Source organism: Zea mays, chromosome 6, assembly GCF_902167145.1.
Source record: "Zea mays cultivar B73 chromosome 6, Zm-B73-REFERENCE-NAM-5.0, whole genome shotgun sequence".
Taxonomy (NCBI): Eukaryota; Viridiplantae; Streptophyta; class Magnoliopsida; order Poales; family Poaceae; genus Zea; species Zea mays.
The window spans coordinates 127,489,156-127,633,334 of record NC_050101.1 but is presented as its reverse complement, the minus strand read 5'-3'; the positions used below and the strand labels follow the sequence as shown (position 1 = coordinate 127,633,334).

Genomic DNA, 144,179 nt, shown 5'->3' with positions numbered 1-144,179 from the left:
CTCTCTCTCCCTCTCTCTCTCTACACACACACATTACCTCTTTTTCTCTATCCAATTTTATAATTTAAATAATAGATTAAGCAAAACTAAAATATGTATAAGACATTTGATGGTATGACAAATACATACATATAAAAATATGGCACAAAATATGCCTCTAATATGAGTATTTAATGTATAGAGGACGAGATATATAGGACACTATTGAAGAGGATGAGATATAGAGGATGGATATTTTAGAGAAATCTGTAAAGGAGAAATATAGAGCAAAATATAGAGTATATAGTTGAAGATAGTCTTGCAACTAATAGATGTATGATGGCCATGGTTGCTAGCTACACCAAACTTGGTTTCATACTTATACGTGACTTATATAGTTGGGTTTTAATCTCATCAAAATATGTATTGTAATTATTATTGTTACAATGACCAAACAACTCAAGAATATTATACAAAATCCTCATCTTAACCCTAGGGTCCAAGACAAACGCAAATAAATGTAATGGTGGCATATCCTTCTAGTACGTGAGAAACTTAAACTTAAATAGCACTACAACATTATTATCATGTTCAAAATCATGCAAATGGCCAACAATTTCAAGAATACGATGCAATACAAAATAACATGTGGGATGATAAAAATTAGATATAACAACAGTTGAATCATACAAAAAATAAGGAACTCTAAAACCCTTTCAACAATGTACCAATGTTGTTCATTCAAAAGTGGATAGCAATAGTGAGAATTTATGAACACAGAAAATATGCTCATATATGACATGAGATATTTAAGCATAAGATATGTTGAGTTTATATAATATCCAAATCTAGACCAAATTTACGAGGGCACATATTCTTAGCGATGTAGTCGTTTTTAATAAAGCAATGTGATGGTTTGATGGATTCAAGAAAATAATTGCAGTTCTAAAGACCTCAGTGTAAGGCTTGAATCTCTTCAAACCAAATTTAACAATAAGATTAATTATATGGCAAGCACAACACTAATGCACAATACTAAATTTTTAGCATTAGGATCTATTGGATCAGGATCCAAACCCAAGTAACTAGCAAACATAGGTGAAAAAATACTCATAGTAGATGGATTACAAGAAGCATTATCTAATGTAATAAAGAAAACTTTGTCAAGCAAACCAAACTCTTAAACCACACTAGAAACACATTTTAGAATGTTGCACTTCAATTAGTCAAAGACCTATCACAAACTTCTAAGTTCCCAATTAGCACTAATATAATTAGAAAGAACAATGTATAATCTTCCTTAGCATTATAAGAACAAATATCAAAGAAATACAAGAAATAACTAAAACAAATATTAGGTGACGACGACTCTTATTATATAACTTAAATAAGCCTCTAGATGTGGTATATCCAGAGACTCTAGTAAATTTAGGGTTGTGAGTACACTAGATATAGTCCTCATAGGCATCTGTGTCACCTACTCCTAGTCCTAAAGGAAGATCAATCCTAGCAATCAAGTGACACAACTCACACCTAGCAATATTAGGTTTGTATTCCCAATTTCTATAGATCCATCATGATAAAGCATTCCTAGTCTAAACCATAGCATCATGAGCATCTTTCTACATACATGATTTATTGTGCCTAAGAAAATGTCTCATACCAAAACTAGAATAGTAGACAACTTAGCTTTATAGAACTTGTAAATTGTAGCTTCATGCACTTCCTTACCATTTACACTAGTCTAAGCTTCAACAAAGTCTTCCCAGACAATAAACTAGGAATGCTCACTTAAGGTTAAAGCGAGTGCTTCATTATTGTTGGAGCCTAAAGCATCACTAGGCACCACTGCGTCCATGTTGATCGGAGCAGCAATGCTACTGAATAAGGAAGTAGTAGTGTCACCCACATCATCGACATCATTGGAGCCCAACCTTGCTACCATGAGGTCTTTATTGAAGGTTCTATGGTAGCCAACTTTGTCTTCATCCATGGCCACCTTGAACCTCGTTATCTCCTCCCTCATGGCATCATCCCTCAACAACACGTGTGGCACCATAATGACGCACCAAGCTTTGATTGACGACCTATGACCAATCTCAGACACAAAACTAGATAGAGTTAGTGTTCTTGTTACAAGTTAAGAGATTAGGGTTACCATTAGGAATTGAACATGGCTAGAACATAGAACCAGATAGGAAGAGAGAAGATGTGTGGTTGTAAGAGACTCGCCCAGACTAACGGTGACCAATGAGAATGAACGGTGGTGGAAAACGAGCATGATCAGTCTGACACTCCTACTCTTCTGTCATCTAGGGTAAGCTACAATATGGTTCGATGCTTTACCCACGATAATTCGATGCCTTCTAAAACCCTTCTCTTTATTTTTTTCATGATCTTTGTGAAAGGGAAATAGGGTCAAACCTTTTCCTATATGAATTTTGGTGGTTGAATTGCCCAACACAAATTATTGAACTAACTAGTTTGCTCTAGAATATATGTTCTACAGGTGCCAAATGTTCACAACAAACCAATACAAAGACAAAAGAAAGGGTTCAAAACAAAGGAGCAAAGTTAAACTGAAGGCAGCCCTGGTCTGGCGCACCGGACAGTGTCCGGTGCACCAGGGAGGATCAACTCTGAACTTGCCAGCTTCGGGAATTTGGGAGGCCACTCCTCTATAATTCACCGGACTGTCTGGTGTAACACCGGACTGTCCGGTGTGCCAGCGGAGCAACGGCTACTCCGTGCCAACGGTCGCCTGCAAGTGAACAATAAAAGCAAATAGTGCGCGCCTGCACGCGCAGAAGTCAGAGCAGGCACTAGAAGGCACATCGGACAGTCTACAAGACCTGTCCGATGCACCACCGGACTGTTCGGTGGCTCCACTTATCAGAGCTCCAACGATCGAACCCTAACGGTTGGGTGACGTGTCTGGTGGCGCACCGGACTGTCCGGTGTGCCATACGACAGACAACCTCCCCAACGGCCACTTTGGTGGTTGGGGCTATAAATACCCTCAACCACCCCACATTCAAGGCATCCAAGCATTCACTACACCTCATTCAATATAAGAGCAATACACAACACTCCAAGACACAAATCAAAGCCTCCGATCGAATCAAAGTACCCAATTCAACTCTAGTTCTTAGGACTTGTGAGGAGATCGACTTGTGTTCTTTTGTTGCTCTTGTTGCTTGGTTGGCTTTCTTCTTTCTCTCATTCTTACTCTCAAAACCTTGTAAGCGAAGCAAGAGACATCAATTGTGTGGTGGTCCTTGCGGGGTCTAAGTGACCCGGGAAATCAAGGAAGGAAGCTCACTAGGTCTAAGTGACCGTTTGAGAGAGGGAAAGGGTTGAAAGAGGCCCAGTCTTTGTGACCACCTCAACGGGGAGTAGGTTTACAAGAACCGAACCTCGGTAAAACAAATCACCGCGTCTTACTCTTCATTTGCTTGTGATTTGTTTTTGCCCTCTCTTTCGGACTCGATTATATTTCTAACGCTAACCCCGACTTGTAGTTGTGCTTAAGTTTATAATTTTCAGATTCCCCCTATTCACCCCCCTCTAGGCGACTTTCAATTGGTATCAAAGCCCGGTGCTTCATTAGAGCTTAACCGCTCGAAGTGATGTCGGGAGATCACGCCAAGAAGGAGATGGTGACCGGCGAGAAGCGCGCTACAAGCCTCGGGAAGGCTCCATCAAGGGAGTCCAGTTCCAAGGGAAAGGGAGAATCACACTCCCACAAGTCGCATCGGAGTGGCGACAAAAAGAAGAAGATGAAGAAGGTGGTCTACTACGAGACCGATTCTTCGTCGCCATCCACCTCCGGCTCCGACGCGCCGTCCGTAACTTCTAAGCGCCATGAGCGCAAGAAGTTTAATAAGATCCCCCTACGCTACCCTCGTATTTCTAAACGTACTCCATTACTTTCTGTTCCATTAGGCAAACCACCGGTTTTTGACGGTGAAGATTATAATATGTGGAGTGATAAAATGAGGCATCACCTAACCTCACTCCACACTAGTATTTGGAACGTTGTTGAGTTTGGTGTACAGGTACCATCCGTAGGGGATGAGGACTATGATTCGGACGAAGTTGCCCAAATCCAGCACTTCAACTCACAAGCCACCACAATACTCCTCGCCTCTCTAAGTCGAGAGGAGTATAACAAGGTGCAAGGGTTGAAGAGCGCCAAAGAGATTTGGGACGTGCTCAAGACCGCGCACGAAGGTGATGAGGTGACCAAGATCACCAAGAGGGAAACGATCGAGGGGGAGCTCGGTCGCTTCATGCTCAACCAAGGAGAAGACCCGCAAGCCATGTACAACCGGCTTAAAACCTTGGTGAACCAAGTGCTCAACCTCGGGAGCACCAAGTGGGATGACCATGAGATGGTCAAGGTTATTCTTAGATCACTCATATTTCTTAACCCTACTCAAGTTCAATTAATTTGTGGTGATCCAAGATATAAACTAATGTCTTTCGAGGAAGTAATAGGAAAATTTGTGAGCTTTGAATTGATGATCAAAGGCTCCAAAAAGATCATCGAGCAAGGCACCTCCTCCTCCGTGCCCGAAGCACAACCCGTTGCATTCAAGGCAACGGAGGAGAAGAAAGAAGACTCTACACCGAGTAGGGTCCCCATCGACGCCTCCAAGCTCGACAATGAGGAGATGGCGCTCATCATCAAGAGCTTCCGCCAAATCCTCAAGCAAAGGAGGGGGAAAGACTACAAGCCCCGCTCCAAGAAAGTTTGCTATAAATGTGGTAAGCCCGGTCATTTTATCGTTAAATGTCCATTGTCTAGTGATAGTGACAGGGATAACAACAAGAGGGGGAAGAAGAAGGAGAAGAAGAGGTACTACAAGAAGAAGGGTGGCGATGCGCATGTTTACCGGGAGTGGGACTCCGATGAGAGCTCCACCGACTCCTCCGACGACGAGGACGCCGCCAACATCGCCATCAACAAAGGCCTCCTCTTCCCCAACGTTTGCCACAAGTGCCTCATGGCAAAAGACGGCAAGAAGAATAAGGTAAAATCAAGGTCCTCCACTAAATATGCAACTTCTAGTGATGAGGATAATTCTAGTGATGATAAGGACAACTTGCTTACTCTTTTTGCCAATCTTAACATGCAACAAAAAGAGAAATTAAATGAATTGATTAGTGCTATTCATGAGAAGGATGAACTCTTGGATAGCCAAAAGGACTTCTTTATTAAGGAAAACAAAAAGCATGTTAAGACTAAAAATGCTTATACTCAAGAGGTAGAGAAAAATGAAAAATTAACTAGTGAGCTAAGTACTTGCCATGACACTATCTCCAACCTTAGAATTGAGAATGCAAATTTGATTACTAAGGTTGAGAAGTCAAATATTTGTGATGATTCAATTGTCAATCTTAGAAATGATAATGCTAGTTTAATTGCTAAGATTGATAAATTGAATGCCTCTCTTGTTAGCCTTAGAAATAAGAATGAAAAATTAATTGCTAAGGTTAAAGACTTAAATGTTTGCAATATTTCTATTTCCAATCTTAGTGATGAGAATGCTATTTTACATGCTAAGGTTGTTGAATTAAATGATTGCAAACCCTCTACATCTACCATTGAGCATGTTTCTATTTGCACTAGATGTAGAGATGTTAACATTGATGCTATTCATGGTCACCTTGCTATGATTAAACAACAAAATGATCATATAGCTAAATTAGATGCTAAAATTGCCGAGCATGAACTAGAAAATGAGAAATTTAAATTTGCTCGTAGCATGATTTATAGTGGGAGACGCCCTGGTATTAAGGATGACATTGGCTTCCAACAGGGAGACAATGTCAAGCTTAATGCCCCTCCTAAAAGATTGTCTAATTTTGTTAAAGGCAAGGCTCCCATGCCTCAGGATAACAAGGGTTATATTTTGTATCCTGCTGGTTATCCTGAGGATAAGATTAGGAGAATTCATGCAAAGAAGACTCATTCTCACCATGCTTTTATTTATAAGAATGAGGCTTCTAGCTCTAGGCGTTCTACACATGTTAAAATGCCTAAGAAGAAAACTCCTACTGCATCAAATGATCATAATGTTTCATTCAAAACTTTTGATGCTTCCTATGTGCTAACTAACAAATCAGGCAAGGTAGTTGCCAAATATGTTGGGGGCAAACACAAGGGCTCCAAGACTTGTGTTTGGGTACCCAAGGTGCTTGTTTCTAATGTAAAAGGACCCAAAACCGTTTGGGTACCTAAGAACAAGGCCTAAATTTGTTGTGTAGGTTTATGCATCTGGGGGCTCAAGTTGGATCATCGACAGCGGGTGCACAAACCACATGACTGGGGAGAAAAGAATGTTCTCCTCCTACGAGAAAAATCAAGATCCCCAAAGAGTTATCACATTCGGGGATGGAAATCAAGGTTTGGTCAAAGGATTGGGTAAAATTGCTATATCACTTGACCATTCTATTTCCAATGTTTTTCTTGTAGATTTTTTAGATTACAACTTGCTTTCTGTTTCTCAATTATGCAAAATGGGTTACAACTGTCTTTTTACGGATGTAGGTGTTACTGTCTTTAGAAGAAGTGATGATTCAGTAGCTTTTAAGGGAGTATTAGAGGGTCAGCTATACTTAGTTGATTTTAATAGAGCTGAACTCGATACGTGCTTAATTGCTAAGACTAACATGGGTTGGCTCTGGCATCGCCAACTAGCCCACGTTGGAATGAAGAATCTTCACAAGCTTCTAAAGGGAGAACACATTTTGGAACTAACAAATGTTTATTTTGAGAAAGACAGGATTTGTAGCGCATGCCAAGCAGGGAAGCAAGTTGGTGTTCATCATCCACACAAGAACATCATGACAACTGATAGGCCACTCGAGCTCCTTCACATGGACCTATTCGGCCCGATAGCTTACATAAGCATCGGCGAGAGTAAGTACTGTCTAGTTATTGTGGATGATTATTCTCGCTTCACTTGGGTATTCTTTTTACAGGATAAATCTCAAACCCAAGAGACTTTGAAAGGATTTGAAAGGGAAATGTGCCCTTGGGCCATTTCTAAGTATTTTGGTGATCAAGTGTCAACACAAATGGTTTAAGTGTGAAACTATGCCAAATGGTGGATGAAGTGAAAATCAACACAAAGGTATGATTCTAGACTTAGTACATTGGTTTTTGTGTACTAACATATTTGTCTAAGTGCTAGAATCAGAGAAAATACAATTGGAAAAGACTTGGCTCGAGCAGCCAAGACTCTGCTCAGTCTGGGTACACCGGACTGTCTGGTGGTGCACCGGACAGTGTCCGGTGCACGAGGCTAGCGTCTGATCAACTAGGTGCTCTCGGGTCTCGACGGCGGCGTACGACTATAAATCACCGGACTGTCCGGTGGTGCACCGGACTGTCCAGTGAGTCGTCTGCGGCGAAGTCGTCGCTCTCAGGAATCAAGTCAACAGCGTACGGCTATAATTCACCGGACTGTCCGGTGGTACACCGGACTGTCCGGTGAGCCAACGGTCAGGCGCGCCAACGGTCGACCGCGCAATCCACGTGTGACGCGTGGCCGAGCCAACGGTTAGATGGGGGCACCGGACTGTCCGGTGTGCACCGGACAGTGTCCGGTGTGCCAACGGCTCCAAATCTTCAACGGTCGGCTGCACCAGAATAGGAAAGAAATCCGCACCGGACAGTGTCCGGTGGTGCACCGGACTGTCCGGTGCGCCAGTCGACAGAAGGCAAGAATTGCCTTCCTGGATTGCTCTCAACGGCTCCTAGCTGCCTTGGGGCTATAAAAGGGACCCCTAGGCGCATGAAGGAGTACACCAAGCATACTTTGAGCATTCTTGATCATTCACACTCCATCTTTGCGCACTCATTTGTCATTCTTAGTGATTTGAGCTCCGTTCTAGTGAGAACCTTGTGATATTCATTTGAGCTTGAGTCTTGGCCGTGTGTGTGCGTATTGTTGTGGATTTGTGTGTGTTGCTTCCCTCCCTTACTCTAGTGCTTTCACCTTGATCCTTATTGTAACGGCGAGAGACTCCAAGTTGTGGAGATTCCTCGCAAACGGGAAAAGAGTAAAGAAAAGAAGAACACCGTGGTATTCAAGTCGATCATCGGATCACTTGAGAGGGGTTGAGTGCAACCCTCGTCCGTTGGGACGCCACAACGTGGAGTAGGCAAGTGTTGTACTTGGCCGAACCACGGGATAAATCCTCGTGTCTCTTGTGCTTGTTCTCACTGTGTCTATTTTGCTTCACAAGAGCTCTCCTTAGCCACTTGACTTCATTGTGCTAACTCCTAATCAAGTTTTGTGGCTTTAAGTTTCAAGTTTTTACAGGACCACCTATTCACCCCCCCTCTAGGTGCTCTCAATTGGTATCAGAGCCGTTCTCTTCAAGAAATGGACTAATCGCCCGAAGTGATGGATCCTAAGGGAAAGAGGATGGTGATCAACGACAAGGAGAAGGAGTCCTTCATCAATGAGCCAAAAGACGACAAGCCCACTGACTCAGGCTCAAGTCATAAAAGGAAGGACGGGAAGAAGAAGAGACGTATTAAGAAGATTGTCTACTACGGCGACAGCGACAAGTCTTCTTCTTCCCAAAAGGACGACGATGACAACGACTACGAGAAAAAGAAGACGGTTAACTCGAACTTCTCTTTTGATTACCTCGTATTCCGCAAAGTTCCAATGCTCATTTGCTTTCCATTCCCCTTGGTAAACCTCCTCACTTTGATGGAGAGGACTACGGATTTTGGAGTCACAAAATGTGTAGCCACTTGTTCTCTCTCCATCCAAGTATATGGGAGATAGTAGAAAATGGAATGCAATTTGATAGTATGGATAGTCCCATGTTTATTAATGAACAAATTCAAAAAAATGCACAAGCTACCACTGTTCTTTTAGCATCCTTGTGCAGGGAAGAGTACCATAAGGTGAGCGGCTTGGATAACGCCAAGCAGATTTGGGACACCCTCAAGATCTCTCATGAGGGAAATGACGTCACCATGCTCACCAAGATGGAGTTGGTGGAGGGCGAACTAGGGAGGTTCGCGATGATCAGGGGGAGGAGCCAACCCAAACGTACAACAGGCTCAAGAACCCTCGTCAACAAAATAAGGAGCTATGGAAGCACGCGATGGACGGACCACGACGTCGTCCGACTTATGCTAAGGTCCTTCACCGTCCTTGATCCTCATCTTATTAACTCTATTCGTGAGAATCCTATGTACACCAAGATGACGCCCGAAGAAATACTTGGGAAGTTTGTGAGCGGGCGAATGATGATCAAGGAGGCGAGATATGTTGATGAGGCGCTAAATGGCCCAATCCATGAGCCTCAAGCCATTGCTCTCAAGGCAACAAGTAGCAGGGAGGCGCTACCTAGCAAGGTGGCGCAAGTTGAGGCAGCGGGGCTCAACGAGGAAGAAATGACCCTCATCATCAAGCGCTTCAAGACGACGCTAAAGGGTCGCAAGGAGAATCCCAAAAAGAACAAAGCGAAGGGAAAGCGCTCCTGCTTCAAGTGTGGTAAGGTTGGTCACTTTATTGCTAATTGTCCCGATAATGATAGTGACCAGGATCAAGAGAAGAAGAGGGAAAAGAAGAAGACTTACAAGAAGGCTAAAGGCGAGGCACACCTTGGCAAAGAGTGGGACTCGGATTGTTCTTCGTCCGACTCCGACGACGAAGGACTCGCCGCCACCGCCTTCAACAAATCATCCCTCTTCCCCAACGAGCATCACACCTGTCTCATGGCAAAAGAGAAGAAGGTAAGCACTCGCAATACTAGTACTTACGCTTCTTCAAGTGATGATGAATCTAGTGATGATGAAATAGACTATGCATGTTTATTCAAAGGATTAGATAGAACCAAAATTGATAAGATCAATGAATTGATTGATGCCTTGAATGAGAAGAATAGACTTTTAGAAAAACAAGAAGATCTTTTGTATGAAGAGCATGATAAATTCGTAAGTGCGCAAAATTCTCTTGCTTTAGAAGTTAGAAGAAATGAAATGCTTTCATGTGAATTATCTATGTGCCATGAATCTATTTCTAGCTTAAGGAGTATCAATGATGACTTGAAGGCTAAGTTAGAAATAGCTAATAAATCAACCTCTTGTGTAGATCATGTTGTAATTTGCAATAGGTGTAAAGATTTTAATGTTGATGCGTGTAGTGAACACCTAGTTTCCATTTATAAATTAAATGATGAAGTGGCTAGTCTTAATGCTCAACTTAAGACTAGCAAAAATGAATTTGATAAACTAAAATTTGCAAGGGATGCCTACACTATTGGTAGACACCCCTTAATTAAGGATGGGCTTGGCTTTAAGAAGGAAGCCAAGAACTTAACAAGTCATAAGGCTCCCATCTCCGCCAAGGATAAAGGGAAGGCTCCAATGACTAATAGTGCTAAAAAGAACCATGCTTTCATGTATCATGATAGGAGATATTCTAGGAATGTTCATTATGATAGAAGTTATAATGCTTTTGATTCACATACCATGATTGCTTCAAGTTCTTCTATTATGCATGGTAGAAATTTGGCTAGGAAAAATGTTATTCATCATATGCCTAGAAGAAATGTTGTTCATGTACCTAGGAATGTAAGTAATGAACACTCTACAATTTACCATGCTTGCAATGCTTCCTTTGCAATTTGTAGAAAGGATAAGAAAGTGATTGCTAGGAAATTAGGGGCAAAATGCAAGGGAGATAAGACTTGCATTTGGGTCCCTAAGGCTATTGTAACTAACCTTGTAGGACCCAACAAGAGTTGGGTACCTAAGACCCAAGCCTAATTTGCCTTGCAGGTTTATGCATCCGGGAGATCAAGCTAGATTATTGACAGCGAATGCACAAACCACATGACGGGGGAGAAGAAGATGTTCACCTCCTACGTCAAGAACAAAGATTCCCAAGACTCAATCATATTCGGTGACGGGAATCAAGGCAAGGTTAAAGGACTAGGAAAAATAGCTATTTCTTCCGAGCATTATATCTCTAATGTGTTTTTAGTTGAATCGCTTGGATATAACTTGTTGTCCGTTAGTCAATTATGTAATATGGGATATAATTGCTTATTTACAAATGTAGATGTGTCTGTCTTTAGAAGGAGTGATGGTTCATTGGCTTTTAAGGGTGTACTAGACGGCAAACTCTATTTAGTTGATTTTGCAAAGGAGGAGGCCGGTCTAGATACATGCTTAATTGCTAAGACTAGCATGGGCTAGCTGTGGCATCACCGTCTAGCACATGTGGGATGAAGAACCTTCACAAACTTCTAAAGGGAGAACATGTGTTAGGTCTAACAAATATGTATTTCAAAAAAGATAGACCTTGTGCAGCTTGTCAAGCAGGTAAACAAGTGGGAAGTGCGTATCACAGCAAGAATGTGATGACCACATCAAGACCCCTAGAGCTGCTGCATATGGACCTCTTCGGACCCGTCGCCTACCTTAGCATCGGGGGAAGTAAGTATGGTTTAGTAATTGTTGATGATTTTTCCTGCTTCACTTGGGTATTCTTTTTGCAGGATAAATCTGAAACCCAAGGGACCCTCAAGCGCTTCCTAAGGAGAGCTCAAAATGAATTTGAGCTCAAGGTGAAGAAGATAAGGAGCGACAACGGGTTCGAGTTCAAGAACCTGCAGGTGGAGGAGTTTCTTGAGGAGGAAGGGATCAAGCACGAGTTCTCTGCTCCCTACACACCACAACAAAATGGTGTGGTTGAGAGGAAGAACAGGACGCTTATAGACATGGCGAGGACGATGCTTGGAGAATTCAAGACGCCCGAGCGGTTTTGGTCGGAAGCTGTGAACATGGCTTGCCACGCCATAAACCGGGTCTACCTTCATCGCCTCCTCAAGAAGACGTCATACGAGCTACTAACCGGTAACAAACCCAACGTTTCGTATTTTCGAGTTTTTGGGAGTAAATGCTACATTCTGGTGAAGAAAGGTAGAAATTCAAAATTTGCTCCCAAAGCTATAGAAGGGTTTTTGTTAGGTTATGACTCAAATACAAAGGTGTATAGAGTCTTCAACAAATCATCGGGTTTGGTTGAAGTCTCTAGCGACGTTGTATTTGATGAAACTAATGGCTCTCCGAGAGAGCAAGTTGATCTTGATGATGTAAATGAGGATGATGTTCCAACGGACGCAATTCGCACCATGGCGATTGGAGATGTGCGACCACAGGAACACAAGGAGCAAGATCAACCTTCTTCCTCGACGACTGTGCACCCCCAACTCAAGATGATGAACAAGTACCTCAAGAGGAGGCGTGTGATCAAGGGGAGCACAAGATGTCCAAATTGAAGAGGAAGAAGCACCACAGGCCCCTCCAACTCAAGTTCGAGCGATGATTCAAAGGAACCATCCCGTCGACCAGATTTTGGGTGACATTAGCAAGGGAGTAACCACTCGCTCTAGATTAGCTAATTTCTGTGAGCATTACTCTTTTGTCTCTTCTATTGAGCCTTTCAGGGTAGAAGTGGCCTTGCTAGATCCGGACTGGGTGTTGGCCATGCAGGAAGAGCTCAACAACTTCAAGCGAAATAAAGTTTGGACACTGGTGCCGCGTCCCAAGCAAAATGTTGTGGGAACCAAGTGGGTGTTCCGCTACAAACAGGACGAGCACGGGGTGGTGACAAGGAACAAAGCTCGACTTGTGGCAAAAGGTTATGCCCAAGTCACAGGTTTGGACTTTGAGGAGACTTTCGCTCATGTGGCTAGGCTAGAGTCGATCCGTATTTTGTTAGCCTATGCCGCTCACCATTCTTTCAGGTTGTTCCAAATGGACGTGAAGAGCGCTTTCCTCAACGGGCCAATCAAGGAGAAGGTGTACGTGGAGCAACCCCCTGGCTTTGAGGATGAACGGTACCCCGACCACGTGTGTAAGCTCTCTAAGGCGCTCTATGGACTTAAGCAAGCCCCAAGAGCATGGTATGAATGCCTTAGAGACTTTTTAATTGCTAATGCTTTCAAGGTTGGGAAAGCTGATCCAACTCTTTTCACTAAGACTTGTGACGGTGATCTATTTGTGTGCCAAATTTATGTCGATGACATAATATTTGGTTCTACTAACCAAAAGTCTTGTGAAGAGTTTAGCAGGGTGGTGACTCAAAAATTTGAGATGTCGATGATGGGCGAGTTGAACTACTTCCTTGGGTTCCAAGTGAAGCAACTCAAGGACGACACTTTCATCTCCCAAACGAAGTATATGCAAGACTTGCTCAAGCGGTTTGGGATGAAGGACGCCAAGCCCGCGAAGACTCCAATGGGAACTGACGGACACATCGACCTCAACAAAGGAGGTAAGTCCGTTGATCAAAAAGCATACCGGTCCATGATAGGTTCCTTGCTCTACTTATGTGCTAGTAGACCGGATATTATGCTTAGTGTATGCATGTGTGCTAGATTTCAATCCGATCCAAGGGAGTGTCACTTAGTGGCCGTGAAGCGAATTCTTAGATATTTAGTCGCTACGCCTTGCTTCGGGATCTGGTATCCAAAGGGGTCTAACTTTGACTTAATTGGATATTCAGACTCCGATTATGCTGGATGTAAGGTTGATAGGAAGAGTACATCAGGGACATGCCAATTCCTAGGAAGGTCCCTGGTGTCGTGGAGTTCTAAGAAACAAACCTCCGTTGCCCTATCCACCGCTGAGGCCGAGTACGTTGCCGCAGGATAGTGTTGCGCGCAACTACTTTGGATGAGGCAAACCCTCCGGGACTTCAGCTACAATCTGAGCAAAGTCCCACTCCTATGTGACAATGAGAGTGCTATCCGCATGGCGGACAATCCTGTGGAGCACAGCCGCACAAAGCACATTGACATCCAGCATCACTTTTTGAGAGACCACCAGCAAAAGGGAGATATCGAAGTGTTTTATGTTAGCACCGAGAACCAGCTAGCCGATATCTTTACCAAGCCTTTAGATGAAAAGACCTTTTGCAGGCTGCGTAGTGAGCTAAATGTCTTAGATTCGCGGAACTTGGATTGATGTGTAGCATACATGTGTATTATGCCTTGATCATGTTCCCTTATGCATATTGTTGTTTATTTATGGTGCTCAAGTTGTACAAGCACTCCCTAGACCTCACAAGTCCATTTGCGAGTGATGCACATATTTAGGGGGAGATGTGCTACAACTTGACCCTTTGAGACTAACCATGTGTTTGAGCTTGCTTGATTTAGTCTCAAAGGTGGATTGAAAGGGAAAGGTGAACTTGGACCATGCAAGACTTCCACTGCACTCCGATGAGAGGGTAACTTACTCCAAGTTCATCTCAATACCCTTATTGCCTTTTTACTCTTATTTGAATATTTTGGTGAGGCAATGGGGTTTAAGGGCCAAGATTGATCCCGTTTTGGTGCTTGATGCCAAAGGGGGAGAAAATAAGGCCAAAGCAAGAAATAGATCAGCTACCACTTGAGAATTTTGGAAAATAGTAGAGTAGAGCTTTTGTTTTGTCAAAATACTCTTATTGTCTCTTAGTGCTAAAAGTCTGTCTCTTGTGGGGAGAATGCTTGATTATGGGAAATAGGGGGAGTTTTTGAATCTTTGATCAATTTCTCTTGGAATACCTCTATGCCTCAACAAGTGTGTTTGACTTAGAGATAGTAAATTGAGTTTGATTTGCAAAAACAAACCAAGTGGTGGCAAAGAATGATCCAAATATGCCAAATTTGAATCAAAACAAATTTGTGTTCCCATTTGCATTGATGTTGCACTTCTTTTAGTTGCTTTTTGTTGTGTTGGCATAAATCACCAAAAAGGGGGAGATTGAAAGGGAAATGTGCCCTTGGGCCATTTCTAAGTATTTTGGTGATCAAGTGCCAACACAAATGGTTTAAGTGTGAAACTATGCCAAATGGTGGATGAAGTGAAAATCAACACAAAGGTATGATTCTAGACTTAGTACATTGGTTTTTGTGTACTAACATATTTGTCTAAGTGCTAGAATCAGAGAAAATACAATTGGAAAAGACTTGGCTCAAGCAGCCAAGACTCTGCTCAGTCTGGGTACACCGGACTGTCCGGTGGTGCACCGGACAGTGTCCGGTGCGCCAGGCTGGCGTCTGATCAACTGGCTGCTCTCGGGTCTCGACGGCGGCGTACGGCTATAAATCACCGGACTGTCTGATGGTGCACCGGACTGTCTGGTGAGTCGTCTGCGGCGAAGTCGCCGCTCTCGGGAATCAAGTCAACAGTGTACGACTATAATCCACCGGACTGTCCGGTGGTGCACCGGACTGTCCGGTGAGCCAACGGTCGGGCGCGCCAACGGTCGGCCGCGCAATCTGCGCATGACGCGTGGCTGAGCCAACGGTCAGATGGGGGCACCGGACTGTCCGGTGTGCACCGGACAGTGTCCGGTGTGCCAACGGCTCCAAATCTTCAACGGTCGGCTGCGCCAGAATAAGAAAGAAATCTGCACCGGACAGTGTCCGGTGGTGCACCGGACTGTCCGGTGCGCCAGTCGACAGAAGGCAAGAATTGCCTTCCTGGATTGCTCTCAACGGCTCCTAGCTGCCTTGGGGCTATAAAAGGGACCCCTAGGCGCATGAAGGAGTACACCAAGCATACTTTGAGCATTCTTGATCATTCACACTCCATCTTTGCGCACTCGTTTGTCATTCTTAGTGATTTGAGCTCCGTTCTGGTGAGAACCTTGTGATATTCATTTGAGCTCGAGTCTTGGCCGTGTGTGTGCGTATTGCTGTGGATTTGTGTGTGTTGCTTCCCTCCCTTGCTCTAGTGCTTTCACCTTGATCCTTATTGTAAGGGCGATAGACTCCAAGTTGTGGAGATTCCTCGCAAACGGGAAAAGAGAAAAGAAAAGAAGAACACCGTGGTATTCAAGTCGATCATCGGATCACTTGAGAGGGGTTGAGTGCAACCCTCGTCCGTTGGGACGCCACAACGTGGAGTAGGCAAGTGTTGTACTTGGCCGAACCACGGGATAAATCCTTGTGTCTCTTGTCCTTTTTCTCACTGTGTCTATTTTTCTTCACAAGAGCTCTCCTTAGCCACTTTACTTCATTGTGCTAACTCCTAATCAAGTTGTGTGGATTTAAGTTTCAAGTTTTTACAGGATCACCTATTCACCCCCCCTCTAGGTGCTCTCAGGATTCTTGAGATGAGCTCAAAATGAGTTCGGCTTGAGGATCAATAAAATAAGAAGCGACAACGGAACGAAGTTCAAGAACTCACAAATAGAAGACTTTCTTGAGGAGGAGGGCATCAAGCATGAGTTCTCTTCTCCCTACACGCCACAACAAAATGGTGTAGTGGAGAGGAAGATTAGAACTCTATTGGATATGGCAAGGACCATGCTTGATGAATACAAGACTTTGGATCGGTTTTGGGCCAAGGCGGACAACACCGCTTGCTACGCCATCAACCGGTTATATCTACACCGAATCCTCAAAAAGACATCTTATGAACTCCTCACCAGGAAAAAGCCCAATGTTTCATATTTTAGAGTCTTTGGTAGCAAATGCTTTATTCTTGTTAAAAGAGGTAGCAAATCTAAATTTGCTCCTAAGGCTGTAGAAGGCTTTTTACTTGGTTATGATTCAAACACAAGGGCATATAGAGTCTTTAACAAGTCCACTGGACTAGTTGAAGTCTCATGTGACATTGTGTTTGATGAGACTAACGGCTCTCAAGTAGAGCAAGTTGATCTTGATGAGCTAGATGATGAAGAGGCTCCATGCGTCGCGCTAAGGAACATGTCCATTGGGGATGTGTGTCCTAAGGAATCCGAAGAGCCTCCACAAGCACAAGATCAACCATCTTCCTCCATGCAAGCATCTCCACCAACTCAAGATGAGGATGAGACTCAAGATGATGAAGGAGAAGATCAAGAGGATGAGCCACCTCAAGAGGATGGCAATGATCAAGGGGGAGATGCCAATGATCAAGACAAGGAAGATGAACAAGATCCGAGGCCGCTACACCCAAGAGTCCACCAAGCTATCCAACGAGATCATCCCGTGAACACCATCCTTGGCGATATTTATAAGGGGGTAACCACTCGATCTCGTGTTGCTCATTTTTGTGAACATTACTCTTTTGTCTCCTCTATTGAGCCACACAGGGTAGAGGAAGCACTTCAACATTTAGATTGGGTGTTGGCGATGCAAGAGGAGCTCAACAATTTCACAAGGAATGAGGTATGGCATTTGGTTCCACGTCCTAACCAAAATGTTGTAGGAACGAAGTGGGTCTTCCGCAACAAACAAGATGAGCATGGTGTGGTGACTAGGAACAAGGCACGACTTGTGGCCAAAGGGTATTCACAAGTCGAAGGTTTGGATTTTGGTGAAACCTATGCACCCGTAGCTAGGCTTGAGTCAATTCGTATATTACTTTCCTATGCTACTTACCATGGCTTTAAGCTTTATCAAATGGACGTGAAGAGTGCCTTCCTCAATGGACCAATCAAGGAAGAGGTCTATGTTGAGCAACCTCCCGGCTTTGAAGATAGTGAGTATCCTAACCATGTGTATAAACTCTCTAAGGCGCTTTATGGGCTCAAGCAAGCCCCAAGAGCATGGTATGAATGCCTAAGAGATTTCCTTATCACTAATGGCTTCAAAGTCGGAAAGGCCAATCCTACTCTCTTTACTAAAACTATTGAAAATGATTTGTTTGTATGCCAAATTTATGTTGATGATATCATATTTGGGTCTACTAACAAATCTATGTGTGAAGAGTTTAGTAGGATCATGATTCAAAAATTCGAGATGTCTATGATGGGGGAGTTGAAGTATTTTCTAGGATTTCAAGTAAAGCAACTCCAAGAGGGCACCTTCATTAGCCAAACGAAGTACATTCAAGATATACTCACCAAGTTTGGGATGAAGGATGCCAAGCCCATCAAGACACCCATGGGAACCAATGGGCATCTCGACCTCGACACGGGAGGTAAATCCGTAGATCAAAAGGTATACTGGTCGATGATAGGATCCTTACTCTATTTATGTGCATCTCGACTGGACATTATGCTTTCTGTATGCATGTGTGCAAGGTTCCAAGCCGACCCTAAGGAAGTCCACCTTAGGGCTGTGAAGCGAATCTTGAGATATTTAGTTCAAACATCTAAGGTTGGTCTTTGGTACCCAAGGGATCCTCTTTTGATTTATTAGGATATTCTGATGCTGATTGGGCAGGGTGTAAAATTGATAGGAAGAGCACATCAGGGACTTGTCAGTTTCTGGGGAGATCCCTGGTGTCTTGGGCTTCAAAGAAACACAACTCAGTAGCTCTTTCTACCGTCGAAGCCGAGTATATTGCCGCAGGCCATTGTTGCGCGCAATTGCTTTGGATGAGGCAAACCCTTAGGGACTATGGCTACAAGTTTAGCAAAGTCCCTCTCCTATGTGATAATGAGAGTGCAATCCACATGGCGGATAATCCTGTCGAACACAGCCACACTAAGCACATAGCCATTCGGTATCACTTTTTGAGAGATCACCAACAAAGGGGGGATATCGAGATAGCTTATATAAACACCAAAGATCAATTGGCCGATATCTTTACCAAGCCACTAGATGAGAAAACCTTTACCAAACTTAGGAATAAGCTAAATATTCTTGATTCTAGGAATTTTGATTGATTCTTTGCACACATAGCTCATTTATATACCTTTGATCAAATCTCTTTTATGTCTATGACTAATGTGTTTTCAAGTGTACTATTATGCTTAGTCATAGAATTGAAAGGGAAATGGAGTGATCGACAAAGAAGGCGCTTTCACTCAACTCCATTGATATTTGCCGGTACTCTGCATCGTTCTCCACTTTGGTATAATCTTCACTCATATTTATTTGTTTACCATTGGGAGAAATTGTAAGGGCTTATATTTCACTCACAAGTATCCGTTTTTGGCGATTCATGCCAAAGGGGAGAAAGTATGAGCCCAAAGCAAAAGGACTGCACCACCATCAAATTTTAAAATTGAAGTTTTTCAAATTGATATCTTATTGTGTTCAAAAGGGGGAGAAAGTAGTGTCGGGGACCATAATTAGGGGTACCCCCAAGACTCCTAAAACTCGGCTGGTAAACACCATCAGCACAAAGCTGCAAAGGCCTGATGGGCGCAATACAGGTCAAAGCTCTGTCCGCTCAAGGAACGCAATCTTGCCTCGCCCGAGCCTAGCCTCGGGCAGGAACGGAAGACCCAGGCAGATTCACGCCTCGCCAGAGGGCCTCCTCAAGCAACGGACGCACCTTCGACTCGCCCGAGGCCCAGTTCGGGCAGGCTTCACGGAGAAGCAACCTTGGCCAGATCGCCTCGCCAGCCGACCGGATCGCAGGAGCATTCAATGCAAGGATCGCCTGACACCTTATCCTGACGCGCGCTCCTCAGTCAACAAGGCCGAAGTGACCGCGGTCACTTCGCCCCTCCACTGACTGACCTGACAGGAAAACAGCGCCGCCTGCACTACTCCGACTGCTGTGCCACCCGCCAGGGTGAGGCTGACAGCAGCCAAGTCCAGCCTCGGGTGCCATAGGAAGCTCTGCTTCGCCCGACCCCAGGGCTCGGACTCAACCTCGACCTCGGACGACGGTCTCCGCCTCGCCCGACCCCAGGGCTCGGACTCAACCTCGACCTCGGACAACGGTCTCCGCCTCGCCCGACCCCAGGGCTCGGACTTAGCCTCGACCTCGGAGGAGCCTCCGCCTCGCATGACCTTGGGCTCGGGCCGACCACGTCGCAGGGGGGCACATCATTACCCTACCCCTAGCTAGCTCAGACTACGGGGAACAAGACCGACGTCCCATCTGGCTCGCCCCGGTAAAACAAGTAATGATGACACCCCGCGTGCTCCATGACGATGGCGGTTTTTAGCCCCCTACGGAAGCAAGGAGACGTCAGCAAGGTCCCAACAGTCCCGACAGCTGTGCTTCTATAGGGTTTAAGCGCTCCTCCGACGGCCACGATATCACATGAATAGGGCACCAACACCTCTCCAACAGCCACGCCGGCATGTACATAGGACTCTGGCTCCTCTCTGCCGGACACGTTAGCACACTGCTACACCCCCCATTGTACACCTGGGCCCTCTCCTTACGTCTATAAAAGGAAGGTCCAGGGCCCTCGTACGAGAAGGTGGCCACGCGGGAGGATGGGCTGACGAGCAGGCTCACTCTCTCTCTCCCTCGCGAACGCTTGTAACCCCTACTGCAAGCGCATCCGCCCTGGGCGCAGGACAACACGAGCCGCGGTTCCCCTTATTGTTCTTCTCCCTTGTGTTCCGTCTCGCGCCGACCCATCTGGGCTGGGACACGCAGCGACAATTTACTCGTCGGTCCAGGGACCCCCTGAGGTCGAAACGCCGACAGTTGGTGCGCCAGGTAGGGGCCTGCTGCGTGTTGACGAACAGCTTCCCGTCAAGCTCCAGATGGGTAGTCTCCAGCAACCTCTCAAGCCTGGGACGCTGCTCCGTTTCGGGAGTCTCGAGTTCATGTCCCTCGACGGCAGCTACGACATGGTACTCCTTCCTCCGCCGCGCGACAACAACAATGGCGGCCGTCAGCCCGCCTGTCGGCGGCGGAATCGACGACGTCTTCCCCTCATGGTGGAAGAACAGCATCCGGGTCTGTCCCGTCACCTTCCCCGCTGACGGAGGAGAAGGCGGGGCAACCATGGCCAAGCAGGAGGCGGCACCTCATCGGCTGTCGAGCGAGTCGACGATGCCGGCGCCCCAGCGGGGGACACGTCGGGCGTCGACCTCGCGTCTGAGACGAAGACGGGCGTCGTTTCCCCACAACATGCCAACCCCAAGTGGACGGATGACGTCAGCACGCTCGCGAAGGACCTGCTAGGCGTTAGCCTCGTACCTGAGATAACGGTGCAGTCCGTCTCCGACGCGACTCCGTCACCATTCGTCGATCAAGAGGTACTGTCCGTTTTCCACCCTTTGCCTTTTAGATTCAGCTTCGACCCACCAAGCGACCCCGCTTCGGTGGACGCTTTCATAAAGGCATATCCGAACCTTCAGGGGTATCATATGTGTTCAACCTGGGACCGATTGACGGCCGTCTTGACCTATGGGCCCCCGGGTTCCGAGGAAGATGACGAGCCCGACTATGGTTTGTATTTCTCCGGGCTCGGGAACCCCAGTGCCATGCGGGACTTCATGACCGCATGTGACTACTGCCTCTCCGATTGCTCCGATGATAGCCATGGCCTCGGCGACGAGGACTGTGGCCCAAGTCGCGAATGTTTCCACGTCGATCTAGGGGGTCTCGACGAAGGCAACCACCTAGGTATGCCGGAGGACGGCTGTAACACCCCTGGTGTTACGTAAACTAAAACTCTGACATGTCATCATAAGCATCTGCATTAATGTGCTTGTTACACCTAGAATGCATTTACTAGGTTAAAACTTTACAAAAAGTGTGATGTTGTATGTTGAGTAGTGGACTTAGTTAAGGACCTGGTTTAAGCAAAATGAGGGAAGATCATATCTTGAGCAAGTAACAAATTGGCTTGGAGACTTAAATGTTAAAGGTAAGTCTTAGAGCCTAGAGTAGCCTTGTTTTGGAATGATGGTCAAGTGGAAGAAGCGCTTAAGAAGCTGGAATAACTCCAAACCTTAACTTGAGCTTTGCTTGGAAAAGATGGTTAAGTGAAGGAAATTCTAAACCAGGACATTTTGGATATGAGCAATGTGTATCAAAGATTGGATCTTGAGCTAGAGAGTAACTTTGCTCTAGGTGGAGGGATCAAAGGGATGAATCCCTAGAAGAAGCTGAAACACAAATGAAACTCATTTGAAACCCTAAAACTAGCCCAAAAGGGGAATTCAAAATCTAGAAAGAATTTGACAAATGTCCATATATCAAAGTTGTAGAGCTTGGAAAAGTGGATATATTTCTTATTTAGAGATTCCTAAGTTGTGTGGAAGAATTTGGAGTTAAGTACAAAAATTCAGTTTTGGGTTCAGTTTGAATTGGGCTGAAAACAGTTTCATATAGCTGTTTTTGGACCCTTATAACTTTTGATCTATGGACTTTTGGTAAGGAGTTGCTATAACAAACTTGTAAAGTGACTGTTGGAGAACAATACTTATTAAGTGTACCAGCCCTAAAACTATATGCAACTAGTTGAAAAAGTGGTCCAAATTAGAGCTGTCAGATTTTGTATATTTCAGACAGTGAAATTCAGGGTCTGAATTTCAGTATTTTGTGCAAACTTTGGGCTAGTGTAGTTTGGAATCCAAGAGGTTTTGGTTATTGGTCACTATACCAAACTTGTAGAGGAACTATAGGAGTATAAACTTTATTAAGCAATTGGCCCCTAGAAACATTTGGAACCCAGGAAAAAGAGTGGTTTAAAGTGGTGCTGCTGTGTTTCTGAATTTTCAGATGGGAAACAGTAACTGAATTTCAGTGAAATTGCTGTTTTTGGAGCTCAATTGTGCCTAATCCATGAGGTTTTAGGTTGTAGAGTATTTAGAGGAATTAGAGGCCACTTAATGGTGAACAACTTTATTAAAGGATGATGGACATGATTCCAAATAAAAAGTGGAGTAGCAGCTGCTCAAAGTTTGACTGTCAGGTGGTTGGTGACTTAGTCTATTCAGAACTGAAAGTCTGAAATCAGTAATTTTAGTGTAACTTTGGAGCTGTGTAGTGCCTGTTCTAGGTGGTTTTGAACCAAAGTTTGTGCAGCAAGTTTGAAGAACATGTGTTAGAGAACAACATCCTTTAAGTGAGTTGGGCTTGACCCCACACACAAAGTGGTGTAAAGACTGCCCAAAGATGGACTCTCAGTTGCAGAGACTGAATTTCATTCAGCTGCCTGAAAACTGAATTTGCAATGTGTGGTGTCAGTTTGGGAACCCTTTTCTGACCATTCCATCAGGTTTTAGACTAGGAACTATATAACAAAGTTGTAGACCAAGTGATGAGGAACAAGTTCCCTAAAGTGAGATAGACTTGGTGCTATATAAAGTTGGGAGTAAAATACCCTCAAACTTCCCATGTCAAACATGTGGACTGCAGTTGTAATTCAGTCAACTGTTGATTTGGTTCAGTGATTTTCTCCAGGTTTTTGGAGCTGTCTTGTGTCTGATCTAAAGGTGATAAGGCTTAGATCCTTGTGACAAATTGATAGAAGGTCAGTTGGAGATCCAGATTCATTAAGAATGATTCCCTTGTTGCTGTAAGAAGTTTAGAGATGTAGCGGTGTGAAGCTGTTTGTTCAGGCAAACAGTAGCAGTTCAGGGCTAGTCCCAAACGTATCTGAAGAAGATTGCTCCCTCCTTGCTGTGTTTCAACTGTTGGTATGGCTTCAGATAGAAATAGATATGTGGTGGAAGTACACAGCTAGGGTCCAAGAGCCCCTTCCTACTGAATTGCCCAAGGGCTTTGGATTATTTGTGTGCATTAGAACCTTGGTTGCTGGTTGTTGATAGGATGTACTAGACAGCAGAAGCTCTAACGACCTCCCCCCTGCAAAGTATTAAACCTTAGGTCCCTTAATGTTTATCCACCAGTGGTGTACACAAGCTGTCTGTAGTATGAGACAAAATGGATATTTTGGCTGCTAGAAGTGACCAAGTTCAGTTTTCCTTGCCATGTTCAAAGGTCCCAGTAGCCCCTGATGAAAATATCAACTCCAAACCATATGAGCCTATCCATAAGTGATATTTCTGGGCTATGGAGGTAAGCTGATCAGGATCAGTCCGTTGCTATATCCATGAGCCTGTGTTGGACTGGTGCATAAGAGCCACGTATTGGACTCCATATGTATCGCTGGCACCTCAAGAATACTTCCTCACTGCATGTGGAGCAGATCAGGGACACCTGCCCTTGGTTAGAGGCTATAAAAGTTGGTTCTAATGAAGTTCTTCTCCTTGTCTTGAGCTGTGCCCTGGTGTTCTAGCCAAAGCTTGTAGTGGTGAGAGATTCATGGGTATTGCAAGCCAAAGCTCCTCTCCCACTGCCACCAAGTTGGCACTGTCCAGAGTTGTGTGCGCCGTCTTCCTGTGTTTGTGGTGACCACAGCCACCAAGTTCACCACACCACACCCATTCTAGGGAGTTGCTGGCATGTATGAAGCTTGTTCCGTAATCATCTCAGGTCAGTAAAGCTCACACCATTTACTGCTTGAACTCTACCACTATTGGTTGCCTGGAACTAGGTGTGAAATTTGCTCAAATATAGGCTGTCAGGTTTCTGGATCCCAGACTTAGTGCATAAGGCTGAAACTAGGTTTTAGTGTGTTGAGCTCCATTTTGGTGCTTCATAAAAATTGTTCTGTATGTTTTCAACCCAGGGGTACTATACCAAAGTAGTAGAGCTATATCTAAGGAATAACTTTGGTTATGTGAGCTTGGTCTGTTGCTTTGTAAAAATTGGAGAAAAGGGTTGGCTAAAGTTGGTCTGTCAGGCTGGACACATAACTGAATTTTTATTCAGTTATGAAAACCGAATTACAGCAGGATGCCTAGTTTGGAATTCATTTATGACTGATTCATGGGGTATTGGATTAAAGTTTCCATAGCAAAGCTGGAGACCCTAGTAAGGAGAGCAAGTTTTATAAAGTGAGGTGGACTTGGTTCCACATAAATTTGGAAGTAAAAGTGGCCAAAAGGTGGACTGTCAGGTGTTAGGATTCAGACTTAGAATAATATTTAAGGCTGAATTTGTGTGTTTTTATTCAATTTGGGTCCTTGTGGTAATTAATCCAAAAAGAATTGGGGTAGGGATGTTATAGCAAAGTAAAAGACCATGTTATAAGGAACAAATCCCTTTAAGCAAGTTAGGCTTGAATCCACATAAAGTAGGAAATAACAGCTGTCCAAAACTAGACTGCCAGAGTGACTGTGACTGAATTTTATTCAGTTAGCTGAAATAACAGTTCAGTGTGGGTTAGTGCTTTGGAAAGGAGATAAGTTTATCTAGGGAAGAGATAAAGTTGCTTAAGAAGTTTTAAGCTTTTGGATGAGATATAAGTTGGATTAATTCCCTGGTTTACCTAAGTGAATTCAAATTGGTCACTTTAATCGAGCGTTAAGAAATAGGTGTATTCTTGTCATGTGCTTTAGTTATAGTGTTTCTGTTCCCCACCTCTCCTTGTGAGAGTTTGCATTACATGTCATTAGATAAGCATTCATGTATTTGTAATTGACTTGTAGAACACCTAGACGAGGTGGTATTTGAAGAAGTCTACTCCAATGCCTGCTCCTCAAGTGGATGAAGCCATCTAACTGGGTATTGGATAGAGGGATCTAGAACCTCTTCACTGCAATAAGGCAAGCCCCGGTGCATGCAACCCCTTTCCTTGTGTTTTTAAATAATTTTTGCACACTTTAAGTCTAGTGAAATGTGCATTAGGTTCATAGTAGTTGCTTGGAAACCCTTTGATGCATTGCCTTCCTTGATATCCATTCCTTTATAGATACTTCTGGTGAAGTATCAAAAATATGATTTACAAAAATGCTTAGCCCGTTTAAATCTTGTGGATAGAGGTTCTCTTTTGCAATACTGCCTAGCTCAGGGGTTATCCTGAGGAAGGATGGCTTCTACCTGCAAGAATATATTTTCTTTGGGAGCATGGTGGGATCTTACTGCAAAGTTCCCTGTGATGCTCTTTCCATCCTAAGGAACACAAACAATCCTAAGGATGGAAGTACTTAAATCGGGACTTGGGCTAGGAACTGGTGATGTTCTACCCAGGTTGATTAAGGATCGGATGCGTATGTAGGCCTGCTGATCGAGGACCCTTTAACTGGTCACATGCCTCGTCATGGGTAAGCTTTGCCTCGGGCAGACTAAGGCCAGAATAAGATAACACGGAATGGGCGTGGAGCGGTGGCGAGAGTAGCGTGTACCCTCCGTGGCAAGAAGCTGGACGGTGGTGTATCTGTGCTCTCGGTTCGCGTGAACCTGATCTGGTCTTAAGAACCCCGGTGGCGGGTTGACATATGCAAGGGTTAAGTGCTACATATGTCGTGTGATCGGAGATCCTCAGCTGAGTATAATCGATTCGGATCGCCGTACCTTCGCGGTTATGAAGACTTGGTCACTGACCTACAACCTAAGTCTGGATGGGAACATTATGAATAAAAATGATGTTGTATTGATGAGATGGTGAAATTAGACCAGCTGCAAACAGAGTCTATTAATACTTAATTTGGCGTTAAAATATTGAAAGTAAGGACTCATTTTAGTAAGCTATTTCTGCAAAAGTATCTAAGTTGATTCTTGCTAAAGCCTCTCCTTGATTCCCAATTCCAGCATACCCTTGAGAGTCTTTTCTTTAGTCGGGTAAGTCTTGCTGAGTAATTCCATACTCAGGGTTTTATTCCCTGTTGTTTTTCAGGTTCTAACCTTGTGCTGCTGTGATGGTGTTAAGTGCCGGTGGGCTCGGCCTTCTTATAAGTTTAAGTAATTCTTCTATACTTCTTATTGAGGATGGTCATTTGAGCTAGCATATATTTCAAACTTATACTTTTGTAACCACTCCGATAAAATAATATAAAATTTTTGTAACTTGTAAAATTTGGTAATAAGATTTCCGCTGCAAAAATATTGGTGTGTGTGATTTGTGTTACTTAATCCCGCGGTTCTGGTTGAAAGTGGTTTATCCGATGTCCTTGGGGCAATCGGACAGATCCTGTTGAGTTATCTGGTGCACATGCATGATTGTCTGAGGTCTTTGGGACAAGGACAGGTGCATGTGGGCCCAATAACTTGGAGGTTCTGCCACAACGGCGATCCCCATAGGCCTGCGCCTCGCGTTGACATCCTTCGGGAGCTAGCTGGGTCCTAGTCCCTGTGGGGGGTCAGGACACACAGCTCGAGCAAATCCGCGAGATGCAGGCCAGGCTCGACGAGGAAGCAGGACAACTTGTGCAGCTCCGGCAGAACATCGGGCAGGAGTGGGCAGGCCGAGCACCAGCCGGAGAAGCGCGTCATCTGCCCCAGGACGTCCAACACCGCATCGCTGATGATGCTAGGGCAAGGCTGCCCCGGGCTTCCAGTGGGGTCGGCCAGAACTTGGCTGCAGCAGCAATACTACTTCGAGCGATGCCGGAACCATCCACCACCGAGGGACGACGTATCCAGGGAGAACTCAAGAATCTCCTGGAGGATGCCGCGGTCCGACGGGCTGAAAGCTCTGCCTCTCGAAGGCAGGGATATCCCCCGGAGCATCGCGCTGTGACTTCCCGATTCATGCGGAAGCCTCGGTCCACACCGGGCGCACGTGGGACACAGCGCCTGCAGCCCCGGGCCGCCTCGGCAACGAGCACCATCGTCGCGACCGTCGAGCCCGCCTCGACGAAAAGGTGCGCCGAGGCTACCACCCAGGCGTGGGGGACGCTACGACAGCGGGGAGGATCGGAGCCCCTCGCCTGAACCACCCGGTCCGCAAGCTTTCAGCCGGGCCATACGACGGGCGCCGTTCCCGACCCGGTTCCGGACCCCGACTACCATCACCAAGTACTCGGGGGAAACAAGGCCGGAACTGTGGCTCGCGGACTACCGACTGGCCTGCCAGCTGGGTGGAATGGATGATGACAACCTCATCATCCGCAACCTCCCCCTGTTCCTCTCCGACACCGCCCGAGTCTGGCTGGAGCATCTGCCTCCTGCGCAGATCTCCAACTGGGACGACCTGGTCAAAGCTTTCGCCGAAAATTTCCAGGGGACATACGTGCGCCCTGGGAACTTTTGGGATCTCCGAAGCTGCTGCCAGCAGCCGGGAGAATCCCTGCAGGACTACATCCGGCGATTTTCGAAGCAGCGCACCGAGCTGCCCAACATCACCGACTCAGATGTCATCGGCGCGTTCCTCGCCGGCACCACTTGCTGCGACCTGGTGAGCAAGCTGGGTCGCAAGACTCCCACCAGGGCGAGCGAGCTGATGGACATCGCCACCAAGTTCGCATCTGGCCAGGAGGCGGTCGAGGCCATCTTCCGGAAGGACAAGCAGCCTCAGGGACGCCAGCAGGAAGACGTCCCCGAGGCGTCCGCTCAGCGCAGCACGAAGAAGAAGGGAAAGAAGAAGTCGCAAACAAAACGCGACGCCGTCGATGCAGATCTTGTCGCCGCTGCCGAACACAGGAACCCCCGGAAGCCTCCCGGAGGGGCCAATCTGTTCGACAAGATGCTCAAGGAGTCGTGCCCCTATCATCAGGGTCCCGTCAAGCACACCCTTGAGGAGTGCGTCATGCTTCGGCGCTACTTCCACAAGGCCGGGCCACCGGCGGAAGGTGGCAAAGCCCATGACAACGACGAGAAGGAAGGCCACATGGCAGAGGAGTTCTCTGAGGTCCATGACTGCTTCATGATCTACGGTGGGCGAGTGGTGAACGCCTCAGCTCGGCACCGCAAGCAGGAGCGCCGGGAGGTCTACTCGGTGAAGGTGGCGGCGCCAGTTTACCTAGACTAGTCCAACAAGCCAATCACCTTCGACCAAGGCGACCACTCCGACCGCGTGCCGAGCCCGAGGAAGTACTCGCTCGTTGTTGATCCCGTCATCGGCAACGTCAGGCTTACCAAGGTCCTCATGGACGGAGACAGCAGCCTCAACATCATCTACGCCGAGACCCTCGGGCTCTTGCAGATCGATTTGTCCACGATCCGGGCCGGTGCGGCGCCCTTTCACGGGATCATCCCCGGGAAGCGCGTCCAACCCCTTGGGCAACTCGATCTGCCCGTCTGCTTCGGGACTCCCTCCAACTTCCGAAAGGAAACCCTCACGTTCGAGGTGGTCGGGTTCCGAGGAACCTACCACGCAGTGCTGGAGAGACCATGCTACGCCAAGTTCATGGCTGTCCCCAACTACACCTACCTCAAGCTCAAGATGCCAGGCCCCAACGGGGTCATCACCGTCGGATCCACATACCGACACGCGTACGAATGCGACGTGGAGTGTGTGGAGTACGCAGAGGCCCTCGCCGAGTCCGAGGCCCTCATCGCCGACCTGGAGAGCCTCTCCAAGGAGGTGCCAGATGCGAAACGCCACGCCGACAACTTCAAGCCAGCAGAGGCGGTTAAGTCCATCCCTCTCGACCCCAGCAACGACGCCTCCAAGCAAGTACGGATCGGCTCCGAGCTCGACCCCAAATAGGAAGCAATGCTCGTCGACTTTCTCCGCGCAAACGCCGAGGTTTTTGCGTGGAGTCCCTCGGACATGCCTGGCATACCGAGGGATGTCGCCGAGCACTCGCTGGATATCCGAGCTGGAGCCCGACCCGTGAAGCAGCCTCTGCGCCGATTCGACAAAGAAAAGCGCAGAGCCATAGACGAGGAGATCCACAAGCTGATGGCTGCAGGATTCATCAAAGAGGTATTCCATCCCGAATGGCTAGCCAACCCTGTGCTTGTGAAAAAGAAAGATGGGAAATGGCGGATGTGTGTAGACTACACTGGTCTAAACAAAGCATGTTCGAAGGTTCCCTACCCTCTGCCTCGCATCGATCAAATCGTGGATTCCACTGCTGGGGTGCGAAACCCTATCATTCCTTGATGCCTACTCAGGGTATCACCAAATCAGGATGAAAGAGTCCGACCAGCTCGCGACTTCTTTTATCACACCCTTTGGCATGTACTGCTATATTACTATGCCATTCGGTTTAAGGAATGCAGGCGCGACATACCAAAGGTGCATGAACCACATGTTCGGACAGCACATTGGCCGAACGGTCGAGGCTTACGTCGACGACATCGTAGTCAAGACAAGGAAAGCCTCCGACCTCCTCTCCGACCTTGAAACGACATTCGAGTGTCTCAAAGTGAAAGGCATAAAACTCAATCCCGAGAAGTGTGTCTTTGGAGTCCCCCGAGGCATGCTCCTAGGGTTCATCATCTCTGAGCGAGGCATCGAGGCCAACCCGGAGAAAATCGCGGCCATCACCAACATGGGGCCTATCAAGGACTTAAAAGGAGTACAGAGGGTCATGGGATGCCTTGCGGCTCTTAGCCGCTTCATCTTGTGCCTCGGCGAAAGAGGCCTGCCCCTGTACCGCCTCTTAAGGAAGACCGAGCGCTTCACTTGGACCCCCGAGGCCGAGGAAGCCCTCGGGAACTTGAAGACGCTCCTTACAAGCGCGCCCATCCTGGTGCCCCCCGCTGCCGGAGAAGCTCTCCTGATCTACGTAGCCGCAACCACTCAGGTGGTCAGCGCTGCGATCGTAGTCGAGAGACGAGAAGAAGGGCATGCATTGCTCGTCCAGAGGCCGGTCTACTTCATCAGTGAGGTACTGTCTGAGACCAAAATCCGCTACCCGCAAATTCAGAAGCTACTGTACGCGGTAATTCTGACGCGGCGAAAGTTGCGACACTACTTCGAGTCTCATCCGGTGACTGTGGTGTCATCCTTCCCCCTGGGGGAGATCATCCAGTGACGAGAGGCCTCGGGTAGGATTGCAAAGTGGGCGGTGGAGATCATGGGCGAGACAATCTCGTTCGCCCCTCGGAAGGCCATCAAATCCCAAGTCTTGGTGGATTTCGTGGCAGAATGGGTCAACACCCAGCTTCCAGCAGCTCCGATCCAACCAGAACTCTGGACCATGTTTTTCGACGGGTCGCTGATGAAAATAGGAGCGGGCGCGGGCCTGCTCTTCATCTCACCCCTTGGGAAGCACCTCCGCTACGTGTTGTGCCTCCATTTCCCGGTGTCCAACAACGTGGCCGAGTACGAGGCTCTGGTTAACGGGTTGCGCATCGCCATCGAGCTAGGGGTTCGGCGCCTCGACGCTCGTGGCGACTCGCAGCTTGTCATCGACCAAGTCATGAAGAACTCCCACTACCACGACCCGAAGATGGAAGCCTACTGCGATGAGGTTTGGCGCCTGGAAGACAAGTTCTACGGGCTCGAGCTCAACGACGTCGCCCGACACTACAACGAGACTGCGGACGAGCTGGCTAAAATAGCCTCGGGGTGGACAACGGTCCCCCCGGACGTCTTCTCCCGAGACCTGCATCAACCCTCCGTCAAGACCGACGACACACCCAAGCCCGAGAAGGCCTCAGCCCTGCCCGAGGCACCCTCGGCTTGGCTCGAGGCATCCTCGGCTCAGCCTGAGGCGCCCTCGGCTGCCGAGGGTGAGGCACTGCCGTCGAGGAGGAGCGGAATGGGGTCCTGCCTAATCAAAACTGGCAGACCCCGTACCTACAATATCTCCACCGAGGAGAGCTACCCCTCGACGGAACCGAGGCTCGGCGACTGGCGCGGCGCGCCAAGTCGTTCATCTTGCTGGGTGACGGAAAGGAGCTCTACCACCGCAGCCCCTCAAGCATCCTCCAGCGATGCATATCCATCGCCGAAGGTCAGGAGTTATTGCAAGAAATACACTCGGGGGCTTGCGGTCACCACGCAGCGCCTCGAGCCCTCGTTGGAAATGCCTTCCGATAAGGTTTCTACTGGCCAACCGCGATGGCTGACGCCACTAGGATTGTACGCACCTGCCAAGGGTGTCAATTCTACACAAGGCAGACCCACTTGCTCGCTCAGACTCTGCAAACAATACCCATCACCTGGCCGTTTGCTGTGTGGGGTCTAGACCTCGTCGGTCCCTTGCAGAAGGCACCCGGGGGCTACACCCACCGGGTGTGCCCATTGGTGGGGAGAAGCGAGCCGGGCTGCACGACAAAAATCCTTGAAGCCGAACGATGGCTGAAAGGTACCGATCTCCACGAGATCGCGCTCCTCCAACAGCAGCAAGAGCAAGGTGACGGTGGGGCACCCCATCTGGGGGCTCGGAAGGTGGAAGGGCGCAATGCATGAAGAGAATGTAGAGGCGTGACTGCCACCCGGGGAGCCTTTTCCCTTTTTAAAGGCAACTCACCCCACTCGCGTCCTGAGGCGTCGCGGACTAAGTCTTCACCAACGCGCTCAAAGATCCTCTCCCTACGACACGGGGGCTGGGTCCCACACGACATGCAAGCTGGCCCAGGACAGAAGAAGCCAAACCGCCGCGCGCGGAGCGTGTAACCGCGGTTACACGCATTCCTCCGTCTTTGCCTAAACCAGCGGGTGAAAGGGCAGACCGCCATGCAGGCGGCATGCAACCGCGCCATGGGGATGCACCCTTTCAACTTCAACGCGTCCAGCATGGAGTCCCAGGCCCACACGTCATGTAACCGGCGCGCCGGTTACTACGTGCGAAAAACTGCAGCGTCACTTGCGCCAGCGCCGCCTCAGGCCACTCGGGCTCCGCGCCCACTACTGATCAGGGGTTCGTAGGCTGGCCCCCCGAAGGGTTCGACAGTCGCCCCAGAGCATGCAGAGTGAGGGATGGCTCGGGGTACGTTAGATACATAACCAAGGCTCGGGCTACGCTCCCGAGGTACCCTAGGACATTTCCGAGACCAGCAGGAGCGATTCTGTAACGGAATCCCATCAGAGGGAGGCATCGAGCCCTCAGACCCTATCAACCGGGACCAGGTCCGGCAAATCACCTGCAGGTACTTTTGGAGCGCGCCTCTGGGCCACTAGCCGACCCTTATCGAATGGGGCACGGGCATCCACTCAGATCACCCGTTAGCAACTCACTGGAGACACCATGTTCAGCGCCCTCCGAGGGCAACATGGCGCTTTCCCCCCTCCTCCTTGCGGAAAGGCGACGAAGGGGCGTATGAAAAAAGCCGAGTCAGTCCCTGACCGTCCTCTCGCCCTGTGCAGAGGCTCGGGAGCTGCTCTCGCAAAACCCAGCTCCGGCCAAACCGTTGACAGCATCAACATACCAGCCCGAGAACTCGGGACCTGACTATGCACCCGGGCAATGACCAGTTCGCATGAGGGAACAACCAGACCGGCCGAGGCATCACGAAAAGCATTAAGACCTCGAAGGAGTCAAACCACTCCTCCGAGGCCTCGGGGGCTACAACCGGCGGGTGCGCTCGCGCGCACCCACCAAAACAAAATGCAATCGAGAAAGGCCGGTCCCCTTGCAAAAAAATGCGACAAAGCCTCCAAGCGAGTGCCAACACTCCCTTCGAGGCTCGGGGGCTACTGTCGGGGACCATAATTAGGGGTACCCCCAAGACTCCTAAAACTCGGCTGGTAAACACCATCAGCACAAAGCTGCAAAGGCCTGATGGGCGCAATACAAGTCAAAGCTCCGTCCGCTCAAGGAACGCAATCTCGCCTCGCCCGAGCCTAGCCTCGGGCAGGAACGGAAGACCCAGGCAGATTCACGCCTCGCCCGAGGGCCTCCTCAAGCAACGGACGCACCTTCGACTCGCACGAGGCCCAGTTCGGGCAGGCTTCGCGGAGAAGCAACCTTGGCCAGATCGCCTCGCCAGCCGACCGGATCGCAGGAGCATTCAATGCAAGGATCGCCTGACACCTTATCCTGACGCGCGCTCCTCAGTCGACAAGGCCGAAGTGACCGCGGTCACTTCGCCCCTCCACTGACTGACCTGACAGGAAAACAGCGCTGCCTGCACTACTCCGACTGCTGTGCCACCCACCAGGGTGAGGCTGACAGCAGCCAAGTCCAGCCTCGGGTGCCATAGGAAGCTCCGCCTCGCCCGACCCTAGGGCTCGAACTCAACCTCGACCCCAGACGATGGTCTCCGCCTCACCCGACCCCAGGGCTGGGACTCAACCTCGACCTCGGACGACGGTCTCCACCTCGCCCGATCCCAGGGCTCGGACTCAACCTCGACCTCGGACGACAGTCTCCGCCTCACCCAACCCCAAGGCTCGGACTCAGCCTCGACCTCGGAGGAGCCTCCGCCTCGCCCGACCTTGGGCTCGGGCCGACCACGTCGCAGGGGGGCACATCATTACCCTACCCCTAGCTAGCTCAGGCTACGGGGAACAAGACCGGCGTCCCATCTGGCTCGCCCCGGTAAAACAAGTAATGATGACATCCCGCGTGCTCCATGACGACGGCGGTTTTCAGCCCCCTACGGAAGCAAGGAGACGTCAGCAAGGTCCCGACAGTCCCGACAGCTGTGCTTCTACAGGGTTTAAGCGCTCCTTCGACGGCCACGACATCACATGAACAGGGCACCAACACCTCTCCAACAGCCACGCCGGCATGTACATAGGACTATGGCTCCTCTCTGCCGGACACGTTAGCACACTGCTACACCCCCCATTGTACACCTGGGCCCTCTCCTTACGTCTATAAAAGGAAGGTCCAGGGCCCTCATACGAGAAGGTGGCCGCGCGGGAGGATGGGCTGACGAGCAGGCTCACTCTCTCTCTCCCTCGCGAACGCTTGTAACCCCCTACTGTAAGCGCATCCACCCTGGGCGCAGGACAACACGAGCCACGGTTCCCCTTATTGTTCTTCCCCCTTGTGTTCTGTCTCACGCCGACCCATCTGGGCTGGGACACGCAGCGACAATTTACTCGTCGGTCCAGGGACCCCCTGGGGTCGAAACGCCGACAAGTAGCATCTTCAAAACTTGCAAAACCCTCTTGAACACTAAGAGGAGAATTTTATTTAGGGGAGTTTTGTTTAAGTCAAAGGAAAAACATTTGAAACAGGGGGAGAAAATTTCAAATCTTGAAAATGCTTCTTTCGATCTTATTCATGTACCTTTGACTATTTGCGAAATGTTTTGAAAAGAATTTTACAAAGGATTTGCAAAAACAAAACTCGTGGTGCAAATGTGGTAAAAAATTTAAATAAGAAGAAATCCATCCACGCATATCTAGTAGAAATAATTATTGGTTTCATTCCAAGCAACCTTTGCACTTACATTATGCAAACTAGTTCAATTCTGCATGTTTATATTTGCTTTGGTTTGTGTTGGCATCAATCACCAAAAAGGGGGAGAATGAAAGGGAAATAGGGTCAAACCTTTTTCTATATGAATTTTGGTGGTTGAATTGCCCAACACAAATTATTGAATTAACTAGTTTGCTCTAGAATATATGTTCTACAGGTGCCAAAGGTTCACAACAAACCAATACAAAGACAAAAGAAAGGGTTCAAAACAAAGGAGCAAAGTTAAACTAAAGGCAGCCCTGGTCTGGAGCACCGGACTGTCCGGTGTGCCACCGGACAGTGTCCGGTGCACCAGGGAGGATCGTCTCTGAACTTGCCAGCTTCGGGAATTTGGGAGGCCGCTCTGCTATAATTCACCGGACTGTCCGGTGTAACACCGGACTGTCCGGTGTGCCAGCGGAGCAACGGCTACTTCGCGCCAACGGTCGCCTGCAAGTGAACAGTAAAAGCAAACAGTGCGCGCCTGCGCGCGTAGAAGTCAGAGCAGGCGCCAGAAGGCGCACCGGACAGTCTACAGGACCTGTCCGGTGCACCACCGGACTGTCCGGTGGCCCCACTTGTCAGAGCTCCAACGGTCGAACCCTAATGGTTGGGTGACGTGGCTGGCACACCAGACAGTGTCCGATGGTGCACCGTACTGTCCGGTGCGCCATACGACAGACAGCCTCCCCAACGGCCACTTTGGTGGTTGGGGCTATAAATACCCCCAACCACCCCACATTCAAGGTATCCAAGCATTCACTACACCTCATTCAATACAAGAGCAATACACAACACTCCAAGACACAAATCAAAGCCTCCGATCGAATCAAAGTCCCCAATTCAACTCTAGTTCTTAGGACTTGTGAGGAGATCGACTTGTGTTCTTTTGTTGCTCTTGTTGCTTGGTTGGCTTTCTTCTTTCTCTCATTCTTACTCTCAAAACCTTGTAAGCGAAGCAAGAGACACCAATTGTCTGGTGGTCTTTGCGGGGTCTAAGTGACCCAGAAAATCAAGGAAGGAAGCTCACTCGGTCTAAGTGACCGTTTAAGAGAGGGAAAGGGTTGAAAGAGAACCGGTCTTTGTGACCACCTCAACAAAGAGTAGGTTTGCAAGAACCGAACCTCAGTAAAACAAATCACCGCGTCTTACTCTTCATTTGCTTGTGATTTGTTTTCGCCCTCTCTTTCGGACTCGATTATATTTTTAACGCTAACCCCGGCTTGTAGTTGTGCTTAAGTTTATAATTTTCAGATTCCGCCTATTCACCCCCCTCTAGGCGACTTTCACTTTGTGTTCAACTTGGTTCCATCTTGTGTATTAGACTCTTTGCATGTTCTTGTAGATTTCTTAAGTCTTCTAATGTATTGCTTGAGGTATTAATCATGGATCACCACTTTGTCTTAGTCCAAGTCCCATTTGCATCATTTCCACTATTACCAAAGACACTAGTAAGTAATGTTAATCCCAATGTTTAAGACGACCACCAAACACCAAATCCTTATTATAAATGGACTTCAACCTTTTCCCTTACACATTTTGCATATGCATTGGATATATCCAGTGGTAGCACTAGACATCATACCAAACTTAAAACAATCCTACCATTAAAATTTAACCATTGTGTTGCTTTTCTTTGAGCACCAAACCTCTACATCAGGTAGGAGAACAAAACATATTTTGTGGTTCAATGGGTGTCGGGGACCATAATTAGGGGTACCCCCAAGACTCCTAAAACTCGGCTGGTAAACACCATCAGCACAAAGCTGCAAAGGCCTGATGGGCGCAATACAGGTCAAAGCTCCGTCCGCTCAAGGAACGCAATCTCGCCTCGCCCGAGCCTAGCCTCGGGCAGGAACGGAAGACCCAGGCAGATTCACGCCTCGCCCGAGGGCCTCCTCAAGCAACGGACGCACCTTCGACTCGCCCGAGGCCCAGTTCGGGCAGGCTTCGCGGAGAAGCAACCTTGGCCAGATCGCCTCGCCAGCTGACCGGATCGCAGGAGCATTCAATGCAAGGATCGCCTGACACCTTATCCTGATGCGCGCTCCTCAGTCGACAAGGCCGAAGTGACCGCAGTCACTTCGCCCCTCCACTGACTTACCTGACAGGAAAACAGCGCCGCCTGCACTACTCCGACTGTTGTGCCACCCGCCCGGGTGAGGCTGACAGCAGCCAAGTCCAGCCTCGGGTGCCATAGGAAGCTCCGCCTCGCCCGACCCTAGGGCTCGGACTCAACCTCGACCTCGGAAGACGGTCTCCGCCTCGCCCGACCCCAGGGCTCGGACTCAACCTCGACCTCAGACGACGGTCTCCGCCTCGCCCGACCCCAGGGCTCGGACTCAACCTCGACCTCGGAAGACAGTCTCCGCCTCGCCCGACCCCAGGGCTCGGACTCAACCTCGACCTCAGACGATGGTCTTCGCCTCGCCCGACCCCAGGGCTCGGACTCAACCTCGACCTCAGAAGACGGTCTTCGCCTCGCTCGACCCCAGAGCTCAGACTCAACCTCGACCCCAGACGATGGTCTCCGCCTCGCCCGACCCTAGGGCTCGGACACAACCTCGACCTTGGACGACGGTCTCCGCCTCGCCCAACCCCAGGGCTCGGACTCAACCTCGACCCCAGACGACGGTCTCCGCCTCACCCGACCCTAGGACTCGGACTCAACCTTGACCTCGGACGACGGTCTCTGCCTCGCCCGACCCCAGGGCTCGGACTCAGCCTCGACCTTGGAGGAGCCTCCGCCTCGCCTGACCTTGGGCTCGAGCCGACCACGTCGCAGGGGGGCACATCATTACCCTACCCCTAGCTAGCTCAGGCTACGAGGAACAAGACCGGCGTCCCATCTGGCTCGCCCCGGTAAAACAAGTAATGATGACACCCCGCGTGCTCCATGACAACGGCGGTTTTCAGCCCCCTACGGAAGCAAGGAGACGTCAGCAAGGTCCCGGCAGCCCCGACAGTTGTGCTTCTACAGGGTTTAAGCGCTCCTCCGACGGCCACGACATCACATGAACAGGGCACCAACACCTCTCCAACAGCCATGTCGGCATGTACATAGGACTCTGGCTCCTCTCTGTCGGACACGTTAGCATACTGCTACACCCCCATTGTACACCTGGGCCCTCTCCTTACGTCTATAAAAGGAAGGTCCAGGGCCCTCGTACGAAAAGGTGGCCGCGCGGGAGGACGGGCTGACGAGCAGGCTCACTCTCTCTCTCCCTCGCGAACGCTTGTAACCCCCTACTGCAAGCACATCCGCCCTGGGCGCAGGACAACACGAGTCGCGGTTCCCCTTATTGTTCTTCCCCCTTGTCTTCCGTCTCGCGCCGACCCATCTGGGCTGGGACACGCAACGACAATTTACTCGTCGGTCCAGGGACCCCCTGGGGTTGTAACGCCGACAGTTGGCGCGCCAGGTAGGGGACGTGCTGCGTGTTGACGAATAGCTTCCCGTCAAGCTCCAGATGGGTAGTCTCCAGCAACCTCTCCAGCCCGGGACGCTGCTCCGTTTCGGGAGTCTCGAGTTCATGTCCCTCGACGGCAGCTACGACATGGTACTCCTTCCTCCGCCGCGTGACAACGACAATGGCGGCCGTCAGCCCGCCCGCCGGCGGTGGGATCGACGATGTCTTCCCCGCATGGTGGAAGAATAGCATCCGAGTCTGTCCCGTCACCTTCCCCGCCGACGGAGGAGAAGGCGGGGCTACCATGGCCAAGCAGGAGGCGGCACCTTGTCGGCTGTCGAGCGAGTCGACGGTGCCGGCGCCCTAGCGGGGGACACGTCGGGCGTCGACCTCGCGTCTGAGACGAAGACGGGCGTCGTTTCCCCGCAACACACCAACCCCAAGCGGACGGATGACGCTAGCACGCTCGCGAAGGACCTGCTAGGTGTTAGCCTCGTACCTAAGATAACGGTGCAGTCCGTCTCCGACGCGACTCCGTCACCATCCGTCGATCAAGAGGTACCATCCGTTTTCCACCCTTTGCCTTTTAGATTTAGCTTCGACCCACCAAGCGACCCCGCTTCGGTGGACGCTTTCATAAAGGCATATCCGAACCTTCCGGGGTATCATATGTGGTCAACCTGGGACCGATTGACGGCCGTCTCGACCTACGGGCCCCCAGGTTCCGAGGATGATGACGAGCCCGATTATGGTTGGGATTTCTCCGGGCTTGGGAACCCCAGTGCCATGCGGGACTTCATGACCGCATGTGACTACTGCCTCTCCGATTGCTCCGATGATAGCCACGGCCTCGGCGACGAGGACTGTGGCCCAAGTCACGAATGTTTCCACGTCGATCTAGGGGGTCTCCACGAAGGCAACCAACTTGGTATGCCGGAGGACGGCGATCCCCCTAGGCCTGCGCCTCGCATTGACATCCTTCGGGAGCTAGCTGTGGTCCCAGTCCCTGCGAGGGGTCAGGACACACAGCTCGAGCAAATCCGCGAGATGCAGGCCAGGCTCGACGAGGAAGCAGGACAACTTGTGCAGCTCCGACAGAACATCAGGCAGGAGTGGGCAGGCCGAGCACCAGCCGGAGAAGCGCGTCATCTGCCCCAGGACGTCCAACATCGCATCGCTGATGATGCCAGGGCAAGGCTGCCCCCAGCTTCTAGTGGGGTCGGCCAGAACTTGGCTGCAGCAGCAATACTACTCCGAGCGATGCCGGAACCATCCACCACCGAGGGACGGCGTATCCAGGGAGAAATCAAGAATCTCCTGGAGGATGCCACGGTCTGACGGGCCGAAAGCTCTGCCTCCCGAAGGCAGGGATATCCCCCGGAGCATTGCGCTGCAACTTCCCGATTCATGCGGGAAGCCTCGGTCCACACCGGGCGCACGTGGGACCCAGCGCCTACGGCCCCGGGCCGCCTCGGCAACGAGCACCATCGCCACGACCGTCGAGCCCGCCTCGACGAAAAGGTGTGCCGAGGCTACCACCCCAGGCGTGGGGGACGCTACGACAGCGGGGAGGATCGGAGCCCCTCGCTCGAACCACTCGGTCCGCAAGCTTTCAGCCGGGCCAAAGGACGGGCGCCGTTCTCGACCCGATTCTGGACCCCGAGTACCATCACCAAGTACTCGGGGAAAACAAGGCCGGAACTGTGGCTCGCGGACTACCGACCGGCCTGCCAGCTGGGTGGAATGGACGATGACAACCTCATCATCCGCAACCTCCCCCTGTTCCTCTCCGACGCCGCCCGAGCCTGGCAGGAGCATCTGCCTCCTGTGCAGATCTCCAACTGGGACGACCTGGTCAAAGCTTTCGCCGGAAATTTCCAGAGGACATACGTGTGCTCTGGGAACTCCTGGGATCTCCGAAGCTGCCGCCAGCAGCCGGGAGAATCCCTGCGGGACTACATCCGGCGATTTTCGAAGCAGCGCACCGAGCTGCCCAACATCACCGACTCAGATGTCATCAGCGCGTTCCTCGCCGGCACCACTTGCCGCGACCTAGTGAGCAAGCTGGGTCGCAAGACTCCCACCAGGGAGAGCGAGCTGATGGACATCGCCACCAAGTTCGCCTCTAGCAAGGAGGCGGTCAAGGCCATCTTCTGGAAGGACAAGCAGCCTCAGGGACGCCAGCAGGACGACGTCCCCGAGGCGTCCGCTCAGCGCAGCATGAAGAAGAATGGCAAGAAGAAGTCGCAAACGAAACGCGACGCCGCCGACGCAAATCTTGTCGCCGCTGCCGAACACAGGAACCCCCGAAAGCCTCCCGGAGGGGCCAATCTGTTCGACAAGATGCTCAAGGAGTCGTGCCCCTATCATTAGGTTCCCGTCAAGCACACCCTTGAGGAGTGCGTCATGCTTCGACGCTACTTCCACAAGGCCGGGCCACCGGCGGAAGGTGGCAAAGCCCACGACAATGACAAGAAGGAAGGCCACAAGGCAGAGGAGTTCCCCGAGGTCCATGACTGCTTCATGATCTACGGTCGGCGAGTGGCGAACGCCTCGGCTCGGCACCGCAAGCAGGAGCGCCGGGAGGTCTGCTCGGTGAAGGTGGCGGCGCCAGTTTACCTAGACTGGTCCGACAAGCCCATCACCTTCGACCAAGGCGACCACCCCGACCGCGTGCCGAGCCCGGGGAAGTACCCTCTCGTTGTTGATCCCGTCATCGACAACGTCAGGCTTACCAAGGTCCTCATGGACGGAGGCAGCAGCCTCAACATCATCTACGCCGAGACCCTCGGGCTCTTGCAGATCGATTTGTCCACGATCCGGGCCGGTGCGGCGCCCTTTCACGGGATCATCCCCGGGAAGCGCGTCCAACCCCTTGGGCAACTCGATCTGCTCGTCTGCTTTGGGACTCCCTCCAACTTCCGAAAGGAAACCCTCACGTTCGAGGTGGTCGGGTTCCGAGGAACCTACCACACAGTGCTGGGGAGACCATGCTACGCCAAGTTCATGGACGTCCCCAACTACACCTACCTCAAGCTCAAGATGTCAGGCCCCAATGGGATCATCACCGTCGGATCCACATACCGACACGCGTACGAATGCGACGTGGAGTGTGTGGAGTATGCTGAGGCCCTCACCGAGTCCGAGGCCCTCATCGCCGACCTAGAGAGCCTCTCCAAGGAGGTGCCAGATGCGAAACGTCACGCCGACAACTTCAAGCTAGTAGAGGCGGTTAAGTCCGTCCCTCTCGACCCCAGCAACGCCGCCTCCAAGCAAATATGGATCGGCTCCGAGCTCGACCCCAAATAGGAAGCATTGCTCGTCGACTTTCTCCGCGCAAACGCCGAGGTTTTTGTGTGGAGTCCCTCGGACATGCCTGGCAAACCGAGGGATGTCACCGAGCACTCGCTGGATATCCGAGCTAGAGCCCGACCCGTGAAGCAGCTTCTACACTGATTCGACGAAGAAAAGCGCAGAGCCATAGGCAAGGAGATCCACAAGCTGATGGCTGCAGGATTCATCAAAGAGGTATTCCATCCCGAATGGCTAGCCAACCCTGTGCTTGTGAAAAAGAAATATGGGAAATGGCGGATGTGTGTAGACTACACTGGTCTGAACAAAGCATGTCTGAAGGTTCCCTACCCTCTGCCTCGCATCGATCAAATCGTGGATTCCACTACTGGGTGCGAAACCCTATCATTCCTTGATGCCTACTCAGGGTATCACCAAATCAGGATGAAAGAGTCCGACCAGCTCGCGACTTCTTTCATCACACCCTTTGGCATGTACTGCTATATTACTATGTCATTCGGTTTAAGGAATGCAGGCGCGACATACCAAAGGTGCATGAACCACGTGTTCGGACAGCACATTGGCCGAACGGTCGAGGCTTACGTCGACGACATCGTAGTCAAGACAAGGAAAGCCTCCAACCTCCTCTCCGACCTTGAAACGACATTCAAGTGTCTTAAAGCGAAAGGCGTAAAACTCAATCCCGAGAAGTGTGTCTTCGGAGTCCCCCGAGGCATGCTCCTGGGGTTCATCGTCTCCGAGCGGGGCATCGAGGCCAACCCGGAGAAAATCACGGCCATCACCAACATGGGGCCTATCAAGGACTTAAAAGGAGTACAGAGGGTCATGGGATGCCTTGCGGCTCTTAGCCGCTTCATCTCGCGCCTCGGCGAAAGAGGCCTGCCCCTGTACCGCCTCTTAAGGAAGACCGAGCGCTTCACTTGGACCCCCGAGGCCGAGGAAGCCCTCGGGAACTTGAAGGCGTTCCTTACAAGCGCGCCCATCCTGGTGCCCCCCGCTGCCGGAGAAGCTCTCCTGATCTACGTAGCCGCAACCACTCAGGTGGTCAGCGCCGCGATCGTAGTCGAGAGACGAGAAGAAGGGCATGCATTGCTCATCCAGAGGCCGGTCTACTTCATCAGTGAGGTACTGTCCGAGACCAAAATCCGCTACCCGCAAATTCAGAAGCTACTGTACGCAGTAATTCTGATGCGGCGAAAGTTGCGACATTACTTCAAGTCTCATCCGGTGACTGTGGTGTCATCCTTCCCCCTGGGGGAGATCATCCAGTGCTGAGAGGCCTCAGGTAGGATTGCAAAGTGGGCAGTGGAGATCATGGGCGAGACAATCTCGTTCGCCCCTCGGAAGGCCATCAAATCCCAAGTCTTGGCGAATTTCGTGGCAGAATGGGTCGACACCCAGCTTCCAGCAGCTCCGATCCAACCAGAACTCTGGCCTGCTCTTCATCTCACCCCTCGGGAAGCACCTCCGCTACGTGCTGCGCCTCCATTTCCCGGCGTCCAACAACGTGGCCGAGTACGAGGCTCTGGTTAACGGGTTGCGCATCGCCATCGAGCTAGGGGTTCGGCGCCTCAACGCTCATGGCGACTCGCAGCTTGTCATCGACCAAGTCATGAAGAACTCCCACTGCCACGACCCAAAGATGGAAGCCTACTGCGACGAGGTTCGGTGCCTGGAAGACAAGTTCTACGGGCTCGAGCTCAACCGCGTCGCCCGAAGCTACAATGAGACTGCGGACGAGCTGGCTAAAATAGCCTCGGGGCGGACAACGGTCCCCCCAGACGTCTTCTCCCGAGACCTGCATCAACCCTCCGTCAAGACCGACGACACGCCCGTGCCCGAGAAGGCCTCGGCCCTGCCCGAGGCACCCTCGGCTCGGCTCGAGGCGCCCTCGGCTGCCGAGGGTGAGGCACTGCCCGTCGAGGACGAGCGGAATGGGGTCCCGCCTAATCAAAACTGGCAGACCCCATACCTACAATATCTCCACCAAGGAGAGCTACCCCTCGATGGAACCGAGGCTCGGCGACTGGCGCGGCGCGCCAAGTCGTTCGTCTTGCTGGGTAACGGAAAGGAGCTCTAACACCGCAACCCCTCAGGCATCCTCCAGATGCATATCCATCACCGAAGGTCAGGAGTTATTGCAAGAAATACACTCGGGGGCTTGCGGTCACCACGCAGCGCCTCGAGCCCTTGTTGGAAACGCCTTCCGACAAGGTTTCTACTGGCCAACCGCGATGGCTGACGCCACTAGGATTGTACGCACCTGCCAAGGGTGTCAATTCTACGCAAGGCAGACCCACTTGCCCGCTCAGGCTCTACAAACAATACCCATCACCTGGTCGTTTGCTGTGTGGGGTCTGGACCTCGTCGGTCCCTTGCAGAAGGCACCCGGGGGCTTCACGCACCTGCTGGTCGCTATCGACAAATTCTCCAAGTGGATTGAGGTCCGACCCCTATACAGCATCAGGTCCAAACAGACGGTGGCGTTCTTCACCAACATCATCCATCGCTTTGGAGTCCCGAACTCCATCATCACCGACAACGACACCCAGTTCACCAGTAGGAAGTTCCTGGACTTCTGCGAGGACCACCACATCCGGGTGGACTGGGCCGCCGTAGCTCACCCCATGACGAATGGGCAGGTAGAGCATGCCAACAACATGATTCTACAGGGACTCAAGCCGAGAATCTACAACGACCTCAACAAGTTCGGCAGACGATGGATGAAGGAACTCCCCTCGTTGGTCTAGAGTCTAAGGACGACGCCAAGCCGAGCCACGGGCTTCACGCCGTTTTTTCTAGTCTATGGGGCCGAGGCTATCCTGCCCACAGACCTAGAATACGGCTCCCCGAGGACAAGGACATACGACGCCCCAAGCAACCAGACCAACCGAGAAGACCCACTGGACCAGCTGGAAGAGGCTCGGGACATGGCCTTACTACATTCGGCACGGTATCAGCAGTCCCTGCGACGCTACCACGCCCGAGGGGTTCGGTCCCGAGACCTCCAGGTGGGCGACTTGGTGCTTCGGCTACGACAAGACGCCCGAGGGCGCCACAAGCTCACGCCTCCCTGGGAAGGGCCATTCATCATCGCCAAGACTTTGAAGCCCGGAACATACAAGCTGGCCAACAGTCAAGGCGAGGTCTACAGCAACGCTTGGAACATCCGACAGCTACGTCGCTTCTACCCTTAAGATGTTTTCAAGTCATTCATATACCTCGTTTACATACACAAGTAAAGTCTAACCATCAAGGAAGGGTCAGCCTTGCCTCAGCAAAGCCCGACGCTCCCTCGAGGGCTAGAAGGGGGGAACCCCCTCTGCGTCAAAATTTTCCTCGGAAAAAGTCTTTCGGCCAGAACATCTTTCGTGCTTTTTGACTACGTCGATAGTGGGATCCTGAAAACGACAGAGTACACGTAAGCGGCAAGGCCGACCGAGCCGAGGGACTCCTACGCCTCCGGGATATGGATACCTCACTCATCACCTTCTGCGATAAGTAACTCACGCTTGGATAAGCGATTCTGCTAACTGAACAAGTCTTAACGCTCGAAAATTTCTGTGCCGAAACGATTTTTCGTGCCTTCTCGACTATACCGATAACAGAATCCCGCGGACGAGCAAGAGTACACGTAAGCGTTGAAGGTCGACCGAGTCGAGGGACTCCTACGCCTCCGGGATACGGATACCTCACTCATCACCTTCCGCGATAAGTAACTCTCGCTCGGATAAACGATTCTGCTACCGACAAGCAAGTCCTGATACTCGAAACAAGAGGAAAAGAAACGCAGCTTTATAACACGACAATGACATGTTTGGGCCTCGGCGGTCGCAAAAAAACATGCGCACACTACAGACAAACTATTCCTGCAGGTTCAGACATCAATAGGGGGAGCAGCAGCACCCTCGGCGTCGTCTCCACCTTCGGCGAAATCCAGCCCAGCCTTAGACGGCAACACAGGCGAAAGATCTCCACCTCGAAGGAAGATGTCAGCACCACGCCTGGGCCGTCGCCACTAGGGTCCCCTACAGAAACTCGGCCCAAGCAGACGGCTTGTCCAGCCGCTCCATGGCCTCAGCCAGCTGTCCCCCGAGGACACCGGCCCTGCTCATGGCCTCGGCAGCCCGACTCCGGGGTTGGTCCCGCCAGTGTACGACTCAGCCTCCAGCTCCGGCCACCGCTGCTACACCTCCCCGGCCTGGGCCGACGAAGCCCCCTTTTCGAGCCAACTCCGCCTCTGTCCATGCTGACACCACTGCCTCGGGCTCCGGCTCATCACAGAGCAGCCGAGGGTTCCTTAACTAAGCGAGAGAAGCCTTGAGCGGCAAGGCCGACCGAGCCGAGGGACTCCTACGCCTCCGGGATACGGATACCTCACTCGTCGCCTTCCGCGCAGGGCAACTCACGCTTGGTTAAGCGGTTCAGCTAGCCGACGGGCGAGACCTGGTGCTCGAAATGGGGAAGAAACACGACTTTACGCCCAAATACACAGATGTTCAGGCCTCGACATCCGCAATGAACATACACCGGCACTCAAGGTGCCATTACAAACGGAACTCCGGTTCCACTCCCGCGGGTATGAACAACCTCCATACCAGGAGGGCCTGCGGGACGATGAACTCCAGGTGGCTCGCTGCCGCCCACTCCTGCAGCAGCGACAACGACCTCCGCTCCGGGCGGCCAAACAGCAGCAGCTGAAAGTCGCCTAGAGGGGGGGTGAATAGGGCGAAACTGAAATTTACAAAGTTAATCACAACTACAAGCCGAGTTAGCGTTAGAAATAATAATGAGTCCGAGAGAGAGGGCGCAAAACAAATCGCGGGCAATCAAAGAGTGAGACACGTGGATTTGTTTTACCGAGGTTCGGTTCTCTCAAACCTATTCCCCGTTGAGGAAGCCACAAAGGCCGGGTCTATCTCAACCCTTTCCCTCTCTCAAACGGTCCCTCGGACCGAGTGAGCTTCTCTTCTCAAATCAACCGGGAACAAAACTTCCCCGCAAGGACCACCACACAATTGGTGTCTCTTGCCTCGGTTACAAATGAGTTTTGATCACAAGAACAAATGAGAAAGAAATAAGCAATACAAGCACAAGAGCTCAAGAGAACACAACAAATCTCTCTCTCTAATCACTAAAGCCTTTTGTGGAATTGGGAGAGGATTTGATCACTTTGGTGTGTCTTGTATTGAATGCCTAGCTCTTGTAAGTAGTTGGAAGTGTGAAAACTTGGATGACTTGAATGTGGGGTGGTTGGGGGTATTTATAGCCCCAACCACCAAACTAGCCGTTTGGTGGAGGCTGTCTGTCGCATGGTGCACCGGACAGTCTGGTGCACACCGGACAGTGTCCGGTGCGCCAGCCACGTCAGAAGGCCGTTGGGTTTCGACCGTTGGAGCTCTGACTGCTGGGCCCGCCTAGATGTCCGGTGGCGCACCGGACATGTACTGTAGAGTGTCCGGTGCGCCTCTTCACGCGTGCCTGACCTCTGCGCGCTCTGGCGCGCATTTAATGCCGCTGTAGGTGACCGTTGGCGCCGAAGTAGCCGTTGCTCCGCCGTTACACCGGACAGTCCGGTGAATTATAGCGGACTAGCCGTTGTGGATTCCCGAAGCTGGCGAGTTCAGAGTCGCTTCTCCTTGGAGCACCGGACACTATCCGGTGTACACCGGACAGTCCGGTGAATTATAGCGCGGTGGCTCTGAGTTTTCCCGAAGGTGCGAGATTCAGCTTGGAGTCCCCTGGTGCACCGGACACTGTCCGGTGGCACACCGGACAGTCCGGTGCGCCCGACCAGGGTGCCTTCAGTTGTCCCTTAGCTCCTTTGTTTGAACCCTTTCTCTTGATCTTTTTATTGGCTTATTGTGAACCTTTGGCACCTATAGAACTTATAAACTAGGGCAAACCAGTTAGTCCAAATATTTGTGTTGGGCAATTCAACCACCAAAATCAATTTAGGAAATAGGTGTAAGCCTAATTCCCTTTCAATCTCCCCCTTTTTGGTGATTGGTGCCAACACAAATCAAAGCAAATATAGAAGTGCATGATTTGAACTAGTTTGCAAAATGTAAGTGCAAAGGTTGCTTAGAATTGAGCCAATAAATATTACTTACTAGATATGCATGGATTGTTTCTTTATTTTTAATATTTTGGACCACGCTTGCACCACATGTTTTGTTTTTGCAAATTCCTTTTGTAAATCCTTTTCAAAGACCTTTTGCAAAATAGTCAAAGGTAAATGAATAAGATTTTGCGAAGCATTTTCAAGTTTTGAAATTTTCTCCCCTTGCTTCAAATGCTTTTCCTTTGACTAAACAAAACCCCCCCTCAAATAAATTCTCCTCTTAGTGTTCAAGAGGGTTTTAAGATATCAATTTTGAAAAGTGCTACTTTCTCCCCCTTTAGAACACAAAGAGATACCAATTTGAAATTTACCAATTGAAAATCATTAATTTTAAAATTAGGGTGGTGGTGCGGTCCTTTTGCTTTGGGCTCATACTTTCTCCCCCTTTGGCATGAATCGCCAAAAACGGATACTTTGAGTGAGATATAAGCCCTTGGTATCTACTTTCTCCCCTTTGGCAAATAAAACATATGAGTGAAGATTATACCAAAGACAGAGAATTGCTCGGAGCGACGACGAAGGATGAGTAATGGAGTGGAGCGGAAGCCTTTGTCTTTGCCGAAGACTCCAATTCCCTTTCAATACACCTATGACTTGGTTTGAAATTCACTTGAAAACACATTAGTCATAGCATATATAAAAGAGACATGATCAAAGGTATATTTATGAGCTATGTGTGCAAGACATCAAAAGAAATTCCTAGAATCAAGAATATTTAACTAATGCCTAAGTTTGATAAAAGTTTGTTCATCCAATGGCTTGGTAAAGATATCGGCTAATTGATCTTTAGTGTTAATATATGCAATTTCGATATCCCCCTTTTGTTGGTGATCCCTAAGAAAATGATACCGAATGGCTATGTGTTTAGTGCGGCTATGCTCAACGGGATTATCCGCCATGCGGATTGCACTCTCATTATCACATAGAAGAGGAACTTTGGTTAATTTGTAACCATAGTCCCGCAGGGTTTGCCTCATCAAAGCAATTGCGCACAACAATGGCCTGCGGCAATATACTCGGCTTCGGCGGTAGAAAGAGCGACCGAATTTTGCTTCTTTGAAGCCCAAGACACCAAGGATCTTCCGAAGAACTGGCAAGTCCTCGATGTGCTCTTTCTATTAACCTTACACCCCGCCCAATCGGCATCCGAATAACCAATTAAATCAAATGTGGATCCCCGAGGGTACCAAAGCCCAAACTTAGGAGTATTAGCCAAATATTTCAAGATTCGTTTTATAGCTGTAAGGTGAGATTCCTTAGGGTCGGCTTGGAATCTTGCACACATGCATACGAAAAGCATAATGTCCGGTCGAGATGCACATAAATAGAGTAATGAACCTACCATCGACTGGTATACCTTTTGATCGACGGATTTACCTCCCGTGTCGAGGTCGAGATGCCCATTGGTTCCCATGGGAGTCTTGATGGGCTTGGCATCCTTCATTCCAAACTTGTTTAGAATGTCTTGAGTATACTTCATTTGGCTAATGAAGGTGCCTTCTTGGAGTTGCTTGACTTGGAATCCTAGAAAATACTTCAACTCCCCCATCATCGACATCTCGAATTTCTGTGTCATGATCCTACTAAATTCTTCACATGTAGAATCGTTAGTAGACCCAAATATAATATCATCAACATAAATTTGGCATACAAACAAATCATTGTCAAGAGTTTTAGTAAATAAAGTAGGATCGGCCTTGCCGACTTTGAAGCCATTAGCAATAAGGAAATCTCTTAGGCATTCATACCATGCTCTTGGGGCTTGCTTGAGCCCGTAAAGCGCCTTAGAGAGCCTATAGACATGGTTAGGGTACTCACTATCTTCAAAGCCGGGAGGTTGCTCAACGTAGACCTCTTCCTTGATTGGTCCATTGAGGAAGACACTCTTCACGTCCATTTGGTAAAGCTTGAAGCCATGGTAAGTAGCATAGGCTAATAATATACAAATTGACTCAAGCCTAGCTACGGGTGCATAAGTTTCACCAAAATCCAAACCTTTGACTTGGGAGTATCCCTTGGCCACAAGTCGAGCTTTGTTTCTTGTCACCACACCATGCTCATCTTGCTTGTTGCGGAAGACCCATTTGGTTCCTACAACATTTTGGTTAGGACGTGGAACTAAATGCCATACCTCGTTCCTCGTGAAGTTGTTGAGCTCCTCTTGCATTGCCATCACCCAATCCGAATCTTGGAGTGCTTCCTCTACCCTATGTGGCTCAATAGAGGAAACAAAAGAGTAATGCTCACATAAATGTGCAACACAAGATCTAGTGGTTACCCCCTTATGAATATCGCCGAGGATGGTGTCGACGGGGTGATCTCGTTGGATTGCTTGGTGGACTCTTGGGTGTGGCGGCCTTGGTTCTTCATCCTCCTTGTCTTGATCATTTGCATCTCCCCCTTGATCATTGTCGTCATCTTGAGGTGGCTCAACTCTTTGATCTTCTCCTTCATCAACTTGAGCCTCGTCCTCATTTTGAGTTGGTGGAGATGCTTGCGTGGAGGAGGATGGTTGATCTTGTGCATTTGGAGGCTCTTCGGATTCCTTAGGACACACATCCCCAATGGACATGTTCCTTAGCGCGATGCACGGAGCCTCTTCATTACCTATCTCATCAAGATCAACTTGCTCTACTTGAGAGCCGTTAGTTTCATCAAACACAATGTCACAAGAAACTTCAACTAGTCCCGAGGACTTGTTAAAGACTCTATATGCCCTTGTGTTTGAGTCATATCCTAGTAAAAAGCCTTCTACGGTCTTAGGAGCAAATTTGGATTTTCTACCTCTTTTAACAAGAATAAAGCATTTGCTACCAAAGACTCCAAAATATGAAATGTTGGGCTTTTTACCGGTTAGGAGTTCATATGATGTCTTCTTGAGGATTCGGTGTAGATATAACCGGTTGATGGCGTAGCAAGCGGTGTTAACCGCCTCGGCCCAAAACCGATCCGGCGTCTTGTACTCATCAAGCATGGTTCTCGCCATGTCTAATAGAGTTCGATTCTTCCTCTCCACTACACCATTTTGTTGTGGGGTGTAGGGAGAAGAGAACTCATGCCTGATGTCCTCCTCCTCAAGGAAGCCTTCAATTTGTGAGTTCTTGAACTCCGTCCCATTGTCGCTTCTAATTTTCTTGATCCTCAAGCCAAACTCATTTTGAGCCCGTCTCAAGAATCCCTTTAAAGTCTCTTGGGTTTGTGATTTTTCCTGCAAAAAGAACACCCAAGTGAAGCGAGAATAATCATCCACAATAACTAGACAGTACTTACTCCCGCCGATGCTTATGTAAGCAATCGAGCCGAATAAATCCATGTGTAGGAGCTCCAGTGGCCTGTCAGTCGTCATGATGTTCTTGTGTGGATGAAGAGTGCTAACTTGCTTCCCGGCTTGGCATGCGCTACAAATCCTGTCTTTCTCAAACTAAACATTTGTTAATCCTAAAATGTGTTCTCCCTTTAGAAGCTTATGAAGATTCTTCATCCCAACATGGGCTAGTCGGCGGTGCCAGAGCCAACCCATGTTAGTCTTAGCAATTAAGCAAGTGTCGAGTTCAGCTCTATCAAAATCTACCAAGTATAGCTGACCCTCTAACACTCCCTTAAAAGCTATTGAATCATCACTTCTTCTAAAGACAGTGACACCTACGTCAGTAAATAGACAGTTGTAGCCCATTTGACATAATTGAGATACAGAAAGCAAATTGTAATCTAATGAATCAACAAGAAAAACATTGGAAATGGAATGGTCAGGTGAAATAGCAATTTTACCCAAACCTTTGACCAAACCTTGATTTCCATCCCCGAATGTGATAGCTCGTTGGGGATCTTGGTTTTTCTCGTAGGAGGAGAACATCTTCTTCTCCCCTGTCATGTGGTTTGTGCACCCGCTATCAATGATCCAACTTGTGCCCCTGGATGCATAAACCTACAAAACAAATTTAGTTCTTGACTTTAGGTACCCAAACGGTTTTGGGTCCTTTGGCATTAGACACAAGAACTTTGGGTACCCAAACACAAGTCTTGGAGCCCTTGTGTTTGCCCCCAACAAACTTGGCAACTACCTTGCCGGATTTGTTAGTTAAAACATAAGATGCATCAAAAGTTTTAAATGAAATGTCATGATCATTTGATGCACTAGGAGTTTTCTTCTTAGGCAACTTAGCACGGGTTGGTTGCCTAGAGCTAGATGTCTCACCCTTATACATAAAAGCATGATTAGGACCAGAGTGAGACTTCCTAGAGTGAATTCTCCTAATCTTGCTCTCAGGATAACCGGCAGGGTACAAAATGTAACCCTCGGTATCCTGAGGCATGGGAGCCTTGCCCTTAACAAAATTAGACAATCTTTTAGGAGGGGCACTAAGTTTGACATTGTCTCCCCTTTGGAAGCCAATGCCATCCTTGATGCCAGGGCGTCTCCCACTATAGAGCATACTTCTAGCAAATTTAAATTTTTCATTCTCTAAGTTATGCTCGGCAATTTTAGCATCTAGCTTTGTTATATGATCATTTTGTTGTTTAATTAAGACCATGTGATCATGAATAGCATTAATATCAACATCTCTACATCTATCACAAATAGACACATGCTCAACGGTAGATGTAGAGGGTTTGCAAGAATTAAGTTCAACAATCTTAGCACGCAAAATATCATTGTTATCTCTAAGATCGGAAATTGTAACATTGCAAACATCTAATTCTTTAGCCTTAGCGAGCAATTTTTCATTTTCAATCCTAAGGCTAGCAAGAGAATCATTCAATTCTTTAATCTTAGCATGTAAATCAACATTATCATCTCTAAGATTTGGAATTGAAACATTAGAATCAACCTTAGCTAACAAATTAGCATTCTCATTTCTAAGGTTGTCAATAGTCTCATGGCATGTGCTTAGCTCACTAGATAGTTTTTCACATTTTTCTACTTCTAGAGCGTAAGCATTTTTAACCTTAACATGCTTCTTATTTTCTTTAATAAGGAAGTCCTCTTGAGAGTCCAAGAGATCATCCTTCTCATGAATAGCACTAATCAATTCATTTAATTTTTCCTTTTGTTGCATGTTTAGGTTGGCAAAAAGAGTACGCAAATTATCTTCCTCATCACTAGCATTATCATCACTAGAGGATTCATATTTAGTGGAGGATTTGGATTTAACCTTCTTCTTTTTGTCGTCCTTTGCCATGAGGCACTTGTGGCCGACGTTGGGGAAGAGAAGTCCCTTGGTGACGGCGATGTTGGCGGCGTCCTCGTCGGAGGAGGAGTCGATGGAGCTCTCGTCGGAGTCCCACTCGCGGCACACATGGGCATCACCGCCCTTCTTCTTGTGATATCTCTTCTTCTCCTTTCTTCTCCCCTTCTTGTCGTTACCCCTGTCACTATCACTAGAGATAGGACATTTGGCAATAAAGTGATCGGGCTTACCACACTTGTAGCAAACCTTCTTGGAGCGGGGCTTGTAATCTTTCCCCCTCCTTTGCTTGAGGATTTGGCGGAAACTCTTGATGATGAGCGTCATTTCCTCGTTGTCGAGCTTGGAGGCGTCGATGGGTTGTCTACTTGATGTAGACTCCTCCTTCTTCTCCTCCGTCGCCTTGAATGCGACCGGTTGTGCCTCGGGTGTGGAGGAAGTGCCTTGCTCGATGATTTTCTTTGAGCCTTTAATCATTAGCTCAAAGCTCACAAATTTTCCTATAACTTCCTCGGGAGACATTAGCTTGTATCTAGGATCACCTCGAATTAATTGAACTTGCGTAGGGATAAGAAAAACGAGGGATCTAAGAATAACCTTGACCATTTCATGGTCATCCCATTTTTCGCTCCCGAGGTTGCGCACTTGATTCACCAAGGTCTTCAAGCGGTTGTACATGGCTTGTGGGTCCTCCCCTTGGTGAAGCATGAAGCGACCGAGCTCCCCTCGATCGTCTCCCGCTTGGTGATTTTTGTCACCTCGTCTCCTTCGTGCGCGGTCTTGAGTACGTCCCAAATTTCCTTCGCACTCTTTAACCCTTGCACCTTATTATACTCCTCTTGACTTAGAGAGGCGAGGAGTATAGTAGTGGCTTGGGAGTTAAAGTGGTGAATTTGGGCCACTTCGTCCGAGTCGTAGTCTTCATCCCCTACGGATGGTACCTGTACACCAAACTCAACAACATTCCATATGCTTGTGTGGAGTGAGGTTAGATGATGCCTCATTTTGTCACTCCACATATTATAATCTTCACCGTCAAAAACCGGTGGTTTGCCTAATGGAACGGAGAGTAAAGGAGTACGCTTTGAAATGTGGGGGTAGCGTAGGGGGATCTTACTATACTTCTTGCGCTCTTGGCACTTAGAAGTTACGGACGGCGCATCAGAGTCGGAGGTCGATGGTGATGAAGAGTCGGTCTCGTAGTAGACCACTTTCCTCATCCTCTTGTGCTTGTCGCCTCTCCGATGCGACTTGTGGGAAGAGGATTTCTTCTCCTTCCCCTTCCCTTTGTTGGAGGAGTCCTTCTTCTCCTTCCTCTTGTTGCGGGACTCTTCCGATGAAGTCTTCCCGTGGCTTGTAGTGGGCTTGTCGCCGGTCTCCATCTCCTTCTTGGCGTGATCTCCCGACATCACTTTGAGCGATTAGGCTCTAATGAAGCACCGGGCTTTGATACCAATTGAAAGTCGCCTAGAGGGAGGGTGAATAGGGCGAAACTGAAATTTACAAAGTTAATCACAACTACAAGCCGGGTTAGCGTTAGAAATAATAATGAGTCCGAGAGAGAGGGCGCAAAACAAATCGCGGGCAATCAAAGAGTGAGACACGTGGATTTGTTTTACCGAGGTTCGGTTCTCTCAAACCTACTCCCCGTTGAGGAGGCCACAAAGGCCGGGTCTATCTCAACCCTTTCCCTCTCTCAAACGGTCCCTCGGACCGAGTGAGCTTCTCTTCTCAAATCAACCGGGAACAAAACTTCCCCGCAAGGACCACCACACAATTGGTGTCTCTTGCCTCGGTTACAAATGAGTTTTGATCACAAGAACAAATGAGAAAGAAAGAAGCAATCCAAGCACAAGAGCTCAAGAGAACACAACAAATCTCTCTCTCTAATCACTAAAGCCTTTTGTGGAATTGGGAGAGGATTTGATCACTTTGGTGTGTCTTGTATTGAATGCCTAGCTCTTGTAAGTAGTTGGAAGTGTGAAAACTTGGATGACTTGAATGTGGGTTGGTTGGGGGTATTTATAGCCCCAACCACCAAACTAGCCGTTTGGTGGAGGCTGTCTGTCGCATGGTGCACCGGACAGTCACCAGGCCGTTGGGTTCCGACCGTTGGAGCTCTGACTGCTGGGCCCGCCTGGATGTCCGGTGGTGCACCGGACATGTACTGTAGAGCGTCCGATGCGCCTCTTCGCGCGTGCCTGACCTCTGTGCGCTCTAGCGCGCATTTAATGCCGCTGCAGGTGACCGTTGGCGCCGAAGTAGCCGTTGCTCCGCCGTTACACCGGACAGTCCGGTGAATTATAGCGGACTAGCCGTTGTGGATTCCCGAAGCTGGCGAGTTCAGAGTCGCTTCTCCTTGGAGCACCAAACACTGTCTGGTGTACACCGGACAGTCCGGTGAATTATAGCGCGGCGGCTCTGAGTTTTCCCGAAGGTGCGAGGTTCAGCTTGGAGTCCCCTGGTGCACCGGACACTGTCCAGTGGCACACCGGACAGTCTGGTGCGCCCGACCAGGGTGCCTTCGGTTGTCCCTTAGCTCCTTTGTTTGAACCCTTTCTCTTGATCTTTTTATTGGCTTATTGTGAACCTTTGGCACCTGTAGAACTTATAAACTAGGGCAAACCAGTTAGTCCAAATATTTGTGTTGGGCAATTCAACCACCAAAATCAATTTAGGAAATAGGTGTAAGCCTAATTCCCTTTCAGCAGCGATGACCTCAGGGCAAACGCTGCTGCGACAAGGCCCTCGCCCACGTCCCCACTCGAGGGGCGAGGACAAGCTATCAAAGCCAAAGAGCCGGAGGCCCGGAGCGCAGATGGCGCCGACGATCTCGTCGGTGACGAGGACTTCTCCAGCTGCCATCACCTCAGCTCCGACGACGGCAGCCACCTGCCTACCGGCAGATCCCCACTCAAGTCCTCCCGGACGGGCGAGCATCGACCTCCGCGCGGGGCGTCGTGCCGGAGCACGGGCAGGACAGCCCAAGAACACGAACGCCGCCCTAGCAGCGCGCGACATCTTGGACGGTCCCCCGGTACGCGCGGCGCGACAGCCGCCCGTACGGCGGCTAGATAGCCACACTCCGCTCGACGGCGGGCGGGGCGCCGGAAGCTGAGCCAGAGCCAGCTGAGCCAGCGAGTCCAACGCGCTGGAGCTGACGACGCTCGCGGCCGACCAGCCCCGCGTTGTCGAAGTCCGCCCCCTCCGCTAGACCGGTGGGCGCCCTCTCCCCTGAAGGCTGAAGAAGAAGGTGGCCCACCGACCCGTGCGGGAGGTAGAGCTCCGGCTCAGCTTGCCCTCCGCCCTAGCAAGGATGACGAAAATCCTTGAAGCTGAGGGCGGGGCGGAGGCCGCAGCCCGGCTCGCTTCTCCCCACCAAACTGCCCATTGGTGGGGGAATGCAGCCGGACTGCATGACGAAAATCCTTGAAGCCGAACGATGGCTGAAAGGTACCGATCTCCACGAGATCGCGCTCCTCCAACGGCAGCAAGAGCAAGGCGACGTTGGGGCACCCCATCCGGGGGCTTGGAAGGTGGAAGGGTGCAATGCATGAAGAGAATGCGGAGGCGTGACTGCCACCCGGGGAGCCTTTTCCCTTTTTAAAGGCAACTCACCCCACTCTCGTCCTGAGGCGTCGCGGACTAAGTCTTCACCAACGCGCTCAAAGATCCTCTCCCTACGGCACGGGGGCTGGGTCCCACACGACATGCAAGCTGGCCCAGGACAGAAGAAGCCAAACCGCCGCGCGTGGAGCGTGTAACCGCGGTTACACGCATTCCTCCGTCTTTGCCTAAACCAGCGGGTGAAAGGGCGGACCGCCATGCAGGCGGCATGCAACCGCGCCATGGGGATGCACCCTTTCAACTTCAACGCGTCCAGCATGGAGTCCCAGGCCCACACGTCATGTAACCGGCGCGCTGGTTACTACGTGCGAAAAACTGCAGCGTCACTTGCGCCAGGCGCCGCGCCTTCTCGACTGCGGAACCGGTGCCACAATTCGAGGCAACCCTGCGCGTGGACCAGCAGTACCAGCCAAACACACCGGTCACGGGTCAGTCAGCCGCGGGAGAAGGCGCGATGGTCGATATGGCCAGAAGTGGGCCGACAGTAATGGCGGCAGCAGGCGAGCGGAAGCAGCGGTCAAATCGTCTGCAGGCTCACGTCCCCTCCTAGAGCAGCAGGAGGGTCCTCTCCCACGGCGTGAAGACGACGCGCCCGTGTTCTGTTCCTCGAACAGCTCGCGCATGCACAACGACTGCCCCGCGAACCACTTGTCCCGTCGCATTAACTCCGCGGCAGGGCAGGCGATACCTTTGGCAGGCGAAGCGGGCGACGCTTCACCTCCGCCATAATGACCGCGTCAAAAAAAGGTGTGCCAAGTCGTTCAATTTCGTATCCTTTTCCTCTTCCCCTTTCTCTCTCTTGCTACAGGGACCGGGAAAGGGGATACTCCAAAAGGGATCCTTCTCCGCGAAGGAAGCGGGCCCCGAGCCCTCCTACTGATCAGAGGTTCGAAGGCTGGCCCCTCAGAAGGGTTCGACAGCCGCCTCAGAGCATTCGGGCTCCACGCCCACTACTGGTCAGAGGTTCGAAGGCTGGCCCCTCGGAAGGGTTCAACAGCCGCCTCAGGCCACTCGGGCTCCGCGCCCACTACTGATCAGGGGTTTGTAGGCTGGCCCCCCGAAGGGTTCGACAGTCGCCCTAGAGCACGCAGAGTGAGAGATGGCTCTGGGTACATTTGATACATAACCAAGGCTCGGGCTACGCTCCCGAGGTACCCTAGGACATTTCCGAGACCAGCAGGAGCGATTCTATAACGGAATCCCATCGGAGGGAGGCATCGAGCCCTTGGACCCTATCAAACGGGACCGGGTCCGGCAAATCACCTGCAGGTACTTTTGGAGCGCGCCTCTGGGCCACTAGCCGACCCTTATCGAACGGGGCACTGGCGTCCACTCAGATCACCCGTTAGCAACTCACTGGAGACACCATGTTCGGCGCCCTCCAAGGGCAACATGGCGCTTTCCCCCTCCTCCTTGCGGAAAGGCGACGAAGGGGCGTATGAAAAAAGCCGAGTCAGTCCCTGACCGTCCTCTCGCCCTGTGCAGAGGCTCGGGAGCTGCTCTCGCAAAACCCGGCTTCGGCCAAACCGTTGACAGCATCAACATACCAGCCCGAGAACTCGGGACCTGACTATGCACCCGGGCAACGACCAGTTTGCATGAGGGAACAACCAGACCGGCCGAGGCATCACGAAAAGCATTAAGACCTTGAAGGAGTCAAACCACTCCTCCGAGGCCTCAGGGGATACACCCGGCGGGTGCGCTCGTGCGCACCCACCGGAACAAAATGCAACCGAGAAAGGTCGTGCGACAAAAGCCTCCAAGCGAGTGCCAACACTCCCTTCGAGGCTCGGGGGCTACTGTCGGGGACCATAATTAGGGGTACCCCCAAGACTCCTAAAACTCGGCTGGTAAACACCATCAGCACAAAGCTGCAAAGGCCTGATGGGCGCAATACAGGTCAAAGCTCCGTCCGCTCAAGGAACGCAATCTCGCCTCGCCCGAGCCTAGCCTCGGGCAGGAACGGAAGACCCTGGCAGATTCACGCCTCACCCGAGGGCCTCCTCAAGCAACAGACGCACCTTCGACTCGCCCGAGGCCCAGTTCGGGCAGGCTTCGCGGAGAAGCAACCTTGGCCAGATCGCCTCGCCAGCCGACCGGATCGCAGGAGCATTCAACGCAAGGATCGCCTGACACCTTATCCTGAGGCACGCTCCTCAGTCGACAAGGCCGAAGTGACCGCAGTCACTTCGCCCCTCCACTGACTGACCTGACAGGAAAACAACGCCGCCTGCACTACTCCGACTGCTGTGCCACCCGCCTGGGTGAGGCTGACAGCAGCCAAGTCCAGCCTCGGGCGCCATAGGAAGCTCCGCCTCGCCCGACCCCAGGGCTCGGACTCAACCTCGACCTCGGAAGACGGTCTCCGCCTCGCCCGACCCCAGGGCTCGGACTCAACCTCGACCTCGGACGACGGTCTCCGCCTCGCCCGACCCCAGGGCTCGGACTCAACCTCGACCTCGGAAGACGGTCTCCGCCTCGCCCGACCCCAGGGCTCGGACTCAACCTCGACCCCAGACGACGGTCTCCGCCTCGCCCGACCCCAGGGCTCAGACTCAACCTCGACCTTGGACGATGGTCTCCGCCTCGCCCGACCCCAGGGCTCGGACTCAACCTCGACCTCAGACGACGGTCTCCGCCTCGCCCGACCCCAGGGCTCAGACTCAACCTCGACCTCGGACGATGATCTCCGCCTAGCCCGACCCCAGGGCTCGGACTCAGCCTCAACCTCGGAGGAGCCTTCGCCTCGCCCGACCTTGGGCTCGGGCCGACCACGTCGCAGGGGGGCACATAATTACCCTACCCCTAGCTAGCTCAGGCTACGGGGAATAAGACCGGCGTCCCATCTGGCTCGCCCCGGTAAAACAAGTAATGATGACACCCCGCGTGTTCCATGACGACGGCGGTTTTCAGCCCCCTACGGAAGCAAGGAGACGTCACCAAGGTCCCGACAGCCCCGACAGCTGTGCTTCTACAGGGTTTAAGCGCTCCTCCGACGGCCACAACATCACATGAACAGGGCACCAACACCTCTCCAACAGCCACGTCGGCATGTACATAGGACTCTGGCTCCTTTCTGCCGGACACGTTAGCATACTGCTACACCCCCCATTGTACACCTGGGCCCTCTCCTTACGTCTATAAAAGGAAGGTCCAGGGCCCTCGTACGAAAAGGTGGCCGCGCGGGAGGACGGGCTGACGAGCAGGCTCACTCTCTCTCCCTCGCGAACTCTTGTAACCCCCTACTGCAAGCGCATCCGCCCTGGGCGCAGGACAACACGAGCCGCGGTTCCCCTTATTGTTCTTCCCCCTTTTGTTCCGTCTCGCGCCGACTCATCTGGGCTGGGACACGCAGCGACAATTTACTCGTCGGTCCAGGGACCCCCTGGGGTCGAAATGCCGACAATGGGAGTCACGGTTATATCCTTTGTGCACTGGATAAGGACACTAAACATCACACTGGACATGATTAGTGTTGTTTTCTAGTGTGATACACTTTCGTATTTTGGGCATAACTTTTAGCTCTGAATTTCGATTTTAATGATCTTGAACTTTTTTAAGCTAGTGAAAAGTTCTACAACATAGATCCGAAGTCATATAAATTTGGTTAGATACAAAATCATGAGATAATTCTATTTTATCCACCTCTTTGTCGCTACTTCGGTGGCTTTGTTTTTGTTTATATCTTTGTGTTTGGTCTTCTAATTCCTGGTGTCTTAGACTTAAATATGGATTCTAATGTCTTGCTTGAGGTGTTGATTATTTGAAACATCACTTTGCCTAAGTTCAACTGCACCTTACATCTATTTAAACTATACCTTGTATACTATCAAACAATATTAGTCTAAATGGTCATGTTGTTCATCAAATACTAAACCCATACGATATAATTTTCTTATAGCGATGAAACCAATTCAAAGCTCATCAAACTTGTTAGTCCTTTAATTGTTTTTGTCGTTCAACCATCAAAACTAGATAACACTCTCCAAACCTACTAATTAACCCTAGAATTAGTTAAGAGTGGGCATAAACTAAAAAACCAGTCAAGTCGGTTCTACCTGTAGTATTCGAATAGTAATGGCTAGTTCAAGGAAACCAGCCAATGTCTCTTTTGCGAGACATGAGTATTTATGCTCGCTCTCTCCCACTTTGGAGGGGCGTTGATGCCTTACATGTCCAACTAATAATCAGAAAGCCTTGAGAGCTCTCTCCATCATCTTAGTGGGTTTTGTGTGATAAGTAAGATATGCTTTAGGTTGGAGCTAAAGATTGAAGTTGTGTGAGCACCTGTGTGATACGGTTTGACTCGCTTCCCACTTATCACACATTGGCAAGGGTTTCATGTAAATAAAGATTAAGACACGAAAGGTTAGAGGTGTAAGATAGATTTGTTCCCAGCCTCGCTATAAAAGAGCTAACGAAAAACTTAGAGCATTTTTTTCCATCTCACTATTCTATGATGTTATGGCTCATCTATGCTTGCGTTGGTTCAATCAGGGCATGCATGGAAAAAGAAGAATGAAATATTAATCCCTGAAAAATCCTAAAATTAGCAGAGCAATACGTCAGTACCAATTCCAAACAAGCAACTGGTCTGCCAACTAAAATGAGCATATTCATTACAAAATGTACAAGCTGATGCAACCAAGGCCAATCTCACACTGAACAGTACTCCACAGTTGGTACCGCATGATTCCTCAGCCTTTCATATTTCATATAAATTATTTTATGTGCACCAGAGCTACTCAAAGCAAAAGCGAGACCACTGTTGTTGCAGACTTCACTGCCGTCCCACAAAAAAACAGATCAGTTGTTTCTTCATGTACCAAAATGGTGCCGAGAGTGCACTAGAGCAGCGTCAGTCGTCAGTAATCTTTTCAGCTGCCCATGTCATAAAGCTATCCTGTGAAAATTCCTGCAAACAGAGGTTATGTTTAGAAAGTACGTGGAGAAATGGAGAGCTGGTTATTTAAGTGATGGTAGTTGATGGTACCGGAACCATACAATTTGGCTGAGTCGAAACTCATCAGTGTTGTCAAGCTCAAGGTTTGTGTTATCTGTGGGCTCCAACCGCTGGCACTCTAAATCCTTCTTGAAGTCCTCTGCTGACAGATGGGCATAAGCAGCCAGGCAGGGTTTGGTCTCTCTAGGTTCATCTCCACCTCCACAAGAGGTCTGAGACTGACTCAGGAGGAACTCGTCACAGAGAGCGAGTCCTTCTGCCAGCTGCTGAGAGTCTAACAATTCAAACTGGGAATCGCCTTCCCACAACTTCTGATCTTGTGATTGGAGATTATCTCCGTCCTTTGTTGTTTTTACAGAGGGTGGGAGGACAACAGTCTCTTCAATGCTTATTTCACAGTTTCTATTAAGCTGCACATTAGGAAAAACAAATGTATTTCTAAATTCTATTTTCAATTATCAAAAAATAAGTTAGCAGTATATGTTCTATTTTCTGGTTCAACTTACCTATCACCTACAAATGTGGGCCACATAGAAAATATAGATAATGAACACAAGAGAATATTCAGTTACCTGGTAAAGATTATGCTCAGGATTATGAACAACTTCTTGGACTGTACCAACATGTTTGTCAGTGGGCAATGTAGTAAAATCTGGGAGATTTGATTCAGCAGCCATTGATTCCAGATCATCGGATGTAGTTAGCTCTTGAGCATTCTTGTCCCCAGGTTTAAACTGTTGCTGAAAAAATAGTTTGGAGACAACATATTCACCATCTCTCTCATCCTCTCCAGTGCCTAGGTGGTACTGGTGGATCACCCAATTGGTCTTCTCAGCCTTTCCACCCTTCAACGGGCTTATATAAAGCACCATTATTTTCTTACAACCAAGGTGTTTTCCATCAACTAGTACTGGCTTTGTCTTGCCTGTCTTGTGCCAACGGACATCAGCATCGTCAGTGTTTATCCTTCGACGCTTCCTAGTCCCAGTGTTGTAAGCCTTAAATGTTCTGTGGAAGAAATGTGATACACTTCCATTTTGTTTAACACCTGAAATGGACAGAGAAGACTCCTGAGTGTTGAAAAACAAGTGGAGTATCAAAGCAAAAGTGTTCCAACCAGAATGTGAAATGTCTGTTTCAAAGAAGGCGGTAACAATTCAAGAGTTGTACAGGTCGACAATTGTTGCATAGCGACGAGGTGAAAAAATTAAGGGCTAGTTTGGAAACTCAAATACCCTCCGGAATTGGAGGGGTTTGAGGGTGAAATGAAACTAGCCATAAATGAAAAGTAAAATAAGTAATTTGCCCTGCCTGAAGTTTTACTAGGCTAAATGCAGGTCATAGGGTGTGATCAACAAAAAAGAGTCCCACGGGACAACAAATTACTAACAAAGATAAGCACTTGACAGTAGCTGTAAACTGCAGAATTTCAAATTTGATATTATCTGAAATAAAAGCTTTTACTTAAGAACCTTAATCCTGAAAATCGCATAATCTTTCAGAAAGAAGATATAAGTACCTGGAAGTTTTTGTGGATGAGTGTAACAGATGCCTTCATCTTCCTCAACTGTTGGAATGAATTCATCAATGAACGGATGAGGTTTTATTCCAGATTTTCCATGTTTTGCCATTAAGTGCCAGATTAATTCCTGGTCAGAAGGATCAAATTTTACACCTTTAGGCAAACCGGGCCACTGGTGAACAACCTACAGCAAGAAAACAGTCATGAGCTGATCACACTTTAACGGAACCTTTCAGACTTTGCAGCTGACCACACTTTAATAGAACCTTTAAAAGGGATATTCACAGCAAAAGCCCCATACTGTAACTGCAAAAGTCAAAGCATTTCAGAAATACAATAGGTCTATTAACATATAAGTTGACCATGAGATGGCTCAAAAGTAAGGCAGTTAAAGTGACAAATATAATTATAAGTTTATAACCATAGACATTTATTCCAGTTTTATAAACAAGTTGAAGAACTCCTTAAGATATGCAAATTGTTTATCTTTGGCAATTGCTATACATCATTTTTTATTTATTCCTAACCATGCTTAATTACAGAGAAATGGAAATGACATATCTAATGGAAAGTGGTGTTAGAGTATATGCCATGTGTCTAGGCCCATGTGGCCCATGTACATCACTATATAGCTACCCATTAGGGTTAGCCTCATGTATCTATCAGTTACCTGAGACATGGTATCGAGCCAGGGGTTCCACCTCCCTTCCCTATGCAGCCGCCACCTCCCTTCCCTGCTGCCGTCGTCGCGCCCAGGGGCGCCGCCAGCGCCCGCTGCCGCGCCCGCCAGGGGCCGCACCCACCCGGAGCGCCCCGGCGCGCCGCTCTGCCCGCCTCGCCCTGCCTTGGGGGGCCCCACCCTGCCTCTGCCTCGCCGCGCACAGGGGAGCGCCGCTAGAGCGCCGCTCTGCTCGCCCGGCCCCGCCCTTCCTCTGTCCCAGGCGAGCGCCGCCAGGAGCCGCGCCGCGCCTGCCAGGAGCGCCCAGGTGCGCGCCCCCGCACGCCCTGCCTCTGTCCCGCCCGACCAGACGCCCCCGAGCGCCGCCAGCGCGCCCGGGTCTTCCCTCCTCCCATGGATGCCGAGTTCCCTCCCCTCTCTTCCTGGGTACGGGCCGCGTCTCTTGGTCGACCCGCCGCCGTCCCTCCTGCCGCTGCTGCTGTGCTTAGGCCGCCGTGGGGGGCAGGGCCCATTGCCGCCGGAGGGTCCCTCACCGCGACGGGCACCGCATCGGTCCTTGCGGCTGTGGCAGATGCCCCTCCTGCGGGGGTTGCCGGTCCGGAGGACCCTCCCCCGCCAATCCCCTCGTCGCCTGTCGTTGATCCGCCGCCTCCCCCTCCACCGGTCGCCCACCAGGGATCCACCGTCGCCGCCCTGACTGCTTCCCGTGCGGAGCACGCGGCGCGACAGGCCCGTTTGCGGGAAGCCGCTCTCGTGTGGGAGCGCGAACGCGAGGCCGCTGATGCTATCGCTGCTCAGATTGCCGCGGCGGAACAGCTCCTCGCCTGCGACCCACGACGGCGGGGTCGCCTCCTCTAACACCGTGGGCGGAGTGTATGGCGTCCCGCCCGCACCGACCGTCGGCACCGGACCCCGCACCATCCCCACGGTGTTGTGGCATGACCCGACTGACCCGCTCGTGGCTCAGCTCCACCTTCAGGCTGGGAGTGTCCAGAACATTCGCCTCATGGTTCCTGTCGTCCTGGAGCCAGAGTCGTCGTCCTACGCACGCTAGCGGGACTTACTCCTCCTCACCCTTCGCTGTTACGCTCTGGATGACCACGTTCTCTGCGACTAGGGGTGGGCATTTTAAAACCGAAAACCGAATCCGAACCCGAACCGAACCCGAATAGACCGAATTGTTGGTCTATTCGGGTTTTCGGGTTCGGTTCGGTTCCTATATGTGCTAAATTTTGGGATATGTGTTCGGGTTCTGTTCCTAACCTTTAAAACCCAAATAGACCTAATAACCCGAAATATAAAAAAGCTCTTAATATATGATGGTATTATTATATGATTTATGAACTTATTAGCTAGAAATAATGATATCATCTTAACGATAATATATATATCTTTGTATGCTAATTTTTATAGTCACTTGTTTTAGTAATAGTACTTTCAATTAATTATTCATTGTATATATTTTAACAAAATATACTAGTCTCTCTACAATTCGGGTCTATTCGGTGGACCGAATAGACCGAACCGAAATTGTGAGTCTATTCGGGTTCGGTTCCTAAAATATTTTTGAAAATTTCGGTTCTCATTTTTCAGAACCCGAAATTTCACAAAACCGAATAGACCGAACCGAATTACCCTAATAGACCGAATGCCCAGCCCTATCTGCGACCCCGCCGGTGTGGCGCCGACCGCCGCGTGGGTGCGCCTCGACAGCATCGTGCTTACCTGGATCGTGGGGACGATCTCCGTTGACCTCCACAACCTTTTCCGGAACATTCCTCACGCTCGGGTTGTTTGGCTTGCCATCGAGGGCCAGTTTCTGGGTAACGCCGAGGCCCGGGCTCTCCGTCTTGACGCAGCCTTCCGCACCTTCGTCCAGGGGGACCTCAGCGTCAGTGAGTACTGCCGCACGATGAAGACCATGGCGGACTCACTTGGCGATCTGGGCTGCCCCGTGGAGGACCGCAACCTAGTCCTCAACGTCCTCCGCGGCCTCAGTGATCGCTACACCCATCTCCGGTCGTTGATCATGAGCCAGCGCCCCTTCCCTACCTTCCTCTAGGTCCGTGACGACCTCGCCCTGAAGGAGATCACTCTGGGTGCTCAGGCTACCTTGATCTCCGGCCCGAGGTCCTCGTCCTCCTCGACAGCTCTGGCGGCTCTCACCCCGACCCGTCCTCCTACTCTGTCAGGCCATCGTTCCCCCGGGCCGAACATGGGCGGCGGGGGTCACGGTGGCGGAGGTGGAGGTGGTGGTGGTCGTCGGCGCTGTGGTGGTGATGTTGGTGCTGGTCCCGGCGGTGGTGCCCGTGGCAGCGCTTCGACACCGGGACCCCAACAGGGTGCGCCTTGGCCCACTTTTCACCACCCGTGGTCAGGGCGCATCTCCATGTGGCCGTTCCAGGGGCCTGTTTCTGCGGCTCGTCCCCCGGTGGCCATGTTCGCTAGTGCACAGCCGGGGTTCACCTCGCCGCCGCCTCTCCATCGCCTTGGACTCCGTCGCCTGCCGCTTCATCGTGGCCCACGCCGCCCGCTACTCCATCGCCGGCTACTCCACCGTCTGGGCTGGTTAGTTGGGACGCGACCGCCCTGGCTGCCCCTTCCAGACTCCCACTCTGACTCCACCGTTGGCTCCTGAGTGGATCGCGGACACTGGTGCTACCTACCACACCACTCCGGACCCTGGTATACTCACCTCTGTGCGCCCTCCTCCTTCCTCTCTCCCTTCGTCCGTCATGGTGGCGAATGGCTCGTGTCTCCCTGTCACATCTGTGGGTGCCGCCGGCCCTCCCGGCTCTTTTCGCATGCCCGATGTTCTTGTCGCTCCTTTGGTCCACAATCTACTTTCTATTCGTCGGTTTACTACTGATAATTCTTGTTCTGTTGAGTTTGACTCTTCTGGTCTTACTGTGAAGGACTCGGCAACTCGGCGCCCCCTCCTCCGATGTGACAGCACCGGCCCCCTCTACACCATTCGGCTTCTGCCCGCCACCTCTTCTTCGTCTTCGCCACCTGACACAGCTGTTGTTTTTGCCCGCCACCTCTTCTTGAAGTCCTCTGCTGACAGATGGGCATAAGCAGCCAGGCAAGGTTTGGTCTCTCTAGGTTCATCTCCACCTCCACAAGAGGTTTGAGACTGACTCAGGAGGAACTCGTCACAGAGAGCGAGTCCTTCTGCCAGCTGCTGCGAGTCTAACAATTCAAACTAGGAATCGCCTTCCCACAACTTCTGATCTTGTGATTGGAGATTATCTCCGTCCTTTATTGTTTTTACAGAGGGTGGGAGGACAACAGTCTCTTCAATGCTTATTTCACAGTTTCTATTAAGTTGCACATTAGGAAAAACAAATGTATTTCTAAATTCTATTTTCAATTATCAAAAAATAAGTTAGCAGTATATGTTATATTTTCTGGTTCAACTTACCTATCACCTACAAATGTGGGCCACATAGAAAATATAGATAATGAACACAAGAGAATATTCAGTTACCTGGTAAAGATTATGCTCAGGATTATGAACAACTTCTTGGACTGTACCAACATGTTTGTCAGTGGGCAATGTAGTAAAATCTGGGAGATTTGATTCAGCAGCCATTGATTCCAGATCATCGGATGTAGTTAGCTCTTGAGCATTCTTGTCCCCAGGTTTAAACTGTTGCTGAAAAAATAGTTTGGAGACAACATATTCACCATCTCTCTCATCCTCTCCAGCGCCTAGGTGGTACTGGTGGATCACCCAATTGGTCTTCTCAGCCTTTCCACCCTTCAACGGGCTTATATAAAGCACCATTATTTTCTTACAACCAAGGTGTTTTCCATCAACTAGTACTGGCTTTGTCTTGCCTGTCTTGTGCCAACGGACATCAGCATCGTCAGTGTTTATCCTTCGACGCTTCCTAGTCCCAGTGTTGTAAGCCTTAAATGTTCTGTGGAAGAAATGTGATACACTTCCATTTTGTTTAACACCTAAAATGGACAGAGAAGACTCCTGAGTGTTGAAAAACAAGTGGAGTATCAAAGCAAAAGTGTTCCAACCAGAATGTGAAATGTCTGTTTCAAAGAAGGCGGTAACAATTCAAGAGTTGTACAGGTCGTCAATTGTTGCATAGCGACGAGGTGAAAAAATTAAGGGCTAGTTTGGAAACTCAAATACCCTCCGGAATTGGAGGGGTTTGAGGGGGAAATGAAACTAGCCATAAATGAAAAGTAAAATAAGTAATTTGCCCTGCCTGAAGTTTTCCTAGGCTAAATGCAGGTCATAGGGTGTGATCAACAAAAAAGAGTCCCACGGGACAACAAATTACTAACAAAGATAAGCACTTGACAGTAGCTCTAACTGCAGAATTTCAAATTTGATATTATCTGAAATAAAAGCTTTTACTTAAGAACCTTAATCCTGAAAATCGCATAATCTTTCAGAAAGAAGATATAAGTACCTGGAAGTTTCTGTGGATGAGTGTAACAGATGCCTTCATCTTCCTCAACTGTTGGAATGAATTCATCAATGAACGGATGAGGTTTTATTCCAGATTTTCCATGTTTTGCCATTAAGTGCCAGATTAATTCCTGGTCAGAAGGATCAAATTTTACACCTTTAGGCAAACCGGGCCACTGGTGAACAACCTACAGCAAGAAAACAGTCATGAGCTGATCACACTTTAACGGAACCTTTCAGACTTTGCAGCTGACCACACTTTAATAGAACCTTTAAAAGGGATATTCACAGCAAAAGCCCCATACTGTAACTGCAAAAGTCAAAGCATTTCAGAAATACAATAGGTCTATTAACTTATAAGTTGGCCATGAGATGGCTAAAAAGTAAGGCAGTTAAAGTGACAAATATAATTATAAGTTTATAACCATAGACATTTATTCCAGTTTTATAAACAAGTTGAAGAACTCCTTAAGATATGCAAATTGTTTATCTTTGGCAATTGCTATATATTATTTTTTATTTATTCCTAACCATGCTTAATTACAGAGAAATGGAAATGACATATCTAATGAAAAGTGGTGTTAGAGTATATGCCATGTATCTAGGCCCATGTGGCTCATGTACATCACTATATAGCTACCCATTAGGGTTAGCCTCATGTATCTATCAGTTACCTGAGACATGGTATCGAGCTAGGGTTTCCACCTCCCTTCCCTGTGCAGCCGCCACCTCCCTTCCCTGCTGCCGCCGTCGCGCCCAGGGGCGCCGCCAGCGCCAGGTGCCACGCCCGCCAGGGGCCACGCCCGCCCGGAGCGCCCCGACGCGCCGCTCTGCCCGCCCCGCCCTGCCTCTGCCTCGCCGCGCCCAGGGGAGCGCCGCCAGAGCGCCGCTCTGCCCGCCCGGCCCCGCCCTTCCTTCCTCTGTCCCAGGCGAGCGCCGCCAGGAGCCGCGCCGCGCCCGCCAGGAGCGCCCAGGTGCCCGCCCCCGCCAGCCCTGCCTCTGTCCCACCCGACCAGACGCCCCCGAGCGCCGCCAGCGCACCCGGGTCTTCCCTCCTCCCATGGATGCCGAGTTCCCTCCCCTCTCTTCCTGAGTACGGGCCGCGTCTCCTTGTCGACCCGCCGCCGTCCCTCCTGCCGCTACTGCTGTGCTCAGGCCGCCGTGGGGGGCAGGGCCCATTGCCGCCGGAGGGTCCCTCACCGCGACGGGCACCGCAACGGTCCTTGCGGCTGTGGCAGATGCCCCTCCTGCGGGGGTTGCCGGTCCGGAGGACCCTCCCCCGCCAATCCCCTCGTCGTCTGTCGTTGATCCGCCGCCTCCCCCTCCACTGGTCGCCCACCAGGGATCCACTGTCGCCGCCCTGACTGCTTCCCGTGCGGAGCACGCGGCGCGACAGGCCCGTTTGCGGGAAGCCGCTCTCGTGTGGGAGCGCGAGCGCGAGGCCGCTGATGCTATCGCTGCTCAGATTGCCGCGGCGGAACAGCTCCTCGCCTCGCCTGCGACCCACGACGGCGGGGTCACCTCCTCTGACACCGTGGGCGGAGTGTATGGCGTCCCGCCCGCACCAACCGTCGGCACCGGACCCCGCACCATCCCCACGGTGTTGTGGCATGACCCGGCTGACCCGCTCGTGGCTCAGCTCCACCTTCAGGCTGGGAGTGTCCAGAACATTCGCCTCATGGTTCCTGTCGTCCTGGAGCCAGAGTCTTCGTCCTACGCACGCTGACGGGACTTACTCCTCACCCTTCGTCGTTACGCTCTGGATGACCACGTTCTCTGCGACCCCGCCAGTGTGGCGCCGACCGCCGCGTTGGTGCGCCTCGACAGCATCGTGCTTACCTGGATCGTGGGGACGATCTCCGTTGACCTCCACAGCCTCCTCCGGAACATTCCTCACGCTCGGGCTGTTTGGCTTGCCATCGAGGGCCAGTTTCTGGGTAACGCCGAGGCCCGGGCTCTCCGTCTTGACGCAGCCTTCCGCACCTTCGTCCAGGGGGACCTCATCGTCAGTGAGTACTGCCGCACGATGAAGACCATGGCGGACTCACTTGGCAATCTGGGCTGCCCCGTGGAGGACCGCAACCTAGTCCTCAACGTCCTCCGCGGCCTCAGTGATCGCTAAACCCATCTCCGGTCGTTGATCATGCGCCAGCGCCCCTTCCCTACCTTCCTCCAGGTCCGTGACGACCTCGCCCTGGAGGAGATCACTCTGGGTGCTCAGGCTACCTTGATCTCCAGCCCGGGGTCCTCGTCCTCCTCGACAGCTCTGGCGGCTCTCACCCCGACCCGTCCTCCTACTCCGTCAGGCCATCGTTCCCCCGGGCCGAACATGGGCGGCGGGGGTCGCGGTGGCGGAGGTGGAGGTGGTGGTGGTCGTCGCCGCCGTGGTGGTGGTGGTGGTGGTGCTGGTCCCGGCGGTGGTGCCCGTGGCAGCGCTCCGACACCGGGACCCCAACAGGGTGCGCCTTGGCCCACTTTTCACCACCCGTGGTCAGGGCGCATCTCCATGTGGCCGTTCCAGGGGCCTGTTTCTGCGGCTCGTCCCCCGGTGGCCATGTTCGCTAGTGCACAACCGGGGTTCACCTCGCCGCCGCCTCTCCATCGCCCTGGACTCTGTCGCCTGCCGCTTCATCGTGGCCCACGCCGTCCGCTACTCCACCACCGGCTACTCCACCGTCTGGGCTGGTTAGTTGGGACGCGACCGCCCTGGTTGCCCCTTCCAGACTCCCACTCTGACTCCACCGCTGGGTCCCGAGTGGATCGCGGACACCGGTGCTACCTACCACACCACTCCGGACCCTGGTATACTCACCTCTGTGCGCCCTCCACCTTCCTCTCTCCCTTCGTCCATCATGGTGGCGAATGGCTCGTGTCTCCCTGTCACATCTGTGGGTGCCGCCGGCCCTCCCGGCTTTTTTCGCATGCCCGATGTTCTTGTCACTCCTTTGGTCCACAATCTACTTTCTATTCGTCGGTTTACTACTGATAATTCTTGTTCTGTTGAGTTTGACTCTTCTGGTCTTACTGTGAAGGACTTGGCAACTCGGCTCCCCCTCCTCCGATGTGACAGCACCGGCCCCCTCTACACCATTCGGCTTCTGCCCGCCACCTCTTCTTCGTCTTCGCCACCTGACACAGCTGCTGTTTTTGCCCGCCACCTCTTCTTGAAGTCCTCTGCTGACAGATGGGCATAAGCAGCCAGGCAGGGTTTGGTCTCTCTAGGTTCATCTCCACCTCCACAAGAGGTCTGAGACTGACTCAGGAGGAACTCGTCACAGAGAGCGAGTCCTTCTGCCAGCTGCTGCGAGTCTAACAATTCAAACTGGGAATCGCCTTCCCACAACTTCTAATCTTGTGATTGGAGATTATATCCGTCCTTTGTTGTTTTTCCAGAGGGTGGGAGGACAACAGTCTCTTCAATGCTTATTTCACAGTTTCTATTAAGCTGCACATTAGGAAAAACAAATGTATTTCTAAATTCTATTTTCAATTATCAAAAAATAAGTTAGCAGTATATGTTCTATTTTCTGGTTCAACTTACCTATCACCTACAAATGTGGGCCACATATTCAGTTACCTGGTAAAGATTATGCTCAGGATTATGAACAACTTCTTGGACTGTACCAACATGTTTGTCAGTGGGCAATGTAGTAAAATCTGGGAGATTTGATTCAGCAGCCATTGATTCCAGATCATCGGATGTAGTTAGCTCTTGAGCATTCTTGTCCCCAGGTTTAAACTGTTGCTGAAAAAATAGTTTGGAGACAACATATTCACCATCTCTCTCATCCTCTCCAGTGCCTAGGTGGTACTGGTGGATCACCCAATTGGTCTTCTCAGCCTTTCCACCCTTCAACGGGCTTATATAAAGCACCATTATTTTCTTACAACCAAGGTGTTTTCCATCAACTAGTACTGGCTTTGTCTTGCCTGTCTTGTGCCAACGGACATCAGCATCGTCAGTGTTTATCCTTCGACGCTTCCTAGTCCCAGTGTTGTAAGCCTTAAATGTTCTGTGGAAGAAATGTGATACACTTCCATTTTGTTTAACACCTTAAATGGACAGAGAAGACTCCTGAGTGTTGAAAAACAAGTGGAGTATCAAAGCAAAAGTGTTCCAACTAGAATGTGAAATGTCTGTTTCAAAGAAGGCGGTAACAATTCAAGAGTTGTACAGGTCGTCAATTGTTGCATAGCGACGAGGTGAAAAAATTAAGGGCTAGTTTGGAAACTCAAATACCCTCCGGAATTGGAGGGGTTTGAGGGGGAAATGAAACTAGCCATAAATGAAAAGTAAAATAAGTAATTTGCCCTGCCTGAAGTTTTCCTAGGCTAAATGCAGGTCATAGGGTGTGATCAACAAAAAAGAGTCCCGCGGGACAACAAATTACTAACAAAGATAAGCACTTGACAGTAGCTGTAAACTGCAGAATTTCAAATTTGATATTATCTGAAATAAAAGCTTTTACTTAAGAACCTTAATCCTGAAAATCGCATAATCTTTCAGAAAGAAGATATAAGTACCTGGAAGTTTTTGTGGATGAGTGTAACAGATGCCTTCATCTTCCTCAACTGTTGGAATGAATTCATCAATGAACGGATGAGGTTTTATTCCAGATTTTCCATGTTTTGCCATTAAGTGCCAGATTAATTCCTGGTCAGAAGGATCAAATTTTACACCTTTAGGCAAACCGGGCCACTGGTGAACAACCTACAGCAAGAAAACAGTCATGAGCTGATCACACTTTAACGGAACCTTTCAGACTTTGCAGCTGACCACACTTTAATAGAACCTTTAAAAGGGATATTCACAGCAAAAGCCCCATACTGTAACTGCAAAAGTCAAAGCATTTCAGAAATACAATAGGTCTATTAACATATAAGTTGGCCATGAGATGGCTCAAAAGTAAGGCAGTTAAAGTGACAAATATAATTATAAGTTTATAACCATAGAAATTTATTCCAGTTTTATAAACAAGTTGAAGAACTCCTTAAGATATGCAAATTGTTTATCTTTGGCAATTGCTATATATCATTTTTTATTTATTCCTAACCATGCTTAATTACAAAGAAATGGAAATGACATATCTAATGAAAAGTGGTGTTAGACTATATGCCATGTGTCTAGGCCCATGTGGCCCATGTACATCACTATATAGCTACCCATTAGGGTTAGCCTCATGTATCTATCAGTTACCTGAGACATGGTATCGAGCTAGGGTTTCCACCTCCCTTCCCTGTGCAGCCACCACCTCCCTTCCCTACTGCCGCCGTCGCGCCCAGGGGCGCTGCCAGCGCCAGATGTCGCGCCCGCCATGGGCCGCGCCCGCCCGGAGCGCCCCGGCGCGCCGCTCTGCCCGCCCTGCCTTGGGGGGGCCCGCCCTGCCTTGGGGGGGCCCGCCCTACCTCTGCCTCGCCGCGCCCAGGGGAGCGCCGCCAGAGCGCCGTTCTGCCCGCCCGGCCCCGCCCTTCCTTCCTCTGTCCCAGGCGAGCGCCGCCAGGAGCCGTGCCGCGCACGCCAGGAGCGCCCAGGTGCGGGCCCCCGCCCGACCAGACTCCCCCGAGCGCCGCCAGCGCGCCCGGGTCTTCCCTCCTCCCATGGATGCCGAGTTCCCTCCCCTCTCTTCCTGGGTACGGGCCGCGTCTCATGGTCGACCCGCCGCCGTCCTTCTTGCCGCTGTTGCTGTGCTCAGGCCGCCGTGGGGGGCAGGGCCCATTGCCGCCGGAGGGTCCCTCACCGCGACGGGCACCGCATCGGTCCTTGCGGCTGTGGCAGATGCCCCTCCTGCGGGGGGTGCCGGTCCGGAGGACCCTCCCCCGCCAATCCCCTCGTCGCCTGTCGTTGATCCGCCGCCTCACCATCCACCGGTCGCCCACCAGGGATCCACCGTCGCCGCCCTGACTGCTTCCCGTGCGGAGCACGCGGCGCGACAGGCCCGTTTGCGGGAAGCCGCTCTCGTGTGGGAGCGCGAGCGCGAGGCCGCTGATGCTATCGCTGCTCAGATTGCCGCGGCAGAACAGCTCCTCGCCTCGCCTGTGACCCACGACGGCGGGGTCACCTCCTCTGACACCGTGGGCGGAGTGTATGGCGTCCCGCCCGCACCGACCGTCGGCACCGGACCCCGCACCATCCCCACGGTGCTGTGGCATGACCCGGCTGACCCGCTCGTGGCTCAGCTCCACCTTCAGGCTGGGAGTGTCCAGAACATTCGCCTCATGGTTCCTGTCGTCCTGGAGCCAGAGTCGTCGTCCTACGCACGCTGGCGGGACTTACTCCTCCTTACCCTTCGCCGCGACGCTCTGGATGACCACGTTCTCTACGACCCCGCCGGTGTGGCGCCGACCGCCGCGTTGGTGCGCCTCGACAGCATCGTGCTTACCTGGATCGTGGGGACGATCTCCGTTGACCTCCACAGCCTCCTCCGGAACCTTCCTCACGCTCGGGCCGTTTGGCTTGCCATCGAGGGCCATATTCTGGGTAACGCCGAGGCCCGGGCTCTCCGTCTTGACGCAGCCTTCCACACCTTCGTCCAGGGGGACCTCAGCGTCAGTGAGTACTGCCGCACGATGAAGACCATGGCGGACTCACTTGGCGATCTGGGCTGCCCCGTGGAGGACCGCAACCTAGTCCTCAACGTCCTCCGCGGCCTCAGTGATCGCTACACCCATCTCCGGTCGTTGATCATGCGCCAGCGCCCCTTCCCTACCTTCCTCCAGGTCCGTGACGACCTCGCCCTAGAGGAGATCACTCTGGGTGCTCAGGCTACCTTGATCTCCGGCCCGGGGTCCTCGACCTCCTCGACAGCTCTGGCGGCTCTCACCCCGACCCGTCCTCCTACTCCGTCAGGCCATTGTTCCCCCGGGCCGAACATGGGCGGGGGGGGTCGCGGTGGCGGAGGTGGAGGTGGTGGTGGTCGTCGCCGCCGTGGTGGTGGTGGTGGTGGTGGTCCCGGCGGTGGTGCCCGTGGCAGCGCTCCGACACCGGGACCCCAACAGGGTGCGCCTTGGCCCACTTTTCACCACCCGTGGTCAGGGCGCATCTCCATGTGGCCGTTCCAGGGGCCTGTTTCTGTGGCTCGTCCCCCGGTGGCCATGTTCGCTAGTGCACAGCCGGGGATCACCTCGTCGCCGCCTCTCCATCGCCCTGGACTCCGTCGCCTGCCGCTTCATCGTGGCCCACGCCGCCCGCTACTCTACCGCCGGCTACTCCACCGTCTGGGCTGGTCAGTTGGGACACGACCGCCCTGGCTGCCTTCCAGACTCCCACTCTGACTCCACCGCTGGGTCCCGAGTGGATCGCGGACACCGGTGCTACCTACCACACCACTCCGGACCCTGGTATACTCACATCTATGCGCCCTCCTCCTTCCTCTCTCCCTTCGTCCATCATGGTGGCGAATGGCTCGTGTCTCCCTGTCACATCTGTGGGTGTCGCCGGCCCTCCCGGCTCTTTTCGCATGCCCGATGTTCTTGTCGCTCCTTCTTTGGTCCACAATCTACTTTCTATTCGTCGGTTTACTACCGATAATTCTTGTTCTGTTGAGTTTGACTCTTCTGGTCTTACTGCGAAGGACTCGGCAACTCGGCGCCCCCTCCTCCGATGTGACAGCATCGGCCCTCTCTACACCATTCAGCTTCTGCCCGCCACCTCTTCTTCGTCTTCGCCACCTGACACGGCTGTTGTTTTTGCTGCCACCACGTCATCTACCACCTGGCATCATCGCCTTGGTCACCCCGGACGCGATGCCTTGATGCAGCTTACTCGTAGTGCCACTATCCCATGTACTCGATCCCCTAAGGAGCATTTATGTCATGCGTGCCAGTTAGGCCGCCATGTTCGTCTTCCATTTTCCTCCTCTTCCTCGCATGCTACTCATGTATTTGATCTTGTACACTGCGATTTGTGGACTTCTCCCATTACTAGTATGTCGGGTTACAAATACTATCTTGTCGTGCTTGATAATTTTTCTCATTATGTGTGGACGTTTCCGTTGCGTGCTAAGTCTGAGACTTTCCCCACCCTCTGTCACTTCTTCGCCTGGGTGTCCACTCAGTTCGGCCTCACCATTAAGGTTGTTCAGTGTGACAACGGTCGTGAGTTTGATAACTCCGCCTCCCGTGACTTCTTTCTCTCCCACGGGATGCAGTTGCGGATGTCTTGCCCGTATACCTCCTCCTAGAACGGCAAGGCTGAGCGCATGATCCGCACGACCAACGACACCATCCGCACTCTTCTTCTCCAGGCACACCTCCCGGCACGTTTCTGGGCCGAGGCCCTCCACACCTCTACCTACCTCCTCAACCGTCTCCCTTCTACTACGTACCCGGCCCCCACTCCTCACCAGGCCCTCTTCGGTTCCCCTCCGCGCTATGATCACCTCCATGTCTTCGGGTGTGCTTGCTACCCGAACACTGCTGCCACTGCTTCTCACAAGCTTGCACCCCGTTCCACCCTCTGTGTGTTTCTCGGGTACTCCCCGGACCACAAGGGCTACCGCTGCTTTGACCTCTCCTCTCGCCGGATCATCATCTCTCGCCATGTGGTGTTTGATGAGTCCGCCTTTCCCTACTCATTCACCACCACACCGCCCTCCTCCGACCCTGACCTTGACCTCCTCACTCTCTTTCCGACTGACGCGTTGGTCGAGCCACCTATTCTTCCTCTCTCTGCAGGTCCTTGCTCACCGCCTGTCGGTCCTACTCCCGGCCCGGTGCCTTGCCCGGGTCCGGTGGTGTCGCCTACGGTGGTGTCGCCTCTCCGCGGCGCCCCGTCTCCGATCGCCCCCGGGCCGAGCGGGGGTGGTGGGACTGCACCGCCTACGGGGCCGTCGGTACCAACCCCTCCGGCTCGCTTCGCCCAGCCGGTGCGGGTCTACCAGCGCCGACTGCCGCCGCCGGGGTTCGCCCCTCCACAACCGCCGTCGTCGCCACCGCCGGTGCCCCAGTCCCCGTCGGGGTTCGCCCCTCCACATCCGCACGTGTCGAGCCGCCGGTGTACCACCCACCGCTCCTTCACCGCGACCCGCGGCACGTCCACCCGATGGTGACGCGGCACGCGGCTGGTACCCTGCGGCCCCGAGTCCTGGCGGCCACGACCGGAAACTCGCAGGTTTCTCCGGTACCCTCCTCCGTCCGCACCGCCCTGTTGGACCCCCACTGGCGTCGGGCGATGGAGGAGGAGTACGCGGCGCTCGTCGCCAACCAGACATGGGATCTGGTGCCCCGTCCGCCCGGCACCATCGTCGTCACCAGCAAGTGGATCTGGACGCACAAGCGGCGGGCCGATGGTACCCTGGAGCGGTACAAGGCTCGCTGGGTCCTTCGGGGCTTCACTCAGCGCCTCGGAGTCGACTACGATGAGACCTTTAGCCCGGTTGTGAAGCCGGCCACCGTTCGCACGGTGCTCTCGCTAGCCATTGCTCGCTCCTGGCCAGTTCACCAGCTCGACGTCAAGAACGCCTTCCTGCACGGCGCCCTCACCGAGACCGTCTACTGCTGTCAACCGACGGGCTTCGTGGACTCCTCTCGCCCTGACATGGTCTGTCGGCTCAACAGGTCCCTCTACGGCCTCAAGCAGGCCCCTCGGGCGTGGCACTCCAGACTGGCTACGTACCTCGTGACACTGGGCTTCGTGGAGGCCAAGTCCGACACGTCTCTGTTTGTCCACCATCATGGAGCAGAGACTGCCTACTTGCTCCTCTACGTGGATGACATTGTCCTCACCGCCTCCAGTCCGTCACTTCTTCGCCGCCTCGTCGGCGCGCTCCAACGGGAGTTTCCGGTCAAGGATCTGGGCGTGCTTCACCATTTCCTGGGGGTCACTGCTGAGCATCGGCCCTCAGGACTCCTACTTCACCAGCGGCAGTACACTCTTGACATTCTGGAGCGGGCCAAGATGATTGACTGCAAGCCCTGCTCTACCCCAGTCGACACGCAGGCGAAGCTCTCTGAGGACACGGGTGAACCGGTCGAGGACCCTACCGGGTACAGGAGCCTTGCCGGTGCCCTTCAGTACCTCACCTTCACTAGACCGGACATCTCCTACGCCGTGCAGCAGGTCTGTCTCCATATGCACGACCCCCGAGAGCCCCACCTCGCGGCTCTCAAACGCCTCCTCCGCTACCTTCGGGGCACCGTCGACTACGGGCTGCTTCTCCACCGGTCTACCTCCTCCGAGCTGGTCGTCTACACCGACGCTGACTGGGTCGGGTGCCCGGACACTCGGCGCTCCACCTCCGGCTTTGCCGTCTTCTTCGGCGGCAACCTGGTGTCCTGGTCGTCGAAGCGCCAGCCGGTCGTCTCCCGCTCGAGTGCCGTGGCGGAGGCTGCGTGGCTCCGGCAGCTCCTCGCCGAGCTCCACAGTCCCCTCTCCAGGAGCACGTTGGTCTACTGCGACAACGTCAGCGCCGTCTACCTCTCCACCAACCCGGTGCAGCACCAGTGGACCAAGCATGTAGAGATCGATCTACACTTTGTCCGCGATTATGTCGCCGCCGATACTGTTCGGGTCCTCCACGTCCCGACCACCTCCCAGTTTGCTGATATCTTCACCAAGGGTCTTCCGTCCTCGACCTTCGCTGAGTTTCGCTCCAGCCTCAACATCAGTAGTGACTAGTTGCGGCTGTGGGGAGATCCTATGGTGTGATGTACGGTGTGGTGTACGTCTTCCTTTTGAGTCTAGTCTGTGAACTCCGCTGCGACGGATGTTCTGACTGCGGGGGGGTGTTAGAGTATATGCCATGTGTCTAGGTCCATGTACATCACTATATAGCTACCCATTAGGGTTAGCCTCATGTATCTATCAGTTACCTGAGACAAGTGGAAATATTGTAGCTAGCCCAATTCTACTTTACCATAATAGCAAAGCACAACTCTTACATCACTGTTATCAATCACATGACTGCACTTTGGGCACTCTTTACTTGGGTTGCCGATCCATTTCTGTTTACTTGGATCTAAAGACCCAGAAGCATTTTTTATTTTGGTGGCAAATCTTTGGCTGTCAATTATCCAAGTTGTCCTGTAGAAAATATTGAAAGAAAAAAATAATAAACAGGGTTGCTATAGAACATAAACAGCAACACCAAAATTTCAGTATTTTGTTAACAAGTAGTCATTGATTATTGACCTATAAAAAAGACAAAAATCAAGGCCACACATTAAGGGTGTGTTTGGTTGAGGAGTGGGGGAGAATAGAGTGGTTCTATTCCAATTTTCTGGACGTTTGGTTTCCAACAAAATAAGAGTAGAGCGACGCCTAGATCTACATATAAAAATTTACTATAAGTAGTTGGAACGCTCCCACTCCACAAAAATGACCGGATGCGAGCGCTCTCACGGACGTGAGCGCTCACCCTCCTCTTCTCCCCTCTACACTCACACCTCCACTCTACACTCACACGGCTCTCGAACCAAATAAATAATGGAACGGCTCCGCTCTATTATACTCTTCAAACAAACAAAAAATGGAGCGGCTCTGTTCTTCTTGCCAAACGCAAAATAGAACGGCTCTATTCTCAAATACTGGAATGGAGACTCTCTAACCAAACGCACCCTACCTAAGCAACAGAGGTAGAGCTACAATTTTGGCAGGCAGACAACAATTCAATTGCTAGAAGCAAAATTAACTTGCAGTTCCTCAAAGTTGTTGTCATAATAATATTGATCAAACATCTGGTTTCAAACATTCCACACCACAATCGCCTCCACTGGCTACCATTGCCTAAATGCCTAAAGATTGCTTCAGAATGTATAGCGATTCTAGCCAAACTTCCATTCAAAGCAACATCGTTGATCCATGAAGCAAGAGTCCATGACATCCGCAGAAGTCAAATCTAGCAAACAAGAACAGTTCATGTCCAGTTTACATGATCTGCTGATCACAGCAGTACATAACATAAACAACACTTTTTCCGCTATATTACCAAGAGAGAAGCAGTTTTTTAAGAAAACGAGACAACCAGTGACTACATTATCTTGCAAAGGGGGCTAACAAGTTGCCCATAACCAAGCTATCAGTGGTCGGTCAGGGAACCCAAGTTTGAACTAAAGACAAAAATCGAGAATAATCAGGCTGGTAGACATAGTCTACCGTTGAAACAAGCATTCAAACAATGGTAGCCATAGCATCCCTCTGAGTGATACCTGTCCTCTTGCAAACAGAAGTGGACATACTAGAACTGTAAACTGTACTGCAGAACAGAACACATCTTTATCACTAAAACCGAAGTAAAGAAACCTGATCATTTGTCCAGAACTGCCGTCAACTGCAAAAAAAAAGGCACATTCATCTGAATCGAAGGGCGCAACACTATTCACCAAATCGAGCCCCCAACACGACAAATCTTTGACAAGGTTGGCTATCCTAACACCATTATATCATGAAAAAACATATCCTTTTGATAAAAACCCGATGAAAAAAAAAAACGCACCCCCAACCAAAATTATCTGTTTTGACTTTCGAGTTGACTGTAGCACAACTGCTGTGCCCAGTGGAATCGTGCATCCCCAAACCACCCCCATAGTGCACAAGATTAGCGCCGATTGATAACGGATATCGATCCTTCAATGCCAAAACCCAAAAGGACGCATCTTCCGTAGCCCCCGCAGACCAAGGCGCTCCCTTTTTCCGACATAAGCCAGATGGCATTCCTTCATACGGAGAAACGCGGCGGGACGAGAGAAGATGGTCCAAACGGAGATGGGCACGCACCCTGTCATGGCTGCGGCAGCGCTTCCTACCACGGCCGCAGGGTCCTAGGGTTCCGGCTAGCACGCGGCGGCGGCGTGAGAACGGGGTGGAGCAGGGAGAACATTTGGTTTTTGAACGAGGGCTAAACAAAAAAAACCGCCAGAGGGAGTCAAGTGCACGTCCTCGCCGAGTCATGGTTGACACGATCATACAACTGTTAGCCGTCGGATGGATGCTAGTCGGTTCTGATTTATCTAGTGGGCTCATACTGTCCGCAGCGCATGCCGCTCTACCTCCCTCTCCCCTGGCATGCCGGCTACACGAGACCCCCTACGCCTGCATCGTTTGCCTCTACAGCGCTCTAGCGAGCGGAGCTCTTCTCTCTCTCCAGTTCTAGCGTGTCACTGTTCACGCGCTCTAACATTGTTTGGTACTACAGCTGTGAGCCCGCGATGAATTATTAGTAGATGAAAAATTGATAGTGGATAAAAAGTAGGTATAGAAAATCTATATCTATACTACTTATCTCTACTACTTATTAAAGCAGTAAGGGGTAGGCTGTCATTCCGTGTTCTGTCATTCTCATTTCCTTCCCGCACAGTCCATTCTCACCATTCCTTGTTCTGTCTTTCCGATTCTCCCTCCGCGCACAGTCCATTCCCATGTTCGGTCATCATTCTATATTTCCTTTCTCATTCTCCCCTCCCCACAAAGTATTTCCACAGTATTTCCTTTCTCATTCTCTCCTCCTCACAAAGCTTATTCTCATTCCCACGTACATCCCACGCCTAGCTAAAATTAAATTAAAAAAAAGGCCCCAAGGGGATTCAAACCCGTGACCCCTCAAATAAATGTGCTCGTTGCTACCACTACACCACATGTGTATTTATGTCTACATCTATTATAGTAAAAACATATACTACATCTCTCCCGAAGCCCACATGCTACCCTTGCACAATGTGTAGTAGTAGATAAAGATCACCGAGATTATTAAATTATATTTTTGGATTGAGGGAGTAGTATTTAAAGAAGAGCCTTGCATGCAATTTCTTTTGTTTGAATATGTTTTCAACTTAAATTCCTTTTTTTGCATGTGTGACATTTATTCTCCGTAATATTTTTCCATGGATCTGACTTATAAGTCATTTTCATAAACCAATGCTAAAGATAAATCCATGTTTCTTACTTGAAAACCCCGAACAAACACCACTAGCACGAGGCGCTCGCGTTGGCGTCGCTCATCGACGACGAGAAGAAACTTGGCGACTACCAGTTCGACCTCTGGAAGCAGTCCTACGTAGCCCATGCGCCGCTGTGTATGGCAAGCTCCGGCGCAGCTGCCACTTGGACGCGGTCCGGAGCGGCTGCACCGCGCTGTCCATCATCAAACATGGGGACCTAATGGTCGTTGCCAATGCCGACGACTCTCGGGTTGTTCTAGGCACCGCAACCGACGATGGCGTCATCACGCCGTCCAGCTCATCATCCACCTGAAGTCCAACCTGCCACGTAAGTCGCTATTGACCGGCCATGAATTCTTGTACACTGGGATTGAAAGGGAAATAGGCTTTCACATTTTCCTAAATTGATTTTGGTGGTTGAATTGCCCAACACAAATAATTGGACTAACTAGTTTGCTCTAGTCTATAAGTTTTACAGGTGCCAAAGGTTCACGACAAGCCAATAAAAAGACCAAAGATGGGTTCAAATAAAGAGAGCTAAAGACATCCCAAAGGCACCCTGGTCTGGCACACCGGATAGTGTCCGGTGCACCAGGGAACTTAACGCTGAACTCGCTACCTTCGGGAAAATGGGAGGCCGCTCCGCTATAATTCACCGGACTGTCCGGTGTGCCAGCAGAGCAACGGCTACTTCGCACGCAACGGTCGACTGCAACGCATTTAATGCGTGCCTGCGCGCGCAGAGGACAGAGCACGCACAGAAGGCGCACCGGACAGTCTACAGGACCCACCAGTTAGAGCTCCAACGGTCAGAACCCAACGACCAGCTGACGTGGCTAGCGCACCGGACAGTGTCCGGTGGCGCACCGGACTGTCTGGTGCGCCATGCGACAGACAGCCTCCCAACGGCCACTTTTGGTGGTTGGGGCTATAAATACCCCAACCACCCCACCATTCATTGCATCCAAGTTTTCCACCTTCAACACATTACAAGAGCTATAGCATTCAATTCTAGACACAACCAAAGAGATCAAATCCTCTCCCAAGTTCGGAATCACTCCAAATCAAATAGTGACTAGAGAGAGCGACATTTGTGTTCATTTGAGCTCTTGCACTTGGATTGCTTCTTTTCTTTCTCATACTTTCTTGTGATAAACTCAATTGTAACCGAGGCAAGAGACACCAATTGTGTGGTGGTCCTTGCGGGAACTTTATGTTCCATTTGATTGAGAAGAGAAGCTCACTCGGTCTAAGTGACCGTTTGAGAGAAGGAAAGGGTTGAAAGAGACCCGGTCTTTGTGACCACCTCAACGGGGAGTAGGTTTGCAAGAACCGAACCTCGGTAAAACAAATCCTTGTGTCTCACTCTTTATTTGCTTGCGATTTGTTTTTCACTCTCTCTCTCGGACTCGTTTATATTTCTAACGCTAACCCGACTTGTAGTTGTGCTTAAGTTTATAAATTTCAGATTCGCCCTATTCACCCCCCTCTAGGCGACTTTCAATTGGTATCGGAGCTCGGTGCTTCATTAGAGCCTAACCGCTCGAAGTGATGTCGGGAACATCCGCCAAGAGGGAAATCGGGACCGGCGAGAAGCCTGCCACAAGCCATGGGAAGGCTCCATCCGGGGAGTCCGCCAACAAGGTGAAGGGATCCCCTTCACACAACAAGTCGCGTCGGAGCGGTGACAAGAAGAAGAAGATGAAGAAGGTGGTCTACTACGAGACCGACTCTTCGTCGCCATCCACCTCTGGCTCCGACACGCTGTCTGTAACTTCTAAGCGCCATGAGCGCAAGAAGTTTAGTAAGATCCCCCTACGCTACCCTCGCATTTCCAAACGTACTCCATTACTTTTCGTCCCTTTGGGCAAACCACCTATGTTTGATGGTGAAGATTATAATATGTGGAGTGATAAAATGATGCATCATCTAACCTCACTCCACACTAGCATTTGGGATGTTGTTGAGATTGGAGTACAGGTACCATCACCGGGGGATGAAGACTATGATTCGGACGAAGTCGCCCAAATCCGACACTTCAACTCCCAAGCCACCACTATACTTCTCGCCTCTCTAAGTCGAGAGGAGTATAACAAGGTGCAAGGATTAAAGAGTGCTAAGGAGATTTGGGACGTACTCAAGACCGTGCACGAAGGAGACAAGGTGACCAAGATCACCAAGCGGGAGACGATCGAGGGGGAGCTCGGTCGCTTTCGGCTTTGCCAAGGGGAGGAGCCACAAGAGATGTACAATTGGCTCAAGACCTTGGTGAACCAAGTGCGCAACCTCGGGAGCACCAAATGGGATGACCATGAGATGGTCAAGGTTATTCTAAGATTCCTCGTTTTTCTTAACCCTACACAAGTTCAATTAATACGTGGTGATCCTAGATATACACTAATGTCTCCCGAGGAAGTAATAGGGAAATTTGTGAGCTTTGAGTTGATGATCAAAGGCTCGAAGAAAATCATCGGGCAAGATGGCCCCTCCACGCCTGAAGCACAACCGGTCGCATTCAAGGCGACGGAGGAGAAGGAGGAGTCTACATCAAGTAGACTACCCATCGACGCCTCTAAGCTCGACAATGAGGAAATAACGCTCATCATCAAGAGCTTCCGCCAAATCCTCAAGCAAAGGAGGGGGAAGGACTACAAATCCCGCTCCAAGAAAGTGTGCTACAAGTGTGGTAAGCCCGGTCACTTTATTGCAAAATGTCCAATATCAAGTGACAGTGACAGGGGCGACGACAAAAAGGGAAAGAAGAGAGAAAAGAAGAAATACTACAAGAAGAAGGGCGGCGATGCCCATGTGTGCCGTGAATGGAACTCCGATGAGAGCTCCTCCGACTCCTCCTCCGACGAGGACGCCGCCCACATCGCCATCACCAAAGGGCTCCTCTTCCCCAACGTCGGCCACAAGTGCCTCATGGCAAAAGACGGCAAAAGGAAGAAGGTAAAATCAAAATCCTCCACTAAATATGAAACCTCTAGTGATGAGGATAACTCTTGTGATGAGGAGGATAACTTGTGCGCCCTTTTTGCCAACCTAAGCATGCAACAAAAGGAAAAATTAAATGAATTAATTAGTGTTATTCATGAGAAGGATGAACTCTTTGTCTCCCAAGAGGACTTCCTAATTAAGGAAAATAAAAAGCATGTTAAGGTTAAAAATGCTTACGCTCTAGAAGTAGAAAAATGTGAAAAACTATCTAGTGAGCAAAGCACTTGCCATGATATTATTGCCAACCTTAGAAATGAGAATGTTAAACTAATTGCTAAGGTTGATTCTAATGTTAGTAATGTTTCAATTCCCAATCTTAAAGATGATAATGATAGTTTACTTGCTAAGATTGAAGAATTGAATATCTCTCTTGCTAGCCTTAGAAATGATAATGAAAAAATAATTGCTAAGGCTAAAGACTTAGATGTTTGCAATGTTACAATTTCCAATCTTAGAAGTGAAAATGACATTTTACATGCTAAGATTGTTGAACTAAAATCTTGCAAACCCTCTACATCTACTGTTAAGCATGTTTCCATTTGCACTAGATGTAGAGACATTAATGTTGATGTTGTTCATGATCACCTAGGCTTAATTAAGAAACAAAATGATCACATAGCTCAACTTAATGCTAAGATTAATGAGCATGACTTAGAAAATGAAAATTTTAAATTTGCTAGAAGCATGCTCTATAGTGGGAGACGCCCTGGCATCAAGGATGGCAGTGGCTTCCAAAAGGGGGACAATGTCAAACTTAATGCCCCTCCTAAAACATTGTCTAACTTTGTAAAGGGCAAGGCTCACATGCCTCAGGATAACGAGGGTTACATTTTGTACCCTGCCGGTTATCCCGAGAGCAAAATTAGGAGAATTCATTCTAGGAAGTCTCACTCTGGCCCTAATCATGCTTTTATGTATAAGGGTGAGACATCTAGTTCTAGGCAATCAACCCATGCTAGATTGCCTAAAAAGAAAACTCCTGCTGCATCAAATGATCATAACATTTCATTTAAAACTTTTGATGCATCTTATGTGCTAACCAACAAATCAGGCAAGGTAGTTGCCAGGTATGTTGGGGGCAAACACAAGGGCTCCAAGACTTGTGTTTGGATACCCAAAGTTCTTGTATCTAATGCCAAAGGACCCAAAACCGTTTGGGTACCTAAAATCAAGAACTAAACTTGTTTTGTAGGTTTATGCATCTGGGGCTCAAGTTGGATCATCGACAGCGGGTGCACAAACCACATGACAGGGGAGAAGAAGATGTTCTCCTCCTATGAGAAAAACCAAGATCCCCAACGAGCTATCACATACGGGGATGGAAATCAAGATTTGGTCAAAGGATTGGGTAAAATTGCTATATCTCTTGACCACTCCATTTCTAATGTTTTTCTTGTAGATTCTTTAGATTACAACTTGCTTTCAGTTTCGCAATTATATAAAATGGGTTACAACTGTCTTTTTACGGATACAGGTGTTACTGTCTTTAGAAGAAGTGATGATTCAATAGCATTTAAGGGAGTGTTAGAGGGTCAGCTATACTTAGTAGATTTTGATAGAGCTGAACTCGACACTTGCTTAATTGCTAAGACTAACATGGGCTGGCTCTGGCATCGCCGACTAGCACATGTTGGAATGAAGAATCTTCACAAGCTTCTAAAGGGAGAACACATTTTGGGACTAACAAATGTTCATTTTGAGAAAGACAGGATTTGTAGCGCATGTCAGGCAGGGAAGCAAGTTGGTGTTCATCATCCACACAAGAACATCATGACGACTGACAAGCCACTCGAGCTCCTACACATGGACCTATTCGGCCCGATAGCTTACATAAGCATCGGTGGGAGTAAGTATTGTCTAGTTATTGTGGATGACTATTCTCGCTTCACTTGGGTGTTCTTTTGCAGGAAAAATCTCATACCCAAGAAACCTTGAAAGGATTCTTGAGACGAGCTCAAAATGAGTTCGGCTTAAGGATCAAGAAAATAAGAAGCGACAACGGGACAGAGTTCAAGAACTCACAAATCGAAGGCTTCCTTGAGGAGGAGAGCATCAAGCATGAGTTCTCTTCTCCCTACACGCCACAACAAAATGGTGTAGTGGAGAGGAAGAATCGAACTCTATTAGACATGGCAAGAACCATGCTTGATGAATACAAGACTTCAGATCGGTTTTGGGTGGAGGCGGTCAACACCGCTTGCTACGCCATCAACCGGTTGTATCTACACCGAATCCTCAAGAAGACGTCATACGAACTCCTAACCGGTAAAAAGCCCAATGTTTCATATTTTAGAGTCTTTGGTAGCAAATGTTTTATTCTTGTTAAAAGAGGTAGAAAATCCAAATTTTCTCCTAAGGCTGTAGAAGGCTTTTTACTTGGTTATGATTCAAACACAATGGCATATAGAGTCTTTAACAAGTCCACTGGACTAGTTGAAGTTTCTTGTGACATTGTGTTTGATGAGACTAACGGCTCTCAAGTAGAGCAAGTTGATCTTGATGAGCTAGATGATGAAGAGGCTTCGTGCGTGCGCTAAGGAACATGTCCATTAGGGATGTGTGTCCTAAAGAATCCGAAGAGTCTCTAAATGCACAAGATCAACCATCTTCCTTCATGCAAGCATCTCCACCAACTCAAGATGAGAATGAGACTCAAGATGATGAAGGAGAAGATCAAGATAATGAGCCGCCTCAAGAGGAGAGCAATGATCAAGGAGGAGATGCCCATGATCAAGATAAGGAGGATGAACAAGTTACAAGGCCACCACACCCAAGAGTCCACCAAGCAATTCAACGAGATCACCCCGTGAACACCATCCTCGACGATATTCAAAAGGGGGTAACTACTCGATCTCACGTTGCTCATTTTTGTGAACATTACTCTTTTGTTTCCTCTATTGAGCCACACAGGGTAGAGGAAGCACTTCAAGACTCGAATTGGGTGGTGGCGATGCAAGAGGAGCTCAACAACTTGACTAGGAATGAGGTATGTCATTTAGTTCCACGTCCTAACCAAAATGTTGTAGGAACCAAGTGGGTCTTCTGCAACAAGCAAGATGAGCATGGTGTGGTGACAAGCAACAAAGCCCGACTTGTGGCCAAGGGATACTCACAAGTCGAAGGTTTGGATTTTGGTGAAACCTATGCACCCATAGCTAGGCTTGAGTTAATTCGCATTTTACTTGCCCATGCTACTTACCATGGCTTTAAGCTTTACCAAATGGACGTGAAAAGTGCCTTCCTCAATGGACCAATCAAGGAAGAGGTCTATGTTGAGCAACCTCCCGGCTTTGAAGATAGTGAGTACCCTAATCACGTATATAAACTCCGCCTCCCGTGACTACTTTCTCTCCCACGAGATGCAGTTGCGAATGTCTTGCCCGTATACCTCCTCCCAGAATGGCAAGGCTGAGTGCATGATCCGCACGACCAACGACACCATCCGCACTCTTGTTCTCCAGGCACACCTCCCAGCACGTTTCTGGGCCGAGGCCCTCCACACCTCTACCTACCTCCTCAACCGTCTCCCTTCTACTGCGTGCCCGGCCCCCACTCCTCACCAGGCCCTCTTCGGTTCCCCTCCGCGCTATGACCACCTCCGTGTCTTCGGGTGTGCTTGCTACCCGAACACTGCTGCCACTGCTCCTCACAAGCTTGCACCCCGTTCCACCCTCTGTGTTTCTCGGGTACTCCCCGGACCACAAGGGCTACCGCTGCTTTGACCTCTCCTCTCGCCGGATCATCATCTCTCGCCATGTGGTGTTTGATGAGTCCGCCTTTCCCTACTCCTCCACCACCACACCGCCCTCCTCCGACCCTGACCTTGACCCCCTCACTCTCTTTCCGACTGACGCGTTGGTCGAGCCACCTATTTTTCCTCTCTCTGTAGGTCCTCGCTCACCGCCTGTCGGTCCTACTCCCGGCCCGGTGCCTTGCCCGGGTCCGGTGGTGTCGCCTACGGTGGTGTCGCCTCTCCGCGGCGCCCCGTCTCCGATCGCCCCCGGGCCGAGCGAGGGTGGTGGGACTGCACCGCCTACGGGGCCGTCGGTACCAACCCCTCCGGCTCGCTTTGCCTAGCCGGTGCGGATCTACCAGCGCCGACTGCCACTGCCGGGGTTCGCCCCTCCACCGCCGCCGGTGCCCCAGTCCTCGCCAGGGACACACACACCTCCGCCGCCGCCACCTGCGGCACGTGTCGAGCCGCCAGTGTACCACCCACCGCTCCTTCACCGCGACCCGCGGCACGTCCACCCGATGGTGACGCGGCACGCGGCTGGTACCCTGCGGCCCCGAGTCCTGGCGGCCACGACCGGAGACTCGCAGGTTTCTCTGGTACCCTCCTCCGTTCGCACCGCCCTGCTGGACCCCCACTGGCGTCGGGCGATGGAGGAGGAGTACGCGGCGCTCGTCGCCAACTAGACATGGGATCTGGTGCCCCGTCCGCCCGGCACCAACGTCGTCACCGGCAAGTGGATCTGGACGCACAAGCGGCGGGCCGATGGTACCCTGGAGCGGTACAAGGCTCGCTGGGTCCTTCGGGGCTTCACTCAGCGCCCCGGAGTCGACTACGATGAGACCTTTAGCCCGGTTGTGAAGCCGGCCACCGTTAGTAATGTTTCAATTCCCAATCTTAGAGATGATAATGATAGTTTACTTGCTAAGATTGAAGAACTGAATATCTCTCTTGCTAGCCTTAGAAATGATAATAAAAAATTAATTGCTAAGGCTAAAGACTTAGATGTTTGCAATGTTACAATTTCCAATCTTAGAAGTGAAAATGACATTTTACATGCTAAGATTGTTGAACTAAAATCTTGCAAACCCACTACATCTACTGTTGAGCATGTTTCCATTTGCACTAGATGTAGAGACATTAATGTTGATGTTGTTCATGATCACCTAGCCTTAATTAAGAAACAAAATGATCACATAGCTCAACTTAATGCTAAGATTAATGAGCATGACTTAGAAAATGAAAAATTTAAATTTGCTAGAAGCATGCTCTATAGTGGGAGACGCCCTAGCATCAAGGATGGCATTGGCTTCCAAAAGGGGGACAATGTCAAACTTAATGTCCCTCCTAAAAGATTGTCTAACTTTGTAAAGGTGAAAGGGAAATGTGCCTTTGGGCCATTTCTAAGTATTTTGGTGATTAAGTGTCCAACACAAGTGCTTAAGTGTTAAATTATGCCAAGGACTCAAGAAGTGCAAATCAAGATTAAAGGTATGTTTCTAGACTTAGTACATTATTTTGAAGACTAATGTATTGTGTCTAAGTGCTAGAAACAGGAGAAACAATTATGGAGAAGTTGGCTGTGTACAGCCAAAAGGCTGCTCGGTCTGGGTGCACCGGACTGTCCGGTGCGCCAGGCTAGCTCTAGTGAAAAGGCAGCTCTCGGGTCTCGATGGCGGCGTACGGCTATAAATCACCGGACTGTCCGGTGGTGCACCAGACAGTGTCCGGTGAGTCGGCTACGGCGAAGTCGCCGCTCTCGGAAACCAAGTCAACAGCGTACAACTAAAATTCACCGGACTGTCCGGTGAGCCAACGGTCGATCGAGCCAACGGTCGGCCGCGCAATCCACGCGTGACGCGTGGCCGGGCCAACGGTCTGAAGGGGGCACCGGACTGTCCGGTGTGCACAGGACAGTGTCCGGTGCGCCAACGGCTCTGAGTCTTCAACGGTCGGCTGCGCCAGAACAGGAAAGAAATCCGCACCGGATAATGTCCGGTGGTGCACCGGACTGTCCGGTGCGCCAGGCGCCAGAAGGCAAGAATTGCCTTCCTGGAATGCTCTCAACGGCTCCTAGCAGCCTTAGGGCTATAAAAGGGACCCCTAGGCGCATGGAGGAGTACACCAAGCATTCTCTAAGCATTCCTAAGCACCAAGACTCCAATTCCGTGCATTTGATTCTTTGCGATAGCAACTAGAGCTCCATTTGAGTAGAGAACTCTTTAGGTTGTGTTGTGAGCTCGAGTTGTGACTTGTGTGCGTGGTTGTGCTCTGATTTTGTGTCTTGTGTGCGTTGCTCATCCCATCCTTACTTCTGTGCTTCTTTGTGAACATCAAACTGTAAGGGCGAGAGGCTCCAAGTTGTGGAGATTCCTCGCAAGCGGGATATAGTGAAACAAAGCAAAACATCGTGGTATTCAAGTGGGTCTTTGGACCGCTTGAGAGGGGTTGAGTGCAACCCTTGTCCGTTGGGACACCACAACGTGGAGTAGGCAAGTGTTGGACTTGGCCGAACCACGGGATAAACCACTATGCCTATCTGTATTGATCTTATTGTGGTTATTGTGTTTTGCAAGAACTCCTCTCTAGCCACTTGGCTTTATTGTGCTAACTCCTAATCAAGTTTTGTGGCATTAAGTTTCAAGTTTTACAGGATCACCTATTCACCCCCCTCTAGGTGCTCTCAATTGGTATCAGAGCTGTTCTCTTCAAGAAAGGGACTAATCGCCCGAAGAGATGGATCCTAAGGGAAAAGGGATGGTGGTCAACGACAAGGAGAAGGAGACCATCTTCAACGAGCCGAGGGACGACAAAGCAAATGACTCCGGCTCGAGTCAAAAGAAGAAGGAAGGGAAGAAGAAGAGGCGGATCAAGAAGATTGTCTACTACGACGACAGCAACGAGTCCTCTTCTTCCCAAAAGGACGACGACGACTACGAGAAAAAGAAAACGGTCAATTCAAACTTTTCTTTTGATTATTCTCGTATTCCGCAAAGTAAAAATGCTCATTTACTCTCCATTCCACTTGGTAAACCTCCTCACTTTGATGGAGAGGACTACGGATTTTAGAGTCATAAAATGCATAGTCACTTGTTCTCTCTCCATCCAAGCATATGGGAGATAGTAGAGAGTGGAATGCAATTTGATAGTATTGATAGTCCCATATTTATCAACGAGCAAATTCACAAAAATGCACAAGCTACTACTGTTCTTCTAGCATCATTGTGCAGGAATGAATACCATAAGGTGAGCGGCTTGGATAACGCCAAGCAGATCTGGGACACCCTCAAGATCTCGCATGAGGGGAACGACGTCACCATGCTCACCAAGATGGAGTTGGTGGAGGGCGAACTTGGGAGATTCGCAATGATCAGGGGCGAGGAGCCAACCCAAACGTACAACCGGCTCAAGACCCTCGTCAACAAAATAAGGAGTTATGGAAGCACACGATGGACGGACCACGACGTCGTCCGCCTAATGCTAAGGTCTTTCACTGTCCTTGATCCACATCTTGTAAACAATATTCGTGAGAATCCTAGGTACACCAAGATGACGCCCAAGGAAATACTTGGGAAGTTTGTAAGCGGGCGGATGATGATCAAGGAAGCAAGATACGTTGATGATGCGTTGAATGGCCCAATCCATGAGCCTCAAACCATTGCTCTCAAAGCAACGAGGAGCAAGGAAGTGCTACCTAGCAAGGTGGCACAAGTTGAGGCGGCGGGGCTCAATGAGGAAGAGATGGCCCTCATCATCAAGTGTTTCAAGACGACGCTAAGGGGTCGCAAGGAGCATCCCAACAAGAACAAGACAAAGGGGAAGCACTCATGCTTCAAATGTGGTAAGATTGGTCATTTTATCTCTAATTGTCCCGATAATGATAGTGACCAGGAACAAGAGAAGAAGAGGGAAAAGAAGAAGGCTTACAAAAAGGCTAAGGGCGAGACACACCTTGGCAAGGAGTGGGACTCGGATTGTTCGTCGTCCGACTCCGACAACGAAGGACTCGCAGCCTTGGCCTTCAACAAATCGTCCCTCTTCCCCAACGAGCATCACACCTGCCTCATGGCAAAGGAGAAGAAGGTAAACACTCGAAAGTCTACTTATGCTTCTTCTAGTGATGATGAATCTAGCGATGACGAAATAGACTACGCTAGTTTGTTCAAAGGCTTAGATAGAACTAAGATTGACAAGATTAATGAATTAATTGATGCCTTGAATGATAAGAATAGATTATTAGAAAAGCAAGAGGACCTTTTATATGAAGAGCATGATAAATTTGTTAGTGCGCAAAATTCTCTTGCTCTAGAAGTTAAACGGAATGAAATGCTTTCTTCTGAATTGTCTACATGCCATGACTCTATTTCTAGCTTAAAGAGCATAAATGATGACTTGAATGCTAAGTTAGAAATAGCTAATAAATCAACATCTTGTGTAGAACATGTCGTAATTTGCAATAGGTGTAAAGATTTCAATATTGATGCTTGTAGTGAACATCTAGTCTCTATTGCAAAATTAAATGATGAAGTGGCTAGTCTTAATGCCCAACTTAAGACTAGCAAAAATGAATTTGATAAATTAAAATTTGCAAGGGATGCCTACACGATTGGTAGACACCCCTCAATTAAGGATGGACTTGTCTTCAAGAGGGAAGCCAAGAACTTAACAAGTCATAAGGCTCCCATCTCCGCCAAGGAGAAAGGGAAGGCACCTATGGCTAATAGTGCTCAAAAGAACCATGCTTTCATGTACCATGATAGGAGATATTCTAGGAATGTTCATTATAATGTTGTTTCACATGCCATGATTGCTTCAAGTTCTTCTATTATGCATGATAGAAGTTTGGCTAGGAAAAATGTCATCCATCATATGCCTAGGAGAAATGTTCATGTGCCTAGGAAAATAATTAATGAACCTTCCACAATTTATCATGCTTGCAATGCTTCCTTTGCAATTTTTAGAAAGGATAAGAAGGTGATTGCTAGGAAATTAGGGGCCAAATGTAAGGGAGACAAGACTTGCATTTGGGTCCCTAAGGCTATTGTAACTAACCTTGTAGGACCCAACATGAGTTGGGTACCTAAAACCCAAGCCTAAATTGCCTTGCAGGTTTATGCATCCGGGGGATCAAGCTGGATTATCGACAGCGGATGCACAAACCACATGACGGGAGAGAAGAAGATGTTCACCTCCTACGTCAAGAACAAAGATTCCCAAGACTCAATCATATTCGGTGACGGGAATCAAGGCAAGGTGAAAGGGTTAGGAAAGATTGCTATTTCATCCGAGCACTCCATTTCTAATGTGTTTTTAGTTGAGTCGCTTGGATATAACTTGTTGTCTGTTAGTCAACTGTGTAATATGGGATATAATTGCTTATTCACAAATGTAGATGTGTCTGTCTTTAGAAGAAGTGATGGTTCATTAGCTTTTAAGGGTGTACTAGACGGTAAACTTTATTTAGTTGATTTTGCAAAAGAGGAGGCCGGTCTAGATGCATGCTTAATTGCTAAGACTAGCATGGGCTGGCTGTGGCATCGCCGTTTAACACATGTGGGGATGAAGAACCTTCACAAGCTTCTAAAGGGAGAACACGTGATAGGTCTAACAAATGTTACTTTCGAAAAAGATAGACCTTGTGCAGCTTGTCAAGCAGGTAAACAGGTGGGAAGCTCTCATCATACCAAAAATGTGATGACCACATCAAGACCTTTGGAGTTGCTTCATATGGATCTCTTCAGACCCGTCGCCTATCTAAGCATAAGAGGAAGTAAGTATGGTCTTGTTATAGTTGATGATTTTTCCTGCTTCACTTGGGTATTCTTTTTGCAGGATAAGTCTGAAACCCAAGGGACCCTCAAGCGCTTCCTAAGGAGAGCTCAAAATGAGTTTGAGCTTAAGGTGAAGAAGATAAGGAGCGACAACGGGTCCGAGTTCAAGAACCTTCAAGTGGAGGAGTACCTTGAGGAGGAAGGAATCAAGCACGATTTCTCCGCTCCCTACACACCACAGCAAAACGGTGTGGTAGAGAGGAAGAACAGGACGCTCATAGACATGGCGAGAACAATGCTTGGAGAATTCAAGATGCCCGAGCGGTTTTGGTCGGAAGCCGTGAACACGGCTTGCCACGCCATAAACCGGGTGTACCTTCATCGCCTCCTCAAGAAGACTTCGTATGAGCTTCTAACCGGTAACAAACCCAATGTATCTTACTTTCGTGTATTTGGGAGCAAATGTTATATTCTAGTGAAGAAAGGTAGAAATTCTAAGTTTGCTCCCAAAGCTGTAGAAGGGTTTTTGTTAGGTTATGACTCAAATACAAAAGCGTATAGGGTCTTCAACAAATCATCGGGTTTGGTTGAAGTCTCTAGCGACGTTGTATTTGATGAGACTAATGGCTCTCCAAGAGAGCAAGTTGTTGATCTTGATGATGTAGATGAAGAAGATGTTCCAACGGCCGCCATACGCACCATGGCAATTGGAGATGTGCGACCACGGGAACAAACGGAGCAAGATCAACCTTCTTCCTCAACAATGGTGCATCCCCCAACTCAAGACGATGAACAGATTCATCAAGAGGAGGCATGTGATCAAGGGGGAGCACAAGTTGATCATGTAATGGAGGAAGAAGCACAACCGGCACCTCCAACTCAAGTTCGAGCGACGATTCAAAGGAAGGTGATATTAGCAAGCGAGTAACTACTCGCTCTAGATTAGTTAATTTTTGTGAGCATTACTCTTTTGTCTCTTCTATTGAGCCTTTCAGGGTAGAAGAGGCCTTGCTAGATCCGGACTGGGTGTTGGCCATGCAGGAAGAGCTCAACAATTTCAAGAGAAATGAAGTTTGGACACTGGTGCCACGTCCCAAGCAAAACGTTGTGGGAACCAAGTGGGTGTTCCGCAACAAACAGGACGAGCACGGAGTGGTGAAAAGGAACAAGGCTAGACTTGTGGCAAAAGGTTATGCCCAAGTCACAAGTTTGGACTTTGAGGAGACTTTTGCTCCTGTGGCTAGGCTAGAGTCAATTCGCATATTGTTAGCCTATGCTGCTCACCATTCTTTCAGGTTGTTCCAAATGGATGTGAAGAGCGCTTTCCTCAACGGGCCAATCAAGGAGGAGGTGTACGTAGAGCAACCCCCTGGCTTTGAGGATGAACGGTACCCCGACCACGTGTGTAAGCTCTCTAAGGCGCTCTATGGACTTAAGCAAGCCCCAAGACCAAGAGCATGGTATGAATGCCTTAGAGATTTTTTAATTGCTAATGCTTTCAAGGTTGGGAAAGCCGATCCAACTTTATTCACTAAGACTTGTGATGGTGACTTATTTGTGTGCCAAATTTATGTCGATGACATAATATTTGGTTCTACTAACCAAAAGTCTTGTGAAGAATTTAGCAGGGTGATGACGTAGAAATTCGAGATGTCGATGATGGGCGAGTTGAGCTACTTCCTTGGGTTCCAAGTGAAGCAACTCAAGGATGGCACCTTCATCTCTCAAACAAAGTATACACAAGACTTACTCAAGCGGTTTGGGATGAAGGATGCCAAGCCCGCAAAGACTCCAATGGGAACAGACGGACACGTCGACCTCAACAAAGGAGGTAAGTCCGTTGATCAAAAAGCATACCGGTCTATGATAGGTTCCTTGCTTTATTTATGTGCTAGTAGACCAGATATTATGCTTAGCGTATGCATGTGTGCTAGATTTCAATCTGATCCAAGGGAGTGTCACTTAGTGGTTGTGAAGCGAATTCTTAGATATTTAGTTGCTACGCCTTGCTTCGGGATCTGGTATCCGAAGGGGTCTACCTTTGACTTGATTGGATATTCAGACTCTGACTATGCTGGATGTAAGGTCGATAGGAAGAGTACAACGGGGACGTGCCAATTCTTAGGAAGGTCCCTGGTGTCGTGGAGTTCTAAGAAACAAACTTCCGTTGCCCTATCCACCGCTGAGGCCGAGTATGTTGCCGCAGGACAGTGTTGCGCACAACTACTTTGGATGAGGCAAACCTCAGGGACTTTGGCTACAATCTGAGCAAAGTCCCACTCCTATGTGATAATGAGAGTGCTATCCGCATGGCGGATAATCCTGTTGAATACAGCCGCACTAAGCACATAGACATCCGACATCACTTTTTGAGAGACCACCAGCAAAAGGGAGATATCGAAGTGTTTTATGTTAGCACCGAGAACCAGCTAGCCAATATCTTTACCAAGCCTCTAGATGAGAAGACCTTTTGCAGGCTGCGTAGTGAGCTAAATGTCTTAGATTCACGGAACTTGGATTGATTTATAGCATACATGTGTTTTATGCCTTGATCATGTTCCTTATGCATTTTGTTGTTTATGTATGGTGTTCAAGTTGTACAAACACTCCCAGGACCTCAAAAGTCCATGTGTGAGTGATGCACATATTTAGGGGGAGATGTGCTACAACTTGACCCTTTGAGACTAACCATGTGCTTGAGTTTTCTTAATTTAGTCTCAAAGGAGGTTTGAAAGGGAAAAGGTGGACTTGGACCACGCAAGACTTCCACTGCACTCCGATGAGAGGGTAACTTATTCCAAGTTCATCTCCATGCTCTTATTGCCTTTTTTACTCTTAATTGAAGATTTTGGTGAGGCAATGAGGTTCATAGGCCAAAAATGATCCCGTTTTGGTGCTTGATGCCAAAGGGGGAGAAATTAAGGGCCAAAGCAACAAATGGATCAGCTACCACTTGAGAATTTTGAAAATAGTAGAGTTAGGACTTTTGTTTTGTCAAAATTCTAAATGTCTCTTTTTGTCAAAAGTTGGTCTCTTGTGGGGGAGAATATTTGATTATGGGAAATAGGGGGAGTTTTTGAATCAGTGATCAATTTCTCTTGGAATATCTTTCTCTATGCCTCAACAAGTGAATTTGACTTAGAGATAGGAAATTGAGTTTGATTTGCAAAAACAAACCGAGTGGTGGCAAAGAATGATCCAAATATGCCAAATTTGAATCAAAACAAATTTGTGTTCTCATTTGCATTGATGTTGCACTTCTTTTAGTTGCTTTTTGTTGTGTTGGCATAAATCACCAAAAAGGGGGAGATTGAAAGGGAAATGTGCCTTTGGGCCATTTCTAAGTATTTTGGTGATTAAGTGTCCAACACAAGTGCTTAAGTTTTAAATTATGCCAAGGACTCAAGAAGTGCAAATCAAGATTAAAGGTATGTTTCTAGACTTAGTACATTGTTTTGAAGACTAATGTATTGTGTCTAAGTGCTAGAAACAAGAGAAACAATTATGGAGAAGTTGGCTGTGTACAGCCAAAAGGCTGCTCGGTCTGGGTGCACCGGACTGTCCGGTGCGCCAGACTGGCTCTGGTGAAAAGGCTGCTCTCGGGTCTCGACGGCGGCGTACGGCTATAAATCACCGGACTGTCCGGTGGTGCACCGAACAGTGTCCGGTGAGTCGGCTGCGGCGAAGTCGCCGCTCTCGGAAACCAAGTCAACATCATACGGCTAAAATTCACTGGACTGTCCGGTGTGCACCGGACTGTCCGGTGAGCCAACGGTCGGTCGAGCCAACGGTCGGTCGCGCAATCCGCGCGTGACGCGTGGCCGGGCCAACGGTCTGAAGGGGGCACCGGACTGTCCGGTGTGCACCGGACAGTGTCCGGTGCGCCAACGGCTCTGAGTCTTCAACGGTCGGCTGCGCCAGAACAGGAAAGAAATCCGCACCGAACAGTGTCCGGTGGTGCACCGGACTGTCCGGTGCGCCAGGCGACAGAAGGCAAGAATTGCCTTCCTGGAATGCTCTCAACGGCTCCTAGCTGCCTTAGGGCTATAAAAGGGACCCCTAGGCGCATGGAGAAGTACACCAAGCATTCTCTAAGAATTCCTAAGCACCAAGACTCCAATTCCGCACATTTGATTCTTTGCGATAGCAACTAGAGCTCCATTTGAGTAGAGAACTCTTCGGGTTGTGTTGTGAGCTCGAGTTGTGACTTGTGTGCGTGGTTGTGCTCTGATTTTGTGTCTTGTGTGCGTTGCTCATCCCATCCTTACTTCCGTGCTTCTTTGTGAACATCAAAGTGTAAGGGCGAGAGGCTCCAAGTTGTGGAGATTCCTCACAAGCGGGATATAGTGAAACAAAGCAAAACACCGTGGTATTCAAGTGGGTCTTTGGACCGCTTGAGAGGGGTTGAGTGCAACCCTTGTCCGTTGGGACACCACAACGTGGAGTAGGCAAGTGTTGGACTTGGCCGAACCATGGGATAAACCACTGTGCCTATCTGTGTTGATCTTATTGTGGTTATTGTGTTTTGCAAGAACTCCTCTCTAGCCACTTGGCTTTATTGTGCTAACTCTTAATCAAGTTTTGTGGCATTAAGTTTCAAGTTTTACAGGATCACCTATTCACCCCCCTCTAGGTGCTCTCAAAAGGGCAAGGCTCCCATGCCTCAGGATAACGAGGGTTACATTTTGTACCCTGTCGGTTATCCCGAGAGCAAAATTAGGAGAATTCATTCTAGGAAGTCTCACTCTGGCCCTAATCATGCTTTTATGTATAAGGGTGAGACATCTAGTTCTAGGCAATCAACCCATGCTAGATTGCCTAAAAAGAAAACTCCTGCTGCATCAAATGATCATAACATTTCATTTAAAACTTTTGATGCATCTTATGTGCTAACCAACAAATCAGGCAAGGTAGTTGCCAAGTATGTTGGGGGCAAACACAAGGGCTCCAAGACTTGTGTTTGGATACCCAAAGTTCTTGTATCTAATGCCAAAGGACCCAAAACCGTTTGGGTACCTAAAATCAAGAACTAAACTTGTTTTGTAGGTTTATGCATCCGGGGGCTCAAGTTGGATCATCGACAGCGGGTGCACAAACCACATGACAGGGGAGAAGAAGATGTTCTCCTCCTATGAGAAAAACCAAGATCCCCAACGAGCTATCACATTCGGGGATGGAAATCAAGGTTTGGTCAAAGGATTGGGTAAAATTGCTATATCTCCTGACCACTCCATTTCCAATGTTTTTCTTGTAGATTCTTTAGATTACAACTTGCTTTCAGTTTCACAATTATGTAAAATGGGTTACAATTGTCTTTTTACGGATACAGGTGTTACTGTCTTTAGAAGAAGTGATGATTCAATAGCATTTAAGGGAGTGTTAGAGGGTCAGCTATACTTAGTAGATTTTGATAGAGCTAAACTCGACACTTGCTTAATTGCTAAGACTAACATGGGCTGGCTCTGGCATCGCCGACTAGCACATGTTGGAATGAAGAATCTTCACAAGCTTCTAAAGGGAGAACACATTTTGGGACTAACAAATGTTCATTTTGAGAAAGACAGGATTTGTAGCGCATGTCAGGCAGGGAAGCAAGTTGGTGTTCATCATCCACACAAGAACATCATGACGACTGACAGTCCACTCGAGCTCCTACACATGGACCTATTCGGCCCGATAGCTTACATAAGCATCAGCGGGAGTAAGTACTGTCTAGTTATTGTGGATGACTATTCTCGCTTCACTTGGGTGTTCTTTTTGCAGGAAAAATCTCATACCCAAGAAACCTTGAAAGGATTCTTGAGACGAGCTCAAAATGAGTTCGGCTTAAGGATCAAGAAAATAAGAAGCGACAACGGGACGGAGTTCAAGAACTCACAAATCGAAGGCTTCCTTGAGGAGGAGGGCATCAAGCATGAGTTCTCTTCTCCCTACATGCCACAACAAAATGGTGTAGTGGAGAGGAAGAATCGAACTCTATTAGACATGGAAAGAACCATGCTTGATGAATACAAGACTTCGGATCGGTTTTGGGCGGAGGCGGTCAACACCGCTTGCTACGCCATCAACCGATTGTTTCTACACCGAATCCTCAAGAAGACGTCATACGAACTCCTAACCGGTAAAAAGCCCAATGTTTCATATTTTAGAGTCTTTGGTAGCAAATGCTTTATTCTTGTTAAAAGAGGTAGAAAATCCAAATTTGCTCCTAAGGCTGTAGAAGGCTTTTTACTTGGTTATGATTCAAACACAAGAGCATATAGAGTCTTTAACAAGTCCACTGGACTAGTTGAAGTTTCTTGTGACATTGTGTTTGATGAGACTAACGGCTCTCAAGTAGAGCAAGTTGATCTTGATGAGCTAGATGATGAAGAGGCTCCGTGCGTCGCGCTAAGGAACATGTCCATTGGGGATGTGTGTCCTAAAGAATCCGAAGAGTCTCCAAATGCACAAGATCAACCATCTTCCTCCATGCAAGCATCTCCACCAACTCAAGATGAGAATGAGGCTCAAGATGATGAAGGAGAAGATCAAGATAATGAGCCACCTCAAGAGGAGAGCAATGATCAAGGGGGAGATGCCCATGATCAATATAAGGAGGATGAACAAGTTCTAAGGCCGCCACACCCAAGAATCCACCAAGCAATTCAACGAGATCACCCAGTGAACACCATCCTCGGCGATATTCAAAAGGGGGTAACTACTCGATCTCGTGTTGCTCATTTTTGTGAACATTACTCTTTTGTTTCCTCTATTGAGCCACACAGGGTAGAGGAAGCACTTCAAGACTTGGATTGGGTGGTGGCGATGCAAGAGGAGCTCAACAACTTGACTAGGAATGAGGTATGACATTTAGTTCCACGTCCTAACCAAAATGTTGTAGGAACCAAGTGGGTCTTCCGTAACAAGCAAGATGAGCATGGTATGGTGATAAGGAACAAAGCCCGACTTGTGGCCAAGGGATACTCACAAGTCGAAGGTTTGGATTTTGGTGAAACCTATGCACCCATAGCTAGGCTTGAGTCAATTCGCATTTTACTTGCCCATGCTACTTACCATGGCTTTAAGCTTTACCAAATGGACGTGAAAAGTGCCTTCCTCAATGGACCAATCAAGGAAGAGGTCTATGTTGAGCAACCTCCCGGCTTTGAAGATAGTGAGTACCCTAATCACGTATATAAACTCTCTAAGGCGCTTTATGGGCTCAAGCAAGCCCCAAGAGCATGGTATGAATGCCTAAGAGATTTTCTTATCACTAATGGCTTCAAAGTCGAAAAGGCTGATCCTACTTTATTTACTAAAACTCTTGACAATGATTTGTTTGTATTCCAAATCTATGTTGATGATATTATATTTAGGTCTACTAACGAATCTACATGTGAGGAATTTAGTAGGATCATGACACAGAAATTCGAGATGTCTATAATGGGGGAGTTGAAGTACTTCTTGGGATTTCAAGTGAAGCAACTTCAAGAGGGCACCTTCATTAGCCAAACGAAGTATATTCAAGACATTCTAAACAAGTTTGGGATGAATGATGCCAAGCCCATCAAGACACCCATGAGAACCAATGGGCATCTCGACCTCGACACGGGAGGTAAATCCATAGATCAAAAGGTATACCGGTCGATGATAGGTTCTTTACTCTACTTATGTGCATCTCGACCAGATATTATGCTTTCCGTATGCATGTGTGCAAGATTCCAAGCCGACCCTAAGGAAGCTCACCTTACGCCCGTAAAACGAATCTTGAGATATTTAGTTTATACTCCTAAGTTTGGGCTTTGGTATACTTGGGGATCCACATTTGATTTAATTGGTTATTCGGATGCCGATTGGGCGGGATGTAAAATTAATAGAAAGAGCACATCGGGGACTTGCCAGTTCTTGGGAAGGTCTCTGGTGTCTTGGGCTTCAAAGAAGCAAAATTCCGTAGCTCTTTATACCGCCGAAGCCGAGTATATTACCGCAGGCCATTGTTGCGCGCAATTACTTTGGATGAGGCAAACCCTTAGGGACTATGGTTACAAATTAACCAAAGTTCCTCTTCTATGTGATAATGAGAGTGCAATTCGCATGGCGGATAATCCCGTTGAGCATAGCCGCACTAAACACATAGTCATTCGGTATCATTTTCTAAGGGATCACCAACAAAAGGGGGATATTGAGATTGCATATATTAACACCAAAAAACAATTAGCCGATATCTTTACCAAGCCATTAGATGAACAAACTTTTAACAAACTTAGGCATGAGCTAAATATTCTTGATTCTCGGAATTTCTTTTGATGTTTTGCACACATAGCTCATAATTATACCTTTGATCATATCTCTTTTATATGCTATGACTAATGTGTTTTCAAGTGTATTTCAAACCAAGTCATATATTGAAAGGGAATTGGAGTCTTCGGCAAAGACATAGGCTTCCACTCCACTCCATCGAAATTTCTCATCATTCGCCATCACTCCGCGCCGCTCTCCAACTTTGGTATAATCTTCACTCATATTTTGTTCACCAAAGGGGGAGAAAGTAGTTAGAAGGGCTTATATTTCACTCAAGTATCCGTTTTTGGCGATTCATGCCAAAGGGGGAGAAAGTATTAGCCCAAAGCAAAAGGACCGCACCACCACCAATTTTCAAAATTTGAGTTAAGAAAAGATTTTGAAATGATGAATTTTTCAATTGGTATCTTACTTTTGATAGAATTTCAAATTGGAACACCCTCTTTGTCGGGGACCATAATTAGGGGTACCCTCAAGACGCCTAATTCTCAGCTGGTAACCCCCATCAGCATAAAGCTGCAGAGGCCTGATGGGTGCGATTAAGTCAGGGATCAGTCCATACGAGCGACTCGATCACGCCTTGCCCGAGCCTAGCCTCGGGCAAGGGCAGCCGACCCCGAGGGGTTTCCGTCTCGCCCGAGGCCCCCCTTTAACGGCGGGCACATCTCCGGCTCGCCCGAGGCCTTGCCTTCGCTAAGAAGCAACCCTGACTAAATCGTCGCGCCGACCGACAGAGTCGCAGGAGCATTTAACGCAAAGGTAGCCTGACACCTTTATCCTGACGCGCGCCCCCCGGCAGAGCCAAAGTGACCGCCGTCACTTCGCCGCTCCACTGACCGGTCTGACAGAAGGACAGCGCCGCCTGCGCCACTCCGACTGCAGTACCACTTGACAGAGTGAGACTGACAGACGGTCAGGCCTTGCCAAAGGCACCATAGGAAACTTCGCTCCGCCCGACCCAGGGCTCGGACTCGGGCTAGGCCCCGGAAGACGGCGAACTCCGCTCTGCCCGACCCAGGGCTTTGACTCGGGCTAGGCCCCGGAAGACGGCGAACTCCGCTCCGCCCGACCCAGGGCTCGGACTCGGGCTAGGCCCCGGAAGACGGCGAACTCCGCTCCGCCCGACCCAGGGCTCGGACTTGGGCTAGGCCCCGGAAGACGGCGAACTCCGCTCCGCCCGACCCAGGGCTCGGACTCGGGCTCAGCCCCAGAAAACGACGAACTCCGCTTCGCCCGACCCTAGGGCTCGGACTCCGCCCTGGCCTCTGCCGAACGACCTCCGCCTCGCCCGGCCCAGGAGCTCGGGCTCGGCCTCGGCCATGGAAGACAGACTCGACCTCGGCTTCGGAGGAGCCTCCACGTCGCCCGACCTAGGGCATAGGCCCGCCACGTCAACAGGAAGCGCCATCATCACCCTACCCCGAGCCGACTCGGGCTGCGGAGAACAAGACTGGTGTCCCATCTGGCTAGCTCCGCCAGATAGGCAATGATGGCGCCCCGCTAGCCCTGTGACGACGGCGGCTCTCAGCTCCCTTACAGAAGCAGGGGGACGTCAGCAAGGACTCAACCGCTCCAACAGTTGTCCCTCCGCCAGGCTCCGTTGCTCCTCCGGCAGCCACGACATCACACCAGATGGGTGCCAAGATCTCTCCGGCTGCCACATCGGCATGTACTTAGGGCGCTAGCTCTCCCCCGCTAGACACGTAGCACTCTGCTACACCCCCATTGTACACCTGGATCCTCTCCTTACGCCTATAAAAGGAAGGACCAGGGCCTTCTTAGAGAAGGTTGGCCACGCGGGGACGAGGACGGGACAGGCGCTCTCTTGGGGCCGCCCGCTTCCCTCACCCGCGTGGACGCTTGTAACCCCCTACTGCAAGCGCACCCGACCTGGGCGCGGGACGAACACGAAGGCCGCGGGATTTCCACCTCTCTCACGCCCGTCTCCGGCCACCTCGCTTCCCCCCTTCGCGCTCGCCCACGCGCTCGACCCATCTGGGCTGGGGCACGCGGCACACTCACTCGTCGGCCTGAGGGACCCCCCGGTCTCGAAACGCCGACAGTTGGCGCGCCAGGTAGGGGCCTGCTGCGTGCTGACGAACAGCTTCCCGTCAAGCTCCAGATGGGCAGTCTCCAACAACCTCTCCAACCCGGGACGGTGCTCCGTTTCGGGAGCCTTGAGTTCATGTCCCTCGACGGCAGCTACGATATGATACTCCTTCCACCGCCGCGCGACAACGACAATGGCGGCCGACAGCCCGCCCGCCGGCGGCGGAATCGACGACATCTTCCCCGCGTGGTGGAAGAACAACATTCGAGCTCGCCCCGTTCTCTCCCCCGCCAACGGAGGAGGAGGCGGGGCAACCAAGGCCAAGCGGGAGGCCGCGCTTCGTCGGCTGTCGAGCGAATCGACGTCCCCAGCGCCCTAACGGGGGGCGCGTCGGGCGTCGACCTCGCGTGTGAGACGAAGGCGAGCGCCGTCTCCCCGCGACACGCCAATCCCGAGCAAGTGGACGACGCCAGCGCGCTCGCGGAGGGCCTGCAGGACGTCGCCCTCGTACCTAAGACGACAGCGCAATCAGTCCCCGGCGTGACTATGTCGCTCCTCGTCGACCGAAAGGTACTGACCGATTCCCATCCTACGTCATTTCGACTCGGCCTCAACCCGCCTAGCGACCTCGCTTTGGCGGGCGCTCTCGTTGAGGCGAGTGCAACCCCTCTGGGGTTTCGTATGCGGTCGCCTTGGGACCGATTGACGGACGTCTCGACCTACGGGCCCTCTAGGTCCGAGGAAGATGACGATCCCAGCATCTGTTGGGATTTCTCTGGATTTGGCAACCCCAGTGCCATGCGGGACTTTATGACCGCATGTGACTACTGCCTCTCCGACTGTTCCGACGGTAGCCGCAGCCTTGACGACGAGGACTGCGGCCCAAGCCGTGAATGTTTCCACGTCGAGCTAGGGGATCCCTCCGAAGGCAACCATCTCGGCATGCCGGAGGACGGTGATCTCCCTAGGCCGGTGCCTCGCGCCGACATCCCGCGGGAGCTAGCTGTGGTCCCCGTTCCGGCGGGGGGTCACGACCCACAGCTCGAGCAAGTCCGCGGGGCGCAGGCCAGGCTCGACGAGGGAGCAGGAGCGCTCGAGTCGATCCGCCGGGACGTCGGGCAGGTATGGGCGGGCCAACCCCCGACCGGAGAAATACGTCACCTGCCCCAGGGTTTCCAGCACCGCGTCGCCAACGACGTCAGGGTCAGGCCGCCACCCGCATCCAGCGGGGTCGGTCAGAACCTGGCAGCCGCAGCGATGCTCCTCCGCGCGATGCCGGAGCCATCAACCACCGAGGGTCGGCGAATCCAGGGAGAGCTCAAGAATCTCCTGGAAGGCGCTGCGGCCCGACGGGCCGAGAGCTCTGCCTCCCGAAGGCAGGGATACCCCTCGGAACCCCACGCCGCGACTTCCCGATTCATGCGGGAAGCCTCGGTCTACACCGGGCGCACGCACAACACCGCGCCTGCGGCCCCGGGCCACCTCGGCAACGAGCACCATCGTCGCGACCGTCGGGCCCACCTCGACGAAAGGGTGCGCCGAGGCTACCACCCCAGGCGTGGGGGACGCTACGACAGCGGGGAGGATCGGAGTCCCTCGCCCGAACCACCCGGTCCGCAGGCCTTCAGTCGGGCCATCCGACGGGCGCCGTTCCCGGCCCGGTTCCGACCCCCGACTACTATCACAAAGTACTCGGGGGAAACGAGACCGGAACTGTGGCTCGCAGACTACCGCCTGGCCTGCCAACTGGGTGAAACGGACGACGACAACCTCATCATCCGCAACCTCCCCCTGTTCCTCTCCGACACTGCTCGCGCCTGGTTGGAGCACCTGCCTCCGGGGCAGATCTCCAACTGGGATGATTTGGTCCAAGCCTTCGCCGGCAATTTCCAGGGCACGTACGTGCGCCCCGGGAATTCCTGGGACCTCCGAAGCTGCCGGCAACAGCCGAGAGAGTCTCTTCGGGACTACATCCGGCGATTCTCGAAGCAGCGCACCGAGCTGCCCAACATCACCGACTCAGATGTCATCGGCGCGTTCCTTGCCGGCACCACCTGCCGTGACCTGGTGAGCAAGTTGGGTCGCAAGACCCCCACCAGGGCGAGCGAGCTGATGGACATCGCAACCAAGTTCGCCTCTGGCCAGGAGGCGGTCGAGGCCATCTTCCAAAAGGACAAGCAGCCCCAGGGCCGCCCGTCGGAAGAGGCTCCCGAGGCGTCTACTCCGCGCGGCGCCAAGAAGAAAGGCAAGAAGAAGTCGCAAGCGAAACGTGACGCCGCCGACGCGGACCTTGTCGCCGCCGCCGAGTACAAGAACCCTCGGAAGCCCCCCGGAGGTGCTAACCTCTTCGACAAGATGCTCAAGGAGCCGTGCCCCTACCATCAGGGGCCCGTCAAGCACACCCTCGAGGAGTGCGTCATGCTTTGGCGCCACTTCCACAGGGCCGGGCCACCCGTAGAGGGTGGCAGGGCCCGCGACGACGACAAAAAGGAAGATCACCAAGCAGGAGAGTTCCCCGAGGTCCGCGACTGCTTCATGATCTACGGTGGGCATGCGGCGAATGCCTCGGCTCGGCATCGCAAGCAAGAGCGCCGGGAGGTCTGCTCGGTGAAGGTGACGACGCCAGTCTACCTAGACTGGTCCGACAAGCCCATCACCTTCGACCGAGCTGACCACCCCGACCACGTGCCGAGCCCGGGGGAATACCCACTCATCGTCGACCCCATCGTCGGCGACGTCAGGCTCACCAAGGTCCTGATGGACGGGGGCAGCTGCCTCAACATCATTTACGCCGAGACCCTCAGGCTCCTGCGCGTCAATCTGTCCTCCGTCCGAGCAGGCGCTGCGCCCTTCCACGGGATCATTCCTGGGAAGCGCGTCCAGCCCCTCGGACGGCTCGACCTTCCCGTCTGCTTCGGAACGCCCTCCAACTTCCGAAGGGAGATTTTGACGTTCGAGGTGGTCGGGTTCCGGGGAACCTACCACGCGGTATTGGGGAGGCCATGCTACGCGAAGTTCATGGCCGTCCCCAACTACACCTACCTGAAGCTCAAGATGCCGGGCCCCAACGGGGTCATCACCGTCGGCCCCACGTACAAACACGCGTTCGAATGCGACGTGGAGTGCGTGGAGTACGCCGAGGCCCTCGCCGAGTCCGAGGCCCTCATCGCCGACCTGGAGAACCTCTCCAAAGAGGTGCCAGACGTGAAGCGACATGCCAGCAACTTCGAGCCAGCGGAGACGGTTAAGGCCGTCCCTCTCGACCCCAGTGGCGACACCTCCAAGCAGATCCGGATCGGTTCCGGGCTCGACCCCAAATAGGAAGCAGTGCTCGTCGACTTTCTCCGCGCAAACGCCGACGTCTTTGTGTTGGAACTTGCTATCAGTCGCAAGAAAGCCAACAGGGGTGAACAGTGTGGGCAGTAGGGTTACGCGTGAGATGGCAAATAGCTCTATTTTTTCCAGGCCCCTCATGGGCACTGTGCGGGGGTATTTATAGGTACCTGAACGCCCAGCGCCTTGTGTTAAGGACGCATGTGCCCTCAGCTACCTAGGTTATCCCCAGAATATTCCTATAAAGCAGGGTTACAGACTGTAATTACAGGGATGCCTTTACAAATTAGGCCCGTAACACGCGGCGGCCACGCAGGGCCCGTTACAATGGGCCGGATCGCACGTGGGCCTCTGAGCTAGACGAGGCCGCACTGTGGGATGCCTTCGTCGCCGGTCTTCGCCTGGTGCCGATCAAGCGAAGGGTGTCCCTGCCTGCTTTGTCTGTCAGAGCAGCGGCTAAGCAGCGGAGACTTCGAGCGAAGGGTGGCGTTTCTGCCTTCGCTCCTACATCTGCCCTCCGAGGGACCAGTTCGACAAAGTCACCTGGTGCCGAAGACGTCGCTAGATGGCGGAGACGTTGCCCTCGCTCGAAGTGGTTCCGCGGGGGTTTTTGATGTGACCGTTGATTGACCGCGTACTGTTGGATTGCGGGTTTCCCGAAGCGCCGCGCTCTGTTGGATTGTGGGTTTCCCGAAGAGCCGCGCCCTGCCTATAAAAGGGGGCGGGGGCCGGCGCTTTTTGAACTTTACTTTCCGCGCTCCGCGAAAACCCTAGCCGCCCGCCGTCTTGCTGCTCGTCTGCCCGCCGTGCTCTTGTTCGCCGGAGATCTGGCGCGAGTGAAGCAGACTGCCCGCCGCCGCCGACGGTACGTAGCGATGCCGTCTTCCTCTTCTTCCGCTGCCGCTACGCCGCTGGCCGGTTCCTCGCCGCCGGCCACCGCCTCGTCGGAGGAGACGCTGAGAAATTTGATGCCGGAGGAGTTGCGCGCCGGCGATTCTGTTGATTTCGGCGTGTCGCGAATGTCGTCGGCCCGCGTGGAGGATATGCGGCGGTTGGGCTACTTCGGCGGCGGAGTTGCCCGTGCCCCGGGGACGGAGAAAGTCCCCGAGCCGGAGGGCGAGTTGGTTGTTTTCGAGGCGTTTTTCGCCGCCGGTCTCCGCTTACCTGCGCATCGGTTTGTTGGCGAAGTCCTGTGCAGGTTCAACGTGCAAATACATCAGCTGACGCCGAATGCCGTGGTGGCCCTGTCGAAGTATGTCTGGGCGACGACTTCGTACGGCGGACAGCCATCGGTCGAAGTTTTTGCGAAGCATTATTGTTTACATTGGCAGAAGAGGATGATCGGGGACGAAGTTGCTCAGTTTGGGTCCTGCACATTCACGCCGAAGACCGGCAAGACCACGATGCCAGTAGTCGAGTTGGTCCCTTGCGCCCGCAACAAGTGGGGCAACTGGAATGAATTTTGGTTTTACGTTGCAGAGGGTACCGTCGAAGGCCACGAGGGACTTCCCGTGTCCGAGATGTGCTCTCATTTTTACTCGGCGTACCCGCCCTTTGAAGTGGCGGAGGATGATGTGGACGAAGGGGCCCTTCGGTGTGCCGCCGGCCGGAGCAGTGGGCGCGACTTGGTTGAAGAGTTTGTGGCGTACGGGGTATGGCCCTTGGCGCATGGTTGGGCGTTGGGCGAAGTATGCCCTCGCTAGATGCCTTTCCGTGGTGGAGAGATGGTGCGAAGTCCCGCCTTCACGCTAAATCTGCGAAACCGTGATCCGGCCGCCTTTGTGCGTGAAGCTGAGGATGAGGCGGTGCAGCTTGTTGGGCGTTATGTGCCGAGGACCGAGGGCCAACGCAGCTGGGAGATCCACGGGTCGAATGACCGTTTGAATAGGGTCTTCGAATTGAACCAACTGCCATATGACGGCTATCCTGGTCAAGACGACGCGGACCGCCGGGGGAAGAAACCGGTGGTGGAGACTAAAGACGACCCTGCGCTGGCGGCCGCCCCATCCTCTAAGAAGAGGAGACTAGGTACTGCCATGGGAGGACTTGGGGTTTCCGATGGGTTTGCTAGAGAGTTGATGAGGACATGCGCGGCCCCGGGGGAAAGGATGTCTTCGCCCGAGCTCCGGGAGTCTTCGGCTCGGATGCTGAAGGTTACCGGGGGTTGCTGGCCTAGGAACGTTCCTATCCCCCGCGCGGCCAGCGGGGATGTTTTTACATCTCGCATGGTTCGCAAATGGAGAGTTTTTCCTTACGGGCGGAATATTGCTGCTGTTGTGTCGGCCGTGATGGACAAGGATCGCCAGGGGGCTGCACAAAAGCGGCAGGCGGCTATCAGGCTTGTTGAAGTCAGGCCAAAGAGGCAAAAGCGTGGGTCGGCGAAGGATGCGGCCCCCAGCGGAGGCAAGCCGCCGCTGGCGGCGAAGTCAGGCGTCCCTGCATCTAGCAAGGCACCAGAGGCAGCGGCGGGCGCCGGAGGCTCCAAACCGTCGAAGGCTGTGCCGCCGCTCAGCAGGGTGGCGGAGGCCACGAAGGCGGCCCGAGCGTTGCCGTCGGCAGGCAAGCGTGTCGCTGACTTCGCCACCGACATTTGTGTGGAGGACTATCTTGGAGGTAAGTCGCTGGCTTTTTTTTTAATTCGCTGGTGCGTTGCAGGGTCGGACGAGGGCCAGCTTGCTATGGTTGCGCCTGCCGCGGCGATCGCGACGGCTGGCATAGTGCCGAAGGCGAGGGGCGAGGCTCTTGGCTCCGGAGGCGAGGTGTCGGCCCTCGCGGTTGTCAGGGACGAGGTGGGCGCAGCGACCCGCCGGCTGAAGGGGGTGACGGAGGCGCTGAGTCAGGTGATGGAGGCGCTGAGTCAGGTCCGCTGAACTATACTCTCTCCCCCCCTTTTTTTTGCGCAACGGCCTTACATGTGCTCTGCAGGTGGCTGACTTTGCCAGCCGTACTGCGTCGGGGGCTCTCACGACAGCTGTGTCTGCCGAAGTCGAGAGACTTCGGACGCAACATGCTGATGCTGTCCGTGAGAAGTCAGCCTCCGACAGCAAGTGCCGAAAACTGACGGACAAGGTGACCGTGCTGGAGAAGGAGAAGGCTGACCTTCGGCGCCAACTGGCGGCTGAGAGGAGGGAGGCCAACGAGACCATCGCCAAGGAGCAGGTTGCTCAGGCGGAGGCCAAACTGGCGCGGGCGGAGGGCAATCTTGCCAAGGAGCTCGCCGAACATCTGCAGGAGCGGCTCACCGCCCTGGAGAGCCGCGCGAAGGGGGCCGAGGCCACGGTGCGTGCGGAGGCAGAACGGACGCGCACGCAGCTTATGGATACATATCGTGAGCTGGGTGCGCGGACCGGTGACTTGGAGGTGCCGGACCGAGAGCCCGGGCTTCGCTGTCTGCAGTGGGTGCAGGAGGAGCTGCAGGAACTCCCCGCTGTCGTGGGGGGGTTTATGTCGTACGCCTCCCTGGTCACCTGCGAGGGGGCGATGAACGCGCTCTCCCGCGAAGGGTGCCGGCACTTCGAGGTCTTCGACCAGGCGGATGAAGATTTTGATCGAGATGTCTATAAGGTTGAAGACCTCGTGGTGAAGGATTCTGCTGGGGCCCTCTACGACCGGATGTGGGGTCCGCACGGTCGCGAGGTGGTTAGGGAGCGGGCGGAGACGGCGATGGCTCAGGTAATATTTTCGTTTGTTTGGCGTTTGTTGGATGTGGGGCGTGCGTGTGTTTGCTGAATCTTGCGTGTTTTGACTTAGGCGTTGCGTGGCGAGCGGGTGGACGACCTCGGGGCGCTGAATAGCGCGCTGCCTGACCCGGAGCCGACCCCTGCGGAGGCCGTGTCCGGGGTCGCCCTGGAGCCAACCCCGGAGACCGCGGCGATCGCGACGGCTGCCCCCACACCTGCTGTGGCCGGCGAAGACCTACCCCCAAAGGTGGCCGAAGGCGCCCCTGATGCCCCCGCGGCTGCTGTGCCGAGTGCTGAAGATCCCGCGGCGGAGGCGGTGGAAACAACAGCAGAAGCGGCGGCGGAGCCAGCGGCGGAGGCTCCCGCAGCTCAGGGCCTTCGCAGGTGGCATAGTGGGTGTAATAGGGTTGGGGAATTTTGGATATGTTACTGAATTTTGGTTGCTGCGCAGGTTCAAGATTTTGGGCCTGCGCACGCAACCGCTACTGCTAAATTTTTGGCGGCTTCGACCGCGGAAGGTGGTAATGAATGTGGTGGATCTGGATCTGAATTTTCTGAGTTTTTTGATGTTGCTGATTCTGGGAGCTCGGTTGAGTGGACTGAGGAGTCGTCGGAGGAAGATTTGGACTATTTCGCGGCTTTGGATGTGGCTGCGGCGGAGACCTCGCCGCACGCTGCGGACGCGCAAGATGTGCCCGGTCCTAGCACCGGGCGCCGACGGCGAAGGGCGGTTGCAAAGCGTAGATTTAGTACGGAGGAAAGGTCTCGGCTTCGTGTGAGTAGGGCTGGTCGGCAGGAACTATTGTCTTTGCCGGCCGCCGCGAGTACAGAGGAAGGGGAGCTGCAGAGTCTTTTCGCGGGTGAGGAGCTTAGGATAATGTTGTTTAATTATAGGGAGATGGGAATTATTCCTAAGGTTGAGCCGATGTAGAGTGTGGCGCCCTCGCGTGTATATGTGTAAAGGCTGGTACGATGATGTTGTGTGCCCTCGCTTGCCTGTGCCTGCGGAGGCATTGTGTACTTTGTCTGGTATGTTTTGTTATGCTGTGCTGGTGTGGTTATAGTCGGTCTTAACGCGGACGGTTTGATGTTGTCGTTTCTGCTTTTGTTGTACTGGTTCGGCTGCGCCTTTTAGGCGGCTTCTGCGTGGATAGTCTTCGCGGTAGACTTCGGGTTTTTTCGCACTTGTTGTGCTAGTCCGGCTGCACCCTTAGGCGACTTCTGCGCGGATAGTCTTCGCGATAGACTTCGTGTTTTTTCGCACTTGTTGTGCTAGTCCGGCTGCACCCTTAGGCGACTTCTGCGCGGATAGTCTTCACGATAGACTTCGTGTTTTTTCCGCACTTGTTGTGCTAGTCCGGCTGCACCCTTAGGCGACTTCTGCGCAGATAGTCTTCGCGGTAGACTTCGTGTTTTGTCGCACTTGTTGTGCTAGTCCGGCTGCACCCTTAGGCGACTTCTGCGCGGATAGTCTTCGCGATAGACTTCGTGTTTTTTTCGCACTTGTTGTGCTAGTCCGGCTGCACCCTTAGGCGACTTCTGCGCGAATAGTCTTCGCGATAGACTTCGTGTTTTTTTCGCACTTGTTGTGCTAGTCCGGCTGCACCCTTAGGCGACTTCTGCGCGGATAGTCTTCGCGATAGACTTCGTGTTTTTTTTCGCACTTGTTGTGCTAGTCCGGCTGCACCCTTAGGCGACTTCTGCGCGGATTTGTCGCATGCGAGGGTGGCTAGCGCTTAGCCTCGCGGTGACCTCGAATTGGTCGAATGTCGAAGACCGTCGTCGCGGTCTTTTTTCGACGCATGTTTTTGCGGGGGATTTTTCACACATATATTACATGGCTCCGCCTCGTTAAAAACCTCACCCTCCGGGAGGAAAAGAGTGCGGGCCGGTACAAGATTGTTTTTTGGCGAATTACAAGGGCGAAATCAGCCCTAATGAGTCAAACAAAAAATTTGCGGAGGTTGTCGATGTTCCAGGAGTGCTCCAGGTCCTCGTCGTTTGGCGTTGTGAGCCTGTAAGCGCTGGGGGAAGCTTTTGTCTAGACTATAAAGGGGCCCTCCCACTTGGGCACCAGCTTGCCCCTGGACTCCGTCCGAGCTGTTCGGACGAGTACGAGGCCCCCCTCGCTGAACTCCCTCGGGATGACTGCATGGTCGCGCCATGCTTTGGTCTGGGCTTGGTATTTGTTTAGGGCCTGTAGGGCGAAGACCCGGTCTCCGTCAATGAGATCTTTTGAAGTTGGCTCGTCCACGTCGGGGACGGCTGACGGAATTGTACGCGGGGACCCATGCTTTATTTCTTGTGGGGTCATGGCCTCCGATCCGTATAGAAGGCGGAAAGGAGTGAACCCAGTCGCCCTGCACTCAGTTGTGTTTAGCGCCCAGACTGCCTCCGGTAGCAATTCGGTCCATCTGCCTTTTTTTCATCGAGGAGCATCTTCTTGACAACTGTGAAGATTTTCCCATTGGCGCGCTCCACGACCCCGTTGGATTGCGGATGATAGACTGAAGCGAAGGCAAGCTTGGTGCCGATGGAGAAACAAAAATCCTTGAAATCTTGGCTGTCAAACTGCTTGCCGTTGTCAACTGTTAGCTCGGACGGTACTCCGAAGCGGCAAACAATATTTTGCCAGAAGAATTTCTGGGCAGTCTTTGATGTTATTGTAGAAACAGCCCTCGCTTCGATCCATTTGGTGAAGTATTCGACGGCTACGAAGGCGAACTTGAGGTTCCCCTGAGCGGTGGGCAGGGGTCCGACGATGTCTAGGCCCCAGCGCTGGAGAGGCCATGTATGGGCAATCAGCTTTGTATACTGCGAGGGGCTGCCTGACCAAGGAGAAAACTTCCGGCAGGCTTCGCAGGACCTTGTGACCCGATTTGCGGCGCAGATCATTGCGGGCCAGTAAAACCCTTGGCGGATCACCTTGGCAGCTAGGGCCCTTGGCCCTGCGTGCGAACCACACGTGCCACTGTGGACTTCACGTAGGATCTGCATGCCTTCGGCTTCGGTGACACACTTAAGCATTGGCTGACTGACCCCCTTCTTGTAGAGTTGGCCCTCAATCAGTGCGAAGTCCCGGCTTCGATGTCTGAGGCGCTTGGCCTCACTGACATCGGTTGGATGATAGTACCCCTGTAGGAACAGGGTTATTGGTGCCCGCCAGTCTTCGGTCATGATTAGGTTGACTATGCGGTGGCCCTCGCTGTCATTAGTTATTTGGAGCCCTTCGGGGCTCCGGACAGCTGGCGTGCCGATGGTGTGAAAGAACACGTCGGAGGGCAAGGGCTCGCCCCTGGCGGCAGCCTTGGCCAGTGCATCGGCCTCCTCGTTCTTGGCCCTATCCACATGCTGCAAGGTGAATCCCTTGAACTGTCTCTCGAGACTTCGGATGGCCGCGAGGTATTGCATGAGCGCGGGGTCTTTCGCTGCATAGTCCTTCTCGACCTGGCCGGCAACTATCTTGGAGTCTGTTTTGATGATACATGTGGTGACTCCGAGGGCCCTTAGCTTGCGGAGGCCTAGGATAACCGCTTCATACTCTGCTATATTGTTTGTGCATCTGTCGGATTCCAGAGCGAAGCTGAGGCGTGCTGCATATCTGTGTTTGACTCCGGCTGGAGAGGTGACGACTGCAGCGACGCCTGCCCCCACATGGCACCATGCGCCGTCGCAATGGATGGTCCAAACCTTCTCTGTGGACGGGTCCGGCTGTGTTATTGGCCCAGTCCAGTCGACGACGAAGTCTGCCAGGACTTGTGACTTGATGGCTGTCCTGGGCTCGAAGCTGATGTGGTAGCCGGAGAGTTCGGCTGCCCACTTGGCAATCCTCACCGATGCCTCCGGGTTTCTGAATAGTTCGCCGAGCCCCCTGTCTGAGGTGACTCGGACCTTGAATGCTTCAAAGTAATGGCGCAGTTTGCGCGAAGACATAACAACTGCGTAGGCGATCTTCTCCAGCTCTGTCAAGTTGCATTTGGACGGTGTCAGGACCTCGGAGACATAGTAAACAGGGCACTGTCTGACCGCGCCCTCAACTGTCTGCTCCTGCACTAGTGCCGCGCTGACCGCGTGCGGCGAAGCCGCGACATAGAGCAATAGGGGGAGCGAGGAGTCGGGGCTCGTGAGGATGGCCAGCTCCGACAGGTATTGTTTTAGTGAGGCGAAGGCCGCTGCTTGCTCCGATCCCCAGGCGAAGTCTTTTGCACCGCGGAGTGTTTTGAGGAAGGGGAGACTTCGCTCGGCGGACCTGGAGATGAATCTGTTGAGAGCGGCCAATCTGCCTGTCAGACGCTGGACGTCCCTGGCAGACTGCGGAGGCGACATGTCGACGATGGCCTGGATCTTGGTTGGATTGGCCTCGATGCCGCGGTGTGACACCAGGTAGCCCAATATCTTGCCCTGGCGAACACCGAAGACGCACTTTTCCGGGTTTAGGCGGAGTCGTGCATCTCGCATGTTCGCGAATGTCTCGGCGAGGTCGGCGAGATGGTCCTCCTTATTCTTGCTGGCGACGACGATGTCGTCCACATATGTGAATATGTTTCTGCCAACCTGCCCTTCGAGTACTGTTTGGTGAGTCTGGAGAAGGTGGACCCGGCATTCTTGAGTCCCTCCGGCATTCTGATGAAGCAATAAGTGCCGAAGGGTGTTATAAAGCTGGTGCTAGCCTTGTCTTCCTCCTTCATGTATATCTGGTGATAGCCGGAGAAGCAGTCGAGGAGTGACATGACCTCGCATCCGGCCGCGCTATCGACTATTTTGTCGATCCGCGGCAACGGGAAATTGTCCTTTGGGCAGGCCTTATTGAGACTGGTGAAGTCTATGCACATTCGCCATTTCCCGCTTTTTTTCTGCACCATTACGACATTGGAGAGCCACGTGGGGTAAGCCACTGGCTCGATGAATTTAGCTTCTAGGAGGCGGTGCACCTCCGCCTTGGCGGCCTCTGTCTTTTCGTCGGACATTTTACGAAGCCTTTGCTTTTTTGGTCGCACCGAAGGGTCAATTCCCAAGCTGTGCTCGATTATGGATCGGCTGACTCCGACCAGGTCGAGGGCGGACCAGGCGAAGACATCTTTATTCTTGGCCAGGCAGCAGAGAAGCTTCTCTTCTTCATGTGAGGTAAGGTCTTCGCTGACAGTGACTGTCTGCTTGGGCATGGCCTGATCGAGGGGGACAGTCTTGGTCCCGTCTTGGCTCTGCAACTGTGCCTTGTCATGCAGCTTATCGGTTGGGCTGGCGGGCGCAGGGACCTCGCGCTGGGTCGTGAGACAGTGCACGTTCCTTTGACCAGGCACGAAGTCCCACTCTATGTTGCGCGCCGTCTGCTGGTTGTCGTAGATCGTAATAGCGCCTAGCGGACCTGGTATCTTCATACATAGGTACAGTCCGTGGATGGCAGCTTCGAACTTATTGATGGAGCCCCGGCCCATGATGGCGTTGTAGGGATATACCATGTCGACAATGTCGAAGGTTAATTGCTCACTTCGGGCATTGAGTGCTACACCGAAGTAGAGGGGCAACTCTATTTTGCCGACGGGAAAGGTGCCCTTGCCGCCGAAGCCATACAACGGGTTGTCCGAAGGCTTGAGCAGGCTGTGGCTTATACCCATGCGGTCGAAGGCGTGGAGGAAGATGATGTCTGCCTGACTGCCGTTGTCGACTAGGACTTTGTGTAAGTCCCAGCCTGCCACGCTGCAATTGATGACCATGGCGTCGATGTGGGGGGCGCTGCGCAGGTCGACGTCTCGTGCGTCGAAGGTTAGCGGTATGTGGGACCACTTTGTCTGCACGACTGGGCCAGTGACGACGACATGGTTGATGCTGCGGTAGTGGTCCCGCTTCTGCCGCTTGGTGTCGAAGTCAGTGCTTGACCCCCCTGTTATCATGTGAATGACTCCGCGATAAGGTTGATCGGCGAAGTCTTCCTGCTTTGGGGCATGGGGGATGTTTTGATGTTGCTGGTGTGGAGGTGGGGGTGGAGGAGGTACGATTTGTACTTCCTGATGGTGTTGGTAAGCGTGGTGCGGTGGATGCGGAGCGGGGGCGTGGATATATGGTGGAGAGGGTTGCTGGTAGTTGTGTGCGACAATTCTGGGGTTGTCGGCTGGCTGCGCCCGTGCCATTCTGTCTCTGGTGGCCTTCGTTTCGGGGCAGTCTTTGGTTTGGTGGGCGCAGTCTTCGCCGTGAAAAAGGTAGTAGAATCGGCGCGGCGGCTGTGCGCGCCCTCGGCCCCTGCCACGAGTTCCATTTCCGCGGCCTTGGGGGGGATATTCCTGGCGGCGAGGGGGTTCAGCAGCGGGATGCTGGTTGGCGATGTTGTGTACTTGCTGCTGACTGCGGCCGTCTCGACCGGAGTCTGGCTGCGGAGTCCTCGTCCATGTGCGGCTGGACTGTGGGGCATCTTTGGGCTTCCGCTGTGACTCAACCTTGCGCTGGTGGAGCTCTTCGGATTTGGCATATTTTTCAAAGAGCTGATATAGCTCCTGGAGGTTTTTGGGTGGATCTCTGATACAATGACTGTAGAGGACGCCGGCACGAAGGCCACTGATGGCGTAGTGGATAGCGATCTGATCATCGACGGAGGGCAGCTGTGACTTGAGTGTTAAGAATTTGCGGTAATACTCCCGCAGAGTCTCCTTTTCCAGCTGCTTGCAAAGCGAGAGCTCGGCCAAGGCGTCGGTGTCTGGGCGGTACCCTTGGAAGTTGAGCAGGAACTTGTCCCTGAGGCTTCTCCATGAATCAATGGACAGCGGAGGCAATCTGGTGAACCAGGTGAGTGCTGGGCCCTCTAGGGCGATGATGAAAGACTTCGCCATTGTGGCGTCGTCCCCTCCGGCGGATGCAACGGCGACCTGATAACTCATTATGTATTGCGCCGGGTCGGTGCTGCCGTTGTACTTGGGGTAGGTCCCTGCTCGGAAGTTAGCTGGCCAAGGCGTCACTTGCAGGTGTGGCGCCAGGCGACTTCGCTCGTCGAGGTAGTTGACCCCTTGGAATGGCGCGCCGTGCTGGAAGGTGTAGTCATGCTGGGGGAAACGCGGATTCTCCGGCTGTGCTCGGTGTTGCAGGGGTGGGCCATGCTGCAGGCCGAGGTGGCCCTCGCGCGTGTCTTCCGGTTGCGCGCGCTGCTGGAGGGGCGGCTCTTGCTGTAGACCGAGGTGGCCTTCGCGCTGCATCAGCGCGATCTCGCGCTCGAGGTCTTGGGCCTTCTGCTCCTCGTCGCGTATCATTTGCCGCACCTTGGCTAGTGCGAACACACGCTGGCGCTTGGCCTCCTGTATCTCTTTCTGCCTCTGGAGATTGCGGTTCTTGAGGCGCAGGGCACGCAGCTGTAGCTGTTCTTCTGTTGAGACGCCGAGGACCTCGCCGTCCTCGGTGAGATCCGCGCCTTCCAGTGGGGCGAAGCCTGGGGGCGGCTGCGATTGTCCTTCGGGCCCGCAGGTGCGGAAGGTGTCGTCTTCGCAGGTGCGGGGAGCATTGTCTTCAGTGGGCTCTTGGTGGGTGGATTGGGTGAGGACGAGGGCCTTGCCCTTTCTTGCGGCAAGCAGTGCTGCCTTCGCAGCCTCGTCAGCCTTCGGGTTAGCTCTCTTGGGTGCCATCACGGATGGTTTTGTCGTAGCACGAACGGTGGGCACCAAATGTTGGAACTTGCTATCAGTCGCAAGAAAGCCAACAGGGGTGAACAGTGTGGGCAGTAGGGTTACGCGTGAGATGGCAAATAGCTCTATTTTTTCCAGGCCCCTCACGGGCACTGTGCGGGGGTATTTATAGGTACCTGAACGCCCAGCGCCTTGTGTTAAGGACGCATGTGCCCTCAGCTACCTAGGTTATCCCCAGAATATTCCCATAAAGCAGGGTTACAGACTGTAATTACAGGGATGCCTTTACAAATTAGGCCCGTAACACGCGGCGGCCACTCAGGGCCCGTTACAATAGACCGGATCGCACGTGGGCCTCTGAGCTGGACGAGGCCGCACTGTGGGATGCCTTCGTCGCCGGTCTTCGCCTGGTGCCGATCAAGCGAAGGGTGTCCCTGCCTGCTTTGTCTGTCAGAGCAGCGGCTAAGCAGCGGAGACTTCGAGCGAAGGGTGGCGTTTCTGCCTTCGCTCCAACACTTTGCGTGGAGTCCCTCGGACATGCCCGACATACCGAGGGATGTCGCCGAGCACTCGCTGGATATTCGGGCCGGAGCCCGACCGGTCAAGCAGCCTCTGCGCCGATTCGACGAGGAGAAGCGCAGAGTGATAGGCGAGGAGATCCACAAGCTAATGGCAGCAGGGTTCATCAAAGAGGTATTCCATCCCGAATGGCTTGCCAACCCTGTGCTTGTGAGAAAGAAAGGGGGGAAATGGCGGATGTGTGTAGACTACACAGGTCTCAACAAAGCATGTCCGAAGGTTCCCTACCCTCTACCTCGCATCGATCAAATCGTGGATTCCACTGCTGGGTGCGAAACCCTGTCCTTCCTCGATGCCTACTCAGGGTATCACCAAATCCGGATGAAAGAGTCCGACCAGCTCGCGACTTCTTTCATCACGCCCTTCGACATGTACTGCTATGTCACCATGCCGTTCGGTTTGAGGAATGCGGGCGCGATGTACCAGCGGTGCATGAACCATGTGTTCGGCGAACACATCGGTCGCACAGTCGAGGCCTACGTCGATGACATCTTAGTCAAGACAAGGAAGGCCTCCGACCTCCTCTCCGACCTTGAAGTGACATTCCAATGTCTCAAAGCGAAAGGCGTCAAGCTCAATCCCGAGAAGTGTGTCTTCGGGGTGCCCCGGGGCATGCTCTTGGGGTTCCTCGTCTCCGAGCGAGGCATCGAAGCCAACCCGGAGAAGATCGCAGCTATCACCAGCATGGGGCCCATCAAGGACTTAAAAGGCGTACAGAGGGTCATGGGATGTCTCGCGGCCCTGAGCCGCTTCATCTCACGCCTCGGCGAAAGAGGTCTGCCCCTGTACCGCCTGTTAAGGAAGGCCGAGTGTTTCGCCTGGACCCCTGAGGCCGAGGAAGCTCTCGGGAACCTAAAGGCGCTCCTTACAAAGGCGCCTATCTTGGTACCCCCAGCTGATGGAGAAGCCCTCTTGGTCTACGTCGCCGCGACCACTCAGGTGGTTAGCGCCGCGATTGTGGTCGAGAGGCAAGAAGAGGGGCATGCATTGCCCGTTTAGAGGCCAGTTTACTTCGTCAGCGAGGTACTGTCCGAAACCAAGATCCGCTACCCACAAGTTCAGAAGCTACTGTATGCAGTGATCCTGACGAGGCGAAAGTTGCGACATTACTTCGAGTCTCATCCGGTAACTGTGGTGTCATCCTTCCCCCTGGGGGAGATCATCCAGTGCCGAGAGGCCTCGGGCAGGATCGCAAAGTGGGCGGTGGAAATCATGGGCGAGACAATCTCGTTCGCCCCTCGGAAGGCCATCAAGTCCCAGGTATTGGCGGACTTCGTAGCCAAATGGGTCGACACCCAGTTGCCGACGACTCCGATCCAACCGGAGCTCTGGACCATGTTTTTCGACAGATCGCTGATGAAGACGGGAGCCGACGCGAGCTTGCTCTTCGTCTCGCCCCTCGGGAAACACCTACGCTACATGCTACGCCTCCATTTCCCGGCGTCCAACAATGTGGCTGAGTACGAGGCTCTGGTCAACGGGTTGCGGATCGCCATTGAGCTAGGGGTCACACGCCTCGACGCCCGCGGTGACTCGCAGCTCGTCATCGACCAAGTCATGAAGAACTCCCACTGACGCGACCCAAAGATGGAGGCCTACTGCGATGAGGTTCGGCGCCTGGAAGACAAGTTCTACGGGCTTGAGCTTAACCACATCGCTCGGCGCTACAACGAGACTGCGGACGAGCTGGCAAAACTAGCCTCGGGGCGAACGACGGTTCCCCCGGATGTCTTCTCCCAGGATCTGCATCAACCCTCCGTCAAGATCAACGACACGCCCGAGCCCGAGGCACCCTCGGACCAGCCCGAGGTACCCTCGGCCCAGCTTGAGGTACCCTCGGCCCAGCCCGAGGTACCCTCGGCCCCCGAGGGCGAGGCGCTGCGCATCGAGGAGGAGCGGAGCGGGGCCACGCCTGATCGAGATTGGCAGACCCCGTACCTGCAATATCTCCGCCAAGGAGAGCTACCCCTCGACCAGGCCGAGGCTCGGCGGGTAGCACGATGCGCCAAGTCGTTCGTCTTGCTGGGCGATGAGAAGGAGCTCTACCACCGCAGCCCCTCGGGCATGCTCCAGCGATGCATCTCCATCGCCGAAGGTTAGGAACTCCTGCAAGAAATACACTCGGGGGCTTGCGGCCATCATGCAGCGCCTCGAGCCCTCGTCGGGAATGCTTTCCGGCAAGGCTTCTACTGGCCAACGGCGGTGGCTGACGCCACTAGAATTGTCCGCACCTGCGAAGGGTGCCAATTCTATGCGAAGCAGACCCACCTACCCGCTCAGGCTCTACAGACGATACCCATCACCTGGCCCTTTGCTGTGTGGGGTTTGGACCTCGTCGGTCCCTTGCAGAAGGCGCCCGGGGGCTACACGCACCTGCTGGTCGCCATCGACAAATTCTCCAAGTGGATCGAGGTCCGACCCCTGAACAGCATCAGGTCCGAGCAGGCGGTGGCGTTCTTCACCAACATCATCCATCGCTTCGGGGTCCCAAACTCCATCATCACCGACAACGGCACCCAGTTCACCGGCAGAAAATTCTTGGATTTTTGCGAGGATCACCGCATCCGGGTGGACTGGGCCGCCATGGCTCATCCCATGTCGAATGGGCAAGTAGAGCGTGCCAACGGCATGATTCTACAAGGGCTCAAGCCTCGGATTTACAACGACCTCAATAAGTTCGGCAAGCGATGGATGAAGGAACTCCCCTCGGTGGTCTGGAGCCTGAGGACAACGCCGAGCCGAGCCACGGGTTTCACGCCGTTCTTCCTGGTCTACGGGGCCGAGGCCGTCTTGCCCGCTGACCTGGAATACGGCTCCCCGAGGACGAGGGCCTACGACGATCAAAGCAACCAAGCTAGCCGAGAAGACTCGCTGGACCAGCTGGAAGAGGCTCGGGACAGGGCCTTACTACACTCGGCGCGGTATCAGCAATCCCTGCGACGCTACCACGCCCGAGGGGTCCGACCCCGGGACCTCCAGGTGGGCGACCTGGTACTTCGGCTGCGGCAAGACACCCGAGGGAGGCACAAGCACACGCCCCCCTGGGAGGGGCCATTCGTCATCGCCAAAGTTCTGAAGCCCGAAACGTACAAGCTGGCCAACAGTCAAGGCGAGGTCTACGGCAACGCTTGGAACATCCAACAGCTACGTCGCTTCTACCCTTAAGATGTTTTCAAGTTGTTCATATACCTCGCACCCACGCAAAGTTTAGTCGATGAGGAAGGGTCGGCCTCGCCTCGGCAAAGCCCGACCCTCCCTCGGGGGCTAAAAGGGGGGAAACCCCCTCTGCGTCAAAATTTTCCTCGAAAAAAGATCTCTTTTACCAGAATATCTTTCGTGCTTTTTGACTACTTCGAAAAGTGGGTCCTGGAAATGACGGAGTACACGTAAGCAGCCAAGGCTGACCGAGCCGAGGGACTCCTACGCCTCCGGGATACGGATACCTCACTCATCACCTTCTGCGATAAGTAACTCGCATTCGGATAAAGTGACTCCGCGGATCGAACAAGTCTTTACGTTCGGAAGCCCTTCTGCCGAAGCGATCCTTCGAGCCTTCTCGACCGAGTCGGTGACAGGGCCCCATGGACGGGTGAAAGTACGCGTAAGCGGCAAGGCCGACCGAGCCGAGGGACTCCCATGCCTCCGGGATACGGATACCTCACTCATCACCTTCCGCGAGAAGCAACTCTCGCTCGCACAAACATCCCTGTTACAGACGAAAAGTCCAGATACTCGAAACAAGAGGAAAAGAGACGCAGCTTTACAACGCAGCGAGGGTGTGTGTGTTCTGGCCTCGGCGGCCGCACAAGGCACACGCTACAAGACAATCTGATCCTGCAGGCTCGGGTCTTCACGCCAACTGTCGCCCTCTTCAGGACGGTTCCAACGTTCCGCCCGGACCGGACGCGGGATTCAAAAACGCGAAGCGAAACGGCCGTTCCTCGAACGGCTCGCGCACGCGCAACGGCCGCCCCGCCAACTACTCGCCCCGTCGCATTAACTCCGCGGCTGGACAGGCGGCGCTTCTGGCAGGAGTAGCGGGCGACGCTTCGCCTTCGCCGAAACAACCGCGCCAAAAAAGGTACGCCGCGTCGTTCGGTTTCGTATCCTTTTTCCTTTTTTCCTCTTTCTCTATCCCTTGCGACAGGGACCAGGAAAGGGGGATACCCCGAAAGGGATCCTTCCCCGTGGAGGAACCAAGCTCCGAGCCTCCTTATTGATCAGGGGTTCGAAGGCTGACCCCCCGAAGGGTTCAACAGCCGCCTCAGATCGCGTGGGCCCTACACCCACTACTGGTCAGAGGTTCGAAGGCCGGCCCCCCGAAGGGTTCCACGGCCGCCTCAGGCTACTCGGGCTCCGCGCCCATTACTGATCAGGGGTTCGAAGGCTGGCCCCCGAAGGGTTCACAGTCGCCTTAGACGCCGAGCGAGGGATGACCAGGGGTACGTTCGATACATAACCAAGGCTCGGGCTGCGCTCCCGAGGTACCCTAGGACATTTCCGAGACCAGCGGGAGCGATCTTGTAACGGAATCCCATCGGAGGGAGGCATCGAGCCCTCGGACCCCGTCGCCAGGGGACCGGGTCCGGCAGATCACCCGCAGGTACTTTTGGGCGTGCCTCTGGGCCCCTAGCCGACCCCCAACAAATGGGGCACGGACGTCCACTCGGATTACCCGCTTGCAGCTCACCGGAGACACCATGTTCGGTGCCCATCGAGGGTAACATGGCGCTCTCCCCCCTCCTCCTTGCGGAAAGGCGACGTAGGGGCGTATGTAAAAAAGCCGAGTCTATCCCTGATCGCCTTCTCGCCCTGTGCGGAGGCTCGGGGGCTGCTCTCGCAAACCCGGCTCCGGCCGAACCGTTGACAGCGTCAACATACCAGCCCGAGAACTTGGGCCCCGACCGTGCACCCGGGCTACGGCCAGTTCGCATGAGGGAACAACCAGACCAGCCGAAGCATTACGCAAGGCATTAAGACCTCGGGGGAGTGAAACCACTCCTCCGAGGCCTCGGGGGCTACACCCGGCGGGTGCGCTCGCACGCACCCACCGGAACAAAATGCAACCGAGAAAGGCTGGTCCCCTTGCAAAAAAGTGCGACGAAAGCCTCCAAGCGAGTGCTAACACTCCCTTCGAGGCTCGGGGGCTACTGTCGGGGACCATAATTAGGGGTACCCTCAAGACGCCTAATTCTCAGCTGGTAACCCCCATCAGCATAAAGTTGCAGAGGCCTGATGGGTGCGATTAAGTCAGGGATCAGTCCATACGAGCGACTCGATCATGCCTCGCCCGAGCCTAGCCTCGGGCAAGGACAGCTGACCCCGAGGGGTTTCCGTCTCGCCCGAGGCCCCCCTTTAACGGCGGGCACATCTCCGGCTCGCCCGAGGCCTTGCCTTCGCTAAGAAGCAACCCTGACTAAATCGCCGCGCCGACCGACAGAGTCGCAGGAGCATTTAACGCAAAGGTAGCCTGACACCTTTATCCTGACGCGCGCCCCCCGGCAGAGCCAAAGTGACCGCCGTCACTTCGCCGCTCCACTGACCGGTCTGACAGAAGGACAGCGCCGCCTGCGCCACTCCGACTGCAGTACCACTTGACAGAGTGAGACTGACAGGCGGTCAGGCCTTGCCAAAGGCGCCATAGGAAACTCCGCTCCGCCCGACCCAGGGCTCGGACTCGGGCTAGGCCCCGGAAGACGGCGAACTCCGCTCCGCCCGACCCAGGGCTCAGACTCGGGCTAGGCCCCGGAAGACGGCGAACTCCGCTCCGCCCGACCCAGGGCTCGGACTCGGGCTAGGCCCCGGAAGACGGCGAACTCCGCTCCGCCCGACCCAGGGCTCGGACTCGGGCTAGGCCCCGGAAGACGGCGAACTCCGCTCCGCCCGACCCAGGGCTCGGACTCGGGCTAGGCCCCGGAAGACGGCGAACTCCGCTCCGCCCGACCCAGGGCTCGGACTCGGGCTAGGCCCCGGAAGACGGCGAACTCCACTCCGCCCGACCCAGGGCTCGGACTCGAGCTCAGCCCCAGAAAACGACGAACTCCGCTTCGCCCGACCCTAGGGCTCGGACTCCGCCCTGGCCTCTGCCGAACGACCTCCGCCTCGCCCGGCCCAGGAGCTCGGGCTCGGCCTCGACCATGGAAGACAGACTCGACCTCGGCTTCGGAGGAGCCTCCACGTCGCCCGACCTAGGGCACAGGCCCGCCACGTCAACAGGAAGCGCCATCATCACCCTACCCCGAGCCGACTCGGGCCGCGGAGAACAAGACCGGTGTCCCATCTGGCTAGCTCCGCCAGATAGGCAATGATGGCGCCCCGCTAGCCCTGTGACGACGACGGCTCTCAGCTCCCTTACAGAAGCAGGGGGACGTCAGCAAGGACTCAACTGCTCCAACAGCTGTCCCTCCGCCAGGCTCCGTTGCTCCTCCGGCAGCCACGACATCACACTAGCTGGGTGCCAAGATCTCTCCGGCTGCCACATCGGCATGTACTTAGGGCGCTAGCTCTCCCCCGCTAGACACGTAGCACTCTGCTACACCCCCATTGTACACCTGGATCCTCTCCTTATGCCTATAAAAGGAAGGACCAGGGCCTTCTTAGAGAAGGTTGGCCGCGCGGGGACGAGGACGGGACAGGCGCTCTCTTGGGGCCGCCCGCTTCCCTCACCCGCGTGGACGCTTGTAACCCCCTACTGCAAGCGCACCCGACCTGGGCGCGGGACGAACACGAAGGCCGCGGGATTTCCACCTCTCTCACGCCCGTCTCCGGCCACCTCGCTTCCCCCTTCGCGCTCGCCCACGCGCTCGACCCATCTGGGCTGGGGCACGCGGCACACTCACTCGTCGACCTGAGGGACCCCCCGGTCTCGAAACGCCGACACTCTTCAAAAACTAATATATCTAAAACCCTCTTGAACACTAAGAGGAGGATTTTATTGAGGGGGAGTTTTGTTTAGTCAAAGGAAAAGCATTTGAAACAGGGGGAGAAAGTTTCAAATCTTGAAAATGCTTCTCAAAATCTTATTCATTTACCTTTGACTATTTGCAAAAGGACTTTGAAAAGAATTTACAAAAGAATTTGCAAAAACAAAACATGTGGTGCAAGCGTGGTCCAAAATATTGAAAATGAAAAAGAAAACAATCCATGCACATCTTATGAGAATATATTGGTTTCATTCTAAGCAACCTTTGCACTTACAGTTATGCAAACTAGTTCAATTATGCACTTCTATATTTGCTTTGGTTTGTGTTGGCATCAATCACCAAAAAGGGGGAGATTGAAAGGGAAATAGGCTTACACCTTTTCCTAAATTGATTTTGGTGGTTGAATTGCCCAACACAAATAATTGGACTAACTAGTTTGCTCTAGTCTATAAGTTTTACAGGTGCCAAAGGTTCACGACAAGCCAATAAAAAGACCAAAGATGGGTTCAAATAAAGAGAGCTAAAGACATCCCAAAGGCACCCTGGTCTGGCGCACCGGACTGTCCGGTGTGCCACCGGACAGTGTCCGGTGCACCAGGGAACTTGACGTTGAACTCGCTACCTTCGAGAAAATGGGAGGCCGCTCCGCTATAATTCACCGGACAGTGTCCGGTGTCACACCGGACTGTCCGGTGTGCCAGCAGAGCAACGGCTACTTCACACGCAACGGTCGACTGCAACGCATTTAATGCGCGCCTGCACGCACAGAGGACAGAGCACACACAGAAGGCGCACCGGACAGTCTATAGGACATGTCTGGTGCACCACCGGACAACCCAGAGGCCCCACTAGTCAGAGCTCCAACGGTCAGAACCCAACGGCCGGCTGACGTGGCTGGTGCACCGGACATTGTCCGGTGGCGCACCGGACTGTCCGCTGCGCCATGCGACAGACAGCCTCCCAACGACCACTTTTGGTGGTTGGGGCTATAAATACCCCAACCACCCCACCATTCATTGCATCCAAGTTTTCCACCTTCAACACATTACAAGAGCTATAACATTCAATTCTAGACACAACCAAAGAGATCAAATCCTCTCCCAAGTCCGGAATCACTCCAAATCAAATAGTGACTAGAGAGAGCGACATTTGTGTTCATTTGAGCTCTTGCACTTGGATTGCTTCTTTTCTTTCTCATACTTTCTTGTGATAAACTCAATTGTAACCGAGGCAAGAGACACCAATTGTGTGGTGGTCCTTGCGGGAACTTTGTGTTCCGTTTGATTGAGAAGAGAAGCTCACTCGGTCTAAGTGACCGTTTGAGAGAGGGAAAGGGTTGAAAGAGACCCGGTCTTTGTGACCACCTCAACAGGGAGTAGGTTTGCAAGAACCGAACCTCGGTAAAACAAATCCTTGTGTCTCACTCTTTATTTGCTTGCGATTTGTTTTTCACCCTCTCTCTCGGACTCGTTTATATTTCTAACGCTAACCCGACTTATAGTTGTGCTTAAGTTTATAAATTTCAGATTCACCCTATTCACCCCCCTCTAGGCGACTTTCGGGGATGACAGCCATTGTTGCTGTTGTGTGAGTGTCCTCGAACAAGATGTATGTAGAGGAGTAGCACATCCGGTGGTGCAACGATCAGGTGTACTACCTCGCTGATGAGCCCGGGGTGCACTTCATTTTGCAGCCCAGCCAAGAGTCATCGGTACTCACCATGTCGCGCGCGTTCGACGACTACTATATCAAGGATTATGGCGTCCTCTCAGCGCCGGAGGTGAGCAGAGGAGGACCGACAACAATGACCATTCGCCATTGTCGGGGTAGCTTTTGTGCCGGCCTGCCTTTAATTCTCTTCGCAAACACACACTTGCATTTTTTGTTTAAGCAAGCGTGTATGGTGGTGCGTGCCTGATGACTAACAATGTACGATGGAACTTCTACCGACAGGTGTGGCACGTGCTCTCCAATGATGAGACAATGCAAATCATGATATATATCGAAGTCTGCATGATACTGATGGTTGCAATGTCGTAGTGAAACAACTAAATTAAAATAACATGGATTCTAATGTCTTGTTTGAGGTGTTGATTATTTAAAACATCACTTTGCCTAAGTTCAACTGCACCTTACATCTATCTAAACTATACCTTGTATACTATCAAACAATATTAGTCTAAATGGTCATGTTGTTCATCAAATACTAAACCCATATGATATAATTTTCTTATAGCGATGAAACCAATTCAAAGCTCATCAAACTTGTTAGTCCTTTAATTGTTTTTGTCGTTCAACCATCAAAACTAGATACACTCTCCAAACCTAATAATTAACCATAGAATTAGTTAAGAGTGGGCATAAACTAAAAAACCAGTCAAGTATGTTCTACCTGTAGTATTCGAATAGTAATGGCTAGTTCAAGGAAACCAGCCACCCTGATCTTCACTGGCTTGGCTTTCCAATGTCACTTTTGCGAGACATGAGTATTTATGCTCGCTCTCTCCCACTTTGGAGGGGCGTTGATACCTTCCATGTCCAACTAATACTCAGAAAGCCTTGAGAGCTCTCTCCATCATCTTAGTGGGTTTTGTGTGATAAGTAAGATATGCTTTAGGTTGGAGCTAAAGATTGAAGTTGTGAACACCTGTGTGATACGGTTTGACTCCCTTCCCACTTATCACACATTGGCAAGGGTTTCATGTAAATAAAGATTAATACACGAAAGGTTGGAGGTGTAAGATAGATTTGTTCCCAGCCTCGCTATAAAAGAGCTAAAGAAAAACTTAGAGCATTTTTTTCCATCTCACTATTCTATGATGTTATGGCTCATCTATGCTTGCGTTGGTTCAATCAGGGCATGCATGGAAAAAGAAGACTCAAATATTAATCCCTGAAAAATCCGAAAATTAGCAGAGCAATACGTCAGTACCAATTCCAAACAAGCAACTGGTCTGCCAACTAAAATGAGCATATTCATTACAAAATGTACAAGCTGATGCAACCAAGAAAGGCCAATCTCACACTGAACAACACTCCACAGTTGGTACAGCATGATTCCTCAGCCTTTCATATTTCATATAAATCATTTCATGTGCACCAGAGCTACTCAAAGCAAAAGCGAGACCACTGTTGTTGCATACTTCACTGCCGTCCCACAAAAAACAGATCAGTTGTTTCTTCATGTACCAAAATGGTGCCGAGAGTGCACTAGGGCAGCGTCAGTCGTCAGTAATCTTTTCAGCTGCCCATGTCATAAAGCTATCCTGTGAAAATTCCTGCAAACAGAGGTTATGTTTAGAAAGTACGTGGAGAAATGGAGAGCTGGTCATTTAAGTGATGGTAGTTGATGGTACCCGAACCATACAATTTGGCTGAGTCGAAACTCATCAGTGTTGTCAAGCTCAAGGTTTGTGTTATCTGTGGGCTCCAACCGCTGGCACTCCTCTAAATCCTTCTTGAAGTCCTCTGCTGACAGATGGGCATAAGCAGCCAGGCAGGGTTTGGTCTCTCTAGGTTCATCTCCACCTCCACAAGAGGTCTGAGACTGACTCAGGAGGAACTCGTCACAGAGAGCGAGTCCTTCTGCCAGCTGCTGAGAGTCTAACAATTCAAACTGGGAATCGCCTTCCCACAACTTCTGATCTTGTGATTGGAGATTATCTCCGTCCTTTGTTGTTTTTACAGAGGGTGGGAGGACAACAGTCTCTTCAATGTTTATTTCACAGTTTCTATTAAGCTGCACATTAGGAAAAACAAATGTATTTCTAAATTCTATTTTCAATTATCAAAAAATAAGTTAGCAGTATATGTTCTATTTTCTGGTTCAACTTACCTATCACCTACAAATGTGGGCCACATAGAAAATATAGATAATGAACACAAGAGAATATTCAGTTACCTGGTAAAGATTATGCTCAGGATTATGAACAACTTCTTGGACTGTACCAACATGTTTGTCAGTGGGCAATGTAGTAAAATCTGGGAGATTTGATTCAGCAGCCATTGATTCCAGATCATCGGATGTAGTTAGCTCTTGAGCATTCTTGTCCCTAGGTTTAAACTGTTGCTGAAAAAATATTTTGGAGACAACATATTCACCATCTCTCTCATCCTCTCCAGTGCCTAGGTGGTACTGGTGGATCACCCAATTGGTCTTCTCAGCCTTTCCACCCTTCAACGGGCTTATATAAAGCACCATTATTTTCTTACAACCAAGGTGTTTTCCATCAACTAGTACTGGCTTTGTGTTGCCTGTCTTGTGCCAACGGACATCAGCATCGTCAGTGTTTATCCTTCGACGCTTCCTAGTCCCAGTGTTGTAAGCCTTAAATGTTCTGTGGAAGAAATGTGATACACTTCCATTTTGTTTAACACCTGAAATGGACAGAGAAGACTCCTGAGTGTTGAAAAACAAGTGGAGTATCAAAGCAAGAGTGTTCCAACCAGAATGTGAAATGTCTGTTTCAAAGAAGGCGGTAACAATTCAAGAGTTGTACAGGTCGTCAATTGTTGCATAGCGACGAGGTGAAAAAACTAAGGGCTAGTTTGGAAACTCAAATACCCTCCGGAATTGGAGGGGTTTGAGGGGGAAATGAAACTAGCCATAAATGAAAAGTAAAATAAGTAATTTGCCCTGCCTGAAGTTTTCCTAGGCTAAATGCAGGTCATAGGGTGTGATCAACAAAAAAGAGTCCCACGGGACAACAAATTACTAACAAAGATAAGCACTTGACAGTAGCTGTAAACTGCAGAATTTCAAATTTGATATTATCTGAAATAAAAGCTTTTACTTAAGAACCTTAATCCTGAAAATCGCATAATCTTTCAGAAAGAAGATTATACCTGGAAGTTTCTGTGGATGAGTGTAACAGATGCCTTCATCTTCCTCAACTGTTGGAATGAATTCATCAATGAACGGATGTGGTTTTATTCCAGATTTTCCATGTTTTGCCATTAAGTGCCAGATTAATTCCTGGTCAGAAGGATCAAATTTTACACCTTTAGGCAAACCGGGCCACTGGTGAACAACCTACAGCAAGAAAACAGTCATGAGCTGATCACACTTTAACGGAACCTTTCAGACTTTGCAGCTGACCACACTTTAATAGAACCTTTAAAAGGGATATTCACAGCAAAAGCCCCATACTGTAACTGCAAAAGTCAAAGCATTTCAGAAATACAATAGGTCTATTAACATATAAGTTGGCCATGAGATGGCTCAAAAGTAAGGCAGTTAAAGTGACAAATATAATTATAAGTTTATAACCATAGACATTTATTCCAGTTTTATAAACAAGTTGAAGAACTCCTTAAGATATGCAAATTGTTTATCTTTGGCAATTGCTATATATCATTTTTTATTTATTCCTAACCATGCTTAATTACAGAGAAATGGAAATGACATATCTAATGAAAAGTGGAAATATTGTAGCTAGCCCAATTCTACTTCACCATAATAGCAAAGCACAACTCTTACATCACTGTTATCAATCACATGACTGCACTTTGGGCACTCTTTACTTGGGTTGCCGATCCATTTCTGTTTACTTGGATCTGAAGACCCAGAAGCATTTTTTATTTTGGTGGCAAATCTTTGGCTGTCAATTATCCAAGTTGTCCTGTAGAAAATATTGAAAGAAAAAAATAATAAACAGGGTTGCTATAGAACATAAACAGCAACACCAGAATTTCAGTATTTTGTTAACAAGTAGTCATTGATTATTGACCTATAAAAAAGACAAAAATCAAGGCCACACATTAAGGGTGTGTTTGGTTGAGGAGTGGGGGAGAATAGAGTGGTTATATTCTAATTTTCTGGACGTTTGGTTTCCAACAAAATAAGAGTAGAGCGACTCCTGGATCTCCATATAAAAATTTACCATAAGTAGTTGGAACGCTCCCACTCCACAAAAATGACCGGATGCGAGCGCTCTCACGGACGTGAGCGCTCACCCTCCTCTTCTCCCCTCTATACTCACACCTCCCCTCTACACTCACACGGCTCTCGAACCAAACAAATAATGGAACGGCTCCGCTCTATTATACTCTTCAACCAAACAAAAAATGGAGCGGCTCTGTTTTTCTTGCCAAACGCAGAATAGAACGGCTATTGAGAATAGAGCCACTTTATTCTATTTGACTCTCTAACCAAACGCACCCTACCTAAGCAACAGAGGTAGAGCTACAATTTTGGCAGGCAGACAACAATTCAATTGCTAGAAGCAAAATTAACTTGCAGTTCCTCAAAGTTGTTGTCATAATAATATTGATCAAACATCTGGTTTCAAACATTCCAGACCACAATCGCCTCCACTGGCTACAATTGCCTAAATGCCTAAAGATTGCTTCAGAATGTATAGCGATTCTAGCTAAATTCCATTCAAAGCAACATCGTTGATCCATGAAGCAAGAGTCCATGACATCCGCAGAAATCAAATCTAGCAAACAAGAACAGTTCATGTCCAGTTTACATGATCTGCTGATCACAGCAGTACATAACATAAACAACACTTTTTCCGCTATATTACCAAGAGAGAAGCAGTTTTTTAAGAAAACGAGACAACCAGTGACTACATTATCTTGCAAAGGGGGCTAACAAGTTGCCCATAACCAAGCTATCAGTGGTCGGTCAGGGAACCCAAGTTTGAACTAAAGACAAAAATCGAGAATAATCAGGCTGGTAGACATAGTCTACCGTTGAAACAAACATTCAAACAATGGTAGCCATAGCATCCCTCTGAGTGATACCTGTACTCTTACAAACAGAAGTGGACATACTAGAACTGTAAACTGTACTGCAGAACACATCTTTATCACTAAAAGTTTAAAACCAAAGTAAAGAAACCTGATCATTTGTCCAGAACTGCCGTCAACTGCAAAAAAAAGGCACATTCATCTGAATCGAAGGGCGCAACACTATTCACCAAATCGAGCCCCCAACACGACAAATCTTTGACAAGGTTGGCTATCCTAACACCATTATATCATGAAAAAACATATCCTTTTGATAAAAACCCGATGAAAAAAAAACGCACCCCCAACCAAAATCATCTGTTTTGACTTTTGAGTTGACTGTAGCACAACTGCAGTGCCCAGTGGAATCGTGCATCCCCAAACCACCCCATAGTGCACAAGATTAGCGCCGATTGATAACGGATATCGATCCTTCAATGCCAAAACCCAAAAGGACGCATCTTCCGTAGCCCCCGCAGACCAAGGCGCTCCCTTTTTCCGACATAAGCCAGATGGCATTCCTTCATACGGAGAAACGCGGCGGGACGAGAGAAGATGGTCCAAACGGAGATGGGCACGCACCCTGTCATGGCTGCGGCAGCGCTTCCTACCACGGCCGCAGGGTCCTAGGGTTCCGGCGAGCACGCGGCGACGGAGTGAGAACGGGGTGGAGCAGGGAGAACATTTGGTTTTTGAACGAGGGCTAAACAGGCAAACCCGCCAGAGGGAGTCAAGTGCACGTCCTCGCCGAATCATGGGTTGACACGATCATACAACTGTTAGCCGTCGGATGGATGCTAATGCAAGTCGGTTCTGATTGATATAGTGGGCTCAGACCGTCCGCAGCCCATGTCCCTCTACCGCCCTCTCCCCTCGCATGCAGGAGACCCCTACGCCCGCATCGTTTGCCTCTACACAGCGCCCTAGCGAGCGGAGCTCTTCTCTCTCCCTCCAGTTCTAGTGTATCACTGCCTAATACTGTTCGGTACTGCAGTTGTGGGCGCACGATGAATTGTTAGTAGATGAAAAATTGATAGTGGATAAAAAGGGAACAAGGCAACATAGAAAATGTTAATTGTTAAAATCCTTCGTATGAACAAGGCAAAAGCTGCCCCGTGCCAACCTTTCAGAAAAGATGGCCCGGAGACTGGATGACAGAATGGTTCTATGTGAAGAGTGATCTGTCAATTCGAGAAGATATCAAAGGTATAATTATGCGCCCTATTTGGCAAAGCTTCGGCCTTCGAAGGCCGAAGGTTGAAATGAATGAAGTTGCCGAAGAATGCCAGAGGGCCTTCGGCGCAGTCTGTTCTTTCATTGGGACAAGAGACTTAGCACAAGAGCATATTGCCTTCAGGGTATGGCCGCTCGCAGAGAATTGGGAAATGCCACAAGAAACCGTAAAAGATGCCGACGAAGGAGGGCTTATCAGGTTGAAGTACACTTTTAAATTTGGAGATAAATTCGTCGAGCCAGATGACGACTGGTTAAAAAGTATTGAAAATTTAAGTGATGAACTGCTTGGGGCTTATTCGAAGGCCGAAGACACTGCAATGTCAGCAGCCTTCGGAGGCCGAAAGAAGAAAAGGCTGAATCGGGTATTCGATGCAATCGGGTTTGTTTACCCTGACTATTGCTATCCCATTCGAAGGCAGAAGAGAAAAAACACAACCTCTGCAAAAGAAGAAGCTACAATTGCTCCTAGCGAGCCAGAACCGAAGAGAAAGAAAATAAAGGTCCTCACACATCGGCCGCGCTATATTGAACCAGCTTCGGTGCCTGAGTTTACCGGAGGAACTCCTTCGGCCGCCGAAGTTGAAAAACCAGCCGAGCCAACCCTGCTGCCAGAAGTCGCAGAAACAGCCGAAGTGCCAACAAAGATAGAATTGGAACAATCAAAGATTTTGTTATCAGAAATGAAGGAGAAGGCCGAAGCGCCGTCCACAGAAAAAATGGAAAAGGTAAAAGAAGCAACTGAGGGATCCAAAACATCAGAAGTTTTGAGTCCCGCAGCAAACATTGATACAATAAAGAATCAAAAAGTGCCAGCAGTGACTCCAAAAAGAAAGAGAAGGGCTAATGTGCTAGATGTACTGGAAACGATTAAGTCTTCAAGCACACCTCCGAAGAAGGCTGCTGTCATTCCTGAAACAACAACTGAAATTTCTGGTTCTAAAGCTCCAGGGCAAGAGACTGAAGCCGAAGCTGGGCCCTCAGAGCCTTCAAAGATAAAATCCTTGGAAAGTGAGGCGGAAAAAATAACAAAGCCAACTTTTGTTGAAGAAACCGGTGTCATTGCCCCCGAAGCATCCCCGAAAGTTCGTGATTATATTCTTCGTCATGCTTCGGGGAAAAAATTATCAGAAAAAGAAGAACAAGAGGCCCAGCACTACGCCCAAAAACTGAAATATCCAAAGGGGGCGTTAGTATTCAATGGCAGTGGGGAAGACGACTTCTTGTATTGTCTCCCCGACAGCAAGGAAATTTCTGTCTGTCGGGAGATGAGCAGGAGCTTCGGATTCCCAACTTTAGAAGACGGACTTTCGGTGTTGTCAAAGAACGATCTGGCCGACAGCCTAGCTTACAATAGCTTAAAGGTGCGACAAATGAAATCCTTGTATTTTTTGCTGAGGTCAAAATTTTTCGTTTGTTTAAACCCATTGATGCAGACATATTTCTCTTTGCAGGGCCTGATACTCAGCAATGCCCTCAGGGCACAGAAAGATGCTGAGGACGAAGGGTGTTCTATAGCCCTGAGCAACCTTCGTTCCAAAGTTATTGAACTGAGGAACGAAGGTCTCGAAAAAGATAAAATGTTGTACTCATTGATAAATAAAATAAAGGAGGACGAAGCTGCTTTTAAAAGTCAAGCTGAAGCTCAGAAGCGCGAAATTGAAGACCTTCGGAAACAACTGGCCAGAGCCAAGGAAGAACGCATACTTGAAGAAACAAAGCGTGAACTCAGCGATCAATGGGCAGATCACCTAGAAGTGACTGTTGAAGAGCTTCGTTCGTCCAAAAAGAGATGCTACAACAAATCTATAGATTGTGTTAAGAAGTTAAAGGCCAGCTTCGCCAAGGTCGGCGCATTCTCAAGTGAGGAAAACTTTTCCAGAGGCAATCCCGAAGGTGTTATTGAATGGATTGACCACGAAGCTGAAGCCTTCGAAGAAATTTTAAATAGCCGAGGAGATATATGTGCCTTCTCTGGCGCCAGAGGGATTGCCACCATCTTAGAGAAGAAGGGCTGCGAACATGTGAAAATTTTAGCTCAATCCGAAGCTGCTTTGCCCTTTGAAGATGCAAAAGATCCTTCGGCTGAAGCTAGTATAATTGGTGGAAAATTTTTTACTGATATCTGGGATAACGGTGGCCGAGAAATGGCCGGAGAAATTATTCGAAGGAGTGAAAAGGGCATTCACGATGCTAGAGAAGTAGCTGAGGCCGCTGAAAAGAGCGCAGAGGCCGAAGGTCAATTAGGTATTAACTAATAGCTTTTATCGTGTTGTAATCTTAGGTTTTAAGATTTGTTTGTGATTTGTAATAGCAATGTAGCCGTATCCTGTGTTGCTTCAGATCCGACTAAAGCGTCTTCGGGCCCTCAGCCGAAGGGAGACGACGAAATTAAAAAGATGGCTGAAGATATTATAGACGAAGTCGTCAACCGGCTCCTGAACGAGGCTGCAGAAGTCGTTTTGAGAGAAGATTAATTATTTTTGTAAAAACTTCTGAGATGTAATATAGTGTAACATTTTGTAACCCCAAATGTAATATACCTACTTTTGTTACTCAATTCTTTACGATGCATGAAACTTTATACGTACCGCTTTTGAGTCTTTGACGAAAAAACACCTTCCCTTCTTTTCATGCGTCGTGAAGAAGAATTTTTCTTTGTCACAACAATATCCAATATTCTGATGAATAATATCCAGGCTTCGTGTAAATATTTTCCGAAGCTACACTTCCGAAGATTAATGACGTATCTTTTTGTGACTATGATTTCTCCCTTTTTTCAAAGCATTCTTCTGTAAATTGATAATGTGTCCACCTCTTGTGCCATGTGCAAAATGATGTATGATGCTTATGCTATGCGAAATGATGCGGTGATGTTATGTCATGTGAGATGATGTTTGTTCCGAAGATACATTCGTATCCCTGCAATAAAACACACAATCTTTTATAAGCCTCCCTTAGGAGCTTCTTCGCCTTTTACTTCAGCGGAATCAGCGTTTATTTTTCGCTGTAAGCCTCCCTTAGGAGCTTCTTCGCCTTTTACTTTCAGCGGTATTCGCGTTGACTTTTCGCGCTTCGCCTTTTACTTAGGCGGTATCAGCGTTGACTTTTCGCTGTATGCTCTGCATTCCCTTTGGAACGACTTTGGAGCAGAAAACTTACACTGCGCTCCCTTTGGAACGGCTTTTTGTGACTTCAGCAAACTTACTCTGCGTTCCTTAGAACGACTTTTTGTTGCTTCGAAGAATTTTCGATAGTTCGAAGGTCCTCTTTGTTATCATAAGCCTGTGAAGAAAATATATTTTCCTTGTAGGATTCAACGAAACTAATTACATGAAATCTAAACAATGTCCTTTATTACAGAAGATAAAACTGAATGAAAAAGATTGCTATTAAGGTAGGATATTTGTCAATAGATGTGTTTTGACTCTGGCACAGTGCTATTGACTGTACGGGCTTCGGACTGCTCTCTGAAGTCCCTCTGGTGTGGAGCATACTGGCTCCCTTCTGGCTGCTGGCCTTGTTGCAATGGAGGTGGAGGCGGAGGCTGTTGCCAAGAAGCTTGAGGCTGACTCGCCGAAGCAACAGAAACTGCAGGATGATTGCCCACATATTCTGGAATGTAGGGCGAATGATACGAAGCTGTATGCATGACTTGCTTCGGCTGAGCTTGTTGTGCTGCTGCTTCAGCTATTTCCTTTTGCTTCTGAATAGTAACATGGCACATCCTGGTAGTATGGCCTTTGTTCTCACCGCAGAATAAGCAAAAGATTCTTCTCGGTTGATCGCCAAATCTTCCTCCAAAGCCCCTGGCGCCTCTGCCTCTTGGAGCTGGTGGTCGGAAGGAGCTTTGCTGTTGTCCCGAAGTCTGTGAGGGGCATTGTGGCCTTTGCTGTTGGCTTCCTCTGTCATCACTTTGTGTAGAGTTATGAATTGATCTTACGTGCCTTGGGTAAAACCTCCCTCCGAAGCCCCTGGTCATTTCAGAAAACCTGAAAGCCTCCTCCCTTCTTTGGCGAAAATCATTATCGGCCCGTATGTACTCATCCATCTTCTGGAGAAGCTTCTCCAAAGTTTGAGGAGGCTTCCTGGCGAAGTACTGAGCTGACGGACCTGGCCGAAGCCCCTTGATCATGGCCTCGATGACAATTTCATTGGGCACCGTCGGTGCCTGTGCCCTTAGACGCAAGAACCTTCGGACATACGCCTGAAGGTATTCTTCATGATCCTGAGTGCACTGGAACAAAGCCTGAGCAGTGACCGGCTTCGTCTGAAATCCTTGAAAGCTAGTTAGCAACAAGTCCTTCAGCTTCTGCCATGAAGTGATCGTTCCTGGTCGAAGGGAGGAATACCAGGTTTGAGCAACACTTCTGACAGCCATAACGAAAGATTTGGCCATGACTGAAGCATTGCCACCATACGAAGACACTGTTGCTTCGTAGCTCATCAAAAACTGCTTCGGGTCTGAGTGGCCATCGAATACAGGGAGCTGAGGCGGCTTGTAGGACGGAGGCCAAGGTGTAGCCTGCAGCTCAGCGGACAGAGGAGAAGCATCATCAAAAACAAAATTCCCATGATGGAAATTGTCATACCAGTCATCTTCGTTGGGGAAACCCTCCTGATGAAGGTCTTGATGCTGAGGCCTTCGGTGTTGCTCATCCTGAGCAAGATGACGAACTTCTTCAGAGGCTTCGTCTATCTGCCTCTGCAGTTCAGCTAGCCTGGCCATCTTTTCTTTCTTCCTCTGTACTTGTTGATGAAGCATCTCCATATCTCTGATTTCCTGATCTATCTCGTCCTCTGGTGGTGTCGGACTGATAGCCTTCCTTTTCTGGCTTCGGGCCTCCCACAGGGAGACTGTCTCCTGATTGTGGTCCAGTGGTTGCAGAGCTGCAGCCCCAGTCGCTGAAGCCTTCTTCGGCGCCATAACGAAGGTTTATAATCGCCGAAGGTGTTCAAAAAACTCAGAGTGGAAGTGAGTTCACCGGAGGTGGGCGCTAATGTTGGGGACTTGTTCTCAAGTGCTATGAGTTAAGAACAAGGCAACATAGAAAATGTTAATTGTTAAAATCCTTCGTCCTCCGAAGTATTATTTCCCTTAGGATATAATGGCTTGCGGACGAAGGTTATGAAGGACATACCTTCATAGATTCATTAAACAGTGGTGAAGGATGAAATGTAAAGAATATAAAAGATAACATGAACGATCATATATTATTATCGGGCATGAACAGAAACATTGTTGAATTACAAGTGTACCTTCAATCGGAAGGAGATGACAATACAGGTGTGACGCAAAAAGCGAATGCCAAGTCAGCGTGAACAGTACGGGGGTACTGTTCACCTATTTATAGGCACGGGACACAGCCCATACAAAATTACATTCATGCCCTTTACATTTGATAATAATTCTATGGTAATCTATCGAGGTCTGAATAGCCTTTTCATCTTTAAGTCGGTTTCATTTTCTGCAACCATGCCGAAGCTTTCCTGCTGACATCTTCGGCGTTGTATCAAGACCTTCGTGTTATCCTGGTCTTCTCCTGTCGTGGTAACGACTTTGAGTTCGAAGATACCTGCTCACACATTATACTTCCAGAAATACTGTTAAATCCTGTTTTTTAGGACCTTCGGTGCCGAAGGTCCCCAACAGTGTTGGGGACTTGTTCTCAAGTGCTATGAGTTAAGAACAAGGCAACATAGAAAATGTTAATTGTTAAAATCCTTCGTCCTCCGAAGTATTATTTCCCTTAGGATATAATGGCTTGCGGACGAAGGTTATGAAGGACATACCTTCATAGATTCATTAAACAGTGGTGAAGGATGAAATGTAAAGAATATAAAAGATAACATGAACGATCATATATTATTATCGGGCATGAACAGAAACATTGTTGAATTACAAGTGTACCTTCAATCGGAAGGAGATGACAATACAGGTGTGACGCAAAAAGCGAATGCCAAGTCAGCGTGAACAGTACGGGGGTACTGTTCACCTATTTATAGGCACGGGACACAGCCCATACAAAATTACATTCATGCCCTTTACATTTGATAATAATTCTATGGTAATCTATCGAGGTCTGAATAGCCTTTTCATCTTTAAGTCGGTTTCATTTTCTGCAACCATGCCGAAGCTTTCCTGCTGACATCTTCGGCGTTGTATCAAGACCTTCGTGTTATCCTGGTCTTCTCCTGTCGTGGTAACGACTTTGAGTTCGAAGATACCTGCTCACACATTATACTTCCAGAAATACTGTTAAATCCTGTTTTTGAGGACCTTCGGTGCCGAAGGTCCCCAACAGTAGCCCCTCGCAATATTAATTTGTTTAAAATAACGAATTTAGATTGCGACGTGAACGAAGGCCTTACGCCGAAGGTCCGAAAAAACACCTTCCCTTTGCTAGAATAGCAACATTCACTGACAAGCGGGGTCTTTCAACTTTCAACGCACTTGGCGTATAAATATGGGCATACCGCAAACTCATTTGACACGCTTTCTGGCCGACTGCTCTCGCTTACTCAATTTTTAGCTCTTGTGCACTACGATTTGCTAAGCTTTTAGTTTTGAAGCTTCGGCTTTAAAATAGTTTTTTGGTGTCTCCGAAGATGTCCGAAGATAAGAAGACTGCTGCTGAGACGAAGCTGAGCCTCGACGAAGAGAAAAATTTGGGTTTTCTTATAGCGATGTCAAAGACCAACACAGAAAAAATCACCAAGGAGATTATGGAAGGTTTGTCTGAGGATACTGGTGATAGTGACAGCTATGATGTGGACAGTGGTGGTGAAGACTCCGAAGATCGTCCATGGCGACCAAGCCATTCAGTTTATGGTAAATCGACCATCAAAGAGAATCATCTTATCAACATGAGAGGAAGGTATTTTCGGGATTTGTCCATTGTGAGGGCCGACGAAGGGGAGAAAACTTGCCCCCACCCTGAAGAGAATGAAGTCATAGTGTACCGAAGCTTTTTAAAAGCTGGACTGCGATTTCCTTTGAGCAGCTTCGTTGTGGAGGTGCTGAAAATATTCGAAATCTATCTCCATCAACTTACCCCCGAGGCAATTATAAAGCTAAATATCTTCGTGTGGGCCGTGAGAAGCCAAGGTCTGAAGCCTGACGCGAAAAGCTTCTGCAATATACATGAATTATCATATGAAACAAAACCTTGGGGTAAGGAACAGTATCACAACAATTTTGGCTGCAACAGTTTTGTTTCTCGGTCCAGGTCAAGCTGCCCCGTGCCAACCTTTCGGAAAAGATGGCCCGGAGACTGGATGACAGAATGGTTCTATGTGAAGAGTGATCTGTCAATTCGAGAAGATATCAAAGGTATAATTATGCGCCCTATTTGGCAAAGCTTCGGCCTTCGAAGGCCGAAGGTTGAAATGAATGAAGTTGCCGAAGAATGCCAGAGGGCCTTCGGCGCAGTCTGTTCTTTCATTGGGACAAGAGACTTAGCACAAGAGCATATTGCCTTCAGGGTATGGCCGCTCGCAGAGAATTGGGAAATGCCACAAGAAACCGTAAAAGATGCCGACGAAGGAGGGCTTATCAGGTTGAAGTACACTTTTAAATTTGGAGATAAATTCGTCGAGCCAGATGACGACTGGTTAAAAAGTATTGAAAATTTAAGTGATGAACTGCTTGGGGCTTATTCGAAGGCCGAAGACACTGCAATGTCAGCAGCCTTCGGAGGCCGAAAGAAGAAAAGGCTGAATCAGGTATTCGATGCAATCGGGTTTGTTTACCCTGACTATTGCTATCCCATTCGAAGGCAGAAGAGAAAAAACACAACCTCTGCAAAAGAAGAAGCTACAATTGCTCCTAGCGAGCCAGAACCGAAGAGAAAGAAAATAAAGGTCCTCACACATCGGCCGCGCTATATTGAACCAGCTTCGGTGCCTGAGTTTACCGGAGGAACTCCTTCGGCCGCCGAAGTTGAAAAACCAGCCGAGCCAACCCTGCTGCCAGAAGTCGCAGAAACAGCCGAAGTGCCAACAAAGATAGAATTGGAACAATCAAAGATTTTGTTATCAGAAATGAAGGAGAAGGCCGAAGCGCCGTCCACAGAAAAAATGGAAAAGGTAAAAGAAGCAACTGAGGGATCCAAAACATCAGAAGTTTTGAGTCCCGCAGCAAACATTGATACAATAAAGAATCAAAAAGTGCCAGCAGTGACTCCAAAAAGAAAGAGAAGGGCTAATGTGCTAGATGTACTGGAAACGATTAAGTCTTCAAGCACACCTCCGAAGAAGGCTGCTGTCATTCCTGAAACAACAACTGAAATTTCTGGTTCTAAAGCTCCAGGGCAAGAGACTGAAGCCGAAGCTGGGCCCTCAGAGCCTTCAAAGATAAAATCCTTGGAAAGTGAGGCGGAAAAAATAACAAAGCCAACTTTTGTTGAAGAAACCGGTGTCATTGCCCCCGAAGCATCCCCGAAAGTTCGTGATTATATTCTTCGTCATGCTTCGGGGAAAAATTATCAGAAAAAGAAGAACAAGAGGCCCAGCACTACGCCCAAAAACTGAAATATCCAAAGGGGGCGTTAGTATTCAATGGCAGTGGGGAAGACGACTTCTTGTATTGTCTCCCCGACAGCAAGGAAATTTCTGTCTGTCGGGAGATGAGCAGGAGCTTCGGATTCCCAACTTTAGAAGACGGACTTTCGGTGTTGTCAAAGAACGATCTGGCCGACAGCCTAGCTTACAATAGCTTAAAGGTGCGACAAATGAAATCCTTGTATTTTTTGCTGAGGTCAAAATTTTTCGTTTGTTTAAACCCATTGATGCAGACATATTTCTCTTTGCAGGGCCTGATACTCAGCAATGCCCTCAGGGCACAGAAAGATGCTGAGGACGAAGGGTGTTCTATAGCCCTGAGCAACCTTCGTTCCAAAGTTATTGAACTGAGGAACGAAGGTCTCGAAAAAGATAAAATGTTGTACTCATTGATAAATAAATTAAAGGAGGACGAAGCTGCTTTTAAAAGTCAAGCTGAAGCTCAGAAGCGCGAAATTGAAGACCTTCGGAAACAACTGGCCAGAGCCAAGGAAGAACGCATACTTGAAGAAACAAAGCGTGAACTCAGCGATCAATGGGCAGATCACCTAGAAGTGACTGTTGAAGAGCTTCGTTCGTCCAAAAAGAGATGCTACAACAAATCTATAGATTGTGTTAAGAAGTTAAAGGCCAGCTTCGCCAAGGTCGGCGCATTCTCAAGTGAGGAAAACTTTTCCAGAGGCAATCCCGAAGGTGTTATTGAATGGATTGACCATGAAGCTGAAGCCTTCGAAGAAATTTTAAATAGCCGAGGAGATATATGTGCCTTCTCTGGCGCCAGAGGGATTGCCACCATCTTAGAGAAGAAGGGCTGCGAACATGTGAAAATTTTAGCTCAATCCGAAGCTGCTTTGCCCTTTGAAGATGCAAA

At 50.8% G+C, this 144,179-nt stretch overlaps 1 protein-coding gene across 6 annotated transcripts; it reads right to left on the bottom strand.

Moving 5' to 3' along the window:
- Positions 1-60,858: 60,858 nt before the first annotated feature.
- LOC100280252 (uncharacterized) lies at positions 60,859-134,291 on the bottom strand. 6 transcript variants are annotated; one of them, XM_035959549.1, is made up of 12 exons: positions 134,096-134,256; positions 132,258-132,399; positions 131,624-131,810; positions 130,680-131,155; positions 72,475-72,661; positions 71,528-72,003; positions 67,952-68,138; positions 67,006-67,481; positions 62,834-63,020; positions 61,887-62,362; positions 61,356-61,724; positions 60,859-61,266 (listed from the first exon to the last, which is right to left on the bottom strand). In XM_035959549.1, exons 1-12 carry the CDS (start codon positions 134,101-134,103, stop codon positions 61,210-61,212), a joined length of 3,228 nt encoding a protein of 1,075 aa, XP_035815442.1. In that variant the 5' UTR covers positions 134,104-134,256; the 3' UTR covers positions 60,859-61,209. The 6 variants fall into 6 exon arrangements, with proteins under 6 accessions (XP_035815442.1, XP_035815441.1, XP_035815444.1 ...); XM_035959548.1 differs by lacking the exon at positions 132,258-132,399 and having other exon boundaries at positions 134,096-134,291; XM_035959551.1 differs by lacking the exons at positions 130,680-131,155; positions 131,624-131,810; positions 132,258-132,399; positions 134,096-134,256 and adding exons at positions 78,829-78,970; positions 80,095-80,216; positions 80,663-80,781.
- Between the last annotated feature and the right edge of the window lie 9,888 nt (positions 134,292-144,179).

Bases quoted from the DNA above. Each gene is read 5' to 3' on its own strand.
- LOC100280252 (XM_035959548.1), bottom strand. From the start codon at position 134,269: ATGATTCGGCGAGGACGTGCACTTGACTCCCTCTGGCGGGTTTGCCTG. The intron at 131,811-134,095 runs GTGCGTGCCCAT...TTCTTGCTGTAG, and splicing joins GCTGCCGCAGCCATGACAGG to GTTGTTCACCAGTGGCCCGG. The intron at 131,156-131,623 runs GTATAATCTTCT...TGTCCATTTCAG, and splicing joins TCATCCACAGAAACTTCCAG to GTGTTAAACAAAATGGAAGT.